The sequence below is a fragment of the Mytilus californianus genome, unplaced genomic scaffold (genome assembly GCF_021869535.1).
Source record: "Mytilus californianus isolate M0D057914Y unplaced genomic scaffold, xbMytCali1.0.p SCAF_11, whole genome shotgun sequence".
Lineage (NCBI taxonomy): Eukaryota > Metazoa > Mollusca > Bivalvia > Mytilida > Mytilidae > Mytilus > Mytilus californianus.
The window spans coordinates 16,956,969-17,101,147 of record NW_026262593.1 but is presented as its reverse complement, the minus strand read 5'-3'; the positions used below and the strand labels follow the sequence as shown (position 1 = coordinate 17,101,147).

The 144,179-nt window shown below is 32.3% G+C and overlaps 5 protein-coding genes across 6 annotated transcripts; 2 read left to right on the top strand and 3 right to left on the bottom strand.

The window, feature by feature from the left end:
• Nucleotides 1–6,168: 6,168 nt before the first annotated feature.
• On the top strand, nucleotides 6,169–8,493 carry LOC127719683 (uncharacterized). Its single transcript, XM_052225922.1, has 2 exons — nucleotides 6,169–6,468; nucleotides 7,744–8,493. The coding sequence occupies exons 1-2, from the start codon at nucleotides 6,384–6,386 to the stop codon at nucleotides 8,061–8,063; spliced, it is 405 nt and encodes a 134-aa protein (XP_052081882.1). The 5' UTR covers nucleotides 6,169–6,383; the 3' UTR covers nucleotides 8,064–8,493.
• Nucleotides 8,494–9,321: 828 nt separating this feature from the next.
• Nucleotides 9,322–12,093, top strand: LOC127719684 (uncharacterized). The gene is made up of 2 exons (XM_052225923.1): nucleotides 9,322–9,621; nucleotides 10,898–12,093. The coding sequence occupies exons 1-2, from the start codon at nucleotides 9,537–9,539 to the stop codon at nucleotides 11,215–11,217; spliced, it is 405 nt and encodes a 134-aa protein (XP_052081883.1). The 5' UTR covers nucleotides 9,322–9,536; the 3' UTR covers nucleotides 11,218–12,093.
• A 10,674-nt stretch (nucleotides 12,094–22,767) lies between these two features.
• On the bottom strand, nucleotides 22,768–78,477 carry LOC127719676 (kinesin-like protein KIF20B). 2 transcript variants are annotated; one of them, XM_052225912.1, is made up of 32 exons: nucleotides 78,261–78,477; nucleotides 77,474–77,732; nucleotides 76,243–76,430; nucleotides 73,246–73,366; nucleotides 72,626–72,850; nucleotides 71,018–71,129; nucleotides 70,184–70,255; nucleotides 68,287–68,433; nucleotides 67,485–67,650; nucleotides 66,887–66,986; nucleotides 66,089–66,207; nucleotides 65,178–65,317; nucleotides 64,401–64,572; nucleotides 62,204–62,368; nucleotides 60,659–60,730; nucleotides 58,566–58,655; nucleotides 56,981–57,106; nucleotides 56,203–56,332; nucleotides 49,449–49,624; nucleotides 44,029–47,529; nucleotides 43,227–43,379; nucleotides 42,439–42,646; nucleotides 41,240–41,365; nucleotides 39,749–40,290; nucleotides 38,401–38,505; nucleotides 36,296–36,400; nucleotides 34,321–34,452; nucleotides 32,104–32,265; nucleotides 30,966–31,124; nucleotides 28,119–28,275; nucleotides 25,326–25,513; nucleotides 22,768–24,399 (listed from the first exon to the last, which is right to left on the bottom strand). In XM_052225912.1, exons 1-32 carry the CDS (start codon nucleotides 78,462–78,464, stop codon nucleotides 24,337–24,339), a joined length of 8,385 nt encoding a protein of 2,794 aa, XP_052081872.1. In that variant the 5' UTR covers nucleotides 78,465–78,477; the 3' UTR covers nucleotides 22,768–24,336. The 2 variants fall into 2 exon arrangements, with proteins under 2 accessions (XP_052081872.1, XP_052081873.1); XM_052225913.1 differs by having other exon boundaries at nucleotides 28,173–28,275.
• A 15,207-nt stretch (nucleotides 78,478–93,684) lies between these two features.
• On the bottom strand, nucleotides 93,685–99,119 carry LOC127719680 (uncharacterized). The gene is made up of 2 exons (XM_052225919.1): nucleotides 99,040–99,119; nucleotides 93,685–95,390 (listed from the first exon to the last, which is right to left on the bottom strand). Exon 2 carries the CDS (start codon nucleotides 95,386–95,388, stop codon nucleotides 93,706–93,708), a length of 1,683 nt encoding a protein of 560 aa, XP_052081879.1. The 5' UTR covers nucleotides 95,389–95,390; nucleotides 99,040–99,119; the 3' UTR covers nucleotides 93,685–93,705.
• A 26,615-nt stretch (nucleotides 99,120–125,734) lies between these two features.
• On the bottom strand, nucleotides 125,735–132,396 carry LOC127719678 (uncharacterized). The gene is made up of 2 exons (XM_052225918.1): nucleotides 132,358–132,396; nucleotides 125,735–127,543 (listed from the first exon to the last, which is right to left on the bottom strand). Exon 2 carries the CDS (start codon nucleotides 127,539–127,541, stop codon nucleotides 125,841–125,843), a length of 1,701 nt encoding a protein of 566 aa, XP_052081878.1. The 5' UTR covers nucleotides 127,542–127,543; nucleotides 132,358–132,396; the 3' UTR covers nucleotides 125,735–125,840.
• Nucleotides 132,397–144,179: the final 11,783 nt, after the last annotated feature.

Genomic DNA, 144,179 nt, shown 5'->3' with positions numbered 1-144,179 from the left:
AACTTTACGACGAAAGAGATGATGTCAGCTTCAAAATTGTAAACTTTCCATTTCCATGTAGCATTTCGAACAGAAATGCAGTTTTGCTTTCATTTGTAATCAGCATATGATTTCTATCTTTATCAAACTTTAACGCAGTTGGTCTATCAAGTTCACTCTGTCCTGGGAGAAGTTTTCTATACTGCTGACCACCAGGAGAAAGAACGGTTACACTGTCGCATTGATAGCTGACAATATAAATGTAACCTTCATTATCAACAGTAAGACCACCGGGTTTTACTAAGATATGTTCGTCCTTAAATGTCCAGTTTGAGTTCCCATCAAAATCGCAGCATGTTACGGTGTTTTTGTTTTTTTTAGCATAATATAATTTGTCATTGAAGGATGCTACATATAACCACTCGGACAAATTACATGCAACAATGCATTTAACACTTAAATCTTTTATATCAACCCTGTAGATTCCCTTCCCCTGGACACAATAGAAGAACAATCCATCACTGTGTGTAATACCATGACATAGATACTCAGTACGTATGTTCTGTTGAACAGCTTTACTCTTTATGTCGATAATTTTTATTCCCTTATTAGATATCCCTGACGTTACAGCTATAGTGCTGTTATCTATACACACAACATCAAATGCTTGAAATGAAGATATAGGGATTTGAAATGGGTGTGCTCCATCTTTGTCAGGGATAATTGTAACATTTCTAAAAATATTATAGTCACTAAAGACCATTCTACTATCTGGAAATATATCGCATCCCATTATGTCCTTTGAATCGAAATCAAATTTGTTAAGCAATTTCATTTTGATATCATGAATAGACTTGGGATTTAATCCAATTATTTGAGCCTGTGTATCTTTTTTTCTAATGCGTGCCATACTCGCTGAGACCTTCTTCCGACGTATAGCTCCAAAGGCTTGGATGTTTCTTGTTATGTCTTTTAAGTTCTTGTTTATGGAACAGGTCAATGAAACTGTATCCAAGCTTCCATTTTCAATCATCGATCGCAAACTGAATTCCATTGTTGCAATTTCAGAGGAAATCTGCCGGAGACCAAGATATGTCTGAAGTTCTGATGCATGATTATTAATACCTTGAAATTGTTTTTGATATTTTAAACCTTTGCTTTTATTTACATCCAGCACTTTTAAAGTATCTTGCATGTTTTTGGTAGACTGCTCTTCTAATTTAGATACCTCATTTCTAAAGCTTCCTTCTAACTTGTCCAGGTGATTATTGATTTCCTGCCGAATTCGACCTGTTTTATCTAGAACTGCTCCCCTTTCTCCACGCAAAACTTCTAGATTATTTTTAACAACTGTTTCCATTTTACGTATATTCCCATCAATATCTTCTAAACTCTGGTCTGTATCTTTAATTGAATCCGAGGTTTTTATATCTTTCGTCTTCTTAGTAAGTGGAATTATATCTTTACATCCACTATGTTCCTCTACACAGAAGAGACAGAGAATTAAGTCGTGGGTTTGACAATACAACTGATACTTATCATTGTTGGTACTACAGTGGTTACTGTAAATATTAACTGAGTCAGACAGGGACAGGTAAACACCAATTCCAACTGTCTCATGGTTTTTAGTGGCTCTGAATACACTATGATAATCCTTACAATCATCACATAATGCCTGGTAACATTCGGAACACCATGTAGTAGAGAGTTTTGTAAGGTGGCGTACATCACATATGCTGCAAAGTTTTGAATTGTCGGCCATTACTGCCCAGCTCTATTGGAAAAAAGAATCAGCATATATGTTTTATTATATTTGAACGTATTCATGATTTTAAATAAGAGATAAAAATTTAATGATCCTAAGGGTGAAACTTGAGATGTTGGTATAAAACAAAACCTTCAAAAATAATGTTGCTTATGTTAGGTTTATAATGTTGCTTTTTGTCTACAAACAAGAGTGCACACGCTGAAATGTCTCGCCTTCTTTACTAATCATTGATATTATGTTGATAGTCCTAAATATAAAGCTTTATTTCAACTGTCACATAAACTTAACATTAACCAAGTAAACTAAACATTGACCAATGAACCATGAAAATGAGGTCAAGGTCAGATGAACCATGCTAGGCAGGCAGCTAACAATTCTTCCATACAACAAATATAGTTGACCTATTGCTTATAGTTTAAGAAAAACATACCAAAACACAAAAACTTAACATTGAGCAATGAACCTTGAAAATGAGGTCAAGGTCAAATAAAACCTGCGTGACTGACATATAGATCATAAAATATTTCCATACACCAAATATAGTTGAACTATTGCATATAGTATTAAGAAAAAAAGACCAAAACTCAAAAACTTAACTTTGACCACTGAACCATGACAATGAGGTCAAGGTCAGATGACACCTGCCAGCTAGACATATACACCTTATAATCATTCAATACACCAAATATAGTAGACCTATTGCATACAGTATAAGAAAAACAGACCAAAACACAAAAACTTAACTATTACCACTGAACCATGAAAATGAGGTCAAGGTCAGATGACACCTGCCAGTTGGACATGTACACCTTACAGTCCTTCCATACACCGAATATACTAGACCTATTGCTTATAGTATCTGAAATATGGACTTGACCACCAAAACTTAACCTTGTTCACTGATCCATGAAATGAGGTCGAGGTCAAGTGAAAACTGTCTGACGGGCATGGGGACCTTGCAAGGTATGCACATACCAAATATAGTTATCCTATTACTTATAATAAGAGAGAATTTAACATTACAAAAAATCTTAACTTTTTTTTCAAGTAGTCACTGAACCATGAAAATGAGGTCAAGGACATTGGACATGTGACTGACGGAAACTTCGTAACATGAGGCATCCATATACAAAGTATGAAGCATCCAGATCTTCCACCTTCTAAAATATAAAGCTTTTAAGGAGTTAGCTAACGCCGCCGCCGCCGCCGGATCACTATCCCTATGTCGAGCTTTCTGCGACAAAAGTCGCAGGCTCGACAAAAACCTATCAATGACGCTTAAATCAAAATAAGATTTACAGCCAAATAAAGCACGAAGTATGTGGAGGTAATTTGCCCATATTGGTTGAATTATGATAAGGAGTTTTGAGTGTAAACTCGGACATAGCATTAGGAATTAAAACTAAGGCGACGAGAGACTAAGAATATCATGCTATTCATGAATATATGCCTTCTTAATAATCATAAAACGGAAATACTATTTACTATCTGATCACTGACGAAATAAGGATAGATTGCTATTTGCTTGGTGTTTGCATTTCGACCAATGACAAATATATTTCATTCAAAATCTCAAAGAAAACAAGTCAACAATAAACAAATCCGTACTCCATAGGTTCTGCAAAGTGGATTGACTGACATGAAAGGCAGGAAATTTGGACTGTAGTTAAAAAAGAGGTAATTGCGGATAGGAGCAGATATGTTGACCTGCAGGAGGCAAAAGAGTTGTTACAAAGATGAATTAACGAACTATTTTTCAAAGACATCAGAATTAACATAATCCATTCTTATTGTTTGCGTATTTGTTCAACAACCAAAACAAAAGTATTCTTGATAAAATGTTATTAGTTTTACTTTTTAAACACTTCAGGTACCAATCTACTTCACGTGCAAAGTGTGTGACACTAAGAATAGCAACCGTACAAAAACTCAAAAGTATTTTTAAAAACATAAACAAGAATAATGTTCATTTATACTTGTAACATTATGTTGAAAATTTATCATTGTTAGCATATTATTTTTCCCACGACTAGGAAAGGAAACCTGCAAAAGTAAAGGTCCGAGATTCAATACTCTACATCCTGCAGATTAGTTCGAACTCGCGAACAAATTGATAGAAATGAGGAAGGATCCCTGTGCTTTTAACATATTCCACTCATTGCTTTTTGGATAGTTTCTGTATCCTAAGCTGATCGATGATGAGCTTATTGTATTAAAAAGATGTGATGTACATCATCTGTTCAAAACTATTCATTCAGACCACTAAGACAATATTTTTGTAAACATTGAATCACATAAAGTTATTTATCATTTGGTGAAAGAAAGGGGATGGGGTAGATTTAGAAAATAATACTGCCATAATTTCAGATGAGAAATATTCAAAACTAAGCAAGCAACCATATTTAATAATTTTGAAAATAAGAAGTAACCAGGTTACTGATTCCTGCTGTTGGTATAGTGTGCTAATCTACACATAATAACCTATAAACGCAGACTATTCCATTACCTATGAACGATTTCGAAAATATGATCACTTCTACAATAGCTAGGCAACATTGTCTTTGTCCTTTGATTCAAGACACAATGTAAATTAACATGCCTGTACAGTATTATCGCCACAAATTTTGATGAAATGTGGAATCTTAATGACGGTATAGACATTATGACAAGAGACCTTCCAATTTAGAAAACGTCCAGATAAATGGTTTAGGAGCAATTGTCATAGTAACAATCTTCTCTCTTTTCTTCGATTGTGACACTTTTCATTGAAGTTTTATTTGTTATGAAAAACACGAATGAAAAACTACAGAACGAGTTAATTTCACCAAATAAATACTCATTTCCCCCCGCTAGACATCACCATACTATCAATCTGTTTTAAATACCCCTAATCCGGCCAAAAATGAATGGATTTTTTTACAGACAAAAAACAATAAATTTGTTAAAAATAATAAAAACTACAGCACATGCTTAAAAAATAAACAGAAAACATGAAATGCATATATGCCAGTATGCAAGAAATGAAAAATGCTAAAGTTACCTTAAAAAGCTAGCATTCTTGTACCAATGATAAAAGAAGAAAAATTTCAATGACTCTTATCGAAATAATAGATACTATAAAGTATATTGAGATTGAACAATTAATTCTTTCTTACGCAACATACCTTTTCAAGTTGTTAAAATATGAATACATTTATATAACCTTGCTTCACAACTTATTCAGTATGCCCATGTCTGTAGTCGAGTTTTGGATTTTAATGAACGTAATTTATGTATAATTGATAAATAATTAAGTCAGGGGTTTCGCTACCACAAATTGATTAAAACCTTTACCAAAGTCTTTAATATATACAAAGATTTGGTTAGGAAGTTTGTTTGTACCTGTAGAGTTCTCATTAAAATCGGATTATTACATCCTAATTTGTCACTGCGATGTTGTTTATAAAGCCGGGAAATTTAGATGCAATCCATGTAAACTAATTCATTCTTGAACAAACTGATTTTTTTTTATCAATCTAAAACAGTAGTTAAATCTTTATATATTGTTTTCATTTTTATTAATATGGATTTTGTTTTTGAAAAATTAAAACACAACTAAATATATATCGCTTTATATGTATAGTTGTGAGAATTAATTATTCCCCATCCTACCGATTTTGATTACTTTCAATCTGTCAATACCTATATCATGTATATTTTTGGCAATGCACAAGGTCATGCGTTTCTCGGATTGTTTATGACATCTTTACACTAATCTGTTAGATATGCATTGAGTATGAGAAAACATGGTTTTTTAATAAGTTGTAATTGGCTTTGAACTAGCTTTCAGTAACTGCGAGTACTCATATTTCGGTGCTTCGTGTCTATTGTTTTAATTTTAGTTATTTTTGCGCCTCGTTCTGATCTTTTGAGTTAAGCCATTTGCAACTGATTTTTAAAGGCAGTGCTTTAATGCCTTTCTGGTTGCCGGGTTAATACTTCCTTCCGCGATATCCAACTTATCTACGTGGGGGGTCATTAGGCTCCAAGTAGATCCGGAAATGTTGAATTCTCTCCTCTTCTTATTGCGATATAAAATGTTTTTTGTTTCATTTCATTTACATTGGGAAATAGAGAAACGATTATTGTGTTTTGTTAGTTTTAAAAACTTTTGATATATTTGTATTTTGAATTATAAGCAGTCAACCGATTGACAAACTAGAATTATTTGAATTCCGTGTGGAAAGAGCTCGGGTTAATTTCGAGTGTTATCTGCAATCTAGATGTTTATAAATCATTTCAGTCGTTGATATAATAATTAAAGGTCGACTGAACATGAATTATATTATACAATTTAAAGCGCATTTCTGTTTATGCACGTGAACCCGTCTAACGTTATTGTTAATTCGCTGTTATATATAAAGTAGCAAATTATCGTTCCTGAATAGGTGGCTCCGTGGTAGCGGATCCTGTTCCTCAACTTCCGGTTTCTGCACTGTGCAACTATTTCAGTTATATTTTTAATTAACGATGCCAAGTACTTGTTGTTGTGTACCTGGATGTCATTTAAGAGGAGGACATGCATTTCCAAATGACTTAAAAAGAAGGAAAAGTTGGATCAACGCTATGGCCCATACGCAGATTGGACGAGAACACGATGAAATCGTGGAGTCCATCTCAATCAGCTGTTGTTTGCAAGGCACGTTTTACTGAAAAAGACTACGTGCAGGAAACTATTCATGGTAAAACTCTATTTTCTTTTTGAAATATATAGTTATATATGTAATCGCCATGCGAATAAACCAAAGTATGTTTACAACCGCAATTATCGTTTTAGAATAAAAGGGGGTGGTTAAGGTTCATCATAACAAATGGACAAATATGGCCGTATTTTCACCCCAAAAACTACTCTGTGTACAGACTTACTTGTGCAGTTTGGAAAGTTTTAAGGCCTGGCATCCACTAGATATATAAAAGTTAAATTTATTTTGCATATCAGAAAGATGAAATCTTTTTTGGATTATGATGGGCATTTTTTTCCGTTCCTGCAGAAAGTGTAAAAATAAACTAAGTTGGGATATAACTTTGAGATGCTCCCTCTCAGGTAACAACTGATTTGTATTGTATTGATTGTCCTTGATTGGCATGGACAATAGATATCTACACATCTATAGGTGAGTTAAAGGTAGTAACTGAGTGGACAGTATCAAATGCAATTCAGGTGTTTGTTTATTTTTACGCCTTCTGCAGGAAGGAAAAAAATGCCCATCATATTCAAAAAAAGATTTCATCTTTCTGATATGCAAAATAAATATAAATTTTATATATGTAGTGGATGCCAGGCCTTAAAACTTTCCAAACTGCACAGGTAAGTCTGTACACAGAGTAGTTTTTGAGGTGAAAATACGGCCATATTTGTCCATTTGTTATGATGAACCTTAATTCAAGACGTCATAATTTTTTGGATTACGATTCAATGTGATCTGTTTGAGATTTTTTGGTGATTGCTACAATTATAATGATTTCTTACAAGAGGTATATCATACTGAGAATTATTTTAGCAGTAATGATGCTAATGTAGTAATGACAGGAATGCATAAGCTATGCCTCATAGACTTTCTTGAAAAATATCAATGACAATGTTAACAGGAACAAAACAATGACATGCTCTCATCTATATTAGATCATATTATAGTTATTTAGGTACAAACAATATACGTTTGTTGCATAAGTCTCTCATTGTTTGTCCTTTGGATTTACATAACATACATTGAATCAGGCAAACATAGTTTTATCCAGATTGTAATGAATAAATCTAGTTAATATTTCGCCAGGTAGTACAAAGTATACATTTACGTTTCTCGCTGCATTAAAGACCCATTGGTGGCCTTCGGCTGTTATCAGCTCTATGGTCGGGTTGTTGTCTCTTTGACACATTCCCCATTTCCATTCTCAATTTTATTGCTATTGGAAGTTCATTTAATTATAAAAAACTAATGTTTTATAACCTTTTTCAGGGCGCAAACCCACCATACAGAGACTTAAGTCTACTGCCATTCCCAGCCTATTTTCCTGGACCAAGCAAGAGACTGAATTGTCCGCAAAAAGAAAAATCAGGGCAGTTTCCTGTGAAAACAAAAGAACTAAACTTGATGAATATTGTAGTAGAAATCTAGAGGAAAGTTTGGATTGTAAAGTTGGTTTTCCTGAAGAAGTCATTCATACTGCAGAAAGGATTTATGACTGTCCACCACCAACTGCCGAGCTAATGTTGAGCTTCACAGATGGAATTACGCAAACACCATCAATGCCTATGTTTTCAGCAGAGAATTTTTAAATGAAGACACGTGACACAGCCATGCATTTTTATACTGGTTTAGAGTTGTAAACTAAATTTTTATTTGTTTTGACCACATTTGGTCCAGCAGCACATTGTTTGAGATACATATATTTTCAAATTGATAGGGTGTCAGTTGAAAATCAGTTTTTTTATGACTTTGATGAAATTGAGGCATTACACAACCAACTTAGAACTGTCTAGATTCTAGATTGAATCTAGTGTTAAGAATATTGTGTATACATGGATTGTTTTTATGTCTAAACAGTGGTGTGAGGCTAACACTTGGCCATCTAGTGGTTTATCAGGTATTTTTCACCATCCAACTTCAAATTAAAGTTTCCTACGACTTGGATTATTATTGACAGCACAGAATATCCCGTGATAAAACCTATAGCTCCTAGAGCTCAGGCAACCTTTTCATCATATAAAAACATATATCGCTTTATATGTATAGTTGTGAGAATTAATTATTCCCCATCCTACCGATTTTGATTACTTTCAATCTGTCAATACCTATATCATGTATATTTTTGGCAATGCACAAGGTCATGCGTTTCTCGGATTGTTTATGACATCTTTACACTAATCTGTTAGATATGCATTGAGTATGAGAAAACATGGTTTTTTAATAAGTTGTAATTGGCTTTGAACTAGCTTTCAGTAACTGCGAGTACTCATATTTCGGTGCTTCGTGTCTATTGTTTTAATTTTAGTTATTTTTGCGCCTCGTTCTGATCTTTTGAGTTAAGCCATTTGCAACTGATTTTTAAAGGCAGTGCTTTAATGCCTTTCTGGTTGCCGGATTAATACTTCCTTCCGCGATATCCAACTTATCTACGTGGGGGGTCATTAGGCTCCAAGTAGATCCGGAAATGTTGAATTCTCTCCTCTTCTTATTGCGATATAAAATGTTTTTTGTTTCATTTCATTTACATTGGGAAATAGAGAAACGATTATTGTGTTTTGTTAGTTTTAAAAACTTTTGATATATTTGTATTTTGAATTATAAGCAGTCAACCGATTGACAAACTAAAATTATTTGAATTCCGTGTGGAAAGAGCTCGGGTTAATTTCGAGTGTTATCTGCAATCTAGATGTTTATAAATCATTTCAGTCGTTGATATAATAATTAAAGGTCGACTGAACATGAATTATATTATACAATTTAAAGCGCATTTCTGTTTTTATGCACGTGAACCCGTCTAACGTTATTGTTAATTCGCTGTTATATATAAAGTAGCAAATTATCGTTCCTGAATAGGTGGCTCCGTGGTAGCGGATCCTGTTCCTCAACTTCCGGTTTCTGCACTGTGCAACTATTTCAGTTATATTTTTAATTAACGATGCCAAGTACTTGTTGTTGTGTACCTGGATGTCATTTAAGAGGAGGACATGCATTTCCAAATGACTTAAAAAGAAGGAAAAGTTGGATCAACGCTATGGCCCATACGCAGATTGGACGAGAACACGATGAAATCGTGGAGTCCATCTCAATCAGCTGTTGTTTGCAAGGCACGTTTTACTGAAAAAGACTACGTGCAGGAAACTATTCATGGTAAAACTCTATTTTCTTTTTGAAATATATAGTTATATATGTAATCGCCATGCGAATAAACCAAAGTCTGTTTACAACCGCAATTATCGTTTTAGAATAAAAGGGGGTGGTTAAGGTTCATCATAACAAATGGACAAATATGGCCGTATTTTCACCCCAAAAACTACTCTGTGTACAGACTTACTTGTGCAGTTTGGAAAGTTTTAAGGCCTGGCATCCACTAGATATATAAAAGTTAAATTTATTTTGCATATCAGAAAGATGAAATCTTTTTTGGATTATGATGGGCATTTTTTTCCGTTCCTGCAGAAAGTGTAAAAATAAACTAAGTTGGGATATAACTTTGAGATGCTCCCTCTCAGGTAACAACTGATTTGTATTGTATTGATTGTCCTTGATTGGCATGGACAATAGATATCTACACATCTATAGGTGAGTTAAAGGTAGTAACTGAGTGGACAGTATCAAATGCAATTCAGGTGTTTGTTTATTTTTACGCCTTCTGCAGGAAGGAAAAAAATGCCCATCATATTCAAAAAAAGATTTCATCTTTCTGATATGCAAAATAAATATAAATTTTATATATGTAGTGGATGCCAGGCCTTAAAACTTTCCAAACTGCACAGGTAAGTCTGTACACAGAGTAGTTTTTGAGGTGAAAATACGGCCATATTTGTCCATTTGTTATGATGAACCTTAATTCAAGACGTCATAATTTTTTGGATTACGATTCAATGTGATCTGTTTGAGATTTTTTGGTGATTGCTACAATTATAATGATTTCTTACAAGAGGTATATCATACTGAGAATTATTTTAGCAGTAATGATGCTAATGTAGTAATGACAGGAATGCATAAGCTATGCCTCATAGACTTTCTTGAAAAATATCAATGACAATGTTAACAGGAACAAAACAATGACATGCTCTCATCTATATTAGATCATATTATAGTTATTTAGGTACAAACAATATACGTTTGTTGCATAAGTCTCTCATTGTTTGTCCTTTGGATTTACATAACATACATTGAATCAGGCAAACATAGTTTTATCCAGATTGTAATGAATAAATCTAGTTAATATTTCGCCAGGTAGTACAAAGTATACATTTACGTTTCTCGCTGCATTGAAGACCCATTGGTGGCCTTCGGCTGTTATCAGCTCTATGGTCGGGTTGTTGTCTCTTTGACACATTCCCCATTTCCATTCTCAATTTTATTGCTATTGGAAGTTCATTTAATTATAAAAAAACTAATGTTTTATAACCTTTTTCAGGGCGCAAACCCACCATACAGAGACTTAAGTCTACTGCCATTCCCAGCCTATTTTCCTGGACCAAGCAAGAGACTGAATCGTCCGCAAAAAGAAAAATCAGGGCAGTTTCCTGTGAAAACAAAAGAACTAAACTTGATGAATATTGTAGTAGAAATCTAGAGGAAAGTTTGGATTGTAAAGTTGGTTTTCCTGAAGAAGTCATTCATACTGCAGAAAGGATTTATGACTGTCCACCACCAACTGCCGAGCTAATGTTGAGCTTCACAGATGGAATTACGCAAACACCATCAATGCCTATGTTTTCAGCAGAGAATTTTTAAATGAAGACACGTGACACAGCCATGCATTTTTATACTGGTTTAGAGTTGTATACTAAATTTTTATTTGTTTTGACCACATTTGGTCCAGCAGCACATTGTTTGAGATACATATATTTTCAAATTGATAGGGTGTCAGTTGAAAATCAGTTTTTTTATGACTTTGATGAAATTGAGGCATTACACAACCAACTTTGAACTGTCTAGATTCTAGATTGAATCTAGTGTTAAGAATATTGTGTATACATGGATTGTTTTTATGTCTAAACAGTGGTGTGAGGCTAACACTTGGCCATCTAGTGGTTTATCAGGTATTTTTCACCATCCAACTTCAAATTAAAGTTTCCTACGACTTGGATTATTATTGACAGCACAGAATATCCCGTGATAAAACCTAAAGCTCCTAGAGCTCAGGCAACCTTTTCATCATATAAAAACAGAAACACTGAAAATTCTTGAATGTTCGACACCTGGTGGTTTAGTCAACTATTTCTCTAATGCATACATGTACATTGTATGTTGGTTGTACCAGTGACTATGAAATAGTTGAAAGATGTAGAATAGTTCAATTATGTGATCCAGGTGACAGTGTGATGGCAGACAAAGGTTTAAATGTGCAAGATTTGTTTGCTAACTTTTTTCAAAAAAAGAAACATAATTAGTTCCAAAACTCTTATACGGGATAGAAAAGTCTCCAATTAACACGTGCACATAAAACGAATTATTGGACTTGGCAAAACATACAAAATTCTAATAAAAATCCTATGAATGGAACTGAAACAAAACTTTCATCTGAAATAACATTTAGTTGTTTTATGTTGTGTAATTTTAGAACTTGTATTGTGCCAAAGGATGCATAAATAAAAGTGACGCAATGAATTTTGTTCTGGTATATATATATATTTACAATTACATGCACATGTAAATTGTAATGCATATAAAAATAAGGAGATGTGGTATGATATTCAGTGAGTTTATCGAACTAAAGTGCATAAGAAATGGGTTTAAGTAGTTACAGGTGTTACTGTCACCATACAATCTCCAACAATGAGAAAAACTCGTACGTGTAAAAAATTTCAGAGATCTTACAACTAAGTTTTGTTGTCTCACCTTGACTTTGGTGAATTTTTTATATCTGTTGATGTAAATATAAAAAAGATGTGGTATGATTGCCAATGAGACAACTCTCCACAAGAGACCAAATGACACAGAAATTAACAGCTATAGGTCACAGTACGGCCTTCAACAATGAGCAAAGCCCATACCGCACACTCAGCTATTAAAGGCCCCGAAATGACAATGTATAACAATTCAAACAAGAAAACTTACGGCCTAATTTATGTACAAAAAATGAATGAATATAACAAATATGCAACACATAAACAAACGACAACCACTGAATTACACTTTTACAGGCTCCTGACTTGGGACAGGCACATACATGTACATACAGAATGTGGCTGGCTTAAACATGTTAGTGGGATCCCAACCCTCCCCCTAACCTGGGACAGTGGTGTAACAGTACAATATAAGAATGAACTATAAAAATCAGTTGAAAGAGGCTTAACTCATCAGATGGATAAATACAAATACAAGTGGACGTGGTCGGGTAGTTGTACATCCAAACAACAAAAAGACACTAAGTACAGATCTGAGAGTACTCGCAGTTACTGACAGCTAGTTCAAAGCCACTAACAACTGATAAAAAAATCTTGCATCTAAGACTAAATTATCAATCCGTAAGCTCCCTTTAGAATTTTATAAATTTTAGATTTTACATTTCTGAGTTATGGGGTTTTATTCATTAAAAAAGGGGGGATTTTCCAGTTTTTGGACAACAACTCAAAAATGCTTTAAGCAGTTCACATGAAACTTTGGTGAATTATTTATAGCTATTGATGTAATCTCCCTATTGATTTTCATAAATTTCAAATATGACATTGAGAAGAAATTGAACTTTATTTGTTTATAGTCTGGCAACAGATTTATTAAGTATTGCACAACAGCAAGAAATCTTTAATTGAATATAAATTCAATTCATATAACCGATTTCAAGTTCTTTGACTACATTTATTCAGAAACTATAATATGTCAAATATTTAATTACAATCCAAATTCAGACCTGTATCAAGCTTGAATATTGTGTCCATTTTTGCCCCAACTGTTCAGGGTTGGACCTCTGCGGGTGTATCCAGCTGCGCTCAGCGAATCAGTTTATTTCTTAATTAAGAACTCCTTTTTGTCGAGCCTTCGACTTTAGTCGAAAAAGCGAGACATAGCGATCCTACATTCCGTCGGCGGCGGCGGCGTCCACAAATATTCACTCTGTGGTTAAAGTTTTTGAAATTTTAATAACTTTCTTAAACTATCCTGGATTTCTACCAAACTTGGACAGAAGCTTGTTTATGATCATAAGATAGTATCCAGAAGTAAATTTTGTAAAAATAAAATTCCATTTTTTCCGTATTTTTATTTATAAATGGACTTAGTTTTTCTGCCGGGAAATATTACATTAACTCTGTGGTTAAAGTTTTTAAAATTTTAATAACTTTCTTAAACTGTCCTGGGTTTGTACCAAACTTGGACAGAAGCTTGTTTATGATCGTAAGATAGTATTTAGAAGTAAATTTTGTAAAAAAATAAAATTCCATTTTTTCGGTATTTTACGTTTAAATGGACTTAGATTTTCTGCCAGGAAACAACATATTCACTCTGTGGTTAAAGTTTTTAAAATTTTAATAACTTTCTTATACTATTTTGGATTTGTACCAAACTTGGACAGAAGCTTGTTTATGATCAAATGCTAGTATCTAGAAGGAAATTTTGTTTTCTTCCAGTTAACATTACATTCAGTCTGCAGTTAAAGTTTATAAACATTTATTAGATTCATAAACTATCCTGGATTTTTACCAAACTTGGACAGAAGCTTCTTACAATCAAAAGATAGTATCAAGAGGAATATTTTTATTGATTTACTTCCTCATTTTTGTTGAGCCTGCGATTAACAGAAAAAGTAGGCGAGACACTGGGTTCCGCGGAACCCTTACGAATTGTTTCATTCATAAATTACTTTATGCTTGGAAATATAATTTTGCTTGGAGTTATAGTTTCTAAAAAAAGTATTGTCATTGAAAGAGTTGACATGTTGCAATGTACATTTATTCTACATAGTTCTATGGTACCAAATCCAAAGTTTATATAAAAGAAAGAAGTCAAAGGTTTCCCATCATAGTTTAGTTACATACATTTTTTTTGTACCTGAGGTCGTTGAATATAGATCATTAATATATAAATAAGGAGATGTGTTATGATTGCCAATGAAACAACTATCATCCATACTTACAAGTAACAAACCACATTTGCAGAGTTGAATAAAATACAGTTGATAACATTTACTTATTACTAAAAAGAAAATGCTTAACTATTTTAAGCAGTATTTGAATATCAATTATATGGTCATTTTTATAAATTTCCTGTTACAAAACTTTGAACTTTTCGAAAAACTAAGGATTTTCTTATCCAAGGAATAGATTACCTTAGCCGTATTTGGCACAACTTTTTGGAATTTTGGGTCCTCAATGCTCTTCAACTTTGTACTTGTTTGGCTTTATTACTATTTTGATCTGAGCATCACTGGTTAGTCTTATGTAGACGAAACACTTGTCTGGCGTATTTAATTATAATCCTGGTACCTTTGATAACTAATTTGACTATAAACATAGATAAAAAAGGTACAAACTGGACATAATGCACTAGTTCATAAACAAGTGAGAACAATCGCCTTCATATAGTGCTCAGAATATGACATTCATAAAACTTGTTCAATATCATTAGAGAACTCTAAATCTTAAATACTGAAAGCCACCTCTGATAAGTACACTGTACTATGCAAGATAATGATATAACTGGACTAAACATACACACAACCTGTAATTAACTGCCTTTACAGCGCTTTCACGCTTTGATTACAGTTTGTTCTTATGTTGTGCTGTAACACTACTGTCCCAGGTTAGGGGACGGTTTAGCACTCAAAAACATGTTCAACCTCGCCACATTCTTTATGTGCCTGTCCCAAGTCAGGAGCCTGTACAACATAGTTCAGATGATTTCGTTGGTTCATGTCTGTTATATTTGTTTTTCGTACAGTGTTATGATTAATTTTTGAAGAAATGCTACAAACAAACAACGTCGAATTTGATGAAAATCAATCTTGCTTTTAAAATCACTTTCTAATCTTAAGTTTTATCACTATGTCAATATCATTATTGATATAAAAGCAAGTATTATCGCTTTCGTACGTAGTTATATTGCAATTGTTATTAATTGATATGTCATTACGCAACTTTTTGTGCATTCAGGTAAATTAATTGAGTCATATATTAAGCTAGACACATATTGTCAACAATATAATGTTGGTTTTTAGTTATCAATATTTTCGTGATTAGCGACTAATGTGAATATTTGCAATTGTAGTCTAAAGGTAATGTCTGTTAAGATCAATAAATGAATGTTCAGGCTAAAGATGGTTTATGTATATATGCGGCAAATTACTTATACATACCTGAATACAAGGATCCTGCGTGAAGGGTCCGGTAATCAAAGGTGTTTACATGTTCATTCGGAAGTAAATAATCACGTGACTAAAATGGCAGTTCTAGTTCTAACCTTTTATTTGACTTCACTTAGTATAATCGAGAACAAACGATGTGTAGAATAATTTACTGGAAAAAATGCACATATATATCACCCCCAGTCAGTTTGTTTTCAATTTATGAGTTTGACTGTCCCTCTGGTATCTTTCGTCCCTCTTTTATATTAATGAGCAAAACATACATTGCTAAATTTCTACATCAAGTCTCTTCATTGATTAATGCTCTATGCTATTTATATAACCAGAAGTCCATTACTAGACTAGTAATGGACTTCTGATATAACTTAAGACGAAAAAGATATTAACAAGTCTATATATATCCATAATTTATTTCAGTAACACCTTTGAAGATCAACGCTATACAGAAACCATATTGATAAAAAAATAACGTAGTATAGACATCACAGGGATAGATAGTCGGTCCTCGTCTGTATGCAGTCCAAATTCTTATGGGTGAGGTTTGTTTTTGTCCAAAGACAGAATGTTTCGATGAAAATTCATAGATATTAAATAAAGCGTGGTTGTCTTGCTTTGTTCTTTATTTTGTCAAGTTATTGAATTTATCAAATTATGAAGACTTGCTTTAATACTAAAAGTTAAATTTTATGTAAACCAATCTATCATATTCCTGTCTAATTAATCAACATCAGTAACTATATGTCAATAGGCACAAGTTTGATATTTTATAGTGTGTCTTTCTATGTTGTGATGTTACACTATTGTTTCAGAAAAAAGGGTGAAGGTTTGGTACCATTAAAACGTTTAAACCTGCTGCATTTGTTTGCACCTGTCCTAAGTCAGGAATCTGATGTTCAGTAGTTGTCGTTTGTTGATGTGGTTCATAAGTGTTTCTCGTTTCTCGTTTTTTATATAGATTAGGCAGTTGGTTTTCCCGTTTGAATGGTTTTACACTAGTAATTTTGGGGGCCCTTTATAGCTTACTGTTCGGTGTGAGCCAAGGCTCCGTGTTGAAGACCGTACTGTGACCTATAATGGTTTACTTTTATAAATGTTGACTTGGATGGAGAGTTGTCTCATTGGCACTCATACCACATCTTCTTATATTTATCGCCTGCATTGTTATATATGCTTTATTTGCAAGCAACACAAATAGCTAATATACATTTTGCAATTGTGGTTTTTGGAAAACTTAAAGACAGAGATGCCAATAAAATGCATATTTTCAGCCTGTAGATGTACAATGTCGTAAATACCTGAATACAGCGATCTTCCGAAGAGGGCACAGCAGTCATTACATGTGTACTGCAGTCATTATTCAGGTGTACTTCATGTCAACAATCAATTTCAAATTAACTTATCACAAACTTCTGATTTTTTCAGTTGAAATCCATGGATTAATTTCAAGGTATACTAGTGCTAGAAATTTTAAGCAAAAAACAAAATAATGAAACTACTAGTACTATAATAATATATTGGAAGAAGTTGTTCGTTAGCTGTGTTGTTGGGTATATATTACAGCTCCTGCTTCACATAGTTTTGAGTCGCCAGACAAGAGCCATCAGTAAATGCGACTACTGTTGAGCCTGAACTCTGACCGTGTCCTTAATAACCTGTTTGGGAGTGTTAAGCTGTTTTATCTTTTAGCTTCCCTACCGGACTACAGTAACTTGGGGTTTTCATCAAAATCTGATTCATATTCAATTTCTGGTTAGGGATCATAGATTTATTCTTACGAGGAAGCTCCGAGCATGCTGGGAGGATGCTCAGAGCTTTTTCAGTAGGCTCTTCTCTGCAGTTTATGTGAAAATAATTATCATGATCCATTAAGATGTCAATCAAATCTTCACCACTTCTATAATAAGGAAAGTAGAGCATTATAGAGGAAGCTCAATTAACACCTGTGTAAACATCTAATCTATTCAAATACATTTTGCCTGAAATTTTACAAAACTATAGAATAGATAAGAAATTCTTCAACAGTACTGTGTAATGCTTGGAAAGAAATCTCATGTCTCCACAAAAAGTGAAAGTCATTTAACAAAAAATATACAATCATTATATTTTTAAAATAATCATTTCTTTTTTTATAATAAAAAAAATTCTCAAATTTTATAATTAGATGATATGATTTAAATATAGTTTATATTATATAATATGCTACATAAAAGTTATCAAGACCAAACAACAGTCAGGGGGAGATACTAAACGAGTTATTTTTTTTAGTTACTTATATTAATAGGTATTTTTTGTTTTTTTAAATTATTTGATATAATCTCAATTGTTATTTTAAATGTCAAAAGTGGACTAAATGTAGTTTTTAAGAATTTTTATATCATTTCATTAAGTAAAATTAAGTATTTATCCAACTTGAGATGAGTATAGAGAGATTACTTTAAAAATAATGACAAAAATATTACTTTTATAAATTATTTTATACATCTTCGAAAAACTAAGCATACTTACAATTATTTAAGGAACATATGTAATTGTTTTTGATAAATATTTCAAATTATAAATAACTTCAAGTCTTAATTAAATCACAAGGTTCCATCCATTTATATTTGTTCATCTCTAAGATTTTAAAGGAAAATGTTATTTTAATAGCCCCAAGAGACCAATCTATGACCAAGAAGTGTGGCATCAGAAAGGAAATAAGTGTTTCAGGAGGATTTAAATAGTTTTATACTGCATGGGGAAAATAACCAGATGTGAAAATTTGTTTAAGCTTGTAAAACCTGTATGAATGGACACCTATAGAAATAATATTAACAGAAGTTACTTATTCATGATATATAAGTAATATTTGAAACAACCTTGTTTTCAATATAACTTGTATAGGTTATTTTGAAAATTACTAGTTTAAGTAATGCCCTTAACTAAACAATGGTATTTTTTTTTTATAAAATAGCAAAGTTAGTTTTTTATATAAAATATTTTTGCAATTTTAGGGGACATGGCTACTAAAGCTTGTAAACAGAGAAAAAAAGGGGGGATAGAATTTGGTTGGTTAATTCTGGTGATGTCTTCTTTCTTATATGCACTGAAAAAATTATGTTGTTTTATTACTATAGTACAGGACAAGAAAAAACTTTACTCATGTCAAGTATTTCTTTATTTAAAACATAGATAAATTCTGCACATATTTTTGGAAAAATACCAATTAAACAAAGACTGATAGGGGGAAACAATTTTATATTAGATTTTCATTCAAGTACAGGTCAGGATAAAACTTCACTTATATAATTATGCCAAGTATTTCTTTATTTAAAATAAAACCAAATCTGTACAATTATAAAAAAAAAATGACAATTAAAGTGAGACGTACTAGAGGGAAAACAATGGTGGTATTACCTCCTCAACTTTTCTTAGAGTAGCCATAATTTTTTTTATAAAAAACTAACTTTGCTATTTTATAAAAAAAAAAAAAATTATCATTGTTTTAATAGTTAGGGGCATTACTTAAACAAGTAATTTTCAAAATTACTTATACAAGTTACATTGAAAACAAGGTTGTTTCAAATATTACTTATATATCATGAATAAGTAACTTCTGTTAATATTATTTCTATAGGTGTCCATTCATACAGGTTTTACAAGCTTTACCAAATTTCCACATCTGGTTATTTTCCCCATGCAGTATAAAACTATTTAAATCCTCCTGAAACACTAATTGCCTTTCTGATGCCACACTTCTTGGTCATAGATTGGTCTCTTGGGGCTATTAAAATAACATTTTCCTTTAAAATCTTAGAGATGAACAAATATAAATGGATGGAACTTTGTGATTTAATTAAGACTTGAAGTTATTTATAATTTGAAATCTTTATCAAAAACAATTACATATGTTCCTTAAATAATTGTAAGTATGCTTAGTTTTTCGAAGATGTATAAAATAATTTATAAAAGTAATATTTTTGTCATTATTTTTAAAGTAATCTCTCTATACTCATCTCAAGTTGGATAAATACTTAATTTTACTTAATGAAATGATGAAAAAATTCTTAAAAACTACATTTAGTCCACTTTTGACATTTAAAATAACTATTGAGTTTATATCAAATAATTTAAAAAAACAAAAAATACCTATTAATATATATTAAGTAACTAAAAAAAATAACTTGTTTAGTATCGCCCCCTGACTATTGTTTGTGTCTTGATAACTTTTATGTAGCATATTATATAATATAAATTATATTTAAATCATATCATCTAATTATAAGATTTGAGAATTTTTTTTATTATAAAAAAAGAAATGATTAATAAATATAATAATTGTATATTTTTTGTTAAATGACTTTCACTTTTTTGTGGAGACTTGAGATTTCTTTCCAAGCATTACACAGTACTGTTGAAGAATTTCTTATCTTTTCTATAATTTGTAAAATGTCATGCAAAATGTATTTGAATAGATCAGTTGTTTACACAGGTGTTAATTGAGCTTCCTCTATAATGCTCAACTTTCCTTATTATAGAAGTGGTGTAGATTTGATTGACATCTTAATGGATCATGATAATTATTTTCACATAAACTGCAGAGAAGAGCCTACTGAAAAAGCTCCGAGCATCCTCCGAGCATGCTCGGAGCTTCCTCGTAAGAATAAATCTATGATCCCTTATATAAGTTTTAAATCCTCATTTGTTGCCTTCAACATGTCACTTGATTTATAGCCTTTCTGCACTAATACATAATATCCTCATGGTCTAGTGGCAGCCAAAATTTCAACCCCTCCATCTGTGTCTACCTATCCAGCAGTTTCTTTTTATTATTTGTTTTATTGATTTATCTCTTCTCATCTTCATTTTTTGAAGAAAAAAAAAACATTGCTAATGGACATTAAGCAAATAATCAATCAAGATTCTTAAGATATTTATCATCTCCAAGCAGCTCTTTTTACTGTGCACAAATTAGATAATTCATCTTAATTACGGAAATAAATGCCTCTGGACGTAAGGCAAGCAACAATCATTCAATTTCATAACTGATGGTATATCTGTATAAAAATCATCTATAAAAATAAGATATGGTGAGATAAACCTAAGCATGACCCAGACAAAATTTGAGTGAAAGAGATTGACACTTAGTTTTTCTACAGACTAATCGTCTAATGTTATGCAATCCTGAAGTCAACTAAAGGATAGTGATGGGAGTCATTACAAATGGCTCTGCTCTGGTAAACAAATAAATTGTGATTCAAATTTAGAGAACTCTTCCAAGTAGTCAGTATTATTCGATTTAAACATAGCTTATTCCAATGCATGATGAACCATTATATCATTCCTAAACTCAATGAATATATTCACTGGGTACCTGAAAAATCTTTGTGGTGAATAATCATGACAAGTGTAATTACCAAATTCCAAGGGCTTTGATTGAAAGTTTGATTGAGTGGAAACAATTTTCAGACATATCAAGGGGTGATTATGTTGAACTTAGTTTTGTTAATGAATTTCACTGTACATATTTCTTTCTTGTACAAAACAAACTTTCCAGTTGGGTTGATTGACCATGTCAAGTTTTATTACCAAATTCAAAGGGGTTTCAAAGTTGATGATCAGGAACAATTTGTGATGGACAGAGGTACACATCTGGATAAGCTGATTACTCTAGGCCTTCCTATGATTAATCGGGGTCCCTTATAAAAGCCAGTCACAACAAAACTGGTAATGATATCTGATTGACATTAGTTGACATGTTGGATTATATAATGCAACATAAAACAGAACAAAATGTATTGTATGACAAACTGCCAGATTGTTTATTATTGGCTATACTTTACATACATATTCGTGGTCTATTTACATACATTAATACTGTATTTTCTACATATGAATCAGAACAGATTGATGAGTATAGGATAGTCACAGTACAAAATGTATAAAGAAAGGAAAATGTATAGGTGAAGTGTAAAAAGAAAGTCATATATCTGTTGGAGTATAGCCAGTGAGGAGATATACATTTATACATTGATACATAAAAAAAGCCACCTAAAGTCATGCGGAAAAGAAAAATAAAATTATGAAAATTTTGATGTTCATCTAAAAACAAAATAATTCTCATAGAAATTAAAAAGAAAATAATTTTTAATAAAGATCTTGTGCACATATTTTTCCATTAAGAAAATCAAAACAAACAGCTTCAATTGACACTGAGTACTATATTGTATCATCAATGCAGCTAATACTGAATACATTCAAGCAAGTGTAGAAATGAAGAACAGACGTCAAAGAGCTGTTCCTAACTATATTGTATGGACAGTACTACATGAAGTTGTTGAATCCTGTACATTTACCAAGTAGTACTACACGAGATAGATGTTCCTATAAATTCATCCTGTATCTATTAAGGATGTTCGCTCCTCTTGTTTTTGAATTTTTGCCAGATATTCGGAATCCTCTGGTTTTATCCATGTACTGCCATTAAAAAAATTTCCCCGCTAACCCCTACTTTTCTTTTCATAATTTCATTACATATAGTTTAAAAAGCCATATTTGAAAATGCTATAAAATCCTTGTTATTTTTTCATAATTTTTTAAAGAAAAAGGGTGCCAATGTTAAATGTATGAAAAGTCTAGAGAGAATTGTTTCCCGCCAAATTTTCAATGGTTTATATATCGAAAACAAGCACACGGACCCTTCATTTTTTTCTGCTTTTTTAGTTCCTTTATTTATATACTATCAATTTACAACAGTCTTTTAAAAAGCTTGTTATTTTGAAACAGAGTAGCGAACATCCTTAATTTCCAATTTATTAATAAACTGAATCCTTAATATGTAAATGAAACATACAAAGCTTTTTTCAAAAAGGTCTAGCGATAAAAAAATCCAAAAAACAAATCAGCGGATTGATGCCCAAAGTAAATTGTAGCCTACAATGGCCTTTGTTACAGCTTTTCTATAAAAGCATGCAAAGCAAACCTTTGATCAACTTGCTTGCTGTTTGCTTGGATGTTTGCAAACAATAGGTAGGCAGAGTTTTAGTCTGTTTTGTAAATACTGATATTTGATTAGACAATAAAAATTGACACGCAATGAACTTATGTTTATTGTCCAATCAAATTCCAGTAAATAGTAAACAGACTGAAACAGACTACCTACCTTTTGTTTACAAACATCCAAACAAACATAGCAAGCAAGTTGATCAAAGGTTTGCTTTGCATGCTTTTATAGAAGAGCTGTAACTTATGTATTCATTTCACCATCGCTTCACATAATATAAAGAAAGAAACGACATCAGAACTGTATCATAGGGCAGTGAAATACACAACATGATATGGCATTATAATACAAATATCACTTCAGGTATCAGAGAAACAATTAACAATTTACTGCCCCTGAGTGTTAACAACTGTGGTAGCCATACATTTATGAATCATTGAAATCATAATTACACACTGGACTCAGTCTCAGTACAAATGTGGTTTAAAATTGAAAAATATAAGTGACCAGAACTTTGCAACTGAAAACTTCTAATGTTGATTAAAATACTTAATATTAGTTTATGATTCAAATAAAACATTTTGACATGGCCATAATTTTTAAAACATAATGCCAAGTCAATAAGAATTCCCTCATGTCATCTTACAAGTAATATTTGAAAACTAAAAAGAAATACAGAATTAACAAACTCACTATTTTTCTTCACTTGTGTTCATTCAAGCATCATAATTGTACATAGCAAAAAATAAAACCAAAGCCACTATAATGGGCTCCTTCATATTACAGAAAAAAAAATAAAAGATAAACACCATATACACAGCACCAAAAAATGCTTTTCTAAGATATAGATACAAAAATACAATTAAATCAGCATCAACTTGATGTTGATATAAATTTAACCCTCTAAGACAACCTCTTTTTGTAAAGAATGCTCTGCATACAATTTTCAATACAAATCCCTTTCCTTCAAAAGAACATAAAGTTGTAATGAAATCTAAGTGTTTATTGAACCCTCTTCTTTACTTTGGGTTTCATCAAACAAATACAATACGTTGTATGAAATGTTCATAATGTAAAACAGTTTTATATCGTTTGTGGCATTTGTTACTTGTAAAATTGACTATATTTCTGAGACATTAGTGATTAGATTGTCAAACAAACTTAATTAATTCTTATTTTAGAAGTGATTAAAGAAGAGTAACAAAGAGAAAATACATGTATGAACCCATAGTGAAAATACATGTATGAACCCATAGTGAAAGTACATATATGAACTCGTAGTGAAAGTACATGTATGAATGTACATGTAAATAACCCAAAGTGAAAGTACACGTATGAACCCATAATGAAAGTACATTTCTGAACTTATCATTAAAGTATATGTATAAACTATATAATTCAGTTACATACAAATAAACCTGGGTGAAACAGTCGCTAAAGTACATTTATGAATTATAAAATGAAAGTACATTTATGTCTGACGATATGACCAGTATCACAGTTACAAACTGAAGGCATATTTATAGTCCATTAAATCAATGACATGATCATTATCACATTATCAAGAAAATCGTCACTTCTTTCTGCCACGTAACTTCCTCTGTACAGTTGTATGTACATCATCTGGAGATTGACCCTAAAAACAGCGTAAAAAAGGTTACATTCATATACAATGCTCTAAAACTCATGAGTCCAACATGATTCGTATAAATATCTTTATTATTACCATATGCTATTAAATAAAGATGATTTTTAGTTGGTAACACTTATTTGAAACATGGCCACCACAACAGTTTAATCATTGTTTATCAAAAGAGTACCAGGGATGTCTAGTTGTCTCAGTTTGATTCTTCCTCTTTCTTTTAAAGTTATCATTAAATCTGACTTATCTGGTGATCTTACAGCAGGAACTTATAGTTTACCTGAGTTCATCCTCATTTCAGTGTATAGTTTATGAGTTGTTGTAATATCTTACACATTTATGTAACATTAATAAAATAAAAAGATTAAAGATGCTTGCTACTTTTGTTTTTGACTTATTGTCCATGTAGTGCCAATAAAAACTTTGCCCAATAATCCCTACTTTTCTATTCATAATTTTATTACATATAGCTTAAAAAGCCATTTTTGAAAATCTTATAAAATCCTTGTTATTTTTTCATAATTCTTATATGAAAAAGGTGCCAATGTTAAATGTATGAAAAATCTAGAGAGAATCATTTCCCGCCAAATTTTCAATGGCTTATATCTCACAAACAAGTACACAAACCTTGCATTTTTTTTCCCCGCTTTTTTAGTTCTATTATATATATACTATCAATTTGTAACAGTCATTTTAAAAGCTTTTTATTTTGAAACAGTAGCAAACATCCTGAATTACTATTTCCGTTGTCTTTTATGATAAACTGAGCTGCTACATAGAACAAAAGAATGTTATAGTAAACAAGAATATTCAGTGTCAAAATTAGCCTAAAAAGTACCTTAAACCTGAAAATTATCATGGATAGGAACAAGCAATGGACACTACACTATATTTTTGCTAGACAAATAAAAAAATCTTACCACAAAATTTCCACAATCCAGAGGTTCAGATATCTGTAGTGACTCTTTGTACAAGGTATGTTTTCTCCTGGATCGTTTGTTAGCGAGGGCAGGTGACATCTGTGTCCCATGATCCTCTACTTCTATAGTAGTATCACCATCTTTGTTTGGTGTTGAAGCCTCTGTAATGTCTTCCAGTAACTTCTTAGCTGTATGTGAAGAAACGATTTTTGTAAATATAATAACATGAAAGCATACCCTTAAAATTTTCCATTCAAATACAAAATGCAGTTAAGATACAAGTCAAACTATCCATGATGTTGAATAAAATTTTGAAGATCACTAGCTGATGAGAATCGAAAGAATAAAGATAAAGAAGATTTGTCATTAATAAATAAATCAGTAATTGCAAGTAATTGCTTATAAGATACAGTTAAACCTGTATAAACCAGCCCCCTTATGGACAGAGAAATCGAGATGGTATCGAAATTTTTTTATGTTCTGATAATTTTTACTGTTTTTTGGGTCTTCTTTTAAAAAATAAAATAGTGTTCCATTCACTGTCTAGTCTACATTTAGTATGGCAAAATGAGAAAACCCTAAAGTAAAAGGACAGACAAATGTTTTAATTGAGTCTTCACTGCCATCAACTTCATAATTTAAGTAATAAAGTAATAATTTAAAAAATTTGGGCCTACTATAACACAATGACACAATATCCTCCCTGAATAAATACCCAAATGCTATCCTACTTTGCTGGAATGTTTGTATAATGTGCAAATAAGAACACCGAACCGCTAGTTTTATTAGGCAATTTTTGTGGGAATCAATTTAAATTATTTAGGTTTTTTTTTCTTATTTTCAAAACAGTCTTTTTATATTCCACATTGGCTAGAGGTATAGGGGGAGGATTGAGTCAGTTTGTTTTCGATCTATGAGTTTGACTGTCCCTCTTTTTTGAGATCTCACTAAACAAGTTTAACCCCGCCGCATTTTTGGTGCCTGTTCCAAGTCAGAACTTCTGGTCTTTGTTTATAGTCTTGTATGTTTTTTTAATTTTGGGTCATTTATGTGTTTCAGAGTTTAGTGTGACGTCCATTTTTGCTGAACTAGTATATATTTTTTTAAGGGGCCAGCTGAAGCCCACCTCTGGGTGCGGGATTTTCTCCCTGTTTTGAAGACCCATTGGTGGCCTTCGGCTGTTTTCTGCTCTTTGGTTGGGTTGTTGTCTCTTTGACACATTCCCCATTTCCATTCTCAATTTTATTGTATGGTAGTTTGTTGTCTGATCAATGTCTACCCCACATCTCCTCCCTATACTGATAGTATTTACCAGTTCTAGTTATTGGAGATTCTTTAATGGCAGACATGTCTACCCCACATCTCCTCCCTTCACTGATAGTATTTACCAGTTCTAGTTATTGGAGATTCTTTAATGGCAGACATGTCTACCCCACATCTCCTCCCTAAACTGATAGTATTTACCAGTTCTAACTATTGGAGATTCTTTAATGACAGACATAATAGAACACTTCTACCCCAGATCTCCCTTCACTGATAGTATTTACCAGTTCTAGTTATTGGAGATTCTTTAATGGCAGACATGTCTACCCCACATCTCCTCCCTAAACTGATAGTATTTACCAGTTCTAACTATTGGAGATTCTTTAATGACAGGCATAATAGAACACTTCTACCCCAGATCTCCCTTCACTGATAGTATTTACCAGTTCTAGTTATTGGAGATTCTTTAATGGCAGACATGTCTACCCCACATCTCCTCCCTAAACTGATAGTATTTACCAGTTCTAACTATTGGAGATTCTTTAATGACAGACATAATAGAACACTTCTACCCCAGATCTCCCTTCACTGATAGTATTTACCAGTTCTAGTTATTGGAGATTCTTTAATGGCAGACATGTCTACCCCACATCTCCTCCCTAAACTGATAGTATTTACCAGTTCTAACTATTGGAGATTCTTTAATGACAGACATAATAGAACACTTCTACCCCAGATCTCCCTTCACTGATAGTATTTACCAGTTCTAGTTATTGGAGATTCTTTAATGGCAGACATGTCTACCCCACATCTCCCTTCACTGATAATATTTACCAGTTCTAGTTATCAGAGATTCTTTAATGGCAGACATGTCTACCCCAGATCTCCCTTCACTGATAGTATTTACCAGTTCTAGTTATTGGAGGTTCTTTAATGGCAGACATGTCTACCCCACATCTCCTCCCTTCACTGATAGTATTTACCAGTTCTAGTTATTGGAGATTCTTTAATGGCAGACATAATAGAACACTTCTACCCCAGATCTCCCTTCACTGATAGTATTTACCAGTTCTAGTTATTGGAGATTCTTTAATGGCAGACATGTCTACCCCACATCTCCTCCCTAAACTGATAGTATTTACCAGTTCTAACTATTGGAGATTCTTTAATGACAGACATAATAGAACACTTCTACCCCAGATCTCCCTTCACTGATAGTATTTACCAGTTCTAGTTATTGGAGATTCTTTAATGGCAGACATGTCTACCCCACATCTCCTCCCCAAACTGATAGTATTTACCAGTTCTAACTATTGGAGATTCTTTAATGACAGACATAATAGAACACTTCTACCCCAGATCTCCCTTCACTGATAGTATTTACCAGTTCTAGTTATTGGAGATTCTTTAATGGCAGACATATCTACCCCACATCTCCCTTCACTGATAGTATTTACCAGTTCTAACTATTGGAGATTCTTTAATGGCAGACATATCTACCCCACATCTCCCTTCACTGATAGTATTTACCAGTTCTAGTTATTGGAGATTCTTTAATGGCAGACATAATAGAACCAATCCTACTTTGTCCTTTTCCATTAGTCTCTGGTGTATCACTTGTCGTTTTAGAAGCTCTCTGTTTTCTTCCTCTTGTTGACTTCTTATTTTCTTTATCACATTTTTCTTCCTGAAGCATAAATTTCGAGAATTTCAGCCTTTACTCAATATCCAATTCAACATTTAAAGAAAAATACATATTCAAAATTTTTGTAATGCAATTTTTGAACTCCTTTTACCCCAGTAAAGCTGTGGTAATAATGAGACATCTTTATTTTCTTAAGGTATGAATCCAATATCTAAATGACCGTTAGATTAAAAGTACTGATCTAATTAGGATAAGATAAAGTGTATTATCAGTCAGGGGACTTATTGAAATAAGTGATTTTTAAATCACTTATTTAAGTAGAAAATTTGAAGTTTTGTCACAAATTGTGATTTTGTAGTTTTACCAAAATTTTAAAACACATAGGTTTAGATAATATCTTTTCAATAGTAAAATTGAAAAAAATGAAACTTTTTGCTATTTTTAAGCAGCAAGGTTTATGCCTTTGATGCAATCAATTAGCTGCAAATTCTATTTTAGTTGAAAAAATGCTATAAAAATGGCTTTACATAATGAACTGATACTTTCTTAACAGATTTTTCCCAGCAGTGGGAGCATTTTTCCTGTAAAATTCAAGGTTTCATCTTATAGATTATGTAATAAAATTCTACTGTTCGCGATCAAAATTTCACTGTTCGGGGGTGTTGAAATTAGTGGGGGTTATTAAAATAATGATACTTAAAGAAGTGATTTTTTGGAAGGAAATTGAGGTATGATACTTAAACAAGTGATTTTTATGTCATTATCCTAGATTTAGTACAAGGTCATCACCTGACATGACCCGGTCATCCTATCAACACAGATGTTGGTTCTGATAATTTTAGCAACATAATTAGTCCCTGGATCATTAGTATTCTATATCTAAAGCTACAATAAAATTAAATCACTTAGTCTAGTGATTAATTTGTACTACTTAAATAGGTGATTATTAAAGAAAGACAACTCTTACTTCCAACCTTTATGGACATAATGTTACTTGAATCAGTGATTTAGAAAATCACTCATTTAAGTAAGTCACCTGACTGATTATTTGAATACAAAAATATATAAAATTGATGAAATCAGATATTAGGTAAAATCTCCTCATATGTTTCCATTTATTGTATGTTAAATAATGATTATATAAATTCAGTTAAATGTAAATCAATTGTAAATGATCAAAGGGAGATAACATTGAAGTTTTAAGTGAAATGCACTGTAAAGTTCATACCTGCTCAATTCTAGTATTTATATTATATTACACTTTATGAAGGTCCAGTTCATTAACCGTTATCCAGTGAAAACAAAAGAATAAAACAATCCACTTCTTTAAGCTAAAACTGTGCAACATTTTTCAAATGCTTTCTGATTATATTATATTTCACCCATGTTATTTTTCTACACTGAAACATCATGAACATAGACTATTCTTGTATAAGTTTTACAATTGAATGGAGAGGTGGAAGGCATAAGATGTACATCACAAGAATGAATGATGGGTTTCAGATCAATTGATCTTAAGGCAATTTAATTTGAAAGATAAAATTGCCTTCCAACCCTCCAAACTTTTATGTAATGACCCACAGCTCCATTTGCAGTTCTACATTCCTGTGTGTGTCACAAAACAAAATGCCACTTACTTTTGAGAAACCTATGAAGGTCTTTTAAAAAAAATCAAAGAAATTTTAAATGAAAGCTGGCAAAACAAACATAACACAATCAACCAAACAAAATAACATAGATTCAATAGTTTTTTTTTCTTACACAACAGATAAAATGAACCAGTTAACAATCTAATATATATTTATTCACCTTTTTGTGTAGAGATCTTACAGTCTAAAATGTTTGAAAACAAGTTTAATAAAAATCAGAGATTTAGACTCAGTTTTCACATGTATTTTTTTAAAGAAAGAACAGAAAAACCTCAGAGTTGCACTCTAAAATCAAAATATTACATTCCTTTGCAATAAAAACTTTAAACTTAGTTCAATTAGTTTCACATAAATGTTTGCTTGACCTAAATGATTATCTGTTGAGCTTTAAAAAAACCTGGACTTCTTACATTCAAAGTTAGTCATAAAACAAAATGTTCATACTGATTCTTTTAACAATGTGTGTACAAATTCAGATATAAAATACTCATTATAGTAACACCTTATACATGTACTAGTATCTTGCATTGTTATTGGTTGAAAACTAGCTTACTTTAAATACAAATACTCTAATCAGATGAATATCTTTATATTTCAATTTCTCTGTGATAAGTCTTTTCTATTTCTAATGAAGCACGAATCTTGCGATATGATTGGTTAAGTACATGCAATCTGATTGGTTAATTACTCTGTGCTGCCTCAAGGTGCGTGATTTTTCAACTCTGACATGGAATTCAGTACACGTCTGATTACACCAAGGTAACTTCAATATTTTACCCTCTCTGCTATTGTATGCCAAAACTTATATGCCCTTTTAACAGCCTTTTTATCCTACATGGAGACACTAGATCATTTGCATTGTTTATTATAAAAGGCTGCTGTTTTTGCTAATGTTTTGATAATGAAAGAATAATGGAATAAAATTTCAAATGTTTAACTGAAATGTTACGTTTAGGATTTAGATAAAAATACCAGTCTTGAGACGAAACTTCCATCATCTAACGGCTCTACCTTCTCATGACTAGAACGTTTTGCTAAAACCCCACCTAAACATGAGAAATCTTCTGTTCAAAAAATACTTACCCTTAACAAATCCACTGAGGACCTCTTCTTTCTACTTTTTCTGAGGGTTTTAGCAGCAATGGCTGGGGTAGCGTCTATCTCTATATGATGTGAGATGTCTCCGTCCTCCGATACAAATGTCAAATTGTCATCTGTTATCTCTTTCTTCGCAGACGATGGCTGAGAAAGATATGGAAAAGATTTTAAGAACCATATCTAATGGTAATAGGCAGGAGTACAGAAAATGTTGGGCATGAAATTATAGGAAAAGTTTGGCAAGGTAGTACAGAAAATGTTTGATAAGAAATTATTAGATATGTTGAACATCAAAGTACAGGAAATGTATGGCAAAGAAGTACAGGAAATGCTGAACAAGAAATTATCGGAAATGTTGGACTTGGTACAGGAAATGTTGTACAGGAAACGTTGTACAAGAAAGCTATGAAACTGTTGGTATAAAAACATAAAGGAATGTTGGACATCATCATGATATAGTAGTCTTTCATCTATTTACATTATATTGCAATCCATTTATAAGGTATTGTTCCACATGTCTCACATATAGATTATAAATGTCTTGGTATTACTTTCTTACCATCACATTGCTTATATTCATTAATTAATCTGTATTTATCAAACAGTAAACAGCACAGTATTGTGAAATGTGGAAATAAATACTGTAAATTCAGAAATTATTGCGATGTTTTTATTATTACGAAAAATGCGACAGGGTTATAATCGCAATAATTTAAACTCGCATTTTGAAATTTTTTATATGAATTAAACAGGATTTTTCTCAATATCGCAAAAATTAAAATCGCATTTTAGTCTAAAATGACAAAATCGCAATAATAAATGCATGCAATAATTTCTGAATTTACAGTACTCGTGAACAAACTGTGGCAAATAAAACTATACATACAGAGTACTGTCTTTTGTTGAAGACTATATGTTGCCCTATAGATGTCTTTTGATTATTTGTATTGTTGGGTTGCTGTCTCATTGACTTATACCATACATCTTCTTGCGTACAAAACCCAGATTGAAAATGTTGAAAATTATTACGTTCACAGTATTTAACAGACTCAGAAACAACCGAATTAAAAAAAAATGATTTTATACTTATTTTATAATGGAAGGATACATCTAAGACACTTACCATGTCAGGCGTTTCTAAAGTTGGTGATTTTCTTTTGCGACCCCGCCTACTTAGAGCTCTCCTTGGTGGAGACTGGAAAACATCTGGTATTTCTTGTTTGATAATAATGTCCTCCGTAGAATCTGGTACAATGATCAATTTCTCATGCTGTGTAGTGGATCTCTGAATATCATAAATTCAAATACAAATATATTATCATATAGACAGGTTTTAATTTTGCAACATGAAATAAAATTTTAGATTATATCCTTCTTACACAAATAATATCAGACCAATTTAGTTTCGTGAGGCTGCTCATTAAAATTGAAAATAATTAAGGCCAGACTTAAAAATATTTCTGTTTGCCCAAACCCTACCCACCAGTTTCAGGTGTGGGTAGGTAGGTAGGGAAATTCTTTTTTTTTTATACTTCTAGAAAAAAAATAGGGGAAAAATTATTTTACCTTGTAAACAACTTTTGAAATAAAAACTATTATAGAGTTTTGTATAAATTGTCAGACACATATATGCCAGAATCTATATGTGCTATAAAGATCTTTTCTATTAACAGTTTTTTTTCAGCATTCCACCTCAATTAAATACAGACAAACATTTTAAATGAGTATATACTCAGTACTACGAGAGAAAAATATTTCCCTGAAATAAGAAAAGAGATCAGTGATAAAATCACACCAACAAAATGGAACTGCACCTTCACGCACAAAACTGTGATAGTACAATTGCTTATAGACTGTTCAAAATATAAGGAGCTGTTTGATAACTGTGAAAAATTCCAGGAAAATATTGAAAACAAAACCAGAAATGTGTTATTCCAAATGCATATAGAAAGCCGAATTGAAAATTATGGACAACAAATAGCAAGACATATATTGCATATACGTATATATATACATATATCTCAAAATGGAGGAAATGACAAACAAATGAAAATAGTGATTATCATAAGTGACATATATATATACCGACACAGAGTCTGTCATATAACAATTGTAAGAAATGTAAAGAAGCTCTCGACAAATATTAAAAGCTATGAAAACGAAATTAAATAATAAATAAAAAGGTCCCTGTAAATATGCCATGCATGATACTTTTATTGTTTTATATTTATATGTGCTGTTCATATGTTGGAAAAAACGTTTTTGTTTTATTCTTTAAAATTTTAAAGTTAAGGAAAAACTCCATATATATTTGGAGGTTCTCCTAATTAACAGAGGCTCATACTAAGAAGAAGAAGTTTATTTGAATACAAAATTCAAATACAAAACACTTGAACAAAACACTGTTGACAGAACTTCTGTCAGAATAATATCATTTTAATCAAATTTTAATGCCAATCAAATTCCTGAACAACTTGGATTGGTTCCTCAAAATCGGGCTGAAACGAGTGTCTCGATCGGTCAGAGACAATCACACAAATTTCATAGCATGAAATCGTCATCACACATTTTATCAAACACCTCTTTCCATGTTTTTGCGTTTTCAACACGATAGAATTTGTTGGAAACTACAGGTTTTGATTTGAATCCAACTTTATTTGTACTAGACGGTAACATGTTGTTTTTCATCCGTATCAATTGGAGGCTTTAATACATAACACAAATTGTCCTGCGATAAAGCACGGTCAGATCGGATCAGGTTATTCTATGCAACAAATTCAAGACGGATATGGATACGACAAAACTCCGCCAAAAAAAAAAAAAAAAACATTGCGAATTTGAATAAAAAAAGATTTTGACTCGGGTGCTTTTTTATGGGTCGGTGGCAAACCAACCTATTCTTTTTTATGGCCTAAACAGAAATATTTCAAAACATTAAATTTAAAATTAAACTCTGGAGAGGAAAGACATGGGAGTGAGCTTTTTTTTTGGGCATAGTAATCTATTACTGACCCTATTCAGGCAATATCTTTTTAAACATGTGTAAATTAAATCTAAGGCAGAACTGATATTTTGAAGCCCTGTATAAATATCATGTTAATTGTTTAATATATGTCATTAAATAAGTGAAGAACTGCTAGGAGCAGTTCTTTAAACTAATACATAATACATCAGTTGGTAAAGGGACTTTCCAGTCTATGACAGTTTCATATTTTCTTTTGTTCCAGAAAAGTCACTGTTAGTAATATAAATTAATTCTACCGCATCTTACCCTTATTATAAATACAGCAAACTTGTTTATTTCCTATAAATACATCATCATAAACAATTAAGGACCTACATGTCTGTGTCTGGTTGTTTGTTTATCTTCTAACTCAGCTTTTTGTTTTTTCAGATCGTTTATTTCCTTTTGCTGTTTCTTCATTATTCCTTCCAGACCATCAACCAACTTGTCACGTTCTAATTTCCAATTCTACAAGTAAACAAAATATATAATTTTTTTTTTCTACTTGTAAATTATATTACACCTATCAAAAAAGAGGCCAACATTATTTGAGACATTGCCCATACATTAATGGTATTTACTTGACCGCTTGAATCAATGTTGAGTTTTCCTTCATTTTACAATATTTTGTATGTTAGAAGGCACTTTTATTAAAATTAGATGGGTGGTGGTTATTTTAGACAGAAAGCCTTAACAATTATATCAGATAGTCAATTAACATTTTATGCATGGCGGATTTTAATTCTGGAAAAGCCCTCATCTGCTTCATGTTCATAATTCACTATTTTCACCCAAAGTATTCAGTTTTGAGCATTGCAGTATAAAGGGAATAACCATACATTTTCTCAAATATAAGCCTGATATATCTACCACTTTATTTAATAAACTGTTAACACAGAGATATGTCCATGGAAATGAGATGTGCCAATATTAATACAACTGCATACCAAATACCATTGACTTATCATAAGTCATTCCCTTTAAACAAACCTAAACACAAACATTAACTTGTAAACTATGTAAAAGTTACAAAGTCAATGAACCATGATGAGGGGGTAGGGCTATATAATCTCTATGGAAACGAGACTTGCAAATATCATTGACTTACCATAAGTGGTTCATCTGAAACTGATCTAATCACTAAAACATGTAAACAGCAAAAGTTTCAAAGTCAATAGACCATGACTGAGGGGGCCGGGCCAAATAATCTCCATGGAAATGAGATATGCCAATGCTTATACAACTGCATACCAAATATCATTGTCCTACCACTAGTGGTTCCCAATAATACATGTAAACTAAGCAAAAGTGTTAAAGTCAATAGACCATGACTGAGGGAGCAGGGCAAAATAATCTCCATGGAAATGAGATGTGCCAATGCTAATACAACTGCATACCAAATATCATTGACCTACCACTAGTGGTTCACCATAAACTAGACCTCATCACAAACTAATACATTGTTGACGTCAAAGCTGGCGGAAACAGCATACCTATGTTTGGCTTTCTGACTCAGTCAAGGCGAGACAAAAATCATGTAAAAAATATTTTATATCCTGAGAAGATGTATGGTTATTTTCGTTTCTATAATCAAATTTGTGTTTCAAATCCAACCTCTATTCATCTAGAGTTATCTTCTGACCATTGTGTGAAATATAAGACAATGTTTCTGACTAGATAATGTTCATTGCTTTCCTTACTTGAATATTTGGCTTTTTAAACTATACTTGCAAGGAACATTTTTATAATAACAATAACTGATTCATTTAGAAATGACACAAAAGTTCAAAAGTTTTCCTTATGAAATTTCAGTTTAAAAGGTAAAATTAAGCCACTAAAAGAAAGCTTTGTAATTCCATCCTTGAGAATTCTTATGTCAAACAAGTAATTAACATGATTAATGAGATCCTAGAGTTGTAATTTATTCTGTAATTTTACCAAGAGGTATTATCTTCACTCATAATATCTTGATTCAAAATACTTCACTAGACAAATACAATATGGTATAGAACTCCATACATTAGGCCAAAAATAAAATTTAGATTGTTTGATGTTGCCTACCTACCCACTTAAAGCCTACCTGAAAAATTTTATGACACAAATCAGTTCAAATTTTTTTTTTTAATTTTTTCCAGCTCTAACATTGTTTTCTTGTCTAAAACATGTAACTTATGTTGTTGGGCAAAAAAAAAAAAATCCCAACCTACCTACCCACCCCTACAAGGCATGGGAAGGCAGCATCAAACAAATATTGTTTTAAGGCTGGCCTAATATAACCTTACATTTAGTTCATTAGATAATATAACCTTACATTAAGTTCATTAGATTTATCTTCTATTAATCTTTGCAGTCTGATGATCTCCTGATTTTTATGTTGAACCTGTTTACTAAATTCTGTAATGGCATTACTTTTTTCCTGGAATAAAAGATAATAAATACAAATTTGTGGACCCTGTGTCCAAGTTTCGTAATATTCCATGAAGGTTTAATAATGTTATTGATGTCTAAAAATTTAACCCCAATCTGTATGTTAATGTTAACTGCCAGAACTAAGGCTATATATCAGTAAAATACTGAAATTTGCTCTGGATACTGTCCTTTGATAGCTTTCAAAGCTTCATAAATTCCATTTAGGTTTGACAAATTTGTTTATGTATGAAAAACTCAAATCTTGGACTGTATCTAAATGTTAAGCTTTGTAATTCCATTCACATTTTTACCACGTGTTAGATTGTGGTTTGTCATTACGTCGTCTGATCTTTTAATTACCGAACGTGACTTATTCCCAATTGTGACTGTTTTGCTGAGTGTGAAACCGCATTGCTATAAGACGTGTCACGGTACCTTTCTATCCAAATTCATGTATTTAATTTTGATGTTATTTGTTGTTCTCGTCGGATTTTGTCAAATGTCTTAACGTATTTTCTGTTATATTCGTGTGTTATGGTATAGATAATTAATCACCCCCTTCATTTATTAGATTTTAGTTTGGTTCAACGAAATTTATACGATATATTTGGTTTACCGTTTGATTCAGAAGAAACACCGACATAGCTAGATAATACAATTAATTATCTAATTACTACCACAATTTAATATTAATAAGTATTGTAATTTTCATTGTTATTAATAAATAAGAATAAGAAGCTGCTGAACCAACGCCTTTGTGGTGAAGTGAAGGTAGAGTCACTAAAGAGGATACCCGATGGTATGCAGGGTTGTCAATTAAAATAAATAAATAAAATACTGCTGGATTGACAACAACACTTTAGTGAACTGCAAGTTTTATTGTGTCGACTAGTTTCGCCGATTAGATCTTTAGTGACTCTACCTTCACTTCACCACAAAGGCTTTGGTTCAGCAGCTGATTATTATCTTATTTTTATCCCTATTTCTGAACCCCTGCATCCATGGATCCGCCTATACCACACAGCGCCGACAACTTGGCCACCATGGAATCGAACGATACCTAAGAATTTCAAGAAGCCAGCAATCAACCGATACCTTCAACCGCTGCCGAACTACAAACAAATAAAAGGAAAAGAACAAACGAAGATCAGACAGCAGAATCCACGTACAAAGAAGAGCCGCAACGGATTCGAGAAATAAATGTACCATCATTCCGTGCCTTCAGAAAATTAAATGTTAAATTAGTTAAGTGCCAGCAACACCAAAATTATTTAAATGAATGTAAAAACAGAGATACCATCCCAAAATTGCCTAGAAATTTTGCGACGGTAAACCACTTTACGGCATTCCCGACACGATTGGAAGTAGTACCTCTGGCCAAAGGGAAGCCAGTCGAAGTGGTAGGGGTGTGCCCTAAAAGTGTTGTCCAAATTCTGGATACTATCTTATGATCATAAACAAGCTTCTGTCCAAGTTTGGTAGAAATCCAGGATAGTTTAAGAAAGTTATTAAAATTTCAAAAACTTTAACCACAGAGTGAATATTTGTGGACGCCGCCGACGACAACGACGGAATGTAGGATCGCTATGTCTCGCTTTTTCGACTAAAGTCGAAGGCTCGACAAAACTCTTTTTTTTTTTGGTGTTATTTTAAAGTACAGTTATACATTAAAGCACAATTAAAGAAAACATTATTCCTTCTATGGGAAAACTTACCTTTAATTCTGATTTCAACATATCTAGATCATGTCTAACTTTGGACAGTTCATCATTTATACTTCTAACTTACCTTTAATTCTGATGTCAACACATCTAGATCATGTCTAACTTTGGACAGTTCATCATTTATACTTCTGACTTACCTTTAATTCTGATTTCAACATATCTAGATCATGTCTTACTTTGGACAGTTCATCATTTATACTTCTAACTTACCTTTAATTCTGATTTCAACATATCTAAATCATGTCTAACTTTGGACAGTTCATCATTTATACTTCTAACTTACCTTTAATTCTGATTTCAACATATCTAGATCATGTCTAACTTTGGACAGTTCATCATTTATACTTCTAACTTCTTTGTGAGAATCCCTCAGACTGTGGTCTTTATCCTGCAATGGGGTCAACTATTTGTAATTTGTCATTGATAAAAACTATTGTTTTAGAATGCCTTTTATCAAAATCAATTTTGTATTCCTTTGACAATTTGATAGAAAAGAACTGCTCACTTTGTGTTCTTACGTTAATTTAATTCCCCTGAGTTTCTTTTTAAACGGAAGATTGTTAGCAGGTATGCTGTATTTCCTCTTTTTTCATTGTTATACAGTGCAAATGTAAAATTTACAGATTGTTATTTGATTTCTATAATAAATTCTTTTATAAGGAAATATTGTGAAGCCAAAAAAATATATATATGTGTTTCCAGTCTCTAGACTTGCCCTAAAAGTTTTTATTGCCTTTTCAAAAAAATATCAAAGAATTCTAACGCAATCTTTATGTAACATTTTTTTTCATTGGCTATAATTTACCATCAAATCCACGGTTGACGTCACATGTCATAACTAAGGAGTGAGCCGCCATATTGAATTGCTTGGATAAACAAATGTTTGATTACTACAATATAATCCAAAATAAAACAACACCTACCCCAAAAACACTGTTTTGATGTAATTTTATCCAAATTTGAATCGTAGAAGTAACGTAATAATCTGCAGTTTGAACGTTGTCATTTGTATGACCTCAGGTGTAGTCATTTCATTTATGCGCCAAAATCATTCATGAATTTTCGCTGAATTTTATTTAATTGTAAATCTATATACATTCTTCAAGTTCTGAGGTTTTTTTTTCTTTTTGTGATGCTTTAGAATCGGAATAACAGTACTGTAGTTGAAGAGTTGCAGTCGTCAATTGGGATTTGATGGTCGCAAATATCCATTTTACTGGCTCCACTACACATCACCAGTACAACTGCATTTGGGACCATCAAATCCCCAATTCCTTAAATAGTGTTTTGTGTCGTTTGTACTTGTCCTATTTCTGCTGTCAAATTTGTAATAATTGAGAGAAAAAGTTTTCAGAATAATGGAAATCTCAAAAATGTATCATTGTCCTTGCACTTAATTACCGGATGTGTGTTGCGTAATTCTAGATCCTACTTGGAGAAAATAATGTTATTTTTCTGGTTTCTGCTGATTTCCCTGTGTTATTTTTTGTCCTTAGCCTGCTTTTTACAGAATACATACCTTTATGTTTTTCTCTCCAGTTTTCTAATAATGTATTCATAACCTTTATACTTTAATTCAACAATATTCTCTGAGGTAATTTTGGGCCCTACTTGTCATTAAGAGTACATACCTTGATCTTATTTTTAAGTTCTGTGATGACATGCTCCTGCTCTTTATTTTTTGACTCCACAGTCTCTAACTTGTCAGTATTATTTTGTGACTTGAGTTCTTCACACTCTTTTCGTCTTTCTGATACTAACTTTTCCATTTCTTTTAGTTCATCATTATTTTCCTTTATTACAATATTAAGTAACAGTTTATCATCCTTTAATTTCTGGTTGTTACGCTTCAGTTCTTCAACCGTCTTTTCAAGATCTTCACAATTATCTTCCTTTGTAGAAGAGTGAAGTTTATCACACTCCTCCCTCTTTTCTTTCAGTAAGGATTCAAGTTCACTCAGTTCTTTACATTTTACATTGAAAGTGTCAGATAATTTTAAGTTTTCTTCCTGCATTTTTTGCAGTTTACTTTTCAGTTCCTCCACATTTTTCTTGAATTGATCGACCTCTGCCGACTGTCTAACATTCTCCCGTGTCATTTCTCTCATTTCTCTACCAGAGTCTCCACTAGAAGTCAACAGCTGGTGATATTTATCTGTATACTTTTCAACATCTAAAAAAGATATGTTTGTTAGAACTTTTCATGAAATAATTGTTTAGGTTGGTGGGTGTTGTTTGAATTGTGGAACTTAAAATGAAAATTTGTTATGTGCTTTCATTTTCCTGATGAAATCTTTGGAATTACATCGAACTTTTAAAATGTTATATTTTAGGGGGTGCAGGTTAATAATGTACCTCTCTTCCTCTTACCCACATACAATTATGGAACAGCCCTTGTCACCTAGTTTGTTTTGGAGATTTCTAAAACTCAAATAATCAGAGTAATCATGCAAAAACCAGTTATTAAATATAAAGTGACATAGAAAAAAAGAACCAGATGAAAAAAAAACAATAATCTGTTTGTTCCTCTTTTACATGTATAATATTGACAAAAATAGAAGACAATACTTAAAATAAGAAAGAATACTGTGTTGAAAGGTTTGTTGACACTGATCTTTGTCATTGGTCATCACTGACCATAGAAGTATGTGTTGGTGCCAAAGTAACAAACAGCTATAACATATCTCCTCTGGTTTAAAACGTGTCTCCTTTCTTTGGACTGACTGTGTCAAGCATGTTTATTCACCTTCCATGAGTGCTTTGAATTTGATACTGGCATTATTCAATTCATGTATTTTGTTTGTAAACTACAGTTAATAAACTATGTAATTGACATGTACAATTATACTAATGTTTATAGGACTTCCTCTGCCAATGGCAATGCAGACTTTTTTGGAAGTTTTGGCTGTTGTATTTTATAGACCCTTTTGGTTATTGGCAATCATATGTTGAATATATTTTACTTTCAAAACTGTTGTCTCAAAGCTCACCTTATGAAGATTATTTATGAAACAAGCCATTTGCACTCAGAAATTGGCATTGAAACATTTTTTTTCAATAGTGAATAGCCTTAAATTAAACCCAATGGAACAAACGACTATCAATTATTATTCATTGTTTACCCTGTTGTAATTTAGAGATAGTTTCTTCCTTCTGTTGAATGTATCTGTCTTGTTCCTCCATTGTTTCCTCCTGTAAAGCTATGGCATTCTTTAATTCTTCTATCACAGCCTCATTAGCATTGGCATCTAGGGTCAAACATAACACATTAATAATTTATATATCAATTTATCATTGTGAATATTAAACTATGTCTATGATTCTTACCTGATTTATACGTTTTCTGACTATTTGATTATATTTTTTCTCTAATTCTTCGCTGATTCATTCATTACCTGACCTTTTGATTATTTCTCCATTGTGACTGATGATGACAAGCCTCATGTTTTAAATTTGAATATTCAACTGTCTCAAGTGGAGAAATATTGTATCACACTCGATGCAGTGGTAGAATCTATATATAATTAACGTGAGGTTGTTTGATTGCCTTCATTGGTCAAAATTCAATTATGAGGCTAATTTTTCTTGCTTTCCTCTGATATTCCTATTGTGACGTCACAAAATTGAACTATCTTGAGTTGATGCAGAGGTAGAATTTATATTTATCTAACTCTGTATGCATTTAACAAATGTTTAAATCGGTTATGATTAGTTTGATAAATTTTTATAAAGCACATGTTGGTTAAATTAAGAACAACTACACTCAGTATTTTCTATCAAATCATTAGAGAAACAGAATTCTACCACTTTTCCCCCCACTGACTTCAATATATATCCACTCTGGACCCAGCATCTCAAAGTTTGAGAATATAACTATCTCATTCTCAAGAGTATAAATATCATAATCAATGGAGTTGCATGGTAAAATTCATATGTCTCCCAGATATAAGGTTAATGGAGAATAATGTTCTTATAGTTAATCAATGTTTGATATAGACATCCTTAAAATAACAGTAACATTGGTTTTTAGCCTGCATAGATATAATCCGACCATCCCCTGATTTAAATTTATTTTCATTGTTTCAAAATTTTAAAATACATTAAAAATATCTATTTATGGTAATACTGAATGATAAGAGTCAATGGGAATAACTAAATACACAATTCATCAACAATTACTACACGTCACTGTAGAAAAAAAATACTACCCCACATCTCAAAAGTTAAAGGTATACTTTGAGCTTTGTTTTTTTATTATACCTTTATAAAGTATTGTTATACTTTTCGTACATGTAGTATTTCTATAAACCAATGTCATTACCTCTCAGAGCAGCTTCAAACTTATCTCTCTCCATTTCCATTGTTTGTTTCAAATCTTTGACCACTTGACTTTTACTTTGAAGCTTGCTTTCTTTCTTCTGTAAATCTTTTTCTAAGTTCTGAATGATCTCCCATCTTTTAGCATGTTCCTCTCGTAATCTCTTCATATCTTCCTGGACACAACTATCTTGTGGAACTCCATACAGAGACTGAAATAACAGTCATTTTATTAATTCATAGCTATAAACTGTTTTGTTTGTGTGAAACCTAATGATACGATTAAACATGTTAAAATGTCATTTGATGGATGGAGGGATTGGTGTTTTTGGTCCAGTGGTAAATATAACATGTATATTTGGACAACGGTGTGTTAATAAGGTATGAATATGAACCCTGCATTGTGCAAGTCTGACACTCTGAGCAGGATTTCAACATTAGGTAACAGTCAGCAGGAAACATGTCACCCTACTCAAACACAGTATGCTGACTCGAACCAATCTTTGATCTCACTCCTAAATGTCATGTGCAAAGCATAGAACCAGCAAATACTGATTTTCAAGTCTATGGTTTGACCCAAAAAGGGATTGAACTTACCACACACTAAACGAGCACTCTACCAACAACACAGGTAATTTTACTGCTTCCTATAAAAACAATGTCTGTGAAAAGAGACAAGAAAATTTGGGAATAAATGTTTTGTAATGGTGTCAAGTCCACAATCCTGTCTTATTTTATTATCAGTGAATCCTCAGCTGATCAATGTTAATTATTGGTATAAAGTCAACCTACCTGTCTTTGTTTTAATGAATCTTCAGCAGCCCTAAGTTTTGTACTGGTATCTAGTAACTGTTTTTCCAGCTCACTGATCTTTTCATTCTGTTGTTTCACTGTCTGGCTGGCTTGTTGTAATTGGCTTCTTAGGTTCTGTTCCCTTTCTTGACTCTAGAAAAGAAATGAAAGCATTCTGTTTTAACCTTCCATGAGATGCTGTTAAAATGTTAAAATGAAGATGTATAAGTATATCGTCAATAGTAAGAGAGAATGAATGAATATCATTCCTTTTCTTACAGACATGATAGAGATGAAAATAAAAGTATGCTAACATCATGATGACAAATAAAATAAGCAGATATAACAGTATTGAAAATAAGCATTCAATGGGTACACTATGATTACTTGACAACTGTGTTTCGAATGAAAGAGTTTATCTGTATACTCCAACATATTACTGTAGCATAACTTAAGTAAAGATATGATATGCACTAAAGTAGAATTATGCTTATTCTGTCCATACGGTATATTGCATTTCAAATTCAAATTGACCTGCAATCAAATTTTGAATTAGTCCGTGAAAGAACATCCAGGTCCTTTTTTGACAAAAAGATGACAATTTGGAACATCACTGTGATGTTACAAGATAGAAACTATGACTATTTCATGTACTTGGTAATTTATTTTTTAAGTTTAATACACTGATTCTATATATATTTTTTTTAGTAATTTACAAAAGCGTTCATATTTTTCAGGTGCCAAAAGATGGACTTTTGTAACTAAAACTATCATCATATAAAGATTCAACACAACAACCTACCCTGTTTAATTCTCTGTGAACCGTAGGACTAGTGACCGATGCCCTCTGTATAGATTCAGTATGTACCATACGTCTGGGTGATGACATCACTCCACTATGTACTTCATTTTCTAACTGTTTAATCTTAAACTTAGCTTCTATTAATTGATTTTCTACCTCAATTTTTTCTTTCCGTAGCTTTCGAGCACAGTGACTTTGACTTGTAGGACTCAAGCACTCATTCTCTCGGAACTGATTAAGATTTTCCTTTAAGTTCCCTATGATTTGTTCTTTGTTGTGAAGTTCATAATTAATTCTGACTAAATCATTTTCCACTTTAGTTAATTTATCTTTATGATGTTCTAATTTCTCAGACTTGCTCTTCAAGTCAGATTTTAATGTGTCTAATTCATTTGAAATTGTGACTGACCCATCACACTGAACTAATTCTTTCATTTTTTCTGACTGCTGACAGATGAGTTTTTGTTGCTGAGAAATGGCCTCGTTCAGATTTTTCATTTCTCGATCAGACACTTCCTTTTGAAACTTACACCCATCAATTTCTATTTTCAGTTTACTTTTTTCTTTTTCCAGTTTTTCACATTTTGATTCGATATGCTCTACTTCTTCCACTAATACCTGCTTTTCACTATCACATTTTTCAAAGCTTTTAATTTTCAGGTCCTGTTCATGAATCAGAATCTCATGCTGTTTACACATTTTTGATATATGATCCATCTCTTTCAATGACTTTTCAGACTTGCTTTTGTACTGTTTTAGACTGTCTAAATCTTCACGTAAACTCTGAACTTTACTATTTTTTACTTCTAGTTCACACTTAAGTTTATCACAAGATTCTGTTTTTTCCAAACTTTCCTGTTGTAAACTGTCCACTTGTTTCTTCAGGTTTTCTATTTCAACATTTTTGTTTTCCAAGTCTAATTCTAATTTATTTAATGAACTTTCATGTTCTTTTTTCAGTGTTAAACATTCTTTATCCTCATCATCAACATTTTCAACATCATCACCATCTTTAACACTGATAAGTTTACTCTTAAGAGTTTCTATTTCCTTTTCAAGCTCTGTTATTCTTTCCTCACTCTCTAAAACTTCAGATTTTGCATTTTCATGGAGCGTCTTGTGCATGTGAAGTGAAGACTTGAGCTCAGCAATTTGTAACTTGGCCACACTGCGAGAACTCTGTTCGTTATCACTTGTCTCTGACTGAGAACTACAACTTTCAAGTTCATTACACTTGATCTTTAATCGATCTAAATCAGTTTGTAAAGTTTGCTTTTCTTGATTTATGCATTCAATTTGTTGACTTAGTGAGCCATTTTCTGCAGAGCTTGTTTCATTTCTTTTCTTCAAATCTACAGTCAGGTTTTCAAGTTCAGAACACTTTGCAACCAATTGTTCATGTTCTTTTTCCAGACTTTCCTTTTCATTTCTAATATCATTGATTTGCTTGTTAAATGTGTCACTTTCTACTTCAGCATTCTCAATCCTTTGATTTATTTCTTTTTGCTCTGACTGAAGCTGTGTAGTCAAGTTCACATTTTCTTTCAGTTGTGCTTCAATTTCCTCCAATCTTTTGTCTTTTTCACAAACAGATTCAGATTTATTATCAATTTCTTTATTTAATTCCTCAATTCTATTACACTTTTCTTCCAACTCATTTTTGAGTTTTGATATTTCCTGGTCTAGTAAAGTGACTTTTTGTTTATGGCTCTCTTCTTTGCTCAACTCACCGTTTTTAAGATCAGTAATTTGGTCCTCCAGTTTTAGGACATATTCCCCCTTTTCCTTTTGTTTTTTCTGTAGAACTTCTGACAAATCTTCTATTGTCCTTTGTTCATCTAGAATATCTTTTTCCAAGTTCTCATTATCCTTCTTAAGACTTGAATTTGTTTCAACAAGTGCTTGTAGCTCCTCTTTCTCCTCTTCCAAATCACGTACGTCAGCTTCCAACATTTCTTTGGCAACTTTTACTTTATTCAGTTCATCATTCAATTCCATAAGCTGAATTGTTTTTTCCTTTGACAAACATTCCACCTCGCTGACCTTGCATTCTAATTCATTGACCTTGGTTTCAATGGCAACCTTACTTTCTATCATGTCTGTAATTTCAATTGATTTCTCTTCCAACTGGAAATCCAAGTCTTTACAGTTTTCCACCAATTTCTTCATTTCATTTCCATTTTCCATGTTTGAGTTTTTAGATTTTTCTAGTTCTTTCTTGAGGTGTTCCACTTCTTGTGACTTATTTTCACTTTCTATTCTTATCTTTTCACACTCTTGTTTCAAGTCTCTCATCTTTTTACGAATATTTGTTAGTGAGTCAGAAGACGGACTGTCGCAAGATTGCAGACTCTCCACAACAATTTCTTTAATTTCAGTTTCTTTCTCGAGAATATGATTGGTTGTTTGGTTGACCATTTCCCTGAGGCCTAAATTAACTGTTTCCATCTCTTCAAGTTTTTCTGCCAAATTTGTATTCTCAATATCTTTACTTGAAAGTTCCTCTTTCAACTGTTGGACATATTTTTCAATTGAAGTTGTTGTTTCTGATTTTTCCCTTATCTCCTGTCTACTGTGTTCAAGATTCAATTCAAGCTTTGTTTTGGTTTCCTCTAAGTCTTTATTTATAGTGTAAGCATCAAGAACATCCTGTTCCAACTTGTTCACTTTATCTTCTAAGACAGACAATCTGGAAACATTCTGCTGTAATAAGGCAATCCTCTGCACACATTCATCTTTCTCTCTCTCAAGTCTGTCAGTATTGTTTTGAAGATCATGTATTTTACTATCTGCCTCATTTTTCTCTCTCTCAAGTCGCTCAATATCTTTCTGAAGAGTATCTATTTGACCAGCTGCAGTTACTTTCTCCTTCTCAAATTTATCAACTTCACTTTCAAGTGTTTGTACTTTACTTGTGGCTGTTAAATTCTCCTCAACTTTTGTAGCCATCTTTTTCTCAAGTTCTCCAAAATTATTCTGTAATTCTTTAAACGAGTTGTGAATGTCATCAAGCTCTTTAAGTTCTAATTTCAATTTCTCCACTTGTTCATCTGATTTCTTCCTTTTTTCCACTTCCTTTTCTAGCTGAGATTTCGTATTTTCCAAATCCCTCATCTTAGTGGTTAATTCCTCCAATTTATTAAAGGCTTCTAGTTTATGTTTTTGTTCAGCTTCAAGACGGGATTCTAGGTCCTCTGATGTAAGTCTGGCTATATGTAATGCAGATTCCAACTTGGCAGTTACAGAGGAGTTCTTCATGAATTCTGCCTGCAAGTCTTTGATTTGACGAGACAAGTTTTCCTTGAAGTGGTGGTTTTTCTCTTCACTTCCACAATTATGAGCATTACTTCTCAGTTTCCTAACAGGTGAATCTACCCTTGTTTTTCTAGGAGATTCTGTTTCTTTCAAACATTTAGATGGAGAAAGAATCTCCTTACATTTCATTGAAGGTGAGTTCTTCATTGGACTCATCATCTTACGTTCTGCTTTTAACTGGTGAATCTGTAAAATCATCATTTCATTACATATAATTCTTCTATCTAAGGGCTGTTCCATTAAACACATACATAGTACCCAGGGAAGGCACTTTAAAAATGGGGTAACCACCTACCTATAGCAGCAAAGTAAAATACACTAAAATTTACACTATGCTAAAACATAGATGACACCCACCCATAGTTAAGATTTGAAAGTGCCTTCCCTGAGTCCCATGTATGTTTTTATGGAATAGCCCTAAGTTGTTACAAATATTATTGTTACTGGTATTAAAATATTTTCTATTCTTAAACATTTTATTTCAATTTACCCAGTAGGTCTATTGACAAGATATAACCAAACTACTTAGATATATTGTTTATTTTCAAGGATATTATAGTTTCGTGATTTTTAGGGCCAAAACTGTGTTTTTCTTGTCCCAAATTTCTGATCCATCTTAGAGAGAATAATGAAATTTACAGTAGCATATTTTTTAATGACTATCTTAACCTCTTGCCAAAATTTGCAATACAGAGCTATAGCAAAGTAAGTTTAGAGAAAAGAGAAGTATGGTAATCTTTTCCAACTCAAGCAAAAATTTATACAATTTAGATAAGACTTTGAATTAATAGTTTTGTTGTGAAAGAAATGAAAGTTTTCCACAGACAATATTTTCAGCATTGCTCCTATTGAAATTAATTTTTGTGTTTATGTACTCATAAAATAAATTTAGGAATGCCTAAATTTTTTAAACATTGTCATTTTCCAGTTTTCATTTGTCAAACACATGAAAACAAAATTTTTCAATAAGAACAATACTGAAATTTTGCCAAAAATATATAATTCATGTTGAATAAATACAACATCACATGAAGTTTTGTGAGTTAATACATGTAATTTCATCTCCTTAGAAGATAATTTTTTTCTTCAGGTAAATTAATCAATGAGTGAGATTTCTCTTAGAAGAAATTTAAAGGTCCCAGTGAATAAACTCCACCGAGAACAATATATAAATAACACATAGCTGAGAGGGTGATAGAGCAGATTGTTACCCCTAGAAAACATTGTCAACTGAGGCGAAGCCAAGGTTGACAATGTCTTTTTGAGGGGTAACAATCTGCTCTATCACCCTCTCAGATATGTGTTGTTTAATTTATTATACTGATTGTTCTGTTATTACTGTCTATTAAATTTCAAATTCAAAGTAATTTACTATGTCGTCTTGTACATAACAATCATCCATATTTATTAAAGCACAAACTTGAGCAAGCGATTCTGTGAAGGGTAATAGAGTATTTGCCATGGGATAGAGTAAATTGTCTCCCTTGTATTAACCAATCAAAATCTGGCATTTTGACGTGAAGTATAATAATAGCTATTGTATTTATTCAATGGGACAAGTGAATTAACAAACATTTAAATCAACAGGTAAACTACAAATGATTATGTAGAAAACTTTCATTTCTTTCACAATAATTCCAATTTTTATTTGCTTTTTTGATTTCCAGTTAGCCAAAAAAAAAATCCTTCTAATGGCCCCTTTCTAGATGAATGTTAGCTAAATAGAGATCATCACTTTTTAAGATAAAATATGTATGTGCATGTGCTTTACTGCTTGATTTCAATCATTCACATACATTAACTTTTTCCTTGCATCTTGTTCTGGTGTTTATTTCAACAGTATATGTGTATAGCATGTTTGTTTTTTAATTTAAAAGTACATGCCCATTACATCATTGAAAGCATAAGTTCAAACTGTTTTTTCTCCAGATACCTAGTCAGTTCTTGCACTTGGTTTTGGTTCAAAATTTTGAGAAAATTTCAGATTTCAACATAAACGTCTGAAAATTACAGCATAGGTATTTGAGTGTACTGTCAGAACACACAAATTTAAGTTTGATCAATTCTTTTTGTGATTATAATTGTACTATAATCTTTTAATTCACCTGTGTTTTAAGATTATTAATTTCTGCCTTGTAACCGTTAATGAGTGCATGTTCTCTTTTAAAACTTTCATCTTCTTCTCTAGCAAACTTATTCTTCCATCCAGTAATTTCTTCATCTTTCTGCTTTAAAGTTTCTTCCAGGAATAAACAACAATTCTTCTGGCTTTTCAACTTCTCTATGAAATTCAAATAACCAATAAAATATAAACTCATATAAAGCCTGTTTTATTCCAACAACTGTTTGCATAAAAATGATAAATCGCCACTGAAGTGAAGGAATAGGTGATACCTGCTTGTGGTTTGATGACTTTACAAAGGATAGGTCTATTAGTGCCAAAATTAAAATGTGCATAGCAAATAAATAAAATAATATTTCAAACAAAATTTTGTGGACGGATTTTCAAGAAATTGCAATGTAAAGTGAAAAAAAAACATCCCCCTGTTCTTTTTGCATATATATTTTATACATTTATAAATTTAAATTGATAGTACCTCTGGATGTATAAATGCTTCAAATAACATTTTTCCGATATTCAGGTGCAGTTCAAGAAGTTCTAAATCATACAAAATTTCATAAATATCCAAAATACCATCCAATTATGCATACTTTGCCATAAAATATGAGAAATGAAACTGGAAATAAAACATATGGTAATGAAAGAACCTTAGTGAGCTAGGTCACATACCCCATGTCCCCACATTGTCATTGGAGAAATAAAATAAGTGTAAGAAAAAAAAATTGTATCAAAAAAAATCTATAGTATGTCCTTATTATCTACACAGTTTCATGAAATTCTGTTGTGTGGTTTGAGAGGAGTTGCGATGACAAAAGGTTGCACTAGTATATTGGGCAAATAAGTTCAAAGGGGCATAACTCCTGGAAAAAAAATTGAATCGTAATTTCCTGTCGATATGCATATCTACATAGTATGTCCTTATTATCTGAAAAGGTTTCATGAAATTCTGTTGTGTGGTTTGAGAGGAGTTGCGATGACAAAAGGTTACAGTAGTATATTGGGCAAATAAGTTCAAAGGGGCGTAACTCCTGGAAAAAAAATTGAATCGTAATTTCCTGTCGATATGCACATCTACGTAGTATGTCCTTATTATCTGAAAAGGTTTCATGAAATTCTGTTGTGTGGTTTGAGAGGAGTTGCGATGACAAAAGGTTGCAGTAGTATATTGGGCAAATAAGTTCAAAGGGGAGTTACTCCTGGAAAAAAAAATTGAATCGTAATTTCCTGTCGATATGCACATCTACGTAGTATGTCCTTATTATCTGAAAAGGTTTCATGAAATTCTGTTTTGTGGTTTGAGAGGAGTTGCGATGACAAACTATTGCAGTAGTACGTTAAAGTAAATAAGTTCAAAGGGGCGTAACTCCTAGAAAAAGAATTGAATCGTAATTTCCTGTCGATATGCACAACTACATAGTATGTCCTTATTATCTAAAAAGGTTTCGTGAAATTCTGTTGTGTGGTTTGAGAGGAGTTGCAATGACAAGAAACAGGACTGACGGACTGACGAACGGACAGACAGACAGATGGAAGGACAGATGGACGGACGGACGGGTCAAAAACATTATACCCTCCGCAACTCGTTGCGTGGGGTATAATAAAAGTAAAGGAAACTTGAACAATGAAATATGAAATATAAAAATTCCATTTATCATTCTCACCAAGATGCATGTGCGAACCAAATAATATAGTGTTTAATTGTCAGAGAACTGGCTGAGATTGCCATAATGGGTGCTCCAATAGTTCCTTCCATACCATGCCACCCAACCCCCAACTTTCAGAAAGGTATCTGATTTTGTGTATACTCAACAAGAACCCCACTCTCCATTAATATTTTTGAAGTAAACATTTCTTTGCATAAAACTTTTTAAGAAGTGATTAAAATGAGTTCCTGTAAAATAGTGACACTATATTTCTCGAGTTATAGATAGTTTTCAGTTTTTACTTCTCAACAAAAAAAAAAACATTTTCAACCCGAAAAACCAAAATCTTTTACTAAAATTGTGAAAATTGAACTTGTACATATCTTTACACTTGCAAATAAGTAAAATGGCTTTGATGCTCACTTTCTTGATAATTTTTTTCCTAATGACCAATTTGAATTTTACCTTCCAGACTTGATTTTTGACTTTTTGTATGAAATCCTCATTTTGGCCACTAAAACAAAAATTTTCTCTAAAAACCTGTCGATTAATTTCAAGGTTATGCTTAAAATTCTCCGGAGTTTACAAATTTGTAGCAAAAAAATACCCAAGAAATTATGAAAGTACTGTGTATGGAATGAGGTGGTGCTTTATTTATGTTGTTGATCATTGATTAGATCATTCCTCAATTTTCAGTGGGGTTCTTGTTGCTCAGTCTTTTTTTCTATATAGTGTTTTGTTTACCTGTTGGTCTTTTGTCATCATTCTTTTGCCATGGCGTTGTCAATTTATATTGAAATATGAGTTTTGAATGTCCTGACGGTATCTCCCACCTCATTTTTTAGACAAAATTAACAATTATTTAAAATAAAGTTGCACCTTTATAATTGTTTCTCCTTATTATCTAGATAATACATTCCAGCATGTCTTTTCTACATCAGAATCCTATGGTAAACAGGGATACAGTGAAAGCAGTCTAAACTAATCACAGTTGAGATTTTGTTTTGAATTGACGGATTGATTTATTACAGAACATTCATTGTATGACCTGTACCCTGGTTTCACTAGATAATTTCTTCTTTCGTTGTCAAAACAAACTTTCTAATAGTTTTACTTAGGTGCATTTCTTTGACAGAAGTACTTTCAAAATTACACTTTTTGCAAAATTTGTTCTTCATATGTAACTGTTAGACCACAGCTGACAGATTTACTATGGATTCATAAATTTCCAGTGAAGAAAAATTGTATTTTTTTTAAAAAATCTTACAGCAAATATCATGATTTTGATATCAGGTATGGACGTTATAATTTTACAATGATAATCCATTATTATTTGTCTTTGTTCTTTGTACCGTTATCCTTTTTATGCATTGTTTATGCTCAATTTACAGACCTAGTGCTGCCCTTAACAGTTTTATACCAACAAGAAAATAATTAACAAATAATTTTCCTATGTAACTCCAGTTTTATTTGCAAGAGTTGTGCTCCATAATATTTCTTTGCAAATGTGAGTGAAAATACTTTGTATTATTTTGCAATCTTAAAATCTTACTTTTGAAGTTACAATCATTACATGACTGTATATCCAATACTTTTCACTACACAATAATCAATTCTTATTAAAGATCATTTTATTGGTAATAAATTTGGGGCCCTACTGGATATCATGGTTGTGTCCATTCCTGATGCTTCAATCTGTTGATACCTATATTTTGGCAATGCACAAGGTCATGTTTTTCTCTGTTAATGACGTCTTTACATTAGATCCATTAGGTGTTAGATGTGTACTGATTGATGTTTAGTCTTTGATACATGATTTTTTTAATAGTTATTGGCTTTGAACTAGCTGTCAGTAACTACGAGTACTTTCAGATCTGTATTGTGTCTGTCTTTTTTGTTTTTTTGGGGATATATAAATACCTTGCCGTGTCCGGTCTGTGTTTTTATGCTTTGTATCAATTTGATGATCTAAGCCCTTTTCAACTGATTTTTATAGTTTGTTCTTATGTTGTACTGTTACACCACTATCCCAGGTTAGGGGAGGTTTGATCACTCACAAACATGTTTAAACCTGCCACATTCTTTATGTCCCTGTCCCAAGTCAGTAGCCTGCAGTTCAGTGGTTGTCGTTGGTTTATATCTGTCATATTTGTTTTTCGTAAATTATTTTGTTATAAATTTGGCTCTTGGTTTTCTCGTTTGAATTGTTTCATGTTGGAGTCTTTTACAGTCGACTATACGGTATGGGTTTTCTTATTGTTAAAGGCCTTGCCTATAATTGTTGCATCTACTTCATTTGAACTCTAGTGGATAGCCTTTCCTCTAATTGTGGACTCTGTCCCTGAGGGAACCATCCACCCAATAGCAAGTGCTTCATCTTAAATAATGTTATTATACTTAAAACTGCCACTCACTCAAGCAAAGCAATGCAGGCCTTTTTCATACTCTGAAATGTTTTCTATTTTTGGATTTGGTCTACAGTATACCTGATGAAGGTTTTTTAAGTGTTGTTAATATGATAATTGGTATTGCTTGTTTTTGAAGTGAATAAGTTTGTCGGCATAATCTTCTGCTGTCCAACTGTTTGACAGTTCATTCAACATATATAAAAAAATTAAAAATATTTGTGAACAGGAAGTAGTTTTCTGACAGATCGAAAAAGTGCTAACACGTATTAAACAACTCATCATTGTCAAGCTGCTGACCCAATACGAAGTCATTCTGTTTAGTAGTTTCTGAGAAAAGTGCGACAAAAATAGTTGTTGGACAGACATGGTGATTGCAATGTAGCCTCCACTTTTAGATGATTTCTGATTTTAGTGTTTGTTGGTGTTCAAACAACTTTCAGAGACCCCCCTGAATTTAGTACCGGCGGTATATTAATTGTAAGCCAAACCTGACAAACACATGGACATGCTAGGCTGCACATCAGTAACTTGAACAGACTCACCTGAAATGAGAAAAATTCAGGTGAAAGTTTATAGATACATAGTGAGAGAAGCATGCCAATGTGTCTGCCAGGATCACCAAGGGACTAAAGGCAATACTTACACACAGAAATTGTATTATGAATACAGTACACTACAGCTCTAATGGTGTTATTCTATGGTTAACCAAACACAATCTACCTCAGCAATGCAGTGTAATAAAGGAGAAATATAAAACTACACAGGTAAAATAGTTGAGTATAAAATTTTATTGGAGAAAATATACATCATCACAGTAATTCAGCACCTGGCAGACACATTGGTGCAATATATTACCACATAACATTATTGAAAATACTAATAAGCTTTCAAGAAAAGTTTGTAAAAGTGGTAGGGGTTGGAAGAGACTAAAAATGTATAACTCATGAAATTCTGTTATTATTTTAAGAATGGAAATGTTGATGTCATATACATTTGCTTAGATTGTCTTTGACAATCTTTGAACAGAATTATAAATTTTTTTACTTGTCAAAGGATCTTTGAACTGGGAAGAGGGGGGGGAGGTCAATAATTTTAGGCAGACAGTTATACTGGACATCACTACATAGCAACCATTTTTTACACTTATTATGTAAAATATCAAGAATAAGAATAGTTCCCCTTTTTTCTTTAGATATAATATAATATTTTACACAAAAATTACCAGAGTTTTTCAGGATTTTTTATTCATCAAAGAATATCTTTATTTATAATGTAACTAAAAAAATCATGATAATGGAATTTAGAGGACCCTATGTTTTTCAAAAATATGTAATTTTAGTATCATGAGGTGAGAGTTTGCATTTTACAAATCTAGTCGGTGAAGGTTATTTTTTTTTGTCTGTTGATTAATGGCTGATGAATTTGTATGGAAAACAAACAAGAAATAATATAAAACTATAAATAGGTATATTTTATCTGTGGTCAATGTCAAACTAGAACATGAGCTGTGCATAGATGGGTGTTTACATTTAAAAAAATATCCCCCATATTATATATACATGATATCTTCATGTCCTTACTCTAAACAAATGTGAGGGTTAAAATAATAAATAAATGATAAAATAAAATTCAAAAATAAAAACATAAAAATAAAATAACAAAAGCTGACTGATCATCTTATAAACAGCAGCTAACATAAATGAAAACATGCAATAATGAAAAGAGTCTTGTGCATCCAAAAACAAATAAAGATGATATTCAGTCATTGAATTTTGTCATTGTTACCATAAATATTAGTCATTTGCATAACATAACTTTGTCATGTTTAATTCTTCACACATAATTCTTGCCCAGACCTGTTTTGAAAGACCAATAACAGACTGGCATTTTTTATGGTTATAAAAAAAATAGAAAAATGAATTAAGTCATGGGTAAAATAAGAGGGTCAGTTTGGAATCCAGAAGCAGATGTTTCCCTCCTTTGATGTAGGATAGGAGGAAAAAAGCTATGAAATTATCACAAAATTCCAGTAAAATGACTACTTTTAAATGTAAAATAGTGTTTCCTATCAAATAACGATACAACTAACTGAAAGATTAGATTAATTGTAATTTTTTTTATGCTGATGCCTATTGAGATTATTTTGTCAGACACAACTATGAGAAACATTTCATTTTCTTGAATGACATTATTGTTTTTCAGCAATAAGACTCTTTTAGTAAAATCTAACTGCATATCAAACACAGCATGCTTAGTAAAATCATTCAATGTCTGGTCCTCAGATTATATTTCAAACCTGAATGTTTCCCTGACAACCTAGCTAACTTCTGTTTGACAGAGTTACTGACTCGTCTCCGTTTACTGGTGTTCAGTCGATCACGGGATCTATCACCAAGTTTACGTTTGACCAACTTTACATTTTCTTTGTCCTTAGCTATTCTGTCGTTGACTGTTTTTTTCATTATCTGTCGACTACGTCTAGATTCGGCTATAGGCGAGTTTCTAAGCCTTAGTAGGCTAGTTTTAGTATGATGTGCAGTCAGTCTGTTCTGCAGGGGAGTCAGCACCACTTGTAACACACGACTGCTGTTTTGTAACGGTCTGTTGATTATGAATTCCTGACTAGAATGACGCATGCTCAGTGGGGGACACAGATTACCTTGGGAGGAAGGAATATTGTCAATACCTTCAAACTCAGAGTTTTCAGATTCCATTTTAACGATCTGTTCATCCTTCTTTATGAGTCTTTCTTCAGCATTGGTTACAGCATTCGTACTTTCTTCCAGGGCTGTCTGAAGCTCTGATATCAGTATTTGCTGGAAAAATAATAAATCATGTAAATGTCAGGGGAATTACTTTAAAACCATACAGCCTATTGTTTATGCCACTTGGTATTGCAACAGGGTTTGTGATATCAAAACTCTTTTGTAGACTTTTTCCTGCTCAGCAAAATGCGACAGAGTAAGGCATCCCACATACTGCATTAATGTTTCCAATATGGTACCCAAAGTCAAGAACGTTTAAAAAAAAAAGGGGGATTGAACGACACAAAACAGTCATGGATCATTTAACACAAATGAACACAAAATATTCTTCAGCTAACTACAAAAAAAATCCTGATCTATCATTCAAATTTACAGGAATCTTGTACTATGACATTAAAGTTCTTGTTCTGAGAAAAGACCACTCTTTTCTCAAAAATGAATGAAAAAATAACACGATAACTTTTTCACATAGTCCATTCTCACTTGTAATTCTTATGAAGAAATCACCAGTATGTATTTTTTTCAACAGGAAACGTATTTCATTTTGGCGAGAATGCAAAAATCCTACTTTCAAAAATCAAAGTAACGAAGAACTTATACTTAGACTTTATTTCTAAGCAATTTTTTTTTTGTTCATGTGAAAAAAAATTTTGGGATCTGGGTTCAGCCTCCATATGAAGACTGTATCCCATTCTTTACCTGTTGTTTAAGTTTCTCCTCATCATCATTAATGACCTCCTTTAGCTGTTTGATTTCTGTATCCGTCTGTTGGAATGTTTCTCCAGCTTCCGTCAGCATAGCATTTAATTCTTTTATTTCTGTCTCCTACAAATAGAAGTATTAATGAACTTTTTAGCTCAGACTGTCTCACATACCTGCCACTTTCAAAATCTTCACAAGGGATTTTTCTTTAGCACAGAAGTACCTATTATAATGCATATTTGTGATATGTGTTTTAAATCTATTAGTATTACACTAAGGTTTGAATGGATATGTCTTTTTGACTCATTTGAACCCGTGTTTTTGAAGTACTGTATATTAATTTATTTTTGTTGGTACCAATTTTCATGGATATTAGATTTAGAGGTTTTGCCTAAGTCTGCTTACAAGCCTATAAGATATGTGCACTTTGTTGAACATTTAAATTTGTTGTAGACCTACTACAAATAAATCCACGAAGATTAGTATCCCATGAATAATAATGAATCCACAGTATTCAGCTTATATAACAAAGAATTTCAAGAGTCAGATCAATACACCTAAAGGGGGAAATCCTCTCTTAATTGGACAAGTTGGGAGGTCTGTCTCACAAAACGGCATTAAAGTCCTTAATCTCTGTCTCCAACAAAAAGAAACTCCAAAATGACCTTTCTTAGCTTAGGACTGTTCCATTAAAACATACATGGCACAGAGGTATGGCACTTTGAAAATGATTACCTACAGAGATGATTTTAGAATTTCACTTACACTTTTACTGTACAAAAAGAAATTTTGACACCCAACCACAGTTGAGATTTTGAACTATCTTCCATGGGTCCAAAGTATGTGTTTTGTGTAACAGCCCTTAAGGATTGTCTTATCACTTGATTTGTAAGTCCTAAAATACCAAAATTGTTCATGACCATCCTCAGCAGGATATTTAATAAACTTGTATTGAACCTCATCAGTGTTGTATGTCATATCTTAATTGTCTTAGTAGTTTGTAGTACTGTGGATTTATTATTATTCATTGGATACCAATTTTCGTAGGTTTCGTGGGTACAGGTGAACCACGAATTTTAATGTTCAACGAAAAACATATTTTCAATAGGCTATGTATACATATATTGGCAAAACCACGAAATCAAATATCCTCGAATATGCAAGTTTTCAGCAATCCACGAAAATTGATACCCACGAAAATAAATGAACCCACAGTATTTGGTCTTGACTGCAGATCCTTTATAGTTTGATAAATTTAACCAAAGCTCTTTTAAATTCTAGAAGTTTTATAGCTCAATATAAACTGTCTTTTGTTTAAGCCTTTATGATGCCCTCTAGATGTCTATTGGTTGCTGTTCCTTTGACATATATTCCATATCACTTTTTATCCATTGGCATTTAATACGTGTTCAGCATTATGTGTAAGTTTAGTTCTAACATTTTGTCTGAATAACTAAGATTTCACTGAACAAAATCAGTAGCATCAGCTTGATCTTGAAATATAATACTTCTCAAATTCTGATATTTTCTTTAAATAATATCTGTGAACAGTCAAGATACCATGTTTGATCAGCCTAATTACCTGTTCTTTAATCTGATCCTTGGCCTGCTGTAACTGTTGTGACAAGGTTTCCAACAAACAAGTATCTCCTAAATCAATATCACTCTTTCTCTGTAAAATAGGCAACATTCTTTATAACTATGTTCAAAACGATGTAAATGTAGCAATAAATTGTCACAATCACAGCAATATGAAGGAAAACAAAGTGACCAATCATAGCACAATGTTCTATCTTTATACATAGATAATCTAATACAGTTATTATATTAACTCTGCAATTTGGATACAATAGGTTAAAGACTGGTACTCTCTTAATACTAAAAATAATATGTCTTTACTATTTTTATGTGTTGTTAAGTTGTCGTCTCATTAACATTTACCAGCACATTTCATTTTAATACATTAAAACTAATATGATTGTAAAAAAGATTACATTCATTTGTAGGCACTGTTATACAGGGTTTAACCTGCGTTTATATTCTTTTTTGCCAAAACAATATTTTTTTTGCCGACTAACAGAAACATATATTTTTTTTGAAATTTGTCTACTTGCTAACAAAAAAACAAAAAAAATCAGTTTGCAGCATTGTTGTCTCATTTATTATTGTTCTACATGTCTATTTAATAATCTACATTGTAATAAATAAACATTCAGTAATAACGAACATTTCTGATTTTCAGTATTTTTTAAATGTACTGTAAAATTGCAATATAAATCATGAAATCATCATATTTGACTTCTTCAATATTAAAGTTTATCGAATACTTCCTGTTTAGTTGAAGGACAAAGACTAAAGTCAGAGATTTTTCTTACTTTTGAACGTTTTTCTTCAAAACAAGATTTCTTTTCCAGACCAACGTTAAAAGTAAAAGTTGAAACCTAAAACTATGCTTCAAACACGTGTGCTGATAAAACTTTTGTGAGTACCCACTTCAAAATAATTAGTTCAATTAAAGTTGTAAAAACTACTCTTTAGGTGACATGTGACACCATTAAACCACACAATTTCATTAAACAATGCAATAAGCTCCTTTACTAATTATTTTATTGTTGTTATCAAATGCAATCAGCTGATTATTGATTATTTCTGTCAAAATCGTAATGCGTGACTAGTTCAAGGTGAAAATCCGAGTATTGTCGGATTAGGGAAAACGTCAAAGAAATTGGAAAAAAAATAAACAAGAGGGACGAAGTCGAATCGTTATACTTCTCTCGCCAATAATGAATTTTAATCGCCACAATTTTATTGTTTTCGAAAAATGTGAAACAGTTGACCGCCAGTGGAAACCACACCTGAATTTATTAATATATACCAATTAACATAATTGATAGGCACTTGGTACTTGAGAAATAAACTTAACCGATGTAAATGAAAACTTGAAAGTTAGGTCAGAGTGACACACACAAGAGGCTGATGCATCATTATACCATGCTTACTATTGTTGATCAAATAGCATTTAAATCAATGCTGAATTTATTAACATGAACAAAGAGAGAAATATTGGTCATGTGACATCATTCAAGGGCACCTGCAGACTTAGCAAAATGTCATTGAATCCCAAATTTTATGGCTGTAGACTTAAAATTTAGCACATGTTCAAGTTATACAATCTTCGCACTCATCCACAGGCTCATCAGCCCAGGCTTGTAAAATTTTTGTCGGGCCTTCAGATTAAAAAGTCTATTGTGAAGACTGGTTATATCGTTAAATGCAAATGTACAAAGTTTCAGTTGCTTCACAGCTCTTACTTATGTTCACTATTAAACCTTTACTGGTGCCACATGTGGTCTTCAAGTACAAGTAGTCATTCAGAAGTAAACTGATTGGTCTATTTTACATACTAGGAATAAGACGTTTAACTGTTGGCTCTTGTACACTAATTATACCCCTGCACCAACCCCATACAAGTAACCTGTAAACAGGAAGCTGATGGGAAGTTGATGTAAAAATGCCACACACAGTAAAGCACGCAAACATGAAGCTTGATACCAAATTTCAGGGAACTCTGATTATTAGTTCCCAAGAAGAATGCCACTAAAATCTTACGAGAGACAGAAACATGGATAGAACCAGTATAACCCCTTTCCTTTGGAGAAGAGGTTTAAGGATTACCTTTTCTACAGTATTAGTTACAAGTTCATCCATTTTGTTGTTGACTTTCTTCACCTCCTCCTTGGCTTCCTCCTATAGGTAAACAACATAAAATTCATAAACATGTAGTACATACTGCAGAAGACACATTTAATTTTTTACGATATGTTTTATAAGGAGATATAAGGCCACTTAATTGGCCCGTTCAATCTTGATATACAATTGATTGATTGTTGGCAGTTTAACACAGTGTCAGCACATATTGGTAATGCTGCAGCAAGAGATGTTTATTCAAAGAAGTGAACATATGTGAAATATATTTTTGGGTAAACATTTTGTTAATGTGATTATATTAACAAGAGTGTACACGCTGAAATGTCTTGCCTGCTTTACTGACCATTGATTTTATGTTGAAAATCTTAAAGATAAAGGTTTTACTAAAAGCATTACAGAAACATTTTTAAAGATCTATGACAAGGTCAAGGTCAAATAAATCGTGTCAGACAGACATATACACCTTAGGGCTGTTCCATTAAAACACACATGGTACCCAGGGAAGGCACTTTAAAAATGGGGTAACCACCTATAGAAGCAAATTAAAATTTCACTTACATTTCCACTATGCAAAAACATAGATGACACCCACCCATAGTTGCGATTTGGAAATGTCTTCCCTGGGTCCCATGTATGTTTTTATGGAACAGCCCTTACAATTTTTTTATACACCAAATATAGTTGACCTATTGCGTATGCTAATTGAAAAACAGACCAAAACACAAAAACTTAACATTGACCATTGAATCATAAAAATGAGGTCAAGGTCAGATGATACCTGCCAGGCAGACATGTACACCTTACAATCATTTCATACACCAAATATAGTTGACCTATTGCTTATAGTACTAGAAAAACAGACAAAAACACAAAACTTAACATTAATCAATGAACCATGAAATATAGGTCAAGGTCAGATGAAACCTGCCAGACTGACATGTACCCATTACAATCATTCCATACACCAAACATAATTGACCTACTGCTTATAGTATTTGAGAAACGGACTTAATCATGTAACTTTAACCTTGATCATTGATCCATGAAATGAGGTCGAGGTCAGGTGAACTCTGTCTGACAGACATGTAGACGTTGCAAGGAACCCATATACCAAATATGGTTATCCTATTACTCATAATAAGTGAGAAATTAACATGACAAAGCAGTTGCTGAACCATGAAAATGAGGTCAAGGAAAATGGACATATGATTGACGGAAACTTCGTAACATAAGGTATCTGCATACAAGATATGAAGCAGCAAGGTCTTCTACCTTCTGAAATATAAAGCTATATACAAATAAATTACGCCGCTTCCGGATAGTAATAACTATGTCTCACATACTGCAACTTTTGAAAGTCGCAAGCGAGACAAAAAATGAACGTTAAATGTCCATTTTTTGTCAAATAAACATGAATCAGTTATGGCAGGTTTTTATCTCACATATAATATTCCTGCACTGTATTAATCAAACTTTATATAATTTCTGATTGCCATTAGATCATACATGTACCTTGTCTTTCTGGGCCTGTTCAAGTACTTGCTCGGTATCAGCTAATTTAAACTGTAAAGATGTATTCTTAGCAATATAATTCTCCTGTTCCTTAATGTATATGTTCAGTTGTGATTTTGTGGTTTCCAGTTCTTTTTTCAATCCTTCAAGTTCTTCATCCTTTTCCTATAAATAGATCGTTATCTGTTTAAGAGTAATACACCAATACAACAACATCAAATCAATCTCGTCAGCAGAGTTCTCGAAATCTTTTTTCACAGGTGGTCCTTGGAATAAATCTGCTGGTCCTCACTATTATTTCTATTGCAAAATACCAAAATTGTGTCGGTCCTTTGCAAAATTTGGTGGTCAAAACCTTTGGTCCAGCAATTTTCGAGAACTCTACATCAGTGGTATCTTATGTTATAAGCACGATCACCACTTCCAGTGTTGGTTCATTTTACAGTTAAAACATTTTTGTTATTTGTAGAAGATAATTTGGTATTGAAGACAGATCTTTGATAGCTTCTGTTTAATTAATGCAGAACTTTTTTTTAGATTGAGAAGATTTAAAAGTTGACACTTTGTATAGACACCTGTCTGTTGTTTATAAAAATTGTTTACTTTTAGATGTCTTTTGGGTTTTTGTGTCGTCAGGTTGCTGTCTCATTGACACATACCCCACACTTCATTTTATTCATTCTACATGAAAAAGCAGTACACAATCGAAGAAATTGCTACTCTTGAATGGTTAAATCAAAGACCTTGTATTTCAATTACTGTATATTGGGTATTTTTCGCGTGTGTCTAATTTTCGCTTTGTTCGTGGCAGCTAAAGAAACGCGAAAATTTGACCCAGCGTAAATTTCACTGCATATTCCCAGATTTATCATTGTTTGAAAGTTTCATATATTATATTGTTGATTGTCGAGTCTTTTGTGTTGTTCTGTAGATCACAAGAAAGTGTATGCTTAATTAAGATTTCTGTTTCTATTGTAATTAAAATGATTAATCATACATGGCACACCTTTTGACAACACAGCAATCAGTGACAGATTAAAAGATGTTAATTAGCGACTATCTATTGATTGGTGTCATAACATGAACATTTTTCATCTGATGTAAAATAAAAAATAAAAATAAATCACATTTACACGGATATTTGTCTATCTGTAATGACCAAAACCTTCAATTTTTAGCATGCCCCAATGTCTGTACATATTTTATGTTCCTTGAAAGTTCACTGAATTGTGTGTATTTTCGTACTCATACTTATTTGCAATCGACTACCTGTCAGTCAATCAAGTTTACATTTTTAACAATGCAATACAGTTATTTTTCGCGTGTATTTTCCCATTCAGTGAAAATTATACATAGTGAAAATTTAACCTGCCCATTTTGTTATCATATCGTGAAAAAAAGACATGAGAAAAACCTGATATACGGTATTAAACAATTTATAGAACCTGTTAACTTTGGAAGATAAGAGAATAAACATATACTGTAAATTCAGAAATTATTGCGATGTTTTTATTATTGCGAAAAATGCGACAGGGTTATAATCGCAATAATTTAAACTCGCATTTTGAAATATTTTATATGAATTAAACAGGATTTTTCTCAATATCGCAAGAATTAAAATTGCATTTTAGTCTAAAATGACAAAATCGCAATGATAAATGCACACAATAATTTCTGAATTTACAGCAACTTATTAGTATTAAAATGGCATCTAAAGAGTTCCACTAATTTTTGTTATTATAATTCAAGATGTACTGAGTCAACATTTAACAGTTGGGAAAATTCAGCTTTTGCAAGTTGTAGCATGATGACCCCTGTCAGGATTACAACTGTGACTTCTAGTCTGATCTACTGTGACTTTAAAATTCAGCTTTTGCAAGTTGTAGCATGATGATCCCTGTCAGGATAACAAATAAGACTTCTAGTCTGATCTACTGTGACTTTTCTACACAATTTATAGTAGGCTAAATTGTTATCTACCATGTGTACAGACAACAATGAAATGTATTGTAATCAGTGATCTTAAAATTTTCATTTGTATGCAGCATTTTTTTCTGTCTGCTTGGAGGGGCGTCTTCTTTCATATTTGTAAAGATACCATAACAATGGTTAAATGACTGTTTCTGATTTTATAGTTATTGGGAAATAACACCTTTTTTTTTGTTTAAGAGACAGAAGTTTATCCTTGGATACAAACCTGAACTTTGACCTTCTCCTGGTGTAATAATATACTTGACACCCACTCATCATCTTCATCTTCCATGACCTCTTGTCTTGGTCTTTTCCGTGGATTTATTGAATTAGTTAAAATTTTTATTCGCTTCTCCATCATCTCTTCAGCTAAAATTTCACGTTCCCGTAACTGTTCTCTGTAACAACGAAATTTAACATCATTCTTACCAGTTTGAAATAGAAAACGTGTTTATATTGTATTTTACATGATAAAAGTCTGTTAACCAATCTATTTTTAAAGATATTATCAACTTTCCAATGTGATATAATTTAAATATGACTGTGATGTAGCAAGGGATTCTTTGCTTCTCAAAGTTAAACCCATGTTTAAGATGGGCATCTGATTGGCTGATTAAATACATAGCCACATCTGGTTAAAGTGACGACTTTAAATCAAATGCCTCATAATGGGAGACTGTCAGACTTTCTGCAAGAAGAAATCTTACAATTCTTTGAGGGTTTGTTCTGTTCCAAAGCAAATTTGTCCCCATCAAACATACCCTTTCTGTCCAGAGGAAGTCTTCAGTTTCCCCATCATTCAACCCAGTTTACCCACTTTGTAAAACATGCAGATCTAACTACTTAACATAAACCTACTAATAGCGACTGCAGCTACTTTCCAAGGATTATAAAAATGACTGAAAACCTAACATCAATCACGGAAATAATTCTGTGGAGACGACCTCCCCATTAATTGAACTGTAGACATTAAGCAAACACTTTTTCCCTTTATACTACTCACTCATAATCGTTCTCTATTTTAACAATCTGTTCCATCATTTCTTTACACACTTCTTCCCTGATGTCTCGTTCCATCAACAATTTAACACGTTTTTCATCTTTTAGTTTCTCACGCAAACTATCAATGATTCGTACTAGTTCCTATAAAATAAAAAAGTTTCATAATTTTTTCATGAAGAACAACATATGGTTTTGTGACATTTTTTATGTACTATATGATGAAATAAACATGCATTTAGTATCTTCTAAGCTGGCATTGCTAATTTTAGAATAAGAATGGTGTAATAGTAAAAAAAAATTCTTTTATTTATGATCATTAAGACTTTGTCAAGTAATGGTGGTTTTACCAGCTCTGTGGAAATGTTTCTACTTAAAATGTTACTGTGGGTTCATTTATTTGTTCGTGGGTACCAATTTCTTTGGATCAAGAAAAAATAGTATTTTCGGTGGATATTTGATTTCGTGGTTTTACAAAATTCTGCATACAAGCCTATAGAACATATGTACTTGAACATGTTAAAAATTCGTGGTTCAACCTATACCCATGAAAAACTGGTATCCCACGAATAATAATGAATCCACAGTACTTCATTTGTCTTAATGATAAGTTAGAATAATAATGAATCCACAGTACTTCATTTGTCTTAATTATAAGTTAATATCTTTTAAAATGACAAAGATATAGCTATTCACATACAACCAAACCCCAATTTTCTAAATTACACTGTTGTGATACCTTAAAATAGTAGAAATAAATGGTAAATCTATGCAATTCCAATAAAAGCATAGACATTTCATTGATAATTTTAAACAGTAAAAATATTGAAGTCATTCATTTAACCCTGACATGTAACATCTGGCCTTTCTAATCATGAGTTTAAAACATTCTATATCTAAAATTATCATAATTACAGCCGATTCAGAATCATCCATAGAATCCGAGTCCATATCATCATCAAAATCATCCTCAGGCAATGGAATCTGCTGTCCACGTTTCAGGGCAGAGTTCATCAGTGACATGTCAGCTGCACCTGAAAAATCACAAGCTCTTCATTTTAACAAATCTGTGTGACCAAAGAATTTTACAAATAAAGAAATACTTGTGATTTTTATAATTTCATTAAATGGATGATTGTGTCTTGAAATAAAAGTTATCTGATAATCATTGCAATTTATCTGAAAGCACATCCACTCTCATTTAAAAGTGTCATTTTTTACCAGCTCTTACCAAATCCCCCGACTTCTGAAAAAGAGAGCTATACCCTCCTTTACTACAAGTATAAGTATTCTATAAACAGGAATGAAGAGTGATGAACATGCCTCACACACTTTAACGCATGCTCACATGAAGCTTGATCCCAAATTTCAGGAACCTCTGATTTGTAGTTTTGTCATAAATGGGACTAAAATTGCATAGGAGAGATGGACAGAGGCAAAGCAGTATACCCCTCAACTTCAGAGGAGAGTTATAAATAAAAAGGCAAAATAAATGAAACGACTTAAATAATTGATTAAAATCATCCATAATAATGCTGCTTACATCTGCGATGTAAGCATGTCAGCAAGTTAATGGGAAAAGTTGAAATTTTTGGAATGATAACTGTCCAACTCTTGAAATAAGCTGTTATTTGGTTAATATATGTAATATTATTATCAATTTCTGGTTAACACTGTAGTAAACCTGTGATCCTGGTTAATACTAAAACACACCTGGTGTAGCCCATGGAATTGATGGTCTGGGGACTTTAGGAGGAGGTGCAGATTTCAGTCTCTTCTTTGGCGGTGGTTCTGGTTTCTGAACAACCACAACCTACAATCACACAATGAAGATATAAGTATTTATTTGACAACATTTTGTGTGTACATATTTAACAGGTTTGACAATATATACAGTATAATAATCCTACATCTATTTAATTCTGAGGAGGACTATATAAATTAACCCTCTTGACCTTCTGGGCTGAACACAACTATAATAAAGTTCTTTTAATTTGTCTTTACATGATTTTTTCATAGATCATAGATGTGTTTTGATTATAGGTGTTGTTGGGTTGCTGTCTCGTTAACCTTTACCAACATCTTCTCTTATAGCCTTTCATCCATTTCACAAATGTGTCATGAAAAATCGATTGCTGTGTCTCTAAAGTGTGTTTTTTGTATAAAATTAAAAAAGGTGACATATGAACAATAGTGGTGTTGCTATATTGTCAATGCAACTTTATTGTAAGATAAAAGTTGGCCAGTTAAGTGATTTATCTTTAGTAAGTGTAAGCAACAACCACTAAATAATTGTTTAGTATAGCCCTACCTGTTTTGCTACAGCAGAAAATTTGAAGACATGTAAAGTTTCATCAAACATACTGGCACATTGGTTCACATTGACAATCATGGCGGCTTTTCCTCTGCCAGAGAAAAAATTCTGGAACAATCTTGTCAACTTGCTGTCCCTAAATGGTATCAGCTGGGTTTTATCTCTATAAACAGTGTGTTAAATTTTACTTTATAATACAAAACATTATTAATTATTTCATTGTTGATTTTTTTCCTGAAAATCATGTCTATAGTGTGTTATACCATATTTAAAGCTTTAACAGAGTACCATATGAATGTACATTTTAATGAAACAGCCACAATTTCTTTGGTTTCAATCTTTAAACACAAGGTGGTTTTTTTTAATCTGTGTTGTTCTACTGACTCAAAAAAAGAATCTAGACTGTTTGTGAAATGTTGATACCTCTGTCTTAAAGTACCAATCATATGTAATTTTATGTGTGGTTAATTTGTCTTACTGAATTATAACCAATGTCATCGTTTATCATACAAGTTATTACTGAGATACCACACCTATAATTACTTACTGAAAAACGAGGATTACATATTGTATTGCTGCAATGCATGTGAAGAACATCACAATGATGTTTTTTTTATCAAGACTAGGAAGCAAATGGAACATTAAACATGCCTTTCAAGTACAAAAAAAAATGTCTTCCTGTTGGTGTTTAGTTTATTAAATTTGTTCGTATTCTTGCACTTATTTAAAGTTCTTACAACTATATCAACATCAATTTAAGATATAAATGTGAAATAAAGACATACTCATCTGTACTTACTTGTGATGCTGATTATTCCGTAGTGCTTCAATACATCGTCCAAGTGTCATCAATGAGGTATTTATATTACCTGCTTCCTTCAGTCGATCACCTTTACTCTGAGTTTTAGAGTGTCGTTCTGAACCAGCCAGATCACAAAGGGACAACCTGTACAAATATCAATATACATTTTCTTAGTCACAAATATCAATATAGACTTTCTTAGTCACAAATATAAATATAAACTTTCTTAGTCACAAATATAAATACATGTATATATACTTTCTTAGTCACAATATAAATATAGACTTTCTTCATCACAAATATCAATACAGACTTTCTTAGTCACAAATATCAATACATACTTTCTTAGTCACAAATATCAAAAATCATATTATATTCTATGCTTATTAAAAGAATAAGTCCTCAGCCCTAAGCTTAACCTCACATGGTTTAACTCAGGGAGCCAGTTTTATCTACATGCTGACAAGAGACAGCTATCTGTGAGCAAGGATAAAATCATCATTGGACTGATACGTGTTATAACATAGTAAATCTTCAATCAATAGACCTCCAAACAACCTCTTGGTTAACAGCTTTTTAAAACTACATCCAGCTTAATTAAATAATTAAATGCAATTAAGGTTTTAATATTTTTTTAGGATTTTCTACTCATCACTAATTACTCCAGATTTTTTTTTCATTTCCAATTTTTACCTTACATTTAACATGTTTAATAAGAACCTAGAAACAGGTGTTGTCAGATAACTGAGTCATATATCCTTGATGTCCATAACTGAATACGAAGTTATCACAATCGTTTTTGCCATGATTCGCTGGCAAAATGTCACTGATACTATAATTTGCTAAAAATGTTGTTTAAATTCAGATTTAAAATTGTATGTGAATATGAACCAACAAAATAATCCATCGAGATTAAAATATAAGAGTTTGTAGGGAAATTTTTTTTTTTTAAGTAGACAGACACATATAGCTTCAGGATGAATCAGTCATAATGATTTATACATTCTGTAAACAAAGCTAGTATGATTGTTGTTGTATATTTAAAGGCATCATTTGGTTTACGGAAGACTCAAAATAAAAAGTCCTCAGCCCCAAGCTGAACCTCACATGGTTTAAATTAGGGGCCGGTTTTATCTACATGCTGACCAGAGACAGCTATCTGTGAGCAAGGAAAAAATCATCATTGGACTTAACACAGTAATTCTAAATTCAAGAGAGAGCTACAGACATCTTTGTTAACAGCTACATTAAATTACATCCAGCTAAACTTAATTAGTGCCAATAAGGTTTTATCTATTGAGGATTATAGTCACTCCAAATATATTTGTTTTCATTTCCAATTTTATCTAATATTTACTTTCATCAGATATATTAGATTTAGAATGTGAATATGCACAAACAAAAATAGCTTTCGAGATTAAAATATAAATCAAAGTTAGTTAAATAGATTGACAAATATTCTACCAAAATATTTTTTTCCTGAGGAAACAGTCATAGTGTATTTCCAATTTGCAAACAAAGCTAGTATAATTGTTGGAACAAATTAAACAAAATATTATTCTGATGTATGAACTATACTTCGTGTCAAAAACCTATAAACATAACTGATGTAAGATTTTACATTTTTGTTAATTTTTGTTTCTAGCAATATTCAGGATCATTTTGTTGTTAAATTTTCATTAGTTTCCCCTTCTATATTTCATGTTTTGCATAAGTCATCAATTGTGCAATGACATTTATATTACGAGTTTCAAAAATTCTCTGGCTGGGATTAAAATATGAAGATTTAAAAAAAATTCTAAAATCTTTATCATTAGTATTCCAACTTATTCAGATGTTAAAGTACATGGAATATTTTCTTTATTCAACCAAAGAATAACTTTTAAGTACTTACATGCTGACACGTGCATGGTTTGGATTTCCTTTGTCAACTACTCGTAAAATCTTGATGTTAAAAATACAATGACTGAAATATAAATGAAGCTCACATTTTATATACAATTCATAAAATGCTTTACAATATCCAACTACTGAACCTGACATGAAAAACACTATATAAAAATACTGGCACTTTTGTTACATTTATGTTCGAAGCAGGTTAAATGTAATTTCCATCAACAAAATAATCTGGTCATTGATTGCAGAGTGAAAGACAAAATGGGTGGTAAAAATAATGCCCTTTGATAACGTATTTAAAGCTATACATGTATATCTTATCAAATTTCTATGTAGTCATGTTGTGCTACTGTAAACTTGTATGCTTCTTTCTCATGAAATATTGGTAATATTGACATAAAAAACTCGAAATTTCACATTTAAGGTTATGATTTTATTCATGTACAATGCTCACTAAAACAGCCAAAGACTGCGAAAAAGTTAAAAAGACAAAATTCTTGTGGTTTTCATTTTTATTTTATATGAATTTTAAGTGATGTAAGACAGCTATGTATACGTAAATGAAAGATACTCTAAAATCTTCAAATTGGACTGTGAAAATCATAAATTGCATAAAACTCTTATAATGTGTGTCACTGTGTATTTAAAATGATGTTTGAAAGACAACAATTTCAAACAAATACTACTAAATTTCTAACAGTTTGCCAAAATAAAACAATACCAAGATAAAGACAGTTAGTTGCATTTTAACCAGGAAATATAAATTACTAGACTGATATTAATTATTTTTTATATCAGTGCATACAATTTAAAAGTTATTGTAGTTGCAAACCTTCTTGATGACTGATGATTTAGTTTAGTAACTGCTGTACGTAGATTTTTCTGTCCCACAGTTAGTAAGTTGTAAGCTTCATCAGCTGATGTTACATGGATCTCTTTTAAACCTAAAACAGCATTGATTATAACTTGTAAAATACATGGTTAATGCATAAAAATAGAAATGACAAGTGAATCTGTGAGTTACTGCTCACTAATGATACCCCCGCCCGCTAAAAGCATAAGGTAAACAGGAAGTTGTTGAGTGATGAATCTGAAAACACATCACACATTATAGCTGACTCATATAAACCCTGAAACCAAATTTCAGAAATCCTTGTAATGTAGTTCCTGAGAAAGATGTGACGAAAAATATTCACGGGACGGACAAACTGACAGAGGTAAAACAGTATACCCCACGTTTTTAAAGCGGGGGTATAATAAAAATGTTCATTTAGGCTTGCACTTGTTCAATTTGGTTCATGCATCAATTGACAAATTGTAATTGATTTACACTGTTGTCTTCTCTGAAAACAAGTATATCTACTTTATTTGAACTTTGGTGGATAGTTGTCTCATTGGCAATCATACCTCATCTCCTTATTTTAATATATATATTATATATGTCAATTTTGTTTGTTTGTTCATGTGGTAATTTTAGATATTTTTCAATTGTTGCAAGTTTTATGTATACATAAAAATTAATGGATTGATTGCTGCTTGCTACAAAGACAAATCCTTCTATTATTCAGATTTACCAATAATATCTTCTTTAAAATTTTATTTTCAGTTTAGGCTAGGTTAAAGCTTTAAAATTAGCCAAGAAAAAAATGGGGTCACAACCTTTTTTTTTCGATTTCAAACAACCTCTGTTTCGTGGAATTTGGAAATCAGGACTTGTAGTTATTAGCAGTGTAATATCTTATAAAAATTCTGTATCACATAAAAGTTGTTTGTTTTGTTAACCTTGTTGTTACTAGAGATTACATTATTGATATTATCATCTTCTGAGGGACAAATGATAATGATGAGTTGCTATAATAATTTTCCTGTCTTTTTGATGGTGAAATTTCCATAAAAAAATCAAGTTAAAAAAAATTGACCAATTGTTTTCTTGATGAAAATTCAATAGAACATGCAGTTTGTTATTAAACAAAATAAAGAAATAAAAACATAGGGCCACCGTACTGGAAAAAGAGATATTTCCGAATAGACTTTATTCATTTGAATTGAAGGGAAAACATTTTCGCCAATTCTGAAAGCTACGTTGAAAGACGTTTAGGCTGATTTTGCAATGTTTTCACAGGTTATGGACAATTCAATTCCTGTTTATTTGCTACTTTGTTGCTTGTTTGTTATCAATTACACTAAATGAACATTTATATACACATGAAGGTAGTTAGTTTTTAGCATAGACAAGTAATTTAAAAGTGGTAAGTCGAAAACAATGCATTGTACGAATACCTATGATGAAAATTTTGATTTACTTTGAATAGGAATGTTTATTTTTGAAAGGAAATTCCTTTTTAAACATGTTTAACAACGAATATTTTTTTGTATATAATATGTGAACAGCGATGTAAAGGTACTAATTTTATGAATAAAGATTTGTAACTCTTCTTACCTCTAATATATGGACTACCATTTCTATCGTCACTCAGTCGTAGAACAGGCCTTCGTGTGGTTTTCTTCTTAGGTATTGGTTCCAACAAATCAAATATCTGTTCATTATAAATTTCAGCAAAACTGACCCAAACTGAGAATTTCATAAGACCTTGGTCTTCTACATTTACTGCTGCTTCCTCACGAACACGGTTCTCTAGGTCAGAAAATACTTCATCTAACGAATCTTAAAAAGAAAACAGCACCGTTATTTTATTGACACCTTTATATAGACAAAATTTTCCAGGAGGGAATATACATTATTTAGTGAATCTAAAACAGAGAAAACTGCATTGTTAAAGATGCCATTACTCAAAATTTTTCAGGTAAATAAATTTATTCTTTTATTGTGAAGGAAACAATATTATTGTTAATCATGCTTTTTTCAGAACATAGGTCATTGAATGAATATTTCTGAAGATCCAGTAAGTAAATAAGGTAGAATCTCCTAAAAAACTTGTTAAAAGTTCTTATAGAAATATAGGACATAAAATTAAAGTACACGATTAGAAAACAAAGAAAAATGTATGTGAAAGTTTCTTTATAGACTAGACATGTATTTACTGCAGTGTATATATATACCTTTGGATGTTCTACCAGCAGGACCATATGACACATTAGAACTCTCTGAACATGTAGTAGTATTAGTTATAATTGACATATCTGAGGCATCATCACCAAGAAGGCTCATCACATCAGGTTCCTGTAAAATAAAGTCAGGTTTCAAGATTTTAATTTGTACTAATAAGATATGACACACCATTTAAAGCTAACCTTCTACATTTACTACTTAAATTAAAGAACCTTAGTGAGTGCGCTCACATACCCCACACTGTCACTGGAGAAACAAGAGTGCACACGCTGAAATGTCTCGCCTTCTTTACTAATCATTGATATTATGTTGATAGTCCTAAATATAAAGCTTTATTACAACTGTCACATAAACTTAACATTAACCAAGTAAACTAAACATTGACCAATGAACCATGAAAATGAGGTCAAGGTCAGATAAACCATGCTAGGCAGGCATGTACAGCTAACAATTCTTTCATACAACAAATATAGTTGACCTATTGCTTATAGTTTAAGAAAAACAGACCAAAACACAAAAAACTTAACACTAAGCAATGAACCTTGAAAACCTTGAAAATGAGGTCAAGGTCAAATAAAACCTGCGTGACTGACATATAGATCATATAATATTTCCATACACCAAATATAGTTGAACTTTTTCATATAGTATTAAAAAATAAGACCAAAACTCAAAAACTTAACTTTGACCACTGAACCATGAAAATGAGGTCAAGGTCAGATGACACCTGTCAGCTAGACATGAACACCTTACAATCATTCCATACACCAAATATAGTAGACCTATTGCATACAGTATAAGAAAAATGGACCAAAACACAAAAACTTAACTATAACCACTGAACCATGAAAATGAGGTCAAGGTCAGATGACACCTGCCAGTTGGACATGTACACCTTACAATCATTCCATACACCAAATATAGTCGACCTATTGCATACAGTATAAGAAAAACAGACCAAAACTATAACCACTGAACCATGAAAATGAGGTCAAGGTCAGATGACACCTGCCAGTTGGACATGTACACCTTACAATCATTCCATACACCAAATACAGTAGGCCTATTGCATACAGTATAAGAAAAACAGACCAAAACACAAAAACTTAACTATAACCACTGAACCATGAAAATGAGGTCAAGGTCAGATGACACCTGTCAGTTGGACATGTACACCTTACAGTCCTTCCATACACCGAATATACTAGACCTATTGCTTATAGTATCTGAGATCTGGACTTGACCACCAAAACTTAACCTTGTTCACTGATCCATGAAATGAGGTCGAGGTCAAGTGAAAACTGTATGACAGGCATGAGGACCTTGCAAGGTACGCACATACCAAATATAGTTATCCTATTACTTATAATAAGAGAGAATTTAACATTACAAAAAATGTTAACTTTTTTTTCAAGTAGTCACTGAACCATGAAAATGAGGTCAAAGACATTGGACATGTGACTGACGGAAACTTCGTAACATGAGGCATCCATATACAAAGTATGAAGCATCCAGGTCTTCCACCTTCTAAAATATGAAGCTTTTAAGAAGTTAGCTAACGCTGCCGCCGCCGCCGGATCACTATCCCTATGTCAAGCTTTCTGCGACAAAAGTCGCAGGCTCGACAATAAAATAACAGTAAGAAAAAAAAAATTGAATCATAATTTCCTGTCAATATGCACATCTATGTAGTATGTCCTTATTATCTACAAAGTTTCATGAAATTCTGTTGTGTGGTTTCAGAGGAGTAGCGATGACAAACTGTTGCAGTAGTATATTGAAGCAAATAAGTTCAAAGGGGCATAACTCCTCGAAAAAAATTGAATCGTAATTTCCTGTCGATATGCACATCTGCATAGTATGTCCTTATTATCTAAAAAGGTTTCACGAAATTCTGTTGTGTGGTTTCGGAGGAGTTGCGATGACAAACTGTTGCAGTAGTATATTGAAGCAAATAAGTTCAAAGGGGCATAACTCCTAAAAAAAATTGAATCGTAATTTCCTGTCGATATGCACATCTACATAGTATGTCCTTATTATCTAAAAATGTTTCATGAAATTCTGTTGTGTGGTTTGAGAGGAGTTGCGATGACAAGAAACAGGACTGACGGACGGGTCAAAAACATTATACCCTGCGCAAAAAATAAAAAGAACAGACCCCCAAAATAATTTTTTTAACCTTGAAGTCCCCTACATTACTTATTAAGCACCTAAGCATCTTAGCATTCCATACCAAGGAAGAGAACAAGGACATTTGAGGAGATGGAAACATGCATGGAGCACCAGTGTCCAAGCTTTTTTTTCCTTAGGGCTGTTCCATTAAAACATACATTGTACCCAGGGAAGGCACTTTGCAAACAGAGTGACCACCCATAGAAGCGATTTTAGAGTCCTGCATACATCTAAACCCATACAATACAATATTTCATACCCATCCATAGTGGCAAATTTAAGTTGCTTTCCCTGGGTCCCATGTATGTTTTTATGGAACAGCCCTTATTATTTTCACGGTAAGTCTTCATTTATTTATGTAGATGCCTGGATGATTCAGTGTGCAACTGCCTCACTGTATATCCAATAGACTTATTGAATCAGTTTTAAATCATGATAAAATTTCATATCAGCATTTCATTCCAGACCAGTTAAGCAGTTAGAACGCTTCTGATCTGATTTATTCCCTGTGTACTGTTAAAAGTCATTATTTCATGTGTTTAAAGGATTCTGCGAAATATATTTCACTGCATTATTATAACATTTCGTTTAAAAGTGCAATTTTCCAAAGACTTTTATAGTAAATTTTGAAATATAGTTAACTAAAAGTGAATCAAGATTTCAGTTTTAGGTAAGATTTTTGAACTGAAACCATGCAGTTGTCAAAATAATATCGTTCAATTATTGAAATTTAAAAGAATAAAAGGGAAGATTTCTCAACAACAACTCATCAGGCCTACATAAGTGCCTTTAAAATATATGACTGCCAAACATACATCAAATGTAACCATCTTCAATGTCCTCTCCTTTATTTTTATTTCTTGTGCTGCTTGATCTGACGACAGTCTAGTTACATCCATAAACATCTTAGGCTTCAGATTATTATTAGGCCACTGTTTACCATTTATACTGTTAAACAACACATCTAGAGCTCGTGGTAAAATTCCTGCATCTTTAGGTTTTCCTGAAATTGTAAACTGTTCATTAGATTGGCAGATGCAGACAGACATCAATCACTACATGCACTATATCAGTTAAACTTTGAATGACTGGCAAAAAAGATTACCTGTAGTTTCAGTTACCTACCAGTTGAGATCAGAGTTATCAACAACAAAAATTTGTCAACAAATCGGATTGAGATTGTGTTTTGGAATATACCGGTATTTCTAAAGTTTAAGGTGTAGATATTGTGTAACTTTTCATGTTTCTGTTGAAATTAATGTAATTTGTTTTACACAAATTTTTTTATTTGTCTTTAAAACATTCCTAAGTCATGTAAGTAAATCCTTTTTGGATTTAAGTCAACAGCATAAGCTAGATATTGACCATTTCATATAATTTTCTCCTTGAACAACAGAAAAAACACCTTAATGTAAGACAAATTAATAATGTATATTGAAATATGCTTAACATTAAAACCAATCTTTGAAGGCAGATCTCTGATGACAAGAATGCATAATTTCTTTGCAAAGTCCAAAAACTCTTTTTGTTTTCATCTTTTCCACTAGGCTTTTAATCTAACAAAACTAATGGTCCCAGAAGTATAACTTTCTTTAAATTGTTAGGTTATTGAACTTTTTATTTCTGAAAAATTCTGGATAGGTCCTTGATGAAAATCCTTGGAGCCAAAAGTTGTTGGGTATGAGGAAAAATTTATAATTTGTGAGAAATCACTCTCATATGAGATTAAGTGAAACTATCATTTTGTTCAAGAAGTGAATATATGCTGCTTTCATTATTTCATTAAAATAAATGTGAAGGTTGATATTTCAGTTTATTACTTTATATTGTTTTTATTTTATTCATTACTGTTTGTCTTGAAAAATTTGAAAAAAACTAGTAGGAAATTATATGAAACTGTGTAAAAATCTCATTCCCTTATTTCAAGATTTACAGCAACAGTGTCAAAAACGTGCCTAACCTGTTCTTACAAGAATAGCATATAAATGTTGTTGTAAAACTGATTTTGCCTGACATAGTAGATGATACATTAAAACCCATAGTTACCTTGAATTGTGTATGTTTTCCCAGAACTTGTTACACCATAAGTAAACACTAAACAATTCTGTCCATCAATAAAGTCCTTAACAAGACCAAGCATTGTTTCATTAAAAAAGTCCTTCTGTGTTGTTACTGAATCAAAAATTCTGGAAAATTTAAATTTATGAGTAGTCTTTCCTAGACCATGTGTACAGTTTTTAAATGTATGGGATTCCTTTGGTGCATGTGTGGCTACTGTATGCTCATCTTCAATCGTCAGACATTTCTGAAAAATAATGATATTGAATGCATGGATTAACAAAAGTAGTTTACATGCAACAAAATAACAACAAAAGATATCCAAAAGTCAGATTTGACAATCCGGTAACAAAATCACTACTTTTTGATTATGTAAATGATGATAAAAACTGAACTTTAACTTGAATGTATTGTTTTATTTAAAGACTGCATTGCATTGCATAAACACAGGAATCCTTGAGAATAATGCAATTGATAGAGTCTGAACTTCTCATTCTATTCTTATTCATTGAGGTTACATATTTGGCATAATTGATTATATGAAGCTTTATTTCACTAAGGTCGAAAAAAAAACACATGTGTATCTGTGTAACTTGACTGACCCTTTTTTTTAATGTCATTTTTTAACAAGCACTAATGACTATTAAGTTAGACTGTTTCCCGTGTTGAAACCAGTTAAATATCTTGGATAAAAAAGCCAAGTAAACCACAGCTTGATTCCTCGTACAGGTTTTAAATAACTTTGTGTGTGTTCTACTGGTACAGAACAGTATACCTGGTCTTCCTTGCTATCTACTTCTTCTTCTGAGAAAGGCCTAATCCTGAGATAACATTTCATGTGTTCAGAGATCTCCACAGGTGTATTGGTGCTCTCCTCGTCAAACAAAATCCTCTTCTTGGGATTCCTGAAGGAGATATCATCGTCTTGAGCAGTGTCTCCAAACACAACATCTGAATGCAATCTTGTCCTTCCTGCCATTGTTTATTTATCTTCTTACTGAAAAATAAATCTTCCTGTTGATTCTTGTTAGGTTATCTTAATATGTACATAGATAGTAATTTAGTGTAACTGTTGAATTCAAATTCCATAATTTTATCTGTAATCATAATAATTATACACAAAATGCCAATAATGGAAATGTACAAGTAATAGAGTTTTGAATAAATTAAGTATATATTGTACTTCATACTATTTTATTTCAAGTTTCAATGTGTTTTCAAATTTCCTCCTCCTGCATCAAATTAGAACTAATTCACTTATTAACCTATTTTTTTACATTATATCCAGCATGTACATAAAATAATTAATAATCAATATAAATGGGTTTGCAATCATTTCATCTTTTGAAAACTCACTTTCTGGTTATCTGTGTGTTAAGGTATGAAACCACTAATTCATAGCCCCATTGCTTTCTATGTTAAATTCTGCAATTTCAAGCATAAATGGCTACTTTGTCTTAAGTTCAAATAAAGTGGCACTTATTTCACAACAAAGTAATCCTTTGTTCATCAATTCATACCTTGATCATCAATTATGAGATGGCAAAAAGATAATTTAATCACTTGAGCACTTAAATTTTATGAATAGAAATTTTCAATAGAAGTGAACATAATTCAGTTATGGTCAGTTACACCTGTAGCATGCAGCTTGGTCAATTGATTCATAAACAAAAGATTTGAATGTTTTTGAGTTCTAGAAAAAACAAGGCTTCACTTAGGCCAAAAAAAAATATATGTCTGTTTACGGTTACCCGACCGACCCTAACATGCCTAGTCATTTTATTTCCGTCGTAAAGTGAAAAATAAACTGAACTCTTGTCAAAAGTGAAATTAGTGTTGCAAATAATATAAATCAATTGCCTGATACATCCAAATGTTCACAATCGTGAATATGACAGCTGTTTTAAGGAAATTCTCAACTCGTGTGATGAAATAAACACTTTGCCGCCATTTTTTTCCAACCAATTACCAAAGGAAATAATCCAATCATTAAAAATATGGGTAAACTCAGACCATGACAAGACAAAACGGCATGACTCAAAAAATAAAATACCGACCTACCTACCCTATTTTTTAAAAGTCTGTAACCTTAAACAGACATATATATTTTTTTGGCCTTTTTCATGTTTTGTTGTTCCTGAAAGTGGAATACTTTATTTACAAATACCAATGATGCAGTTAAACAGCCCTTTTGTAAATTTCATGCCATAAATTGAAATAGAACCATGTGCAAAACAGTGTAGCCGAGACCATTGATTGGCGCGCTGAAATATCCCATTGACTGGGTCAGATTAGGTGAACGTTCGTCTGTAACGCCCACAACTCCCGACGTATTTATTATAAACATTTAAACTGTGGGGTTGCCAAAGGGTCTCAGTATATATACGAACTACAGTGCACAGTATATTATATACATATTTTATTTGCGATCATAAAATGTACGAAGTCGTCCATTACTATGTAAATTGGGTCGATTAAAAAAAAAGCTGAATATGTTTCTGTTGCCAAAGGTTTTTCACAAGTATAGTAGTTAGCAGAAAAGATCATCAAACTATACATTTTATACTGAACTGCGGCCAAGCTTAGCGAAAGGTCGTGCAACATAATCGGTCAAACAAACTTTATTAGATTAACTCGTTAAGGAACGATCGTTTTCATTGGTCAATTCAAACCTTCGACCTCACACCTGCGAAAATAGAACACGCGTACTATAAAGCTGAATGGACTGATCAGTATTCACGTAGCCGGTCAAGGTCGTTAAAAACTTCCATCGTCATATTCACGTACATGATTGTGTTCTTGATTATCCCATGGCAATTCTAGCTTTTATACATGTGCATGTAAAATTTTCAACTTTAATCTTAACAGTCACGTCGAAATATTTAATTCAACTGTCTCCTCTCAATTGGTTCTGGATTAAGGGAGCTACCATTTTATTTTGATTGGGGGTGGGGGACTTGGATGAAACATTTTGTCCTGCATTTTTTTTAGTTGTTATCTCTGTCCTGTCTTTCTATTTTTCAGTCTGTTAGGTCCTGACTATATTTATTAGTTTATCCTGATTTTTTTAAATAAATTGTCATCCTGCCTTTTTTTGTCAAGTTGCTCACCCAGCCTTATCTTTTATTCAATGGATTTGATGAATTAACGTTGTACATGAAATGAAACCGTACTTAACTACAAAAATAACCAAATTACATACTAAAGATATTGCTCGATTTTTATAGTAAATGGGTTTGTGTTATAAACTGTCATGTTCATTATTCATATTCTTTCATAAGTTTTAGGATAGTGTGATTTTTTTTACTGATTTAGTTTACTTGATTTTGAAAAAAAAATCCCGAAATTCTAAGTAAATTCAGAACATGTAACCAGCCATGCTTTGTTTAGAGAAAAAATGGAGATGGCAAACCATGGCACAGTGGAAGGAAATGTACTTTATAAACTCCAGCGATATACTTTCTTAATTTATAATTAACTGTTTTGCTATCCTCGGTTGAAAATTATATATTGTAAATATTTAAATAGTTGCATAGAAAACAATCAGTTTTAAACAGTGTGGTTATTCACTAAATGTATTGATAAAAGGTGACTCCATTTTTGTACATACTTTTACAGTAGTCATCCTTAATTTCTTAATATTTCGTTTATAAGTTTATCATACATGTATTTCATTTTAATACGCACCCATGCCACACGTTACTTTGGCGGATAGTTCAACAATGTTACGCAAAGCTCAGTTCTTACGGTATGAAATTAAAGGATAAATTTTCAATCAATTTAAATCGAAAACAGTACATTTATATAGTTCCTTATAAACTACGACATTTCTCACAAGTATTTATTTATTTTTTAGTTCCACACATGCAAAAATAAAATCTTCGCCGATGAAACATTTCAAACCTTTTTACACCAACATGCCTTCACTGAATTCATTTGAATTTCGTGGTGACCATGATAGTACATTGCATAGTACATCTATATTCACGTGCACACATGATACGATCTTTCGGGGACAATTTGCTCGTTTATGACACGTCATTTCTGAAATGACCAAACGCTTAGCTACTTTATTTTCGTTTTATAGCATTAAACAATAAAAGAGGAATGTGCAACCCATCATAAATTTGAAATGGATCAGTATTATGAGATCCTTATTAAAAATAACTACGACATTGTCAGGATAATACAGTACACACAGAGAGGATGTAATCTCATACTCCCAACACTGATTCTGGTGTAACACAGTGTCACACTGTGAAACACAGATTTCTCTCCCAAAAAACACCAAGTAATTACTCCCATCTGGGAGGGTTTTATGACCTGTTGATTGCAGGTAAGAGTAATAAAAATCAACAAAGCACGACTGCATGGTCTGACAGTGACATAATTACATGTCAACTATTCTCTCACTTCTTCCTATTTCAATCATTTCCTATTTAGTTTTATTTCTGAAAGCTATAAAAAAAGGTTAACGAAATGATTTTTAAAATTTTTATACAAATATGTATTTTTAGATTGGAAAATTATTTACATTCTTTCATAATCTCATAATCAAGAATGGCAACTTGATATTTACAATAAGTTGTATTCATAGTCAATGATAGTCAGTTTAAACATATAGATATTAGTATATACATGGTTTAAAAAATAATAGTAATGATACAAAAAAAAATAATGAATAAAATAAAATAATGTAGATAAATTACATATATATATATTATATTTATATAATCTTCCTTTATTTCTTATCATTTAAATTTAGAAAAAACGATTGAATAAATTCAATTAAAATATATGTCTTTATTTTCTATTAATAATACTCCACTTACAGGTGATGTTTTGTTTGTTTTTGTATGTTTCTTAGGTATGAAAACCCAACACTGTCAGAACAAATGCTGAATATAATTTTAATAAATAAAGTTGTACAGGATTCTTTAATAAAATCAGATTATAATATGTCTCTGATTAAATTTAATAAATCTCACACTTTTTATCATTTTTGTGACTGTCATTTAATGACAGGAAACACAAGAAATGTTTATTGTAGTCATCAACTACTGGCACACTTCAAAGGTAATCATAGCAATAAAAATCATGTTGTTGGGAGAAACCACACCAAGGTAATAAACAATTAAGGAGTTTTAGGGAGGAATTACTCCAAGTTTCTCCCAATTTCCTCCCAAGATTTGGAGAGAGTTGCTGGAGTTTCTTGGTGTGACACCAAGTTTTTACACAGTGTAGGGAGTATGAGATTACATCCTCTCTGTGTGTACTGTAACCTAGCGTCAATATGAAAGAAATTAAAGTGGTTCATACATTCATCCGTATAAAAACGGCACATGTATTTTATTTTATCCTTATATTTTTCATAGTGCGGTACAAGTGCTGCATGCATAAAGAATATTAATTTACTTAACACAAATTATTAGTATAATATTTCGACCCCACTATTTGAAATTCACAAAATACTTATTTAATTATTTCGACCAAAAATCATTGTTTTTTACGTTCGTAGTAACGTAGTACATTCCATTGTCGGTCACCTGTGTCAATTCACGTGCACACTACAATTGTTGTTGTATCTTTCGGCCAATGAAATGAGACGTTACAAGTTGTTTGTTTGTGATACGCCAGAATGTTATCAATGAATTATCAATCGCTAAACTTGACTGCATTTCAGTGTTCAAAAACGTAAATGCAAATTTCACAAGGCTTGATCCAAATAGCCTTTTTACTGTCTAATAACTTGCAAGTACGAAAAAGACAGGAAAGAAGTATATTTTGTCTATATGTTTTGTGTTTGCACACTTTTTAAAGTTGATCATGCATTCGTTCTAAAATAAAATTTTGACCAGATAAAAGTTAAAAGATGACATAATTGGACAACCGCAATTGTTAAATCGCTTTGACGTCCGAAAAAAAGATAATAATCAACACATCCATTGTAACTTTTAAAGCCAGTTAAATCCTTTTTTGCTGAAATAACGTCCGATATCATAAAAATTCATTATCAAAACATAACAAAAACACAAGTAAAGAACGTTTAAGTATTCAATATAAATCAAAACACAAAGGTTATTCCTGATTAGTTTTTCGAATTATTTTATTTAGGCGTTGAGACCCTTTGGTGACCCCACAGTTTAAATGTCTATAATAAATACGTCGTGAGTTGTGGGCGTTACAGACGAACGTTCACCTAATCTGACCCAGTCAATGGGATATTTTAGGCGCCAATCAATAGTCTCGGCTACACTGTTTTGCACATGATTCTAGAAATAGGAAGTCCCTGTAAACTGGTATTTTTTTAACACCAGAAAACTGGGATGTTACCTGAAAACAGGGAATACCACACTTTTCCTAACTCGTGCCCAACCTGGTTAATAGATATAAACTTGAAGGAAATTGTATGCTGTTTATGATGTTTTCAAAAAATTCTAACATCAAAAAATTATCGTAAGTTACACAAAAATGTTCATTACTTACAAGTATTTTTCTCGTAAGATTTCTATGTGAGATAAGTCCTTGAAAAAAATGAAAACTGGAATAGAATCTGCAAATATATATGGTCAGATCATATGTTTTCGTAGTCATATGAATTCGTACTATGCATGCTTTTTCAATGGAAATTGTGATGTCACAATGCATTTTTAATCTAGCACGAAAACCCATGAGACGAGGATATTTGGGTATTGGGTCCGTTCGCCCTAATTACATGTTTGCCCTGAGTCCGTTCACCCATAGAGTCGTTCGCCCTGGGTCTGTTCACCTTAATTTTTATAAAAAAAATAATATCAATGGTTTAATTTAAAATTTTGTAATCTTATTCAGATATTTAAACGGTAAATATTAATCAAAGCACTGTAAGCGCTGTAGGCAGTTAACCAAAAACCAAGGCAAACATAATTATGAAAACTGTGGCTATGTTGCTTCATTTTTTTTAAGATTTAAAAGAACAAACATTAAACATTCATATATTGTGCATTTATGTTCATTTAATGAATTAATTATTAAGGCAAATAATTCATATTTTATCAAGGTTTTCCAAAGCAATGCATATATCAAGTATATTTTTAATGGTCATGTGTCTGCAGTGGTACAAGTTCGAAATGATTGCAGTTGTTCTAGTTGATAGTTAACGTTGGTATTAGTTGACTGTTAGTAGTTCAAGTTGACTTAGTACGAGCTTGTAATAGTATGCATGGACTTGCTTCCCTGGAAAGAAAACTGAGTTTGTGTTCTACAGTGCAAAAGTTATGAGACACAAATCAGACAAATGTTTACTACTACGGGGATCAAAGGTGAGGTCTGACTGACCTGCCCATAGTAAATGTAAATAACCCCCGCCTTCACCCCAAGTCCATGATGTCTAAGTTTGGAATAAAATGACAGGTGATTATAATAAAGTTGGTCAAACATTCTTGGGCTTGAAAGATATGTTTTCTTTAAAATGAGCCATATTAAAATGAAATTTTTTATAGAACCAGAAATTATTCAAAATATAATTAAGGTAAATTCTTTAAACCTACTCATTTTTTGCATCAATAAAATTTTATAATAAACAAGAAATAATTGTAACAGAATGCTGTTACGAAGTCTCCCAAACAAAGCTCCCATAATTATTCATTCCCATGGTCGCCTGACATTGGGCAAAGTCTAGTACACATTGATTAGGTCTAGTAAAGTGATATGCATATGTGATGCCTATGAGATTGACCTTGTATGTCATTCAAATCTGTTTGAAATGACGAACAGGAATGAATATGGTTTAGGAGTTGGTATCTCAAACTTTTACAAGTTCTTAAAACACACACAAGAGGGGATGGGGTGACCTTAGGGACTACCCCTATATTTCATTTGATTTTTTATGTTGTCCCATACATGAATATATATATATGGTTTAGGGGTGGGGATCTCGGCCGTTATCAAGTTTTCAAACAGGAGGGGGTGGGGTGACCCCAGTGACTTCCCCTATATTTCATTTGATTTGTTATATTGCCAAATACATGAGTATATATGGTTTAGGGGTGGGGATCTCATCTGTTTCCAAGTTATCAAACAGGACAATATTTCATTTGATAAGTTCTGCTGTCCCATACATGAATATATATGGTTTAATTTAGAGGTCGGGATCTCGACTGTTTCCAAGTTCTCAAACAGGAGGGGTGGGGTGACTGCAGGGACTCCCCTATATTTCATTTGATTTGTTATATAGTCCCATACATGAATATATATGGTTTCGGGGTGAGGATCTCGACCGTTTCCAAGTTCTCAAACAGGATGGTTTACAGTGACCATAGGAGCTGCCCCTATATTTCATTTGATTTGTTAAATTGTCCCATACATGAATATATATGGTTTAGGGTGGGGATCTCGACCGTTTTCAAATTCTCAAACAGGAAGGGGTAGAGTGGCTCCAAGCACTCAACCTATATTTAATATGATTTGTTATATTGTCCCATACATGAATATATATGGTTAAGGGGTGGGGATCTCGACCGTTTCCAAGTTCTCAAACAGGAGGGGTGGGGTGACCCCCAAGGACTCCCCCTATATTTCATTTCATTTGTTATATTGTCACATACATGAATATGTATGGTTTATGGGATCATTATTTTTTTGTATGCTCCAATGAACAAATTATGTCTTTAAGAGAAAGGTATATACCTACATATTACACACAAAATCCTTCTCAATTGAAACTTACTGGTCTATTATCACACTGTAACGTGCCACTGATAACAAAAGTGTGCATGTTTCTAAGACATATTGAAAAAATATTTTCATAATACAAAGCATGTTACAATAACTTCATATCCACGTTGCAATTAAGAATTTTGCAAACAAATCAACCAAATATGGTTTATTTCAATTTTATTGTATGATATCACTTATTTATTTATTGTGTGTCTTGCTTGTAAATGTATAAGTATATATGTAATTGTTAATGTATAATTGTTATCCTCTTGTAGCACCATACGTGTGCTTAAGTTTAAATAAATTGTCTTGTCTTGTCTTGGGATCTTGACCGTTTCCAAATTCTCAAACAGGAGGGGTGGGGTGACCGCAGGGACTCCCTCTATATTTCATTTGATTTATTATATTGGCCCATACATGAATATATTTGGTTTAGGGGTGGGGATCTCGACCATTTCAAAGTTCCCAAACAGGAGGGTTGGGGTGACCCCAGGGACTCCCCTGTATTTCATTTGATTAGTTATATTGTCCCATACATGAATATATATGGTTTAGGGGTGGGGATCTCGACTGTTTCCAAGTTCTCAAACAGGAGGGGTGGGGTAACCCTAGGGACTTCCCCCTATATTTCATTTGATTAGTTATATAGTCCCATACATGAATATATATGGTTTAGGAGTGGGGATCTCATCCGTTTCAAAGTTATCAAACAGGAGGGGGTAGAGTGACCCAAAGGATTCCACCTATATATCATATGATTTGCTTACATTCAGGTATCATATAATCTAGTTGCACTATTTGTGAAAACAAAGTAAGAAACTTCCAGCTATTTTAACTGACCCTTCAAAATTGAGAAAAAAATTGCAGTAATATGTTTACACTTTAAAAGCATCTTACATGCATTATCAACATTTATCATTGATAAAGAAGATTTATACTGTCACCAGGAACATATATATTGTTAGATATACTGTTCCCAGCTGTCACATTGTATTGGATTTGGACATTAAAATTTGTCAGAAAGTAATTTTGAGTTTCTGTATCAAATATTTTTTGCTTTTTCTTTCTTTTACATATATCTTTTGGTTTCCATTTCTAGTGTTTATATTTATTTACCATGCATAGATGTATTTTGTCACCTGCCTGAAATTTTTTTTTTTGTAGTTGATCTCCAAAACCCGGAATTACCCTTATCCGCTTCCGGAATCGGACCCGATATTGTAATTGTCTACACGGCATCCATTGTTTTTCGATGTTGTTTTTGTCAGTCGGATACGATTTTACTCGAATTTACACATTACTTGTCGGCGATTATCTGTATAAAGCTAGCGGTTGAACAAAATGAACATCGCTGTTATGAATAATAAAGATGAAAATACGTTTTGAGATCGTTTATTTAGAGACTTTGGTAAAAAGGTTTGCAAAGTTATTTTTAATTTCTTTCAAGTGAAAGGTCCGTCGGGCGTAGCTAGTAACCAAGTCGAGAGTCCGATTGCAAAACTGGAAGGTCGCGGACCTCGGACCACCGCTAATTTGAACCCCTGCCTCCAAATTGAAATGATACGAAAATTTCGTCTTCTAATTTGAAATTGCCGCCAACAGCATGAACAGTTGAACTTATTAATAGACTACTGACGTAGTTGTACCACGTATTGACGACAAACAATATTCCTACGACTTTTGCCATTTGGGAAATCTAAACTACTTGTCTTTAAAGATTTTCGGCGATTAAATATTTCATACAATTGTTCTTTGACATCTTAGCCAAAAGCACAGGGGATAATAAACTACATAAGGATTCCTAATGTGCTCTACTTCCTATGTGCAACTTCAAAACTTTTGGGTGGTTCGACGATCATTTAAGGTTTTTTCTGGTCATATTTTTGTAATCCAGAATTAAAAGTATGAAAAAACTATTCAATTAGTTATAAATAACATTATATCCAGCTAGATAATAACAATGGCACGTATTTCAGCATTTATTGGGTAGAACACAAATCTAGGGTGCTCGCATAAGGCAGCTTAACTGCCTAAAAATGTAGATCACATAATTCATGAATAACATTTTTGCTTTGGAGCATTAATCAGGCTAATTGGCTTCATTGTTACATTTGTTTTTATTCAGAATTACTTTTTATGACTGTTGATTGTAAATACACTCATCATAGATACCTAGATTGAAACTTTGCTCGAATCAAAAAAGTTAATAAGGCCAAATAAAGTACGAAGTTGAAGAGCATTGAGGACCCAAAATTCCTAAAAGTTTTGCCAAATACAGCTAAGGTAATATATTTCTGAGGTGGAAAAGCCTTAGTATTCCGAAAATTCTAAGTTTTGTAATTTAGAAAGCTGATTATAGATATGATTATGATGTCTTTGGTCTCACTGATTGTTGTAGTTATTGTTTTTGATGGATTAATAATGAAATTGTTTTTTTAAAATAAACAAGTCAGCTTGGAATGAGTTAAAACAATGATGTAAGAATTGTAAGACATTAAAGGGAAATTGTTTCCGCCGCTTGGCTTCTTTGATCTTAATGTGTTGAGTGAGTTGGATCTTGTTATACCCGTTTGGATTGTTTTGAAATTGTTACAAGGTTTCAAAAAAGATAAATTCATACAGATAACTTGGTCTCCAGTTCCTGAACACTTCTTCTTCTTCAAAATACTGTCCACATTCAACATGATGAATATTCTGGCAGGAAAATTCAATGCAAATCAAAAGAAAAATCATTATCTGGTTGCATCAATACAACATAAATCCTCGTCTCATGGGTTTTCGTCCTATTAAGAATACATTGTGACGTCACAATTTCCATTGGGAAAAGCCACATAGTACGAATTCATATTACGTACGAAAACGTATAATCTGACCAAATGTTTCGGCGGAATTTTCAAACTTTAACATAATTTATTCAAATAATTTATATCATAAATGACAACAAAATGAAATAGTAATCAGGGCTTTAACATAATTAATTCAAATAATTTATATCATACATGACAACAAAATGAAATAGAAATCAGGGCGAACAGACTCAGTGCGAACAGGTATTAGGGCAAACAGGTACTAGGGTGAACGCGAATCAGGGCCAACGGACCCGGATATTTGGGGAGTACAGAAAACAAATTCAGTCTATAGATTTTGAATCCACCAGGACTCAGGAGTGGACTGATTTTAATACAGACTTTTCACTGCTATGATAAATTCATACTCATTGGATATAGGGTATTAAATTCTAAAATAAACGCTTCGCAAGCAAGGGAAATAATTGTATGATTTTAAAATTATAATTTTTACGGTTTCCCTGTGCCTATGGATATCTCTGGTGTTTACGACGACGTCACAGGTTCAAACATAATTTGTAAACACTCTCTTATATCTGATGGAAGAGGGTCTTAACATGATCATTTTAGTGGTGTTCCTATTTATTCAGAATTTCAGTATTATTTACCATTCTTTATCGTCGATGTTCCAATAGCCCGCTTGTTTTAAAATAACCAATCAGAAACTAGCTTTCAAAAAAGTCTTAAAGGGGAAGCAACTCTAGATTAATTATATTTTCGGACCATATTTGTTTCGTACCGTACTCTTCGCCACTAACCATGGTCGCACATGTATTGACTATTCTTTAATCTCATTTAAAACTCATTAGTGATGCCAAATTATTTTAAAAAAGATGCAATTAAATAAAGTGATCGTAAACTTTTATTCAACAAAAAAAAAATCACACTTGGCTTAGTTTTATTAATTTTAAAGTGTACGTATTCTACACTACCAAGACAATATAGGATAAACTCAATCCATTAGTTTGATATGAACTTATTGATTTTCAACATTTTAGACGAAAAAGATATTTTGACATTATGTAAATTTAGAATATGTAACTTTAAACTTCCAGTCGAATTTGGAAGATGGTTCAATATAGAAAGGGGAAAAAAAGTGTAATTTATGCAATCTAGACATTGGGGATAAATTCCACTACATTATAATTGTTCACACTTAAGGATATATTCTTCTGATGTTTCAGTCTCGTTGAAATCTCGTTCTGGAATTATTTCCAAAACATGTCTTACAAGTGGAAAATATCAATGAATTTAAAAAATATTACAATCAAACTTAACTCTGTGAAAAAATTGTGTATTTACAATAAGTAGTTTTTGAGTAATAAAATTTTCAAATTTTATAACCAATCAAGTCAGTCTCATTAGCCAAAATGTTGAGAAAATGGGTGAGGGGTACAAGAAATGATTTTACCAGATACATGTACATCCCATATCAATTTTTTCTTTTCAAATTTCTGAGATGTGTATTTTGTCAATCATTTATAAAAAGAAGTTGAAATAATATGCTTTTGTTCTAAAAAAAAAAAGAGAAAAATCCCAAATTTACAAAATTGACAACATGGTAAATTTGGCACGAAAAAGCAACCAAAAAAAAAAAATGAATATTTTATAAAACTTTCTTATATTAACACCTACCTATAGTTTTTTTTAAGTTAAATTTATTTAGTTTGGTCCACTTCATCTTTAGTGAAAGTATGAAAACAAGTTTTATTGTGAAACTGTGATTTCTTTCATGATAATAGCCCAAAAATGGGTAAAAATTGAAGAAAAATGGGAAAATCATCAAATTTGGGTACTTTCAAATGGCTGTAGCAAAAAAAAGAAGTGCACCACCATATGATGTTTTCTTCACCGACTATTTTTTTACAGTCATATAAACCATAAAATCAGGTTAAGAAAAATAAAATGTAAAAGTATGAAAAAAAGTTTAATTGTGAATCTGTGATTTCTTTCATGATAATAGCCCAAAATTGGGTAAAAATTGATGAAAATGGGAAAATCATCAAAATTGGGTACTTTCAAATGGCTGTAGCAAAAAAAGAAGTGCACCACCATATGATGTTTTCTTCACCAACTATTTTTTTTACAGTCATATAAACCAAAAAATCAGGTTAAGAAAAAAGATTAATTCTAGAAATTTTTGGCTCTTCAGAGGAGCACATCCTTAAAGAAGAGAGAAATAAATTTATAAAACAAAATTTAAATAGAAGGCCAAATTTTATATTATTCACTGAAATTATGACTTCTACAAAAAGGACAGATCTCATAAATTTATGCAAGTTTAGAAGAATTATAAACAAGCGAGTGTATAATAAATTGAAATTGTTTGTTTTTTGTTGTTGTTGTATATATATTGTATATTTATGTTTTTGTGTTAAATGTAATGTATTACATGTCTTCTCTGTACCTATGTATTTGGTGATGAGAATAAAGATATATTATTGGATGATTGATACAGCGGATGAAGACCTCATATTTTATCATACTTACTCATATTTTACCTTGTTTTATCAAACTTACTCATATTTTACCTTTTATCTTTAAAAAAATGTATACTCAACAGAAGTCGGTTTACCTTTATTAAACAGTATCGTTTGATTTTAACATCCTTTGCTAAATTTTATATGAGATAAATCTTTAAAATAAAACTAGTCCCTGTATATATATATGGCATATAAAACAATAACATTTTATTTTATTTTATACCAGAGACATATTGTATATGTCTCTGTTTATATGTATGTGCTGTACATCATTAAAATTAAAATTACTATGGATATATACTCCATATGGAGATGTTTCTACTTACAGCAGGCTAATACATAGAAGAAGATGCATACTGAGAAAAACCTTTCTTATTCTCTGAACAAAGGATTCTGTCATTTGCACATATCTAAATTAATTACGACCAGCCGCTGCAGGAATATCTAAATGATTTTCTTTCTTCTTGAGTAGTACAGTTGAATGTTTAAATTTCGATATTATTGTCAATGGTTCATGTGATAGGATGAATCTGAGATTACTATAACACAGAAAAAAAGAAAAGGGTTAACATGGTTACATCACCATGTTTCGAATCTACCTCAAAACATGAATATACTACTAATCATCGACAGTGACAGACGATATCACAGAATTAAAGAATGAAAACGAAGAAGAACGAGATTACCAAAGCCATGCTTCCTCACCATGGCACTTTGTTGTACGACCACTGATTTCAATTTGTGGACGGAAGTTTTTTGTGACTTTGTTTGGAGTAACAACTAAAAGGAGAATTACCAAATTTCAATGACCTTGAACCTACAGACCTTGCATTTTATTGCACTTTTTTGAAAAGAGAAGAGCACATCATGACACTATATTGAAGGTGAAAGGTTCAAACTAGTCTATCCGTCCTTACATATGCAACTTATCGTGGAAGTTGCGAGATAACGCCTTTTTCCACCAATTTAACGCAAACTACACGCGAATGCAAAAACGAATCGGGACATACCAATGGGACATTCAAAACTTATATACATCGAAGAGAAACTGACACCGCCATGGGCGACGAAAAGACAAACAATAAAATAGAAACTACATAGAAAACTAAAGATGTCAAGATACAGCTAGGATTGCACTGCGTCTCATGCCGTGAGATGACAAAGTGTGACACATGTATCTTGTAGTCCAAAAAAACTGTGTCAACGTTAGACAATAGACAATAGCTGAGTGCCTATATGCAGTGTTCTGTGTGCTTATGCAAAATCTTTGACGGAATAAGTATTAAGATAAGTATATCACATTACCTTTAAAGTTACATGACATGAGTTTCTGGTGATGTTAATGTTATTGAAATTATTGAACCAATGCATGCATATATAACCCAACTAAGTCCTTTATGTACGTTTTTTTACGTTTATTATCCTAATTTATATGTTGTAATTGACAAAACATACGTCTCATTCGGTGGTTGTTGGTAGAAAATTTTGGCTGCAAAGAACTCTCGGTTTTTGGTAACGCTGTTTACCGATCGTAACCGTGCTAAACAATCAGCACGTACACAATCATGGAGCGTTTCTGACATTAATGCATTATAGATGATGTATTACCAAATTGATATCGATCGATTTGTTTCATGAATAGAAAATAATCGGTATGTCATAATTCATTTTTTTATGATAAACCAGCCTGCATCATTTCAAGTATTTTAAATGAAAACAAAACGATCCTATTAACATGGTCACAATGTGAAATTATACATATTTGCTTGTATGAAACGAATAACTATTTCATATTTTGATAAATCGACTGTTTACTATTTTCAAATCTGAAATAACATTTTTTTTATGCTAGTTGTGATTTTTGAAAGTACACAAAAGGCCTCAAGTCCGAAAAATTTATGTGCTGTGCAAAGCAAAGGGTTCGACTAGTACAATTGTCTATCACGACTAATAATTTTATAAATTTTTATTACAAATTTTGGCAAAATTTAACGAAATCAATTGCTTTGATTTTGGCAAACAAAATTGCCATCATTTTGCAAACACTTTATACTACTTATTTTTATTCATTAAAATATACATACCCCCCCAAAAAAAATTAAAAAAACCAAAAAAAAAAAAAAAAAAAAAAAAAAAAACCAAACGAAATAATAAATAAAACAACAAACACGGAAAAAAAAAAAATAAATTTGTTTTATAATGCTACATCAAACAAAAACCCGGTATTTTTTCGATTAAAAATCAGGAGACGATTTTTGTTTTTGTCATAACAAATAGCATACGGTTTTAGAAGTCCATCCTTTTCAGATAGCAGTTGTCTATTTTGTTGTCCGTCAGCAGACAATACAACGAGTTTATTTTGACTGTAACTAACAATATAAACATTCCCCACATTGTCCACTGCAATTCTACGAAGATCCTTCACAACAGAAGCGTCTCTGAATGTCCAGATAATGTTACCCTCCGTATCACAGCACGTCACGCTATTTCTTTTTTGGTTAGTATAAAATATTTTTTTGGCGGCAAAATTAATAGAAGACAATGTACTAAGATTGCAATTTACAATCGTAGTACTTTTTTCACTCAGAAGATTGACACTTTGGATGCCTTTTCCTTGAATACAACATAACAGTGATCCCTCTCTGTGTGTTATTCCATAACATGAATCTGTGGTTGGGATGGTCTTCATGGCTTTTGTATCTACATTTATGATATGTACTTGTTGTTGGACGTCTGATGATACAGCTACGGTTCGGTAATCAATATATGTTACATCCGAATGATAGCTGGATGCCGTGGGGATTTTAAAAATGAGTTCTCCATGTGGATGTAATATTTGTATACAGTCACTGTTATATTTAGAATCACAAAGAACAATCGTTTCATCTGGGAGAATGCAACATCCGGTGAATTCTCCAGTTAGATTGATAGTATGAACCAAATTGAGTTTGATATCATTAATAGATATGTTTCCCAAACCTACCAACTGTGCCTCTTTATCCTTTGTACTTTCCAGTGTAATCTGACTCGGAATTTTCTGTAATTGAATTGATCCTAAACTCTTTACATTCTCAAAGAATTCAGGAATTTGCTTAACAATATTACAGGTAAATGTCACCTTATCTAATCTACCATCGTCTGCTAATGTCTGCAAGTACTGATCTGCTCTGGCAGTTTTTGCAAATATTTTTTGCAGGCAAAAGAACGCTTGGAGATCTGATCCATATATGCAGAGGTCTTCCATCTGCTGCTGAACATGTTCAACATTTGCTTTCTCCTTTATAACCTCTTGCAAAGTCAAATGAATATTGTTATTGCACTGATTATCAACTAATTCACATAGTTCTGTTTCCAGAGCGTTTTCAATCTGATTTAGATGATTATTCATCTTTTCTCTAATCTGAGTTATTTCTCGAAGGGCTGATTCTTTCTGTATCTTGATATCGCTTAAGTTCTCCTCAAGATGACTTTGTAATTTCGAAAGCTTCAGTGTGATATCCGATAAGCCCTTTTGAGCTTCTATAAAATTCTTAGATGTTTTGACATCTTTGGTTAACTTACTGATACGAACGACGTCCTCACACTTCATGTGTTCTTCTAAACACGTAAGGCACAGCAAACAGTCATGGGTTTGGCAAAACAGTTGGTACTTGTCGTCGTGTAAGGAACAATGTCCTTCAACTAAAGAAAAAGAGGAACCAAGAGATAAGTAGTTTGAAATTGGTACCATTGAATGATGTTGTAAAGCTTTGATAATTGCATGGACATCTCTGCATTCGGTACATAAAGCTTGGTTACATTCGGAACACCAGTCAGTTGAGGGCTTAGTGATATGGCGTTGATCACATATACTGCAAACTTTAGGATTTGTTGTCATCTCTGCAAAATATGAGATATATTATATGTAGTTGAATGTTTTAGAAATAATACTACCGGTGAATAAGTGGCAAATCTAGGTACAGGAGCAATTGAATGATTTTTTGTTTATCTTGCTCACAGAAGGTCCAACCAACCTGTATTTAAATTTAGGCAACAGTAGTTTACCGATGTTCAAATCTCGTAAATTGATTGAGAAGTAAATTTATATAACAAACAAAAACTGAGGGAATTACATGAAGTCCAAAACGTAGCGACACGTACGTCGACAGGGTAAGAGTCTCCTGATATGCATGCATCATTCGTCATGCAAATTTACACTCAATCAAAATGTCACAATGTGTTATAGGCAACAATAGGTTAAATTAGAGATAAGACGACTATTCTGGTATCTAAAGATTAAGACTGCGAAAACATGTGGCTAGAGAGTTTACACAGACATATCATATCGGTCAACCAATTCGTTATGGCGATCGTAAAACTTATGTAGTGTCTAACCAGGAGTCGTAACGAGCTTCCTATGTTGTCCATTGTATAACGTTCCATATTTGTATTAAAATAATGACTATTATAAATTGCATATTTCTGACTGTAGACGTACATGTAAATATAACTTTCATAGTTATAAGTCAATAATTTTGGCCCTTTTCAACTTTCTAAAAATTTAAAGATTAATACGCTATTATACAAACTATACAATGTATCTGCAACAGTGGTTAAATTTCTAAAATAAAAAAAATATAAATATATATATATATATATTTGTAAAAAAGTGGTTTATGAACGACAAGTCGACAATAGTTTTGTGTTTCATATATTGATGTTTTTTATTTGAGAGATATTTGATAGCTTCTCGTTGATTTATTCAGAATATTTTAGACGATTAAGAGCTTGATATGTTGTATAAACACCTGTCTATTGTTAAAGACTGTACATTAATATCTAGAAACATTTGGTGTTTTTTATTCTTTCGTTACTATTCCATTGACTATCAGTATCTCCTTTTATTTACCCATACATCTATACATCTAAGTATATAGTGTATGACATTGCGATTATTTCTTAAATGGAAGGATTCCTTCTTTTGAGATCAATCTTTACATTTATATCAATTCTATATATTAACAGAAAAAATACCAAAATACTCTGTTTTATAATTATAAAATCTAACCGTTTTCATTTAGAAAGTTTACCGTTAATATTCTTAGTAAATAAAAGTTTTGATTTTGAAGTTTAAACAAACAAGTAAGAATTTAGATCAGACTTTCCCCTTAAATATCACAAAAACGCTAGCTCATATAGTGCTATCTTGATCATAGATTATTTAGAATTCTTTGAATAAATAAATGTGACTAGACTGAAAAATATTTTTGCATCGATAATATGCTAATGTTATTAAGTGGACCAGTATGTTTATTTCTGAGGAAGATGGTTTTGTATTTTGTGAGAGCTGTCCAGTTAACTTGAAATGATAGACATACCCTTGTTTTATTTATTTTGTATTTACATTGTGTCATAGATCAAATTTATTCGTTCAGCGTATTGTCACTTGTTTTTGTTAATATGTCTTTTGATTTAAGTTAAGCCATTTCAATTGATATTTTATAGTGCGTCTTTCTATGTTGTAAAGGTACACTATTGTTTCAGGTAGGGTGAAGGTTGGCGCCTATTAAAACGTTTAAACCCGCTGCAATTGTTTGCACCTGTCCTAAGTCAGGAACCTGATGTTCAGTGGTTGTCGTTTGTTGATGTGGTTCATATAAGTGTTTCTCGTTTCTCATTTTTTTTTTTATATAGATTAGACCGTTGGTTTTCCTGTTTGAATGGTTTTACACTAGTCATTTTTGGGGCCCTTTATAGCTTGCTGTTTGGTGCGAGCCAAGGCTCCGTTTTGAAGGTCGTACTTTGACCTATAATGGTTTACTTTTACAAATTGTGACTTGGATGGAAAGTTGTCTCATTGGCACTCATACCACATCTTCTTGTATCTATATAGATATGGCGATCTGTGATATATTTTCAGATGTTCAAAACCACAAAATATCGATATATACTACCAGAACAGAAACAATACTATATACGTCATATAGTTCACAAGAGGTCGTAAGATAAGTTTGTATGATTTAAGATTTAAAATGTAATACCTCAAAGGACGGTTTGAAATATTATATAAAATTGAAGGTAAAATCAAACACTTATTAATTTATAAGTTTTTAGATAGTAAATCTCTCCATATCTAACGGATATTTAAGTGCCACACCGAGGAGTTGTGACGAAAGGTGTATAATAATTTAATTGCCAACATTTTACCTAAGGCGTTGCTTACTTGAATTCGATATTATTTGTATTGCATGAATTGACATGTAAATATATAAAAAGGGTATTGAAAGTCAAAATTAAAATAATACACATTCATTCTCTGCTCCATTGAGTTTTTATAATTCTTGCATCGGTAAAATCATTCTACCGTATTTAAGTGTATGATATTTAAGATGTTAGTTTGTAAACTAATTCTAAACTGGTGTGCTTCACGTGTTATCATGGATAGGAACATGGATCATTTAAGAATATCAATAAAACTTTAAAAATACATTAAAATAAATAGTTGCACAAAACAAATTTAGCTCGAAATTCACGTTTAGATTAAATACCCAACAAATCTTGAAGACGATTACTGTTCTGGGATAACATGCATAATTCTAAGCTAGCTTTTCTCAAAGAAAACAACTTATAAATGATCAACCCAAGATAATTGCCTTATTCTTATTTTATATGTTTTATTCAACAAAAACTTCAGATCAATCAGATTCATATCTTATTCGTATGCGACTGTCATACACGTGAGAGATTTAGCTAGCTATAAAAAACCAGGTTTGATCAACCATTTTCTACATAACGAAGTGCCTGTACGAAGTCCTGAATATGACAGTTGTTTTCCATTCGTTTGATATGTTTGAGCTTTTGATTTTGCCATTTGACAAAGACTTTCCATTTTGAATTTTCCTTGGAGATCGGTATTTTTGTTATTTTACTTTTTATCCATACTGACATTGCATTGGAGACTCTTTATAGAGAAGAAAGGTAAACCTCCTACTATAGGCTTTGATTGAGATTAGATTTATAATTACTTATTTCAATTATTGTAAATAATATATTCTAAAAAAGAGCAAAACACTGTTGTGTATTAGATAACAATAAGGTGGTTATCATAGCTACCTAATATTTTTGTTGTCGCATTTAGTAAAAAAATACACAAAAACTAAAATATACAATTGAAACCTGAAAATGGGCGATTTAGAATCACTCGGCCCCAATCTAACACATTTTCACTTTAAAAATGAACGTGTTCGTAAATCAAAAAGTCTGCTATGTAACACTCCTATTGCCAAGATACATAAAAAGTCACAACACCGTTATCCAATAAATCTGTCATAATAGTTTGGTAGGATATATTGTTTCAATAAAGCCTTTTTCACACAAAGTACCCAATAAACATTGAAATCTCGTTACTCTTCACATACTACATATTTTTACGGTTAAAATGAGCATGAGAAATATTCCAAAGTGATACACACATTCCTTTCATTAGCCCAAACCTATATGATATCCCAATACACACGTACATAGAATTTTTAAAGTAAATGATCTTTACCTTAATTTTAACCATTGGAAACGTCACTCATTGAATGTCAGCCAAGAAATACATTTGTCATCTGACAGGTAGAAGTGTACCATATCGCGTGATATTTTAAGTTTATGTTAGCGAGATTTACAATAAATATCAAAGTTTTGTTTTTAATTAAACTTATTTTACTTACTTTACTAAAGAAATGTAGAGTCAACTACTTATTTTGAATTTTTTATTTGAATTTAAACTGTATATCAACAGGGTTAAGTTGACGTGTTTATCTTTTTGTAATTAAGAAAATCAATACCTCTTTCTCACGATCTATTTTTACGACATTATGATTTAAATATACGACACGGTTTGTGAAGTCTTAAAATAAATCATTAAGAAAGAGTTCGATACTGTCTATCCCGCAGTCTAATTAATGTAGGTTAAACTGAAGTAATTATTTACATAGGCGACAATGGTAGCCTTTTGTTGGTTCTGTGTTTTCACTATAATCGATGTGTTGATAAAATGCTCAAATTCTGAATTTTCAACACCTTTGGGCGTGAATAAAAGTGCAAAACACATATGGTGCCGCAGATTTTTTGATAGAAAAATGGTATTTTTCAAGGGTACTCTATGGTTCTGGAATTTTCAAAAAAGTATGAATAAAGAACACCCCTTGCTCAATTTTGCACAGAAAATGTTACTCATCACAGAGAATTTTCTCCAAATTTCTCGCTATTTCTACACCAATAGCCAACACTCATTTCTCACTATTTCAATTTTTGTTTCCTAATTAACAGGGCAGCAGAAAATAAATTTACTTCTACCTATTATCTTGGATGAAAAACTAGTTGGCGCCAGTCATCTTTAATCAATTCCGTTTAACCTTTACTGACATATACTGAAATAAAATCGGACAACCTTAGCATAAGTCGATAACTATATACCCCTAATGGTAACGATCACATTTTTGGATTAATGATACAACTGTTCATCATTTAAAATGACTTTCTTTTCAGGTACCCCCATTTTCAGAAAACGTTACTTTTTAAAGACTTGGGGGCATTGACCAGCATATTTTGACTGTTTTACTGTGTTTCAAACGAGGTGTTTGATTAATTAAGATTGATTTAGGCCTTTTATTTGAGGTTGATTATTTGATAACTATGTCCAACTTATATGTTTTTGTCACGAATATATGAAAACAGTGGCATGAGCGAAACAAAGTTTTATGAAATAAACTGTGTACAGAATACTAAATTCGATAGTACTAAGAAGAAAAATGTATAGCCTTTGATTTTGTGCCTAATTTTAATATTTTAGGGATATTTTGGTAACATTTAGCAATAGAAAATACAAAAATTCGCTTAACATCAGCAAAAATATGCCCCCTATTTTAGATATGCCTGAATATATGCAATTTTATCAAAGTTGAGGATAAATGAGTAATGACAGAGTCCTTGACAGAATTATAGTTCTTACAGTGGGTTAATGAATCCTACCCCTTAAACAGAAGAATAAAAAAAAACCAGTAAAAATATGATATAGACTATAGTTTCATGGTGATCAGGAATGTTTTTCTAATTTAGTTTACTACCTAGTAGCTTATTAATTTACCTATTTCGTTTCTAAAATATTTGGAAAAATACAGTGGTGCGCCAGAAATCGTTATTTCGCTTTAGCCTAAAATGAAGTAATTATTTACATAGGCGACAATGTTGTGCTGTTACACCACTGTCTCAGGTTAGGGGGAGGGTTGAGCGCTAACAAACATGTTTAACTCCGCCACATTCTTTATGTGCATGTCCCAAGTCAGGAGCCTGAAGTTCAGTGGTTGTCGTTGGTTCATGTCCGTCATATTTGTTTTTCGCAAATTGTTTTGTTATAAATTAGGCCTTTAGTTTTCTCAATTGAATTGTTTAATATTTTTCATGTCGGGGCCTTTTATAGCCGACTATACGGTATGGGTTTTCTCATTGTTGAAGGCCGTACTGTTGCCTATAATTACTTAAATCCACTTCATTTGAACTTTGGTGAATATTTGTTTCATTGGCAATCATACCACATCTCCTTATTTTAATAGTCATTTGGTTATTCGTTTTCACTATAAAAGATGCGTTGATAAAACGCTCAAATTCTGAATTTTCAACACCTTTGGGTGTGAATAAAACTGCAAAACACATATGGTGCCGCAGCTTTTTTGATGGAAACATGGTATACTTAAGGGTACTGTATGGTTCCAGAATTTTCGAAATAGTATGAATAAAGAACACCCCTTGCTTTATTTTGCACAGAAAATGTTGCTCATCACAGAGAATTTTCTCCAAATTTCTCGCTTATTCTACACCAATAGCCAACACTCATTTCTCACTATTTCAATTTTGTTTTCTAATTAACAGGGCAGCAGAAAATAAATTTATTTCTACTTATTATCTTGGATGTAAAAACTAGGTGGCGCCAGTCATCTTTAATTACTCCCTTGTAACATGTAACCGACACTTTGTATGAGTTTATGTTTTATATCCGTTTGAGCGTTGTGCGATAGAAGCGCCCAACAATGAAAAAAATTGAAGATATCAATTGACCAAAAGTGCTACTTCTTTTAACATGGTGATAATAAGGAGTTGGAGTATGCAAATGTTTATATAGTTAAACGAATGGATACCATATTTTTCAGAGTCCCTAAAATTCGTTTTGCACGATGAAGTAATTTTCCCTGTTGACATTACCCATTCTGGATAAGTGACTTAAACTATTCAAGTTACGAGAACACAATGTTTCCGTTTCTAGCTTATTTGAATCATTTAAACACTGAGACAGAGTCCATATTCTTTGTAATGTAATACTTACGGTATTACTGGATTGAACAAAATCCTATCACAATACTAAATGCTATTTTAGAATAATGGGACGATATGAATCCATGCATATCACGAGAGGTCTATACTATCGACGCAACATAACTCACTGCGTTAGATTGCAGACGATTCGAACTGTTTCATCGAATCTTTTTTCGGTTTTGCAGTAGAAATTATAAGCCTGATATCGTTGACAAATTTTGGGGCTTTTATAACCACTTGCTGGTTGGCATTGCCGAAGAACGTTTCGTCCACGAATATATCACCAAGTAGTCAGAACTTTTATGTTGACATGAAATATCAATAGTTATTTGACCTTTTAATTTTGTTTTATTCAAGCGTCAATGATGAGTCTTTTGAAGACGAGACGGGAGTCTGGTGTACAAAACTACAAGCGTGGTAGCTTTGATTGAGTTTTATTCAGTAAATTTGTTTTATCATATTTATAGGTATGCATGCAAAACACCATTTTCTTCGTAATTACCTCAAATTTTCGAAAGATTTGGTTTTCAGTGTTCGTCACCTTCATATTCTATATGCCTTCCGATTGTATTGATTAGAGCGCCACTGATGAGTTATATGCAGGCGAAACGCTGGGGGAATTGTAGAAACTTCATACAGAGCATGATAAGATGTGCATGAAACGAAATGCAGTTGTTGGCGGTTTTCTCCCCGAGGTTATTACCAACTTAGTAGTCAGCACCCCTGTGTTGAATTTTTGAAATACTACGGATTTTCTACCCCAGGAATACATCATCTTAGCTGTATGTGGCAACACCTTTAGGAATTTGGGGTTCTCAATACTCTTCAACTTCGTACTTTATTTGGAAGTTTTAGCATATTTTGATGCGAGCGTTTCTTATGAGTCTTTTTTAGTCAAAACGCGCTATTGGCGTACACAATGTCTAGTCTGTTATCTATAATGAGTTTATTGGAACAGTTTTCATTCCTGGACAACTATCACCATTGATTTTTCATTCAGAATCGAATCATCAAACCATACTAGTCATTGATACTGTCAATCTTATTAATTGTGTTGCATGATGTCTATTAATTCAATAAAACTTATTTGATAACACTTCCGGAACACCTGAGATCAAACCGGTTTTTGAATTTTGTATTTTCATTACGTTTTCAGTTCGTTTCCCAATTATGAGTTTGACTATCTTGTTGTTACCGTCCGCCTCTCTTTTATGAAGATTTTCCCTCTTGATTAACCATTTAACCGTGTTGTGTAAGCTTCTTTCTATACACAGACCACTGAATATTTGTTATTAACTTTACTACGAGAGTTGTCCAAGTGGATCGATGCAATGGAGCAAACATATACACTTGGAATAATCAATGGTTACTTGGACATTGTGTCCTTGATGTAATTTCTCATGCGATTTGTCACCAATTTATTTTACACTTCTCGTTCTCTCCAATTCGCTCCTATTCGTTTGTTTCCAACTGAATGGATTCCCTTAACTTTTAACAACTACTATGCACATTAGAATGAAAAGATGAAAACATTGTGTAAACAGTAAGAGGATCAGATATTTTTTAATATTGCAAGGTGGATAGAAAATATGAGGTTAGAGTCATGTCTGTTTGGAATGGCTACTTACGGTAAATCATGTAGAAGAACAGAATTTTAAAAATATTTTACCACACTTGAAATCTGCTCAAATGGAAAGATATTACAATTTCATTTTCGCGTTGAGTTGAGTAATACTATACGTTTTCATGTACTGTAAACCAACTAATTTTCGCGAGCGATTTATTTTCGCGACTTTCGAGAGTAGAAACATAACACGAATACAAAGTGTCGCGAATATGTATCAACTGGACCTTCCCTTATAAAAATACATGATGAAAATTAGAAAATCGCGATAATGAATCTCCGTAAAATGGGTTAGAAAGGGATAAACGCGAAATAAAGTATCCGCGAAAATAAGTTGGTTTACAGTATATGGGCAAAGATTGTAAATAGGACTCAACACTGTCACAAGTAAGCAGAAATACATCGCAGCAAATATATATCTATTATCTCTGTTTTTGATCTCTATTTCTTGAATGGGAATTATTGAGTCCTTTAGATTGTCATTGACCTTTCAATTAAAAAACATGTCTTTGGTCTTGTTTGTACAGTTCTAACATGAAGAGTATTTGACTCATGCTTTCATTCTTGCTGTTCAAATTGTTATTGAATGAACCAAAGTAATTACAATCTGCAATAATGATTTCCTCATTAAATCTACTTATCAAAACATCTATTGTTATTATTGTTACGTCGAATTAAATCTGCAACTTCCCGATCTGTTTCGACAGTTTCAGATATGTGTTACACCGGTTGCATATCTGAATTGTGTTTACTGTCAGCCTTGATAAAACAAAAATCATCATCTTCAAACGACTTGACGATGAAAGAAAGGAGAAGGTCCGATAAGGGCTTATATCAACATTTATATATGTTATATATTATAATTAAATACAACATATATTTAAATATCTAGACTGAACACAAAGGCGGCCACTTCTATTTAGACAAAAACCGTCTTAAAATTAGCACAAATGCTAAAACTGTAAAGATTTCAGTATTGTTGTATGAAAAAATGATGCTAGTACCTGATACATGTCCATTGTTTTGTCAAAAATAGCCCATATTCATGTAACAAAAGTATTCTACTTTCCAATAAATAGATAAAAGTGACATTTTTAACTACTTTGTAAAAACACTATAATTTGGGGCCAAAAAGGGGTCTTACTGGGCTTACTCCTTTGTAATAAGTTTTGCGTCAATAGCTTCCTGTCATAGACAGCAAAGGGACATTCTGGTTAATTTCTTGTTCAAGTTGTTGGCCATCCTGTTGGTAGATGAACTGTGCAAGTTCTTTATCGTCAATTTTACTTAGATATGTAATCTGTAAAAGTCCAAATTAATCATTCAAGGTTTAAATATCGGTATCTGAATCAGTATAATCATAAAAATGAGAAGATGCGGTAATTGGCCAACGAGACAGCTCTACACAAGAGTCCAACAGTTTCACAATGAATACTTTTTACGCAAGGAGAGGCAAAATGACTTATACATAAACCACACATAATGTTTGTATCGGATGTACATACATAATGCATTTGGTTATATTGTTGAAACATAGTCAAAGCCGGGTTATCTCCCGTTTATCGAAAACAAATCTCTATTTAAGAATACTTCAAATCGCCATTTGTATTATAATGTCAGATATTTAATTATTGTATATCTAATGTCCTTTTTTTCAGACATCTCTATTAGACATGTGGTATTATGGTATTCAGATACCCGGCTTCATAAGGGAGACATATTGACTTTAAAGGTTGATTCCCGAAAACAACGCTTTCATTTTGCTTGTATAATTGCGCGAAACAGTTGTTGTATGTATAGATCATTTCGCACTGTTTTCAAAAGTTATTGTTCGGGCGCCGCCCGACAAAATCGATAGTTAACAATAGTTCATCAGGGAACCAATCAAAAGTATGAACAGTATATAAATATTGTGAAACAAGTTTTACAAGTTAGTGTATGTTCATTTTTAATTACTTCAACTAAATAATCACAGTATATTTAACTTGGGCGTTTTCGTCAGATAATGCTTCAATGTGATTTTTCCCTGAATACGAATTGTTATCGTGCGAGAGGGGTATTGTGACATATGGACACATATTCTTGTGTTGACATAGTCCGTATGGTCATGTTATAACCGGGGATCTCTTCAACGCATACAATGAACATCTACAATTGTTGTTATCGAATGGCAGGAAATAGTGAATTCTCTAACCCATCAATTGGGAAAACTTCACGTTACTAATAGGAAAGTTAGGGAGTTGGCACAATATGTGTGTGCCTGTCCCAAGTCATGAGCCTGTGATTCAGTAGTTTTCGTTTGTTGCTGTATTTCATATTTGTTTTTTGTTTATTGTTTTGTTCATATATTAGGCCGTTAGTTTTCTCATTTGAATTGTTTTACATTTGTCAGCTGCCAACCTTCTTCTTCTGTTGGTCACTGGTTGAGAACTGTTTCATTGACAACATACCATATATTCTTATTTTCATATTGAACTTAATACTACCAAAGTAGAAGATCTGCTCACAGTGACTAAAAAAAAGACGGAAGATACTGAGGAGACGACCATTAATTTTCGAGGAGTGGTTTGGGTGGAAAGGATTTAGAAAATTGATATCTTTGCCTAGTAAGAACTGAGAATAAATAATCTTGCCCAAGACAGGTAAAAAAATATAAATTTTGTAACACAAAATGCAAGAAATAATTGTGTACAAAAGTCAAAATAAATTTTTCGCTAAGCGAAACGGCGAAAAAAAGGATGCGTAGCAACAGGCGGCAATGAATAGTTGATTTGCAGAAAATCCTCCTGCTCCCCATCTTTCTTTAGAAAGTCAACCCCTAAGGAAATACTAAAATCTCATTAGTCAAATATTTATATAAACTAGAAACGCCATGACAAAAAACGAAAACAAATGAAAACCCAAACAGGTCCGCAAAAGCACTTCGTAAAAAAATAAAGACAGAGCAACACGACCCCGCCAAAACTGGTAATGATCTCAGGTGCTTTTAAAGTGTTTGCAGATCCTGCTCTATATGTGAAACCCATCGTGTTACTCCAATAATATATGATAATAAGTTATGTGAAGTGAAGGTCAGTTTAAAGCGTGTACTGCCAGAGCTAATTTGTTTCTTGTTAAATTGCACGAAAAGACGTTGTACGTAAATCATATCTCACTTTTAAGGTTATGGCTGCAGCGCCGTCGCCACATTCATCAGAACGTAAATAAGGAATATCGTGGTTTTACTGTAACAGTTAAGACCAATACGGGTTAAGGAGGGAGATGTGGGGTATAACCCACATATCTGTATTTTTTTTTTATTGATTTTACCCTCAAACTGTATTGATTTGTGCTTGACAACTAGCTACTGCCATGGCGTTGTCAATTTGCCTTCAATCCTAATTATTGTTACGTTAACCAATTTGTCAGTATAACGAAATATAAACAATTGTCATACAATTGGGGGGTTAAGCTAGCTATAACACCAGGTTAAATCCACATTTACTTCGGAAAAATCCTGTACTAAGACAGTTGTTTCCATTCGTTCACTTGGTTGATATAGTCAAGCATTTGATTTTGTCAGGTTTTATGTACTTTCCTATTTTTTAAATAAATTTTTAGTTCGGTATTTTAGTTAACAATTTTCGACTAATGAGGTTCAATATCCAGCTTGTATTTTCCGCATCTCTTTTACTAAATGATAAGTCTTCCAAAATACAAGTGAGTTGTGCACAATTCTTACTGTTTTTGAGACTTTGTTTTACGCATATTACGTTTCCATATTTATGTTCTAAACTAAAGCTACCGAAGTTTAGCACTCAAGTTAACAACTCTTAAATATTTAAAAAAGAGGAAACCAATTGCTGATAATATTAAGTATGGATAAATCAATACATTTACGTGTTTAAATTGCTGTCTAAATAGCAACCGAAGTTTTTATGGTCTTTTATAAAATATCAAATTATATCTTATTTTATAGAAATTGATTAAACGATTATAAATTCGTGACAACTCATCTGAAAAACCGGAAACTGGGGACACAAGGTCAGACGTGTCAATATTGAAGTGGTTATCCCATTCCATTATAATTTCAAAATATAATTTTATTAATTAGACTCGTTTATAATTATACACATGTGGTTTTGTGGTTTTAAGAAAGAAATTTCCTTTTATTGTATTTCAAGTGTCAATATCATTTATACAGTCCAGCAATTTATGGTGATAGTTGATTTGTTTGAGCAACAATAGACTCTTGCATATTCACATTAAGAATAAAGTAATGAACGGAGCATCGTCTGTGTCCCCTATATCTATTCACTCACAGGGTCAAAATCTACAAGTTGACAAATCCTATTAATGAATATGAAGGAGTTTATTTATATTCTAAATATTTTGTTTCATAGATAAACATATTTCAATATACTAAGCAAAATGTCATTCAGTGCGACATGTTATTGTTGAAGGCATTTTGGTGGAAACTTGGAAAAACGTTTTTGTTGAAAATATGCCATCGACACCACACAACACAACACAAATAAGAGAATTTGTTTCCAAATGACAATACTTATCTTTACTTCCAACAGAATTTTAATTTTCAGAAATGATCTCTTTTTTATATGAAATTTGGGGTTAAAAGGCATTTGCCATAATCATTAAGCGTTTATAATTTGATGTTAGCCGTAATGGTATTACAACCTGAAAGTACGTTTTTTGAGCTGTGATAGTGAGAATAGAAGGGAAGATTGAAAGAATTTTTGAAAATGGCTTTTTGGTGATAGTAGATTTAATAATATAAACTAAATAATCGTAGCATATTTAACTTATAAAATTTTGTGTTTCAGAGAGGCCTTCCCCTAATACGAACTTTAAAAGTGCACGCGGGATATAGTATCATATTGACACACAATAAGATGGTATCATTCTGAAGGACTGAAAACAACTACGATAGCTGTTATCCAAAGGCACGAAATTGCAAATTCACTAGCCCATCAATTGGAAGAACTTCAGGTTACTTATAAACTATGTCAGCAAATGGGTTTATGTGAGTTTATTTGTAAATGCATTATCCTCTCTACGACACATGTGTTATAGTTCAAGGAGACAGAGCATAGACAATTATTGTTTTAAATAATTCCTTGGATTTGTTTACTGCCACTTTCAATTGAATTTCATGAAACCTTTTAGGAGTGTTGTTTCTGATTTTGTTTTCTAGAGCAGTCATATCCAACTTATAGCTGTCTCCACCTAAGCTAGTTATCTGTTGTAGCGATACATCTTGATCCTGCTTTCTAAAAGAATGCCGTTTTTTTTGTTTTCTGGTTAAGTTTGTTTAATTAACGTTCGTCCTATTGGAAACTGCACTGTTGACATTTTTATTATATGGTTTGGTTTTATGACACATGGTCTAGATAGGTAAATGGTTTGTTTGCACGTAAAACTGGTCTAAATGTACCAAATATTGTGCCTGTACCAAACTAGTCTGGAGCATGGGTTGTTCGTTGTTGTTTTTCTTTGTTTTGTACGTCACACTTTTTCTTTGGGAGTCGGAAGTAGAGGTTATCGCGGTGCATTGGTTTTTTTTGCGATTCATGTGATCTCTTTGTATGTAGTATGATTCAAAAATATTGTGATGAGGTATACTTAACCGCAATGTTATCAGATATGAATTCCTAAACATTCTAAAGAGTTACATTAAAATTTTCATTTTTTATGCATTACAGTTTTGCAACAATATTAACACTGTTGATTTTTTTCCGAACTGTATTTCTTTTCTGCATGAACAGTCCAAAGAATTGTTGCTTTTTCTCATAATTAAGCACTGCTTAATAGTCCTGTATTTAAGGAATGACTGTAATATTTTTTCTGTCTATGAAGAAATAACATCAAAAATGTGGTGCACACTGAATAGCCCGCGTAGCGTGTTATTTTAAAGTGTGCACCACATTTTTTATGTTATTTCGAATAGACAGAAAAAATATTACAGTCATTTCTTATAATTTAATTCTAAATTCCATTTGAAACCGGAGTAAACCATGAAAAAAACGTTGATGACGTCACGGTCACATGACAAAATTATGTCTATGAGCTGATAAACAAAACAACGTCAGCCAATCAGAAGACGTGTTACATCCAAAATTAAATTATTCCTTGATACAAAAATGGAAATTGAAGATACAACTTTGTTATTGAAGGTGATTAACATCTTTTTTTTTCCTGAAAAACCAACCTGATTTAAACAACAAATATACCAAAGAAGGTATTATAATTATGTTAAACTTTTGATCGACATAATTTGTTTTTCGTTCGGTGAATTACAATCTTATCAAACAGTCGCTATATTGCAATGAACACTTATTGTGAGTCCCTACTGGTCGACCTGTCCCTGCACTCATGAATTTATACCAAACCTTCTCAAAGACAAAAGAAAAGGCATCTAAGTTCAATTTAATTTTCAGATAAATTGATGATTTCTTTCATTCAATAACCCCCTTTTTCATTGGGTTCACGCATCTTATATATCAAAGTGAACTTAATTTGAACACTACCGCAACTAGAAGGTCTAATTGGAGTTACTGTAAAAACGAGACGGAAGATACCAAGCAGACATTCAAATTTAATTAATCGAAGAGAAATTGGCAATGCCATGGAAAATAGACGAAAAGACAAGCAATATAAAAAGAAGATGTGGTATGATTGCCAATTAGACAATTCTCTAAAAGAGAACAGATGACACAGAAATTAACAACCATAGGTCACCGTCAAACAAGTCCACAAAACACAATATAGAACATTAACGTCTGAGCACCACGAACCCAAAAAAACAGTGGTGATCTCAGGTTGTCCAGAACGGATTAAAGATCCTGCTCCACGTGTGAAACCCCTCGTGTTACTCCAATAAAAAATGCTGCTAAGTTATACAAAGTGAAAGTAAGTTCAAAGAAAATATCAACCAATAAATTAATCAGACTAAAATATTGATCTATACACATCCAACTCCTCAGCAGAAGCAAACCTTCTCTCCTTCGTATAGCATTTACATATCTAAATTGATATACTTCGTGCGATCAAGTTTACAATATGTTAACTTAATAAACAGGGTTATGTTTCTGATACTAAATCAAAAGGGATATGAGCCAAAATGACTGAAATCGACACCACACAGCTTTAACGGTCACCATAACAAAATTGTTAAATGAAATAAACGATACGTCAAAACTCACAAGAAGACAGGAAACCCCTATCTTGTAGACGCAGCCGTTCTTTTTTTTATTATCTAGATACGAATATTCTTTATAGATCGATAAGATTTCAACAACGTTTAAATACTATACTTTTGTATACTACTTAAAAAACAGGTTGAAACTTCCTGTCTTTATCTAAAGCAATCAACAATTAACCATTTAGTGCTCTTGTTTCTATCTGTTGATTTGGTAATTTCTATTGAAACCAACCAAAGCGTACTTTGACAATTAACCTATAATTGGTATGCCTGTGTATAATTGTATGCTGAAATTTAAATGCCTTTTTTTAATTCTTGTTTCTTCACTCCTGGTCGCATTTTATTTCTATATGGATGATTAATGTAAAGAAGACATTAAAGGAACTACCTATTTTTATTCACACAAAGATAAATTAGAGATAAATCAAATAAACATGCACAAAACATCATCCAAAAAAAGACATTAATAAGTCATACTTCAATCTCTTAACAAAATGTTACGTCAAACAAAAATCCATTATTTCGAAAATTTACAACGCAAAGACGATTTCTGATCTTGTCATAAGCTATTGCACGTGGATCATTAAGTCCGTCGTCTTTTGACAAAAGTTGTCTACTTAGTTTTCTGTCTGCTGACAACACAATTAGTGTATGTTGACTAACAGTATAAACATTTCCCGTATTGTCAACTGCTATACCACGAGGATCCCACACAACATTCTCGTCTTTAAATGTCCAGATGATATTACCTTCCATATCACAACATTTTATGCTGTGGTGTTCACTATTCGTATAATATAGTTTATTGTCACTGGAAACAATATAAGACCATATACCTAATTTTCATGGTACAATCGAAGTACTTTACCACTTTGGGTATTGACATTTTGTATTCCTTTTCCTTCGACGCAAACCATTAGTGATCCATCTTTGTCTGAATTCCATATTATATATCATCAGTAAGGAGGGACCTCCTCGATTTTGCATCTATGTTTACGATATTTATTTGCCTACGGTAGTTGTTGTCTGATGATACAGCTATAGTTCTATCATCAATACATGTTACATCAAACGCATGACTGGGCGACATGGAAATTTCAAACATCAATTCTGCATGCGGATTTAATATTCGTACATAGTTCTTACATGAACGATCGCAAAGAACAATTTTTCCATCAGGAATAAAACAACATCCAGTAACTCTACTAGGTAATTTGAATGTATGTTCTAACTTGAGCTTGATTTCATTGATAGATTTGTTTCTCACACCTACCAACTGTGCCTGTCTGTTCTTTGATCTCTTTAAGGTAATCTGATTCGGGAGTTTCTGTAACTGAATCGAACCTAAACTATTTATTTCCTCAATAAAATTACAAATTTTTTTCGTTTTCATTTTACAGGAAACCTCAACTCTATTTAAGATACCATCGTCTCTCAATGTCTGCAAGTACTGATCGGTGGTGTTCATGTCTACTGATATCTTTCGCAAACCAAAGAACGTTTGGAGTTCTGATCCGTATTTGTAAAGGTCCTCCATCTTCTGCTGAAATATTTCCATATTCATTTTCTGTTTTAGTATTTCTTCCAAAGTCGTATCAATATTTGTATGGCACTGATCATCAACTAATTTACATAACTCGATTTTTAGAGCATTTTCAAGTTGGTCGAAACGACTGTTGATCTTTTCCCTTAGTTGGGTTATTTGTCGTAGGACTGATTCTTTTTGTGTCGTTATATAGCGTTAAATCTCCTCAAGACTACTTTGTTTTTTCGAAAGGTTCAATATGATATCTGATAGACTGTTTTGAGTTTCAATAAAAGTTTCGGACGTTTTGACGTCTTCCGTTAACTTACTGATGCGAACGACGCCTTCACACTTTATGTGTTCCTCTAAACACGTAAGGCAGAGTAAACATTCATGGGATTGGCAAAATAGTTGGTATTTGTCGTCGTGCACAGAGCAATTTCCTTCAATTTGAGAGAAAGATGAGTCAAGAGCTAAGTAGTTTAATATTGCTACCGATGAATGATTTTTGGAAGCTTTTGAAATTGTATGGAAATCTTTGCATTCGGTACATAAAGCTTGGCTACATTCAAAACACCAGTCAGTTGAGGGCTTAGTGATATGGCGTTGATCACATATACTGCAAAATTAAGGATTTGATGCCATTGCTGAAAAAAATGAGACACAATTATTTTTATTTATTTTTTTTTTTTCAAATTAATCAATTTTATTGCACCTTTGCTGTTATCTATAATCTATAAAGTTAGAGATATTTATACATTAGAACAGTTTTACATAACTAAATGTTTACCGGAATACGGTACGTTTTTTCACCTATATTGTTTATGATTTTATTAAAGCTTCACTGAACCGCAAAAATGATGATGATCTTTGGTAGCATGACTCTTCATCAGTTGATTTTTGACGACGATAGCTAATTTTGAACTTTTTTGTTTTGCTTACATGACTAAAGTGTAAAAGAAGTCTTAATTGATGTGGTAAGAATGTTTTTGTTTTCATACATTATGTATACTTCTTCATTTTTATTAATTAGTAACTATACACGTGGTCTTCAATACATGTATGCATTTATTACAATTTATGTACACTGTACTTAGCAATTAACTGGTGAATATCTTGCAAAATGTGGCCGTCGTGATATCATTTAAATGGTATCCAGGTGAAAAGAAAATAGATTTCGCAGGATCGCATGGATGATAAAGATTTCCGAAAAGTTAAGAAAATTATAATTGTTCAGAGATTTAAATGACGTGATGAGTAAGATTTGCTGAATAAGTAGTGAAAACTGTATAGATTGAAGCAAAATGTTATAATTTTACATTAAAAAAATGCAATCATCTGTACGGTTGCCTATAATTGCTTGCATCCACTTCATTTGAACTTTGGTGGATAGTTGTCTCATTGGCAATCATACCACATCTCCTTATTTTTATATCTGATATACAATGTAAACTGTCGAATTATCAGCTTTGTCGTTGGTCGAAAAATATTAAGAGTTATGGGTTTAAAAGTTATTAAATTCTATTTTCAAATTTATGTTTATCCAAAAGATAATCGGAGCAGAATGCTTATTAAACAGTGAAGACAATTAAAATTATTGACCTAAAACATCAATGTTACAGCAGAAAACAATAAAACTAACATGCATAAATAAACTTGCAATGATAAAAAGGTTGCCAAATTGAACATACATAACGTTCAATTAAAAACTGCAACTGTAATCGGAAGACCTGTGTATTGATTTATTTTATTGCTGCCTCGATGTTTTGTTTATAAATAAAATTGAAAAAAAAGATATGTAAAATACATGTTATATAATAAAAATTTATAAACTGTATACACTTACATGTATTTAACATATAATGCTATGTACTACCAAGATATGAAACGGCTGGAACATGATTACTTCTGTACCATGCCAATAACTGAAATTTCTTTTGACGTATGAACTTAAGACAAAGTTGAAAAGAAATAAAAAGCACAATGGAGGCGCAAATGTCAAAGCTTTGTGAACCAAATTACAAACACCCATGGATGGTATACATTTGGATATCTAGGTCAATTCAGAAAACTGCATCGAATACTTTGATATGAATGGAGGATTTGTTGACTGGTTAATTAATGGTGTTTAACGCCATTTTCAGCATTCTTGGCTATATCTCAAATGTGCAACAGCTAAATGTGTGAGTATATATGTGAGTCGCCATTTATGTTTTATAAAGAGCAGAAAGGCGACACATTTCAACTATCGTTACTGTACGAATGAGTGTAGGCATGAGGAATACAGTTAAGCTGAAGTGGCATAACTCTTATTGGAACAAATAATCACATACATACATCGCCAGATTATCAACAAGGAAGTAATTCTGTCATATGACAGTTGCAAGTTTTCCTGATAACACGATACTTACAGTTGTAATTGCGGGATTTACAAACTATCGCGTTCTACTCTAGGAACAATTATTTTTTTAATAAAACTTATTTATCTGCGTTAAAGAAAAAAAAAAACTATGGCGTCAAATCCATTAAAGTATATTTAACCTTGTCCTTTATCTTTATGATAATTGTGACGTTTTGCAGTTTACGATATAAAATGAAGGCAAACAACCTATTTAATTCTATCGTTCATTTTTTGATACTATAAGCAATGTTGGTTTTTCTTTGTTTTTGTTAGAGATAATGCTATGAGGCAGCAATCCAAACAGACAACTGCTGAAAAGACATATGGAGGGCAACAAATAGTTGTAAATAATAGAAAGGTCTCTTTAGAATATGTCTCTAAATCGTCTAGGACCAACAATATCGCCAAGAAACTTAATTAAGAAACAATTAATAGATAAAAAAAAAAGATATATATATAAAATATGATCATGTCTCGATTTTTTTTTATCAAGCATACTTTAATGGGAAGCTTAATATCAAAATTTACGATAAAAGAGATGTTTTTTGTATTTCCTACTGTTAATTATCCATTTTTAGATGGTGACGTTCCCTTGTCACCATCTTATGGTGTATATATCTCAACTCGAGTCGCTCGTGTATGTAACAACGTATTTGATTTTAACCAAAGAAATCGCTGCATTACAGAAAAATTGGTACACCAGGGCTTTCGATATCACACATTTGTCAAAACATTTACTAAATTTTATCATCGGTACAAGGACATTATTTGTAAATATAAATCAACGTGTAGACATCGTATACGTTCAGGTATTTCACATCCATTCTTCTATGGTAATATTCTATACAAAGCACAAAAATGTCGTCATTCACCTCAAAAGCTAACCAAACCTTTAAACAGACTTATTCAGAAGGGATATAGTTACGATACTGTTGTCAGGTCATTAAAGATGGTATTTTTTTGAATTAATATTGATTCACTCATAGGGATTTTACATCGGAAATAAACACATTTATTCTAAAACCAGTTGTTGGCATGATACGGGTTATGTTCTTCTCATATATTTTGTGATGGTATGATATTAAACCCCTAACGAGAGGGATTGTGCTTGATTTTCATATGATGAAGACACAATCTTTCAATCAGTTTAATTGAGGTCTGGAGCTGGCATGTCAGCTACTGCTAGTAGTCCTTTGTTGATTTATGTTATCATTGTCATTTTGCTTAGTTTCTTCTGTTACCTATTTTAACATCGGACAAATCCGGTAAATAGTCTAATTCAGAAAGTACATTCGTGAAAAGGGAGGGTATTGTAGTTACGAAATAAGGAACATATCCGATATCATCTGTGAAACGGTTATTCCATAACGGTCAACCAACTCGTGATGGTGTCCGTAAAATTTACGAAGGAATGACTTCAACTTCACCATTTGGAACTCTTGGTGTAATAGCTTCCTTGTGAGCAGCAATCCTTTATCAATGAAATCATGATAGGAAACACAAGCCCGGGAATATCGTATCAATTGGGAGATATATACTCCGTATGCAGGCGCTGTTGGAATGTTGCTACATAGAAATGGAAATTGGGAAGCTGAAATCATCTCTTTTGTTGTAAAGTTTTGTTTTCAACCAACCCTCATTGTCAATTTCTAGATGTAAGTCAAGATATGAGGCAGACTTAACTGTATCTGTAGTATCCTTTATCTCTAGTTCGATGAGATAGATTCGTTCAACATAGTCACCAACTTTTGTATTATTTAGTGAGAGAACATCATCTATATAGCGGAACGTAGAGTTAAAGGATATTGCTAGCTTCTTATCTTTCTTCCTAAGAAGTTCCTGTATGAAGTCAGTCTCATAATAATAAAGAAACAAGTCGGCAAGAAGAGGGACACAATTGGTTCCCATTGGAATTCCGACAGTCTGTTGAAAAACACGTCCTCCAAACGTAACAAATATGTTGTCAATCAAGAAATCAAGCATCTTGATAATGTCAGTTTCAGAGAATTTTTTGTTTGAATCAGAGTGATTCTTTACAAAGTAGGATTTATCCCTCCCCAAGACAAGATCTACGTTCGCAATTCTTTTTAATGAAACAAAGTAATACCAACTGTTTCAATTTGTCTTATAGTTTGGAATGGGGAATACTTATGTAAAGTGTAGAAAAGTCAAATGTTTTAATACTATTGCAAGATGAGAGAGTCTTAGATTGTATGTACTCTAAAAGATCTTTGGAATTTTTTAGTATCCACATCTGATTCACGCCACCTCTAGAATAGGCAGTTTCACAATAACTTTGGAGCCCGGCTTTGATTGCTGATAAAATAGATGTTAATAATTTAGAAAAAGGTTTCGTGGAGCACTTGGAAGACCCAGCAATATACCGTTGTTTGTAAGGATACTTATGTAGTTTAGGTATCCAATACAGTGATGGAAGATCCAGTTCTTCATCTTTGGTTGAAATTCCGAAGGAACATAGAACAGACCTATGATTATCCAGGATTTCCTCTTAGGAAAGTGTCGTGAGGGTATATGTTGAGTTTCCAAGTGAATTGTCAATACTAATTCATTTATCAAGCAGTCTTTGTAATGATATTTACACACAAAAACGATGTTGTTTGGGGCTTTATCTGCGAGGACAACAACATATTAGTCATGTTTGTCTAAGTGTGACTGGGATATGTAATATGGTCACCTTGGTTTCTATCGACCAGCAGTAAAACCTTTGCAAGGTCGGACGTCCGTCTGGCTGTATGGGATGTTTAAATTCGAAGCTATGTCTAGTCAGAATGGGAACATTAATTCCGGTGCCTTGTGTAAGAAAATGCCACGTTCTTTCCACGTTACAGCACTTTCACAAAAAATCTATGATGGGTTCGTAAGTGGCCTGTTGCCATGCTAAATTCCTGTCCCTATCCGGCATGGTATCATTTCATGTCTGAGTCAAAATTTCTCGCCCTTTGTTTCGATAGGCCTAAATTACATAACCTACCTATGGGCTTAATGTCTAGTTTTGGCTATGTATATGACACGCAAGTCCTCACTGTAAATAAGGAATATGTAGTAACAGAATATGGTGAATAAACCTGAAAGGAAACTTCTAGAAATGTTGTTGTACTTTTGTTTACCATGTTAATGTTATGAAAACAGTCTTGTGACGTCTTCTATGGGTTTATGTGAAAAAACATTTATTTGTTGTTTGTGTTTGGACCCGCAAATATAGAACACATACAAGAACCAAATAACTGTGAGTTGTCTTAGATCAATAGTTTGTGTCTATGTGTCTTTACTTTTTATTTCAGTTTTTTTAAGTGTTTTGTGTCAATCTGTTTAGTTAACTTTTTCCAACTGATCTTTTTAGTTTTTTTCTTATGTTGTGCTGTTATACTATCGTCTCAGGTTAGGGGAAGGGATTAGCGTTTATAAACATGTTTGAACCCGCCACATTCTTTTGTCGGTCTTAAGTCGGGAGCCTGTTTTTCAATGGTTGTTGTTTGTTGCTGTCTCATATTTGCCTTTCGTAAATGTGTTGTCATAAACTAGACCGTTGACTTTCTCTTTCTAACTGTTTTACATTTTGACATGCTGGGGTCTCTTTTAGTTTACTATACAGCTATCAAACGTTAGACTTTATTAACTAACGAAACGAAAGGAAACCAACTGCTATATTTCTGATTTGGTAAAGGCATGTTCCAGAGACATTGGTGGGTTAAACCTAGTTTTATAGCTAGTTACACTTTCCACTTGTTTGACAGATGTTTATAGTTCAGTTATATAAACAAAAGTAGGTGAGCAAACTAAACAGACATAAAAGGTTTTTGATACAATAAGTCAGATCCAGCAGCTATAACTGTGTAAACATACATCACAGACATACAACACAACCGTAAAAAAATCAAACAGACGTACAAATAAAACTTACAAAGACGCCAACAAAAACTTTGTTGTGGCTGATAGTAAATTTGAAAACAAGTTATCGTAGTTGATAGTTCCTACAGTATTTAGTATACACTTTCTCGATAATGTACGAATTCAGTAAAAAAATAAATACAAAGGTAAAGACCATGTTATTGTTTAGGCTGATCGACAAGGATCGTTAAGAAGTCTGTATCTCAAATGCAATGGATGTTTTAGATAAAAGAAAATTTTGAAATGTATGAAAGGATATGTCTATTTGAAAATATTCATGCCACTATAGATTACAAGCTAGGGAATTTAAATTTACCGTATGTAAATTTATTCTGCTGAGTTAAATTTTTGTTAAACTCCATGTTAAAGTTTTTTCAAAAGATAATGTGAGATGTCTAGTCATTTAGATTTATACAATAAGTGCATGTCCTGATACTACGAACCTTTACCTCTGAATGTGTAATTGTCAGAAGTATAAAATTTTCTTGCTATGCTTCGCTTAGTTGCTGCATATACATTGTTTGATGCTTACCTGTTTTATTAATATTTAGGAGTTCATGTAGAAGTATATTTTTGCAGTAAGACGGAATATGTTCCAATTTTTCAGATGCATAAACAAATACACCTAAGACATTAAGCTTCATTTCAGTCTTTGACACAGACAAGACAGATTTACATTAGAATGAGACATTAACCTAGGCTGTGAATTTGTTTATAGACATGTCAATGATGTCATAGTTATCTTTCTTCGCCCTAGTATTTACAGTATTTTATAGTTGTGTGATAAATGATCTTTATTTTTGACTATGTACTTATTGTTAATTATGAACGGTGATATTTTAATAAAGAATCTACATTCAGCCGAGTGGTTGTTTTCAACGATGCTGATTTTCAACTCACTTCAATAGTAAAGAGTCTCAAGATAAAAAGAAGGAGAATAATGACTTTATGATTAAATTGAAATACACACTTTGTATTGTGTTAGTTAAAACAATATTGCGTGTTGTTAACTGTTTGATTAAGATATGAAGACACCTTTTAATGACATGTAAGAGAAAAACCAAAACCAGATATATATTTTGTTAAAAATAGTACAAATCTAAGGTTTCCTTTACAAGTCCACTCAACACTACTTATGAAATTCATGAGAGAGTAACATGAACCCCACGAAAACCGGGGCTCACGTGCTCTGGAAAGGTAAGCAGATGTAGATCCATATTCGGTTTACATGTTGTAAATTATTATTATATTATTTATTTATGTATTTTTCTGTGCTGATTGTACTTGCGTTTGTTTGTACTGTATTCCTGTCACGTTATGTTGTCATTTTAGCGGTATTTCTAACATTGCCATATAAGCGGGAGGTTTGGCTAGCCATAAAACCAGGTTTAACCCACCATTTTGTCTTAAAATTTAGTCTGCGTATAACTGTACAGCTAAACAAAACTTGCAAGCGTGCCGTGTCTAATGAATATAGCTCAACTCTAGCCAACCTTTATATAAATATATATATAAAACGTTGAGATATTAGAGAACTATCTTTCTAACGAGGGCGCTGGATCGTTACTTGTACATCAATTAATATGATTTATTTTACATCATAATCATACTGATGAAGGATATCTGTTGTCCGAAATATTTTTAGATAACTACATTTATTGTTTTGTTTTTTTAAAATTGGTGTTGTTTTGTACACTTTTTAGGCGTTTAAATATCAATATATAATATATATTGAGGTAAATTGTATGGCTTTCCAAATACCGTTTCGATTCCTAACATCACTGAAGAGACATTAATTGTTGAAATCCGGATATGGTGTTCCAAAACCTTTGCACCTTTTGTTTGCGGTATATCATCTTTTCCGCAAGGTTATTGTTTTCTGTTTAGTATTAAATTTATAATTAAGATCCATTTTTTACATCGGTGATCCGTTTATTTGGCAATCGCCAATGGCAGTCAGCAGGGTTTAAGAACATTTGTTGTTCGACCTGTTAGTCAAATGTGTTTTGTAAAAATATACTGTTTTCACTTTTTTGGTCTTTTGGAAAATGTTGTTTGTGCTGTATTCAGACCCCTCTAACAAGAAATTTGTTTTGCATGTACACGTATAAAAATTGCGGTTTTTATCCAACGCAACTTTAGGTTTGAACGTTGTTTTCAATTTAGACTTAATATATTTCGGCTTAACAAATAGCCTTCGTCAGTGTTTGATATTAAATCAATAGACCAAAACTTACCTGTATTATTGAGCTATTTTACACAAACAATTAGTATTGTAAAAAGTATTGACATTGACGAAGGCTATTTGTTAAGCCGAAATATTTGTCAACATGATTTTATTAAATCATCGTCGTATATTACCATCTTATATTAGTACCGTTGTATTCTAGTCGATCCGGTACATATTAAATTTGCTGGTTGGTCCTTTTTATAGACTTTTATATATATCAAATAATTAAATCTATGACTGCATCTTACGATCCTTTACGACAGATAATTTAGCTAATCTGCATTATTAATACACAATGTTGACTGCTGTACCCCAATTTGTGACAATTTTACATATAATGTCTGTTTGTTTTGCCCGCACATTGTTGTCAATATAATGGAATTCTATGCGACTGTCATACAAGTGAGAGGTTTAGCTAGCTATAAAACCAGGTTTAATCCTTCATAAGGAAATGCCTGTACCAAGAAGGAATATGACAGTTTGTTTCCATTCGTTTGATGTGTTTGAGCCTTTGATTTTGCCATTTGATAAAGGACTTTCCGTTTTGAATTTTTCCTTTGAGTTCGGTATTTTGCTATTTTTCGTTTTAGTTAATACCTTTCGACTAATGAGTTTCAATATCCCTTCGGTATTTTCCGCCTCTCTTTTACTAAAAGATAAGTCTTTGAAACAATAACCAAAATACAGGTGGGTTGTGCACGATTCTTAAGCTTATTGTATTGATACTGTGCTTTACGCATATAACGTTTTTCATATAAATGTTCTTAACTACAGAATTTAATATGCTACCGAAGTTTAGCACTCAAGTTAACAACTTAATATTCATAAAAGAGGAAGACAATTGCTGATAATATTAAGTATGGACATCAATACCTCTACGTGTTTAAATTGCTGTCTAAATAGCAACCAAAGTTTTTATTGTCTTTTATAAGATATCAAATTATATCTTAATTTTATAGAAATTTTTTATACGATTCACGATAAATCATCTGAAAAGCCGGAAGTTGAGGACAAAATGTTAGACATGTCATTACTAGAGTGGCTATCCCATTCAATATTAATTTCAAAATATAATTTTATTAATTGGACTCGTGTATAATTATACACTTGTGGTTTTGTGGTTTTATGGTTTTAAGAGAGAAGTTTCCTTTTATTGTATTTCAGGTTTCAATATCATTTATACAGTCAAGCATTTTTTGTTGTTGTAATACTTGATTTATTTTAGCAACAATATGTTAAGTATATGATATAGACTCCTTCATATTCATATCTAAAACATATTCAAGAAAGGAGCATGGCATATAACCCTTGTATTTTCTTACTTACAGGATCGAAATCTAAAAATTGACAAATCCTAATCGAAATTTAGTATAATAGAGGTGTCTATGTCATACACTAAAACAATTGATTCATAAATATACATATTTCCAAATAATCCAAATATTATTCAGTTCTACATGTTGCTGTTAAGGGCATTATGATAGATAATTGATAATTCTGCATGTTTTTGTCGACAATTTGCATCGAGAGACATCTCCACCCGAATTGAGTAAATTTATTTCCACAAAAAAAATTTAAAAAAAGCTTCATGTCAACTTTAGACATTTTACTGATGAAAGCTGTCAAATGCTGCGGTTTTTGGATATTATTGAGCGTTTATAGTTTTATGTTAATCATAATAGTGTTTGAACCTTAAAGTACGTACATTGAGCAGTGATACTGTCAATTGAAGGGAAGATTGAAAGACTTTTTTCAAAATGACTTTTTGTTGATAATGATTTAATTATCTAAACCAAGTAATCGCCGTATATTTAACTTGCGTGTTTTGTAAAATTTTGTGTTTCAGAGTTGCCTTCGAATACGAACTATAAAAGTGCACGCGAGATATTGTATCATGTAGACATACATTTGTGTTCTTATATCTACATCAAACATATTGTATTCAAGATTTTCAATCACAAGAGGGTATCATTCTATAGGATGTAAAATCGAAACCTCCTGAATTCTCTTATATATATAGTTCACATACAAATATAGAAATTGTGGTCATGTTATAATCCTGAACCTTGGCATCGTATATAAAGAACAACTACGATATCTGTTATCAAAAGGCACAATTATCTAGTCCATCAATTGGAAGAACTTCAGGTTACTTATAAACTATACCAGCAAATGGGTTTATCTGAGTGGGTCAAGATTTTTTGGTCCTGAATCCACATTTACATTTACATTTACAAGCTGAGACTAACCATGATAACACGGGTTTATAATCCCTTTCAGGAGCCCGGGATTGTGGATGCGTTATCCTCTCCACACGACACATATGTTGTAGTTCAAGTAGACAGAGCATCAAAAATTATTGTTTTAAATCAATAATTTGATTGGCTTACTAAAAATCTTGGAATACCATTTCTCATTTTCGTATTTGAATTTACATCATAATAGGAATCTTACTTATGCAACAAAAACCCTCCACGAAAGAGGATATTTAAAACAATCACAAATTCATCCTTTTTTCTCTTCTTTGGTATTAACAAAAACAAGAACAATACAAATTTCCATTCTTTTTACTGGATTCCCAAACTTCAAAGAAATCCTTATAATGAACGATAATTGTTCGACTAAACATCTTTCTAAATTTTGTACTACCATTATTTCTACTGTTCAAAATGGCATTCAAAAATTGAAATGTCGTTAATACACATTAAACACTGAAAAATGATGTATCCAAAATCTGGCTAACAGTCTTTCAATAGTAAGGACTACTATAATGCAGTAAAAATGGTTTATATATTCGACGGTCTTTTGAATTTTGAATACTAACTGGTCTCTCAAAAATTCTGCCATTTTCAATTGAATTTCATGAAACCTGTCAGGAGTTTTGTTTCTGATTTTGTTTTCTAGAGCAGTCATATCCAGCTTATAGCTGTAGCTACCTAAGCTAGTTATCTGTAGTAGCGAGAACATTTTGACCCAGCTTTCCAAAGGAATGCCGTTCTTTTTTTGTTTCCTTGTTAAATTTGTTTAATTAACGTTCAGCCTATTTGAAACTACACTGTTGACATATTTATTCTATGTTTTGGTTATATGACACATGGTCTAGATAGGCAAATGGTTTGCGTGCACGTAAAACTGGTTCAAATGTACCACATTTTGTGCCTGTACCAAACTAGTCTGGAGTATGGGTTTTTCGTTGTTGTTTTCTTTGTTTTGTATATCACACTTTTTCCTTGAGATTTGGCTGTTGAGGTTATCGCGATGCATTATTTTTGGCGATTCATGTAATCCCTTTTTATTTAGTATGACTCAGAAATAGTGTGATGAGGTATACTTAACCGCGATGTCTATCATATATGAATTCCTAAAAATTCTAGCGAAAAAAACCTTCATGTTCATTCATTACTGTTTTACAACAATATCAATACTGCTGATTTTTTTCTGAACTAAACCAGTTTAATCCACCATTTTCTAGATAAGGAAATGCCTGTACCAAGTCAGGAATATGACAGTTGTTTTCCATTCGTTAGATGTGTTTGAGCTTTTGATTTTGCCATTTTATAAAGAAATTTCGGTTTTGAGGTTCCCTTGGAGTTCGGTATATTTGTTATTTTACCTTTTTTATTCCACATGAATATTTAAAAGGATGGTTGCTACTTTTCTTCCTTAAACACTGCTCAATGGTCCTTTATTCCTTAATACAAAAATGAAAATCGTAGATACAACTTTGTTACTGAAGGTGGTGAAATATCCTTTTTTTCTGAAAAAGCAACCTGATTAAAACAAAAAATATACCAAAGAAGATATTATCCTTATGTTGAACTTTTGATCGACATCATTTGTTTTTAGTTCGGCGAATTACAATTTTATCAAACAGCTGCTATATTACAATGGACACTTATTGTTGGTCCCTATTGGTCGATTTGTCCCTGTACTCATATAAAGCAGAATGCACACATACCTTCTCAAAGACAAAACAAAAGACATCTAAATTCAATCTAATTTTAAGATTAATAGATGAATTCTTTCACTCAAAAACCCCCTTTTTCATTGAGTACTCGCATCTTATATATCCCAGTGAACACAACCGTAACAAGAATGTCTTATCGGAGTTACTGGTAAAAAGAACCGGAAGATACCAAGCGGACTTTCAAATCTAATTAGTCGAAAAGAAACTGGCAATGCCATGGAAAAAAGACGAAAAGACAAACAGGTCCACAAAACACTATATAGAAAACTAATTTCTGAGCAACACGAACTTCAAAAAACAGTGGTGATCTTAGGTGCTCCAGAAGGGTTTAGAAGATCCTGCGCCACGTGTGAAACCCCTCGTGTTACTCCAATAAAATATGCTGCTACGATATATAGATTGATAGTAAGTTCAAAGCAAATATCAACCAATAAATCAATCAGTCTAAAATATTGATCAATACACATGCGATCAAGTTCACAATATGTAAACTTAATGAACAGGGTTGTGTTTCTTATACTAAATCAAAAGTGTTATGAGCCAAAATGAGTGAAATCGACACCACAGAGATATAAAGGTCCCCATTACAAAATAAAATTGTTGACAGAAATAAACGAAAAGTCAAAACTCACAAGAAGACAGGAAACCTTTATCCTGTAGACGCACTCGTTCTTGCTCCGTTTTGTTTTATTATAGTGATATGAACATACTTTATAGATCGACAAGATTTCAACAACGGTCAAAAACAATCTTTTGTATGCTACTTATAAAGCATGTTGAAACTTACTGTCTTTATCTAAAGCAATCAACAATTAGCCATTAAGTGCTATTGTTTCAATCTGTTTGATTTGAACAAAGGTGTTCTTTGATTATTTCTATTGAACAAATCAACGCTTACTTTGATAATTAGCCTAAAATATGGAATGCCAGTGTATAATTGTATGCTGAAATTTAAATGCCCTTTTTTTAATTCTTGTTTCTTCACTCCTGGTTGCATTTTATTTCTATATGGATGATTAATGTAAAGAAGACAATAAAGGAACTACCTATTTTTATTCTTACAAAGATAAATTAGAGATAAATCAAATAGAACTCCATTAACATACACAAAACATCATCCGAAAAAACCCAAATAATAAGTCATACCTCAATCTCTTCACAAAATGTTACGTCAAACAAAAATCCGTTATTTCGCAAATTTACAACGCAAAGACGATTTTTTATCTTGTCATAAGCTATTGCACGTGGATCATTAAGTCCGTCGTCTTTTGACAAAAGTTGTCTACTTAGTTTTCCGTCTGCTGACAACACAATTAGTGTATGTTGACTAACAGTATAAACATTTCCCGTATTGTCAACTGCTATACCACGAGGATACCTCACAACATTTTCGTCTTTAAATGTCCATATAATATTACCTCCCATATCACAACATGTTACGGTATGGTCTTCTCTGTTCGTATAATATAATTTATTGTCACTGAAAACGATATAATTAGACCATGACATTAATTTACATGGTACAATCGTAGTACTTTCCCCACTTTGGGTATTGACAGTTTGTATTCCTTTTCCTTCGACGCAAGACATTAGTGATCCATCTTTGTGTGTAATTCCATAGCATCTCACTCCGGGACGGAATGACTTCGTCGATTTTGTATCCACATTGATGAAATTTATTTGCTTGTATACATTATGGTCTGACGATACAGCTACAGTTTGGGGGTCAATACATGTTACATCAAAAGCATAACTGGGCGACATGGAAATTTCAAACATCAATTCTCCATGTGGATGTAATATCTTTACAAAGTTATTACGTGAACGATCGCAAATAACAAGCTTTCCATCAGGAAGAAAACAACATCCGGTAACATCATCAGCTAATTTGAAAGTATGTTTTAATTTGAGCTTTATATCATTGATAGAACTCTTTTTCACGCCTACTAATTGTGCCTGTTTGTCTTTTGATCTCTCTAGTACAATATTGCTCGGAATTTTCTGTATCTGACTCGAACCTAAACTGTTAGCTTCTTTTATAAATCCGGAAATCTTTCTATCAATTGTACAAGAAATTGTCACCTTATCTAAACTACCATTGTCTCCTAATGCCTGCAAATACTTATAGGTGGTTTCCGTTTTTGATGAAATCTCACGCCAGCCAAAGAACGCTTGGAAATCTGATCCATATTTATTAAGGTCCTCCATCTGCTGCTGAAATTTTTCCATCTTCGTTTTCTCATTTTGTATCTCTTCCAAAGTCTTGCCAATATTTGTGTTGCACTGATCATCAACTAATTTACATACTTCTGTTTTCAGAGCGTTTTCAATTTGATTCAGATGGCTGTCGATCTTTTCTCTTATCTGAATTATTTCTTGAAGAACTGATTCTTTCTTTTTCTGAATATCGCTTAAATTCTCTTCAAGATTACTTTGTATTTTTGAAAGATTTAATATGACGTCCGATAGACCCTTTTGAGTGTCTACAAAATTTTCGGTTGTTTTGACATCTTTGGTTAACTTACTAATACGAACGACGCATTCACACTTCATGTGTTCCTCTAAACACGAAAGACACAGTAAACAGTCATGGGATTGGCAAAACAATTGGTATTTGTCGTTGTGTAAAGAGCAGTGTCCCTCAACTTGAGAAAGGGAGGAGCCAAGAGCTAAGTAATTTGATATCGCTATCGTTGAATGATTTTGTGAAGCTTTTGAAATTGTATGGAATTCTTTGCATTCGGTACAGAGAGCTTGGTTACATTCTGAACACCAGTCAGTTGAGGGCTTAGTGATATGGCGTTGATCACATATACTGCAAAATTTAGGATTTGTTGCCATTGCTGAAAAAAAATGAAAGACAATTATAACAATCTATTTACACCATATTCTAGCTGTAGCAATCAACTGGCTAGTAACTTTCCCTTGTGAAGGGTATCATCAGCTCAGTAGTCAGCCATAGTTATAACAATTATTTCTTAAATTGTCCTTTTTTTAAAATTAATTTATAAAGGGTTGTTTTAACTTTTTGGGGCAAAATGTGGCCGTCGTGAAAATGTACTGTTGGTCGAAATAAAAGAGGCTTCTCGGGAGAGAATGGATATGAATAAACTCATCATAAATACCAGGCTTTAAAATGTGTACACCAGACTTGCGTTTTGTCTAACAAAGACGTATCAGTGACGGCCGAATAAAAAAAGCAATAGATTCAACAAACAGTTGGGAAATTGGAATTGGGGAGAGATTTAAATGACGTGATGTGTAATATTTGCTGCAGCAGTAGTGAACAATATATAGATTAAAGCAAAGTTTTATAATTTTATAACATAAAATGCAAATACTATCAGTGAGATACAATTTATCGTCAACATAATATGTCATTGGTCGAGAAATATACTTTATATACAGGACTTAAAGAAGATCATCGTGACAGTAGAAAACAAGTAATGTTTGAATAATGGATAAATCTCAGCACACGCTATTAAACCCTTGCAGCAATTTTTAAGGGGAATTTGACCTGGTGCAAACCAAAATTTATGTTCGGAACTTGCATACTCTTTTTTCATTTAATAGCGTGGATGTTCAAATTTCATGGCCTTAATTCCGATCCACTAAATTGATTTAACCGCTTATTTCATTTATTGTTGCCTCGATGTTTTGTTCATAATGTTTTTATTTTGTTTTCAAATATATGTAAATACAAATGATTATAATAGAAATAAATACATTTTATACACTTACTTGTATTTAACATAGAATGCTACGTACTACTAAGATATGAAACGACAGGAACCTTATACTAACTACTGTACATCTTGCTAAATACTGATCTGTCTTTAACAAATAAACTTAAACACACATTGTGTAGCAATTTAAAGAAAGTATTTAATTAAAAGCTCTATACCAATTTGTATTCATTTATCATTGATGACCGTTATAGTAGTCTTATCAACTTTTTTTAAGTGTGTTCTTATGTTATACTGTTACACCACTGTCCCAGGTAAGAGGGGAAGGGTTTGGCACCAGCAAACATGTTTAACCCCGCCTCATTCAGTATGTGCCTTTCCCAAGTCAGCAGCCTGTAATTCAGTGGTTGTCGTTTGTTGCTGTATATCATATTTGTTTTTCGTTTGTTATTTTGTACATAAATCAGGCCGTTAATTTTCTCGTTTGAATTGTTTTACATTTGTCATTTCGGGGCCTTTTATATCTGACAATGCGGTATAAGTGTTGTTCATTGTTGAAGGCCGTACAGTGATCTATAGTTGTTAACATCTATGTAATTTGGTCTCTGGTGGAGAGTTGCATCATTGGGAATCATACCACATCTTCTTAAATCAATTATATAGGAATATATACAAAGATAAGCAATTAAATGCAGTCTATCTGTATATTTCTATCCTTTTCAGACCGAAAACTGATCCAATAGTCAGTGGACAAACAGATAATATTAGGACATATTGAACAGATTTTTATGAAAAAGTGTGAACTTGAGTCAGTTCAAAAAAAAATGCACAATGGAGACGCCGATGTCAAAACTTTGTCAACTAAATAACAATCACCCAGGGATGGTATACATTTTGATATCTAGGTCAATATAGTAAATCCTTGATTATCAAATTTACTTGTAATAAACGATTACCATATTGCTTCATTTAAGTGCCAGTCTTTGTAAGAATCAGGCAATTTAGAATGATAGCACATTACAGAGTTATCTCCCTTTAATTGTTTATTTCTAGTGCATTTCAACCAAAGTATATCTTGAGTTACCAGAACAGGAAGAGGAAACGAATTTTATATTCGTGCACCATGATACAATTTGAACATAAATCAATGTCAACTTGAGTGGGTTTTTTTTTTTTGTCATGTTTTCACTACTGCCTGATTCTTAGGCAGATTGGCACTTAATAATTCAAACTATGAGAGAAATGGGCGCTATTTGTTGGGGAACATTACTGTCAAGTAGCATCTTTATAATAAAAATTCACAATATCCAATAAAATAAGTAAATTTGGCTTACTAAGTCCTGATAATTGAAAAAAGTAGCATTCATATTCAGTGAAAAATAGTTTTAAAGTTAATTAAACTTCAATTAAAAACTGTTTGCTAGCCACTCTTTGTGATGAATGTAAGATAACTTTGGTTAATGTTTTCAACATTTTATCACTATGGGGAGATAAATTAATTCGGCTTTCATATATATAGATATAAGAAGATGCGGTATGAGTGCCAATGAGACAACTCTCCATCCAAGTCAAAATTTATAAAAGTAAACCACTATAGGTCACAGTACGGTCTTCAACACGGAGCCTTGGCTCACACCAAACCGTAAGCTATAAAGGGCCCCAAAATTTTTTAGTGTAAAACCATTCAAACGGGAAAACCAACGGTCTAATCTATATAGAACGAGACACGAGAAACACTTATGAACCACATCAACAAACGACAACTACTGAACATCATAGTCTATTTCACAAAAATTCGAATGCTTTATTCAATCATAATTTCTCGCTAAATCATTTGGCATAAATTTTAAGATTCCGGAATAAAGTGGTAGTTATGATGTTCTGTTCATGGTTTTGTGCTTGTGTGTGTGTGTGTGGGGGGGGGGGGGGGGGGGGGGGGGGGGGGGGGGGTTAACGTCATAAATGTATATGTCTTTAGGGATTCATGTTAAACAAATAAATTTAGGCAATATGCCTGCTTCATTTGAATTCGAACACAATTATATACCCAATATCAAAATCAAAACAATTATTGTATGCTTTTTCAAGTAACAGAATCAATGCTGTTTAAAATAAGGGGATGCGGTCAAAAACACAAAACAGTGTATTCCTGACGGACAGAATGACTTCAGATGTCAAATGATACTAGTGTTTATATACATGAATTATTTACCTTTAATAGAAAGTGAACTACATACACTATATCTAATAAATCACAATTATACGGCTCGCAGTTAACACATTTCCACAAGTAGTTTGTGGCAGATGCATTACCCTTTAAATTGTCACAATAGGTTGCCCAATGAAACAGTACTACCAATTTGTAACTTAATAATATTTATGAATTTATGAAAGGCTCTTTATATTGGAATATAATATTCTTAAACGTTTCAAATAAATCAAATAAATAAAGTTATAGATATAACTGGATATCTTTCTTAAACCACTTATAAATACTAAAATCTATCAAAATTAAAAATTTTGTAATGATTTAAGATGAAATAAAAAAACTATACGTAAAGATAAAATAATGAACCTATTCAAGGGAGACAATAAACTAATTGACTCGATAGACTTGTTGAAATTGGAACATAGTACAAAAGGATGTCACTCTGGCATACAAATGAAACATTAGAAGAGTAAATTAGCTCAACATTCGTGCTCCAGCTTCTATGAAATTCTAAATTATCAATATAATCAACAGTTGTTAATCTATAGGATAAAGACTGTTAGCGAATGCTAACCCACAGTAAATTATATTTGCTTGAAACTCAGCAAAATGCATGAACTCCTTTGTTTTGCATAGTTCATAATTAACATGTTTAAAACATTATTTCCTCTAACAGTATAAGAAACAATACAGATCACATGCTTGCATCAACTTACCAAAATAAATATTTCATTAAAGTCTGAATATTTTGAAATTGTTTATTAATTTCCATCCGTGTCGGTTATTTAATATGAACACAACTTCCTGTTAAGATTTGATTAAGTACCAATAACCTGATATCGTCAGGTAGAATCACGATGTCAAATTCTACCATGTGCATTCAAAGGGAAGGTATTTAATGTGGCCCTTGATGGCGATGTTCCTGTTATGAGTGTACCGTTTGAAACTGTATGAGAAACCTTCATATGAAAAAAGGACACCTGAAGTGGGGGTAACGTCTATGAGACAGCAACCCGACGACGCAAAACCCAAATACATCTGGACATAGACACATGTCCTTAATAAAATCCGATTGTTTTTACATTATAGAATGCTCTAAATCATCCTGAATCTAGAAAGTTGTAATTAGATGATTTAGTAGGTTTTGTGATTCGTTCTGTATTAAATTTGTCATATTAGCATATATATTTATTCATACATTTATGGTATATTCCACAGGACCCAATATTTTTTTGTTAACCATAGAAACATTTTTACTCCTTTTTTTTTCATTCATCAATAATTCAACTTTTTTTGTTATTATATGCACTTGATTTATCGATCAAATGATTGATAGTTAAGTAAAAAGCTTAATTTGTCACGCATCATTTTGACTATCTATCAAACTTTACAGCTAACTGGCAGCAGCAATAAAAGAAGCATAAGAAATTTGACGATTAAAATATATATGATAGCAGGTTATAAGGGGCATGATTCATCCTTTAATTTCATTTAAAACGTTATTTGTTATATGCATCTTTTAACAGTTTCAAACAATCTTAAATTTTATAAGAGTTGAAAATGGATGCATGTATATATATATGAGCCAGCATATATGTTTTAAAAGGGACAGAAATTATGTAAACACATATCATCTATCGTTACTGTACGACAATATGTAGACATGAGGACTAATATAAGTGCCAACACAGTTATTGGAACAATAATCACACACACATACACATACACATACACCAACATTTACAATTTCGTTACTACGTACCTATTGTAATCTAAAAATGTCGCCGTATTATCAACAAGGAAGTTGTTTCGTCACATGAAAGATGTAAGTTTACCTGATAACGCGATGTTTACATTTGTAATGGCGGGGTTTAAAAATTTGAATTGTCTAAGATGCAATTCATATATGAATAAAACTTATTTGACGAAAAAAGATATATGGAATCAAATTCAAGTTCTATATGATTTTTATAACAAAGTAAGAATGAATATTTCATATTTTTATATTCTGAAGTTTAATTTATAGCGCAATTTTGAGATATTACTAGCCTTGTCCCATATCAATAAGATAATCGTGAAGTTTTGCAATTTACGTTTAAATATGTTCGAAACAGCAAACAGTTTATTCGACTCTTTTAACATATATATCAAAAAGTTACCATACGGAGTTCAACATATACTGATATAGAAAAGGCACCGACCTTTCCATAGCCCATAAAGCTTACTGTTGATTTTTTCATATTAAACAAAAGTTTGCAGAATTTTTAATGAACTCTTTCTATATCATCAATATAACTGGAAAAAATATTGGTATAACGCTTTTATCAAAAAAGATCTTATAAACATTAATTCACAGGTATGTAAAAGAGGGCGAAAGATACCAAAGGGAAATTCAAACTCATAAGTCGAAATAAAACGCCATGGCTAAAAAAGAAAAGAAAAAACAGACAAACAATAGTACACAAAACACAACATAGAAAATAAAGACTGAGCACCACGAACCCCACCAAAAATTGGGATGGTCTTAGGTGCTCCAGAAGGGTAACAGATCCTGCTCCACATGTGGCACCCGTCGTGTTGCTCATGTTAGTACAAACCCGGTGATAAGTCTAATTCGGTAGGTCACATTCGAGAATAGGGGCGGGATTGTAGTTTCGACATTAGGAACATATCCGCTATCATCATCTGTGAAACGGATATCCATAACGGTCAACCAACCCGTGATGGCGTCGGTAAAATTTACGAAGGAATGATTTCAACTTCACCACATCGTCAAATGAACTTTTTGCATAAGCTACAACATCTATATCACTTCACAACTAATGTTTAAACTGAAAGCAAACTTCAAAACCAATAGACAATGTTAAAAATGTAGACATTAAATAAAACACAAAGAAAGATTCTTATACTTTTGCATTTATCTTATTTCAATGTTTGGACATCAAATGCACTAAAAGTATTGTATTACATGCATGCAGGAACTTGGTAACAAAAGGAAAGTAGAAAAAAGGAGGGACAATGTCTTTGCATATTATTTATTTTGTGACTGATCGTCAAAGGAAGGAGACGGCATCAATAAGTCAGTATCTCAAATGCAATTCGTGAAATATATACAAATACTTAGAAATATCAGAGTTATTTTTCTTTGCATAAATACTTAACAGTATTTTAGATAAAAGATTTATTAGTTTGACTATGTTATTAGGTCTTTCCACTTTTCCGTGGAAAGACCTATTGGTTTTGTTCTGATTATTAGGTCTTTCCACTTTTCCGTGGAAAGAACTATTGATTTTGTTCTGATTATTACTTTTTTTTCTTCCGCCTAATTTTTTTTCTTTCGTTGTGTTCTTGTTTTATAAGATGTAGCTTATATATTTGGAATATGATATCGTACAGTTTATACGCTTTTGAAACTAACACTGCTTAACCGAACACTTTACGTTGTAAGAGTTATCTCCCCAAATACTGTTTTTCTTATGGCCACTACTCCTTAGCAAAACCAAAAAGAAATCTGGAGATCACGTTTGGTACTCAAATAAAGGTGTCTTTCTACATAACCTCATCATAGATACCAGGATTAAAATTGTGTACGCCTAACGAGCGTATCGTCTACAAACTCAGAGACACTCGAATCAAAAAAGTTTTAAAAAGGTCAAACGAAGTACGAAGTTGAAGAGCACTGAGGACCCAAAATTCCGAATGATTTTGCCAAATACAGCTAAGGTAGTCTATTTCGTAGTAAGAAGAGACATTTATTGTCGAAATGCGCATCTGTTTTTTACCGTTTATGTTATTAGAAAATCTTTACTATTTCGAAAAATTCAAATTTTTATATTTTTTTTATTTTACGTTTTATATATAGCTATAAATCCTCCTTTATTTTAAAAGTTGTGAATAAAGTTTTTATTAAAGTAAAACCTTTTATCGGTCTTTTTTTAGTTATGTACTGTATTAACAGATTTATTCATTTCGTTTGTTGTCGATTTTATTAAGCAATTTGACCATATTTCGTAGTACAATTGTGGTATGCAGCAGGGTCCCAAAACAGGATTATTATGTGTTTACCATACAAATTTCTTTACTTCTTATTTTTCATTCACAAAGTATTCAAATAACGGTTTTCAGTAAATGCACTTGATTTATTGACTGAATAATTGATAGTTATAAATGCTAAATGTATCATGTATCCATAAGACTATCTATTAACTTACTGATTTTTATGGTAGAAGTTATAAAAGATTTATAGAAATTTGATGACTTAAATATAACAATATATATGAGCTGCCAAATATGTTTTAAAAAGAGCAGAATGAGGAATGAGACATGAGGAGTGAAAATAAACTAAATTGATGTAACGCTTAACGGATGAAATAATCATACACACACACACACCAAAATGTTCAATGTAACTTAAACACGTACCTATTGTTTACCTTAAAATGTCACCGGAATTTCAACAAGGAAGTTGTTTAGTCATGTGACAGTTGCAAGTTTACCTGATAACACGATATTTACAGTTTGCATGGAGAGATTTTCAAACTACCATGTTCTAAGTTAAGTGCAATTCATTTTTGAATGAAACTTACTTAATCTGCATTGACGAAAACAAAAATAGTGTCAAATCCTAATTCTATATCATTTAATATTTCTTTTTCCTTATTTGAAAAACCAAGTGAAAATGATTAATGTATCATTTTTCTATTCTGAAGTTCAATTAAGAATTCAATTTTAAATTATTACAAATCTTGTCCTACCATAATATTATAATTGTGACGTTTTGCAATTCACAATATAATATGCTTAAAATACTTAACTGTCTATTCAATTCTGTCGGGGTTTTGTATTCAACAAACAACGTTGGTTTCTAGTTGACATATGTTAATCATAATATTGAACGTATGTTAGCAAACGGGAGTTTCTTCTATATAACTAAAGTAGAGGTGGATTCAATGCAATGAGACAGCAGCTCAACAACCTAAAAGACAGTTAGAGGGCAACAATCAGTTGTCAATAATAGACAGAAGTCTATCGATATGCCAAGCTCTATATCGTATAGAGTCTAAATAATCTCAAAACAAATTTAAGAAAGGAAACAAAGGTACATGTAAATATACAAGAATAAGAGACAACAGTATTGTATTTGAAGCTTGGCCTACGTAAAACGTAGGTTTTACTGTCAGACATAGAGGTTTCCTAAAGACACTTAAAAAATTCTAATCTAGAGCTTTAACACTTCAGTCAGGATTCTACTTCGTCAAAATTATCTCCCCATTACGCCAGTTCATTTTTACAAAATCGTAAAAATGGAAGCCATTGTAGGGATGACGCGCTTCCAATTTAGCTCTTGAAAACCGACAAATTTATCCACATAGCACCATTACGATCCTTATATGCCAGGTGTATTTTAAAAGACAAATGTATCTACTAGCTAATGAGCATCAGTTAATGTACTTGTCTGCATTCAGTCAACTTAAAACTATTGTCGGATCGGTTTTCAGGTGGAATTTTCGGAAATTCATAAACATTTGAAAAAATTCTAATTAAATATTTCGTGGAAGGGCAGACTAAAAATTTTCAGTGGTTGAAGACTATAAACCCTAATTATCACACACAAAAAATGAAGTTTTTTCGAAGATATGCATTTTTAAGATCCAACTTAAAAGTCAGTCGTCAAGTACTTTTATTAAAAATTTGCTATTCGAACACACCTACTCTGTTTTTGTGATTCATTAGAAAGGTATTTCACTTGACCCATATATTTAATTTTTTAGTACTGTGAACTTTCGATGTTATAAAGTCAACCTGTAGCCTTGATATATAAAAATAATAGAATCTGAAGCGAGATGATGTATCAAATACTCTTGCTTTAAACGTTTTCAAGACAAAATATTTAACTCAAACACGCCCGAACATAAAACGGTGCACTCGGTTTTATCTTTTCGATGCAATTGTTACCCATTTTTTGAATTTTTTCTTGAGTTACATAATGGAAGGGCAGAAACGAAAATTAAGGAACAAATAGATTGATATGTTCTCCGTCCGTGGGTAAAAAAAAATAAAAATCGGAGGTTATGCATTTTTTAGATCCAACTGAATAAACACCCATGTCGTCGACTTGATATCTAATTGTTCTGCTTAATTATGTAATAGATAAATTGAAAACTTATGCAAATTGTGTTTTTAAGATAAAATACTTCGTAATTTAGCCGAAAACTGTCATTTTATTTGTTTCTATTAACTTTTAAAAATTTTGTTACTATAGTAAACATTACAGTAAGCATTTATCGCCTTCTCTAACAAAGAGCTTCGATTCTTTTGTTCTATTTCAACTGGGTTTCCGCCTGACTTGGTATTTAATAAATCCCATGTTTTTCCGCACATTTTAATTATCTACATGACACGGTATCTTTAAGAAAATAATCATCATATATATATGCATTTTCATTGTTTCGTGTGGCATTATTGATTTTTTTTCTCTTGAATATATCAATCACTCCCGGTTTTATTGGAGTTCGTGTTGCTCAGTCTTTATTTTTCTATGTTGTGTTTACATACTGTTGTTTGTATTTTTGTCTTTTTCATTGCAATGGCGTTGTCAGTTTATTTTCGACTTGTGAGTTCGAATGTTCCTTTTGATATCTTCCGCCTGTCTTTAACAACCCCTCGTCCAATCAAATTTCTTGAAATTTCCCCCACAAAGTTTCATATTTAATAGTATTTACTTGTTATTTTATAAAGTAGCTGCACGGATGAGCACAATTAATATAAGAGTGCGTTGTACTGTATTCAAAGTATTAAGATCAATTTATTTTAAATGATGGTTTCTTGTCTTCTAAAAATGTAGTTTAAAACCAATGATTTTAATAGCAGATACATGTGCATAAAAGTTATTGTGAAAGGTAATTACATACATTCATTAAATTTGGGACACAACATATTATTCAAAAATAGCCGTTGACAATTATTGTTCTTTTATATCTTGATAACAGTACATAATCTTACTCTTGCGGTAATTCATGCATAGTTAGTAAGTTTTACAACGTATACACTATGAAACTCAGAGGACAAATTCAAGCAATTCGCTTGGATGTAATATAGTTGCTAAATTAGGTAGTTATTGCAGATGATTAGATAATAGAATCTTGAGACTCTTAAAAGGGGAAATTTTTTAGTAAGGTAAGAAACAGAAGCGCAGTCAGCCAATCGAGGTGGCCTTAGAGGGACTTGTGAGAGTTTTTGTTCCTTTATCATACGATGTAATTAAAGTATGTAGACGTATCGATTTACTGTTGAAAAAAAACTCTATATTGGTGATGAAAATAAGTAAACGTGAAATGCGTATCCTCGATTTAAAACTTTTCAAAGCTGAATAAACTTCCTTCATTAAATTTGAGGCTTCACTTTGATGAAATCGAAAATAGAAACACATGTATATTCAAGGCCAATTGATCGCTATTCATCGCCACAAAACATATCAGTAGTTATTACATATAATCCTTTACTCAAAGTCAATGGAACATTTAAGATATAGGCTACTTTTTCACTATTAAGTAAAAATCATAGTGTTTTTAATTGTTGTCGGAATTGTAAGTGAACAAGGATTTTTTAACACATTCTCATTTATTTAATGCATTTTTTTTTTAGATGCGTTTAATTGAATCTTAGGTAATTATTTGAGTATATTTTCTATCAAAAGCGATATTTACGTGGACTATTAAATATCGCTCTCAAAGCTTAATAAACACGTTTCATAGATTTTATTTAGGATTAAAGTCAATAAGTAAATAGTAATTCCTATATCATGTAATATTGCAGAAAACATTTACAACCAATTAATTAAAATTTATCATTATAAATCTGTGAAACAGCGTGACACAAGACATCAGATGAAAGAATGTTTCTCGTATTTCATGACCATATTTCAAAGAAACAATTAATACATTAAGCCGTTATCAATCTGATGTAAAAGTAATAATCTAGTTTTTAATTAATTGTGACGAAACATGCAATAATTGGTTCTAAAATCGAGACACGCGAAATTTAATATGATAAAAACGCTCTTGCGCACGATATGTGTTTAAAAACAACCGTTATCAGGTACGCCAGTGACCAAAAATTTGGAAAGTCATAACAATCAAATGTCTGAGACTATAAACAAACACAATGGCATATACAGTTAAAAATCAACTCACCAGAGGGTGTTGCAGTCTTACTTTAAGTGCAATTATGTAATTTATCAACTTTAAATCTGCACATAAACTGTATCATATTTGTAGTTACATTGAACGAATGCTTGTGATTTCATGTTATCTTTAACTTTTGATTTATTTTTGTAGGTATATAAAATAAAAGACACGTGGTTTTTGATTGGTCCCTTGATATCTTTTCCCTTTTTGTTTTATATCAGAACTAAGTATACATGTATTAAGATCCAAAATAGAATAGTTCACAAAAGCGCTTCGGACGCATGAAATTAATAATGTGTTGTTTTCATTTTTTACCATAAAGTTAAAATAAAACCGTGTCAGTGTGTCAAGGAAATCTATAAAATCCTGTACATAGGACATGATACAAAGATGTGTTACACAATGAAGTAAACAAAACAATAAAAATATCAGAGAGGGAGTAATATATTTTTCAGATAAGCTTTCACAAAATTTGATTGCAATCAAATATGAATGAAAAAAATATGAAATTACATCAAATATCGTTTAATATTATTTGAATTTGTTAGAAAAACAATAAAAATGGTAATTCCAAACGACAAGTGAATCAAGCTGACAGTAATTTAATCCCCATTACTCAAATAAGTGGACAAACTATCAATTTTTGTTTAGAAATATTTTATCATTACGAAACAGGTGCAATAAATCTTAATTGGAACTTTTTGAGATACACGTATCATCTAACTTTTTTTATATCCTCTTCATTTATTGTCATTGTATTCACCGTGCCACATTACAAAACATAATATCTGCACATATCGTGTTACAAAGAGTCTACAACAATTCAAACATTGACCGTATCTGATTCAGAAGCCAAAAATCATGTCTGATCTTTATTTTAATGTTTAATTAAAAGTTATAGAATAATTAACAAGCTAGAGTACATTCTGCCCGATTCATTTTCACAAAAAAAGTTTAAAATTTCCAACTGATCTACTAATCTTTACTTAATGCCACATAACCTATGCTTAATACGTATACTTTGGGCCAAAAAAAACCTTTACTGTGTATATCTGAACATGTGAGCAAGTTATAAATGCCTAGATATAGCCCAAGCTACAATCTTAAGATATCATATTTAGGCAAACGTTTATCATATCAACAACAAAAAAGATAAATTATTCTTGCATGTTACAAAAACTATTTTAACGAAGGTAAAGGGTTTGTTGTCTTTCAGATGAAAAATAATTCCTTTTGGTAAACGTTGATACAATAGTGTACAACTATTTGACCGTTGGTTTTCCCGTTTGAATGGATTTACACTAGTACTTTTTGGGGCCCTTTATAGCTTACTGTTCGGTGTGAGCCAAGGCTCCGTGTTGAAGACCGTACTTTGACCTATAATGGTTTACTTTTATAAATTTTGACTTGGAAGGAGAGTTGTCTCATTGGCACTCATACCACATCTTCTTATATCTAACACATGTACATTTACAATAGTGTATCAAAATTGTCTTCTACAGCAAGGTGCAGCGAGAGATTGAAACAAATACAGTGGAAATAAACCATATCTCTCTTTAACATATGCTCATGCATTTTTTAATTGATTGATTGATTGTTGGTGTTTAACGCCACTTTCAGCACTGTTTGCTATATCATGGCGGTCAGTTTTATTGGTGGAGGAATCCGTAGTGCCCGAGAACCACCGACCTTCGGCAAAGAAACTTACAAAGGGGGGGGGGTGGGGGTGGGGGCGAAAGATTACAAATGGACATTTAAACTCATAAGTCGAAAATAAACTAAGAACGCCATGGCTAAAAAAGAAAAAGAAAAACAATAATACACAAAACACAAAACACAACATAGTAAACTAAAGACTGAGCAACACGAACCCCACCAAAAACTGGGGGTATAATCCCAGGTGTTCCGGAAGGGTAAGCAGATCCTGCTCTACATGTGGACAAAGTGCAGGGTTCGAACTCACAACCTCAGCATTGACAGGCAAGTGATACAGCAGATGAACTAGCTATACATTTCGGCCACCGAGAGCCTTTGCTCATGTTCAAGGGTACAGAGAAGTGTTTGCCAACGAAAATGAAATTTGAAAAAAGGCAGGATAGGGCAGGATGATCAACTTGGGGAAAAAAAAGATAGGATGACAATTTATGTAAAAAAAGTCAGGATAAACTAATAAAAAAAAAGCAGGACAGAATAGAGTGAAAAATAAAAAGGCAGGACAGAGATTACAACTAAAAAAAAATGCAGGCCAAAATTTTTCATCCTACCCCAACCTCTTCGACGTGTTGACTAAATGTTTGTCCTCCTCCATCTCATCCACGTATTGATTAAAATATATATCCCCACCTCTTCCACATGTTGCTCAAATGCTTGTCCTTTATCTCTTCCACGTGTTGACTTAATGTTTATCCCAACCTCTTTCACGTATTTATTAAATGCTTGTCCTCCATCTCTGCCACGTGCTGATTTTATGTTTGTTCTCCAACTCTTCCACGTGTTGATTTAATGTTTTGCCTCCATCTCTTCCACGTGTTGATTTAATGTTTGTTCTCCTTCTCTTCCATGTGTTGATTTAATGTTTATCCTTCACCTCTTCCACGTGTTGATTTAATGTTTATCCTTCACCTCTTCCACGTGTAGATTAAATGTTATCCCCACCTCTTCCACGTGTTGACTTAATGTTTATCTGCTCCTCTTCCACGTATTGGTTAAATGCTTTTCCTCAATCTCTTCCACGTGTTGATTAAATGTTCATCCATACCTCTTCCACGTGTTGATTAAATGCTTGTCCTCCATTTCTTCTACGTGTTAATTTTATGTTTGTTCTCCAACTCTTCGTCGTGTTGATTTAATGTTTGTTCTCCATCTCTTCCACGTGTTGATTTAATGTTTGATCTCCATCTCTTCCACGTGTTGGTTTAATGATTACCCCCACCTCTTCCACGTATTGATTAAATCCTTGTCATCCGTCTCTTCCACGAGTTGATTTAATTATTGTCCCCCACCTCTTCCATGTGTTGGTTTAATGTTCGTCCTTCCTTTTTCACGTGCTGATTTAATGTTTGTCCCTTAGATTTGTACATCGCTGACAATGTTAATTTTTTCAAATTACTTTGGTAATGTGAAGCTAAATTTCAATTTTAACAGATTCTAAATCAGTTTTATTGCAGAAATTGTTTTCTGGGATTGATTTCAAAATCAAATATTATCTTATCATGTCTTTATCACAAAATGATTTGATTTTATATTAATTTATGAATATAGTCGAGGATATTAAGATAATTATCAAGTTATTATTATTTTGTTTTAATAGACGGATGACCATTTATATTTACTGACGATGTTTTATTACGGTTTTATTGTTATTTTATGACATATTCCGAGGAAATTGGCGTTGTATAAATAAAAGGGCTGTTTACCTATTTAATTGTTTCGTGTTTTTGAATTTCAATTAGTAACATGAATTCACCATATCAGATAAATATCTGCAAGATGTAAAATTTCAAAAATTCGAATTAAGTTATCTGCCTCCATAAAGGCAACAGTACTGTAGTATACTGCTGTTCAATAGTCAATAGCAAACGCTAACATACATAGAAACGGACTGTCTGATAACAACTGCCATATTCCAGACTTGGTAAAGGACATTTTAAGAAAAAAGAAATGGTTGGTTGAACCTAGTTTTATGGCTAGCCAAACCTCCCGGTCAATGTTAAAAATACTGCTAAAATGACAACACTACGTGACAGGAATACAGTACAAACAAACGCAAGAACACTCAGCACAGAGAAATACATAAATGAATAATATAATAGTACATTACAACATGTAAAACGCAGAATAACAACGAACACCACCCATGAATTTACGACAGCACACCAGAACACCACTACAAACGACATATAAAATGCGCGTCACATGAATGGATCAACGTCACAAAAAGTGACGTTTTTTTTGTGACATTTATATTATCACAGGTAAATTAAAAATAAAATAGATTTGTTTTATTTATAGACACGTACAAAAATATTGAATTGGGATAGAGTTTGTAATGGTGTTATTTTATGTATTTTCTAACCATGACAAGAATATTAAAATGTAATTGTGTTAGTAACGGTATTATCATTTGTATTTTCTAACCATGTCGGTTTTTCTTCTAAATCAAAACTTCTGAATAACAGAAGGCACACTGGAGAACGTAAAGTTATATCGTCGGAATAACAGAAGGTACACTGCATGAGGAACGTATAGTCAAACCAGTGGTATAACAGAAGGTACGGTACACTAAATAACGTACAGTAAAAATTAGTGGAATAAAATAATATACACTGAATAAAGTACAGTAAAATCAGTGGAATTAAAAAAAAACAAAAATTTATATAGTCGAATAAATGGAATAACAGGAGGTATATTGAAGAACTTTTCAGTAAAATCAATAATAGAATGTACACTGTAGACCCTATATTAAAATCAATAACAAAAGGTACATTGAAGAACCTACAGCAAAATCAGTAACAGAAGGTACATTATAGAACCTACAGTAAAATCAGTGGAATAACAGAAGGCACGCTATAGAACGTACAGCTTAACAAGTGGAATAACACAAGGTACGCTGAAGAACCTACAGTCAAATCAGGGGAATTATGGAAGGTACACTAAAAACGTACATCAAAATCAGTGGAATAACTCAAGGTAAACAGAAATACTTCCAGTCAAATCAGTCGAATAACAGAAGGTACACGGAAGAACGTAGAGTGAAATCGTCGGAATAACAGAAGGTACACCGAGGAATGTACAGTCAAACCAGTAGTATAACAGAAGGTACGGTACATCGAATAACTAACAGTAAAATCAGTGGAATGAAAAAGTATACACTGAATAACGTACAGTCAAATCAGTGGAATTATGTTGGCAAAAAGCTCTACAGAGCTTATGTTTGTAATGTTCATGTAACCCCGACTTAAAATAAAATTTTCTATTCTATTCTATTCTATAACTGAAGGTACACTAATCATTAAGAAAGTACAGTAAAACCAGTGGTACACTATAGAATATGTAGTCGAATGAATGGAATAACAGGATGTATATTTAAGAACTTTAAGTAAAATCAGTAACAGAATGTACACTGTAGAACGAGGGGCCTGAATGGGGGAGGGGTCTCATCACGATTCACGAGTTGATTTTTTTTGTCAATCACGATTCACAGAAAATAAATTTCCATGATCACGGATCACGAAAATATAAAAAAAAAATCTGTAAAAAAACGGATCACGATAGCGAAAATGCGCCGATCACGAAGAACGAAAATAACCCATCGGGCCCCTCTAGAACCTACAGTACAATTAGTAACAGAAGGTACACTGAAGAACCGATAGTAAAATCAGTGACAGAAGGTACAATG

Bases quoted from the DNA above. Each gene is read 5' to 3' on its own strand.
- LOC127719678 (XM_052225918.1), bottom strand. From the start codon at position 127,541: ATGGCAACAAATCCTAAATTTTGCAGTATATGTGATCAACGCCATATC.
- LOC127719684 (XM_052225923.1), top strand. From the start codon at position 9,537: ATGAAATCGTGGAGTCCATCTCAATCAGCTGTTGTTTGCAAGGCACGT. The intron at 9,622-10,897 runs GTAAAACTCTAT...AACCTTTTTCAG, and splicing joins CGTGCAGGAAACTATTCATG to GGCGCAAACCCACCATACAG.
- LOC127719680 (XM_052225919.1), bottom strand. From the start codon at position 95,388: ATGACAACAAATCCTAAAGTTTGCAGTATATGTGATCAACGCCATATC.
- LOC127719676 (XM_052225912.1), bottom strand. From the start codon at position 78,464: ATGGCAGGAAGGACAAGATTGCATTCAGATGTTGTGTTTGGAGACACT. The intron at 65,318-66,088 runs GTAATTATGATA...TTTATTTTATAG, and splicing joins TGGATGATTCTGAATCGGCT to GAACTAGTACGAATCATTGA. The intron at 47,530-49,448 runs GTGAATTAAAAG...ATGATTTTACAG, and splicing joins TTAATAATCTTAAAACACAG to ATTCACCAGTTAAAAGCAGA.
- LOC127719683 (XM_052225922.1), top strand. From the start codon at position 6,384: ATGAAATCGTGGAGTCCATCTCAATCAGCTGTTGTTTGCAAGGCACGT. The intron at 6,469-7,743 runs GTAAAACTCTAT...AACCTTTTTCAG, and splicing joins CGTGCAGGAAACTATTCATG to GGCGCAAACCCACCATACAG.